At 45.8% G+C, this 127036-nt stretch overlaps 2 protein-coding genes across 3 annotated transcripts; one reads left to right on the forward strand and one right to left on the reverse strand.

Moving 5' to 3' along the window:
* Positions 1-43043: 43043 nt before the first annotated feature.
* Positions 43044-107942, reverse strand: LOC135054518 (oocyte zinc finger protein XlCOF22-like). Of its 2 annotated transcripts, none has more exons than XM_063957646.1 (7): positions 107856-107942; positions 92945-93094; positions 64684-64875; positions 64481-64559; positions 64292-64362; positions 63944-64148; positions 43044-46963 (listed from the first exon to the last, which is right to left on the reverse strand). In XM_063957646.1, the coding sequence occupies exons 2-7, from the start codon at positions 93020-93022 to the stop codon at positions 45525-45527; spliced, it is 2064 nt and encodes a 687-aa protein (XP_063813716.1). In that variant the 5' UTR covers positions 93023-93094; positions 107856-107942; the 3' UTR covers positions 43044-45524. The 2 variants fall into 2 exon arrangements, with proteins under 2 accessions (XP_063813716.1, XP_063813717.1); XM_063957647.1 differs by lacking the exon at positions 107856-107942 and adding an exon at positions 106980-107062.
* Positions 107943-119313: 11371 nt separating this feature from the next.
* LOC135054520 (uncharacterized) lies at positions 119314-121654 on the forward strand. Its single transcript, XM_063957649.1, has 5 exons — positions 119314-119783; positions 119883-119966; positions 120089-120160; positions 120328-120633; positions 120723-121654. The coding sequence occupies exons 1-5, from the start codon at positions 119324-119326 to the stop codon at positions 121601-121603; spliced, it is 1803 nt and encodes a 600-aa protein (XP_063813719.1). The 5' UTR covers positions 119314-119323; the 3' UTR covers positions 121604-121654.
* The last annotated feature ends 5382 nt before the right edge of the window (positions 121655-127036 follow it).

Below are 127036 nucleotides of genomic sequence, written 5' to 3' on the forward strand. Positions count from 1 at the left end.
GATGATGGTACTCCTTCGGCAACAAGGAGTCAATATAGGGCCAGATGTATGAACCTGGAGAAGGCATAAGGAAGTGATAAACCAGTGATATGTGCAAGATGATAATGGCACCAGCCAATCAGCTCCAATATGTAAATGAACAGTTAGGAGATGATTGGCTGGTGTGTTTATCACCTTGCACATTTCACTGGTTTATTACTTCCTTATGCCGTCTCCAGGCTTAATACATCTGCCCCATAATTCCTTACCTGGACGATCTCCTGATAAAAGCGAGATCCAGGGAACGGTTGGTGCAGAACATTACACTCTCCCTGTCAGTACTCCAACAACACGGTTGGATCATGAATTTTCCAAAGTCACAGTTGGAACCGACGACAAGATTGTCCTTTTTTGGGGATGATACTGGACACAGAAGTACTTCTTCCGGTAGAAAAGGCTCTGGAAATCCAGAGAATGGTCAAACTAATTTTTGAAACCAACAAGAGTGTCGATCCGTCAATGCATTCGGTTGTTGGGAAAGATGGTAGCGGCCTAAGAGGCCATACAGTTTGGCCGATTCCATGCCAGAGTATTCCAGTGGGACCTGTTGGACAAGTGGTCCGGATCCCACCTACACATGTACCAGAAGATACTCCTGTCCTCCAAAGCCAGGATTTTACTCCTGTGGTGGCTAAACCTTCTCACCTAATAGAGGGACGCAAGTTCGGGATTCAGGACTGGGTCCTAGTAACCACGGATGCAAGTCTCCGAGGCTGGGGAGCAGTCACACAGGGAAAAAGCTTCCAAGGCAGATGGTCAAGTCAAGAAACCTGTCTTCACATAAACGTTCTGGAATTGAGAGCCATTTACAACGGCCTTCTACAAGCGGTGCATCTTCAAGATCAACCCGTGCAGATCCAGTCGGACAATGTAACAGCAGTCGCGTACATAAACCGGCAGGGCGGAACGAAAAGCAGAGTGGCAATGGCAGAGGTGACAAAGATCCTCCTCTGGGCAGAAAGACATGCAAGAGCTCTGTCGGCAATTTTCATTCCGGGAGTGGACAACTGGGAAGCAGACTTCCTCAGCAGACACTATCTCCATCCAGGAGAGTGGGGCCTCCACCAAGAAGTCTTCGCAGAGGTGACAAGTCTTTGGGGAGTTCCTCAAATAGACATGATGGCATCTCGTCTCAACAAGAAGCTTCAGAGATATTGTTCCAGGTCGAGTGACCCTCAAGCAATAGCAGTGGATGCACGGGTGTTTCAGTCGGTGTATGTCTTCCCTCCACTTCCACTGATACCAAAAGTTCTCAAGCTCATAAGAAGAACAAGGGTTCGAGCGATCCTCATTGTCCCAGACTGGTCAAGGAGGGCTTGGTATCCAGATCTTCAGGAGTTGTGCATAGAAGATCCTCGGCCTATTCCTCGTCGCGAGGACCTGCTGCAGCAGGGGCCGTGCGTGTATCAAGACTTACCGCGGCTACGTTTGACGGCATGGCTGTTGAGCGCCGGGTCCTAGCCCGAAAGGGTATTCCCAAAGAAGTCATCCCCACCTTTATTCAAGCCAGGAATGGAGTAACGTCTAGACATTACCACCGTATTTGGAGAAAATTGTGTCTTGGTGTGAATCCAAGAAAGCTCCTACGGAAGAGTTTCACTTGGGATGTTTTCTCCATTTTCTGCAGACAGGTGTGGATGCGGGCCTAAGATTGGGTTCAATCAAGGTCCAGATTTCGGCTTTATCAGTTTTCTTTCAAAAACAGTTGGCCGCCCTTCCAGAAGTTCAGACGTTCGTGAAAGGGGTGCTGCACATCCAAACTCCATTTGTGCCTCCGGTGGCACCATGGGAGCTTAACGTGGTGTTGCAATTCCTTCAATCGGATTGGTTTGAACCTCTACAGGAGATAGAGTTGAAGTTTCTCACTTGGAAAGTGGTCATGCTATTGGCCTTGGCATCCGCGAGGCGGGTGTCTGAGTTTGGGGCCTGGTCTCACAATAGCCCTTACCTGATCTTCCATGAAGATAGGGCAGAGTTGAGAACTCGCCAACAATTTCTTCCGAAAGTGGTGTCGTCTTTCCATATAAACCAACCTATTGTGGTGCCAGTGGCTACTGACACCTTCACTGCGTCAAAGTCTCTTGATGTGGTTAGAGCTTTTAAAGTTTATGTCGCAAGAACAGCTCAGATAAGGAAAACAGAGGCTTTGTTTGTCCTGTATGCTCCCAACAAGATTGGGTGTCCTGCTTCTAAGCAGACAATTGCGCGCTGGATCAGAGGGACGATTCAGCACGCTCATTCCACAGCAGGATTGCCGATACCGAAGTCGGTAAATGCCCATTCTACTAGAAGGCATTACAACTTTGCCGAGCAGCTACTTGGTCAGGGGCAAACACGTTTGCAAAGTTTGACACTTTGGCCGATGAGGACCTCAAGTTTGGTCAATCGGTGCTGCAGGGTCATCCGCACTCTCCCGCCCGTCCTGGAGCTTTGGTATAACCCCATGGTACTGAAGTGGACCCCAGCATCCTCTAGGACGTATGAGAAAACAGGATTTTAATACCTACCGGTAAATCCTTTTCTCCTAGTCCATAGAGGATGCTGGGCACCCGACCCAGTGCGTACTTTACCTGCAATTATTAGTTTTGTAGTTACACAAGTGTTGTGTTCCGATTAATTTCAGCATGTTGCTGCAATTGTTCATGCCCGTTGGCATGTGTTATGTTGAATGCCATGTGCGGCATGGTTGAGGTGTGAGCTGGTATGAATCTCACCGTTAAATTAAAAGTAAATCCTTTCCTCGAAATGTCCGTCTCCCTGGGCACAGTTCCTATACTGAGGTCTGGAGGAGGGGCATAGAGGGAGGAGCCAGTTCACACCCTTGAAAAGTCTTAAAGTGCCCATGGCTCCTGCGGAACCATCTATACCCCATGGTACTGAAGTGGACCCCAGCATCCTCTACGGACTAGGAGAAAAGGATTTACCGGTAGGTATTATAATCCTGTTTTTTGCACTGTTGCACCTTTAATGCAGCTGTGCAAAATACAGTGGGGCAAAAAAGTATTTAGACAGCCACCGATTGTGCAAGTTGACCCACTTAAAAAGATGAGAGAGGTCTGTAATTTCCATCATGGGTACACTTCAACTGTGAGAGACAGAATCTGAAGGGAAAAAAACAGGAAATCACATTGTATGATTTTTAAACAATTTACTTGTATATTCTTGCGGAAAATAAATATTTGGACTTGTAGAAGGGAGAGAATTTTTGGCTAATTGTCAATTGTTTAATGAGCCTTTCTCAATCTATATACACTTAGTTAAGGCCAACCTACATTTATCTCATCTGTTTTGGAGAAGGCTGAGGCTAAGTTGGAAGGCAGTGTGGAGGTGACCTAAATTGGAGTCTTGACTCAGACCATGACACCTCCAATAGGACCCCCACCAACCTAGAGGATGATTAAAAGGTAGACGCTGTTTGCACAGAAGCTACATATTTGGACGCCACCGCTGTGCAAAAATTTGTAAATGTCACAGAAGCACTGGCGTATCTAGAATGGGTGCAGGGTTTATGGTGCACACAGCCCCTAGGTCAAAGGTGTGGGTCCACACCACACACCCTACACCCATATAATTATACTTACCCTTCCAGAGTCCCATTGCAGTTGGTGCCATACATAAATCACTAGGAAAATGGCACAGCAGCCATTTTTCTGGTGATCTGTGCACATGTAGTAGATGTCCCTCAGAACAAGGTGCAGGCACCATTTTCCCAGAGACTTGCAAATGTGCAGAAGACTCTGACACAACCCAGAGTCTACAGCACTTGGCCAACTGACAGAGAGGAAGGGGCTCACAAGCAGCTTGCACATGGGCCTCCTCTAAATACGAAGAAAGCATGTCAAAGCAAACCCAAATTCAAAGCTATGTTAATTGTTTTCTTTGATATCAAGGGTGTCATTCTGGAAGACTGGGTGCCAGAGGGCACAACAGTAAATGTTTTAGAAGCTTTGCAGGAAAGAATCAGAGAAAGAGGCCAGAGCTGTGGAAAAAAAGGTTTCATCATACATCAGGACAACCCACCAGACCACATAGCTCTATCTGTGAAACAGTTTTTGGCCGAGAAACAGATTGCAGTACTAGAACACCCTTCATACTCACAAGACCTAGCACCCCGTGACTTCTTTCTTTTCCCTAAAGCAGAGGTTCTCAAACGCAGTCCTCAAGGCACCCCAAAGGTCCAGGTTTTAGATATATCCATGGCTCAGCACAAATGTTAAATCCAATTGACTGAGGTGCTAATTAAGTCACCTGTGGCCAAGCATGGCTAAACATAAAACATGGACTGTTGGGGAGCCTTGAGGACCCCGTTTGAGAACCTCTGCCTGAAAGTAAACACTTGCCGCAGCCAACCTGCCTTTTCTATCAGCATAATTCATTCTATTATTTCCCATCTTTATCAGCACACAATGGAGACAGCAACTGCTTTTGGCTTTTACATGTACCACACTGTTTTCATAAGTATTTCTCTGACGTCCTAGTGGATGCTGGGAACTCCGAAAGGACCATGGGGAATAGCGGCTCCGCAGGAGACTGGGCACAACTAAAGAAAGCTTTAGGTCACCTGGTGTGCACTGGCTCCTCCCACTATGACCCTCCTCCAAGCCTCAGTTAGATCTTGTGCCCGGCCGAGGTTGGATGCACACTAGGGGCTCTCCTGAGCCTCTAGAAAGAAAGTATAGAATTAGGTTTTTTATTTTCAGTGAGACCTGCTGGCAACAGGCTCACTGCAGCGAGGGACTAAGGGGAGAAGAAGCGAACCTGCCTGCTTGCAGCCAGCTTGGGCTTCTTAGGCTACTGGACACCATTAGCTCCAGAGGGATCGACCGCAGGCCCAGCCTTGGTGTTCGGTCCCGGAGCCGCGCCGCCGTCCCCCTTACAGAGCCAGAAGCAAGAAGAGGTCCGGAAAAGCGGCGGCAGAAGACATCAGTCTTCACCAAGGTAGCGCACAGCACTGCAGCTGTGCACCATTGCTCCTCATACACACTTCACACTCCGGTCACTGAGGGTGCAGGGCGCTTGGGGGGGGCGCCCTGAGCAGCAATAAAAACACCTTGGCTGGCAAAAATACCACAATATATAGCCCCAGAGGCTATATATGTGGTAAATACCCCTGCCAGAATCCAGAAAAAAGCGGGAGAATAGGCCGCGGAAAAGGGGCGGAGCTATCTCCCTCAGACACACTGGCGCCATTTTCTCTTCACAGTGCAGCTGGAAGAAAGCTCCCCAGGCTCTCCCCTGTAGTTTTCAGGCTCAAAGGGTTAAAAAGAGAGGGGGGGCACTAAATTTAGGCGCAATATTGTATATACAAGCAGCTATGGGGGAAAATTCACTCAGTTATAGTGTTAATCCCCACATTATATAGCGCTCTGGTGTGTGCTGGCATACTCTCTCTCTCTGTCTCCCCAAAGGGCTTTGTGGTGTCCTGTCCTCAGTCAGAGCATTCCCTGTGTGTGTGTGTGTGTGTGTGTGTGTGTGTGCGGGGTGTGTCGGTACGGCTGTGTCGACATGTTTGAGGAGGAGGCTTATATAGTGACGGAGCAGATGCCGATAAATGTGATGTCGCCCCCCTGTGGGGCCGACACCAGAGTGGATGGTTAGGTGAAAGGTATTAACCGACAGTGTCAACTCCTTACATAAAAGGGTGGATGACGTAACAGCTGTGGGACAGCCGGCTTCTCAGCCCGTGCCTGCCCAGGCGTCTCAAAGGCCATCAGGGGCTCAAAAACGCCCGCTCATTCAGATGGCAGACACAGATGTCGACACGGAGTCTGACTCCAGTGTCGACAAGGTTGAGACATATACACATTCCACTAGGAACATCCGTGACTTGATCCCGGCAATAAAAAATGTGTTACACATTTCTGACATTAACCTCTAAAAATGGGTTTTTATGTTTGGGGAGAAAAAGCAGGCAGTGTTTTGTTCCCCCATCAGATGAATGAATGAAGTGTGTGAAAAGCGTGGGTTCCCCCTGATAAGAAACTGGTAATTTCTAAAAAGTTACTGATGGCGTACCTTTTCCCGCCAGAGGATAAGTTACGCTGGGAGATATCCCCTAGGGTGGATAAGGCGCTCACACGGTTGTCAAAATAGGTGGCACTGCCGTTTTAGGAACGGCCACTTTGAAGGTACCTGTTGATAAAAAGCAGGAGGCTATCCTGAAGTCTGTATTTACACACTCAGGTACTAGACTGAAACCTGCAGAGCGTGCTGCTGCAGCGTGGTCGGTGACCCTGTCAAACATACTAGTTTGCTAACATGAGAACATATTAAAGACGTCGTCTTATATATGAGGGATGCACAGAGGGATATTTTGCCGGCTGGCATCCAAAATGAATGTAATGTCCATTCTGTCAGGAGGGTATTAGAGACCTGTCACTGGACAGGTGATGCTGACTTTAAAAGGCGCATAGAGATTCTGCCTTATAAGGGTGAGGAATTATTTGGGGATGGTCTCTGGGACCTCGTATCCGCAGCAACAGCTGGGAAGAAATATTTTTACCTCAGTTTTCCTCACAGACTAAGAAAGCACTGTATTATCAGGTACAGTCCTTTCGGCTTCAGAAAAGCAAGCGGGTCAAAGGCGCTTCCTTTCTGTACAGAGACAAGGGAAGAGGGAAAAAGCTGCACCAGTCAGCCTGTTCCCAGAATCATAATTCTTCTCTCGCTTCCTCTGAGTCCACAGCATGACGCGGGGGCTCCACAGGTGTAGCCAGGTACGGTGGGGGGCCGTCTCAAAAATTTCAGCGATCAGTGGGCTCGCTCACAGGTGGATCCCTGTTTCATTCAAGTAGTATTTCAGGGGTACAAGCTGGAATTCGAAATGTCTTCCCCCCGCCGTTTCCTCAAATATGCCTTGCCGACAACTCCCTCAGGCAGGGAGGCTGTGCTAGAGGCAATTAATAAGCTGTATTCCCAGCAGGTAATACTTAAGGTGCCCCTACTTCAACAAGGATGGGGTTACTATTCCACACGGTTTGGGGTACCGAAACCGCATGGTTCGGTGTGACCCTTTTTTATATTTAAAATCCTTGAACACATACATAAAAAATTCAAGTTCAAGATGGAATCGCTCAGGGCGGTTATTGCAAGCCTGAACGAGGGGGATTACATGGTATCCCGGGACATCAAGGATGCTTACCTGCATGTCCCCATTTACTATCCTCGCCAGGAGTACCTCAGATTTGTGGTACAGGATTACCATTACCAAGTCCAGACTCTGCCGTTTGGACTGTACATGGCACCGAGGGTGTTACCAAGGTAATGGCCGGAATGATGATACTCCTTCGAAAAAGGGGAGTTTTAATTATCCCGTACTTGGACAATCTCCTTATAAGGGCGAGGTCCAAGGAGCAGTTGCTAGTCGGGGTAGCACTATTTTGGAAAGTGCTACAACAGCACGGTTGGATTCTAAACAGTCCAAAGTCACAGCTGGTTCCTACGACACGTCTACTGTTCCTGGGGATGGTTCTGGACACAGACCAGAAATAAGTGTTTCTCCCGGAGGAGAAAGCCAAGGAGCTGTCATCTCTAGTCAGAGACCTCCTGAAGCCAAAACAGTTATCGGTGCATCATTGCACGCGAGTCCTGGGAAAAATGATAGCTTCCTACGAAGCAATCCCATTCGGCAGGTTCCATGCAAGAACTTTTCAGTGGGACCTGTTAGACAAGTGGTCCGGATCACATCTTCAGATGCATCGGCTGATAACCCTGTCTCCAAGGACCAGGGTATCTCTACTGTAGTGGCTGCAGAGTGCCCATCTTCAAGAGGGCCGCAGGTTCGACATACAGGACTAGGTCCTAGTGACCATGGATGCCAGCCTTTGAGGCTGGGGGGCAGTCACACAGGGAAGAAACTTCCAGGGACTTTGGTCAAGTCAGGTGACTTCCCTACATAAATATTCTGGAACTGAGGGCCATTTACAATGCCCTGAGTCAGGCAAGGCCACTGCTTCAAAACCAGCCGGTCCTGATCCAATCAGACAACATCACGGCAGTCGCCCATGTAAACCAACAGGGCGGCACAAGAAGCAGGATGGCGATGGCAGAAGCCACAAGGATTCTCCGATGGGCGGAAAATCATGTGTTAGCACTGTCAGCAGTGTTCATTCCCGGAGTGGACAACTGGGAAGCAGATCTTCTCAGCTGACACGACTTCCACCTGAGAGAGTGGGGACTTCATCCAGAAGTCTTCCAAAGGATTGTACACCATTGGGAAAGGCCACAGGTGGACATGAAGGCGTCCCGCCTCAATAAAAAGCTATAAAAGATATTGCGCCAGGTCAAGGGACCTTCAGGCGATAGCTGTGGACGCTCTGGTAACACCGTGGGTGTACCAGTCGGTTTATGTGTTCCCCCCTCTGCCTCTCATACCAAAGGTACTGAGAATAATAAGAAGGCGAGGAGTAAGAACGATACTCGCGGTTCCGGATTGGCCAAGAAGAGCCTGGTACCCAGAACTTCAAGAAATTATTTCAGAGGACCCATGGCCTCTGCCGCTCAGACAGGACCTGCTGCAGCAGGGGCCCTGTCTGTTCCAAGACTTACCGCGGCTACGTTTTGATGGCATGGCGGTTGAACGCCGGATCCTAAAGGAAAAGGGCATTCTGGAGGAAGTCATTCCTACGCTGATTCAAGCCAGGAAAGATGTAACTGCAAAACATTATCACCGCATATGGCGGAAATATGTTGCTTGGTGTGAGGCCAAAAAAGGCCCCAACAGAGGAATTTCAACTAGGTCGATTTCTGCATTTCCTACAAGCAGGAGTGTCTATGGGCCTAAAATTAGGCTCCATTAAGATACAGATCTCGGCTCTGTCGATTTTCTTCCAGAAAGAATTAGCTTCAGTACCTGAAGTTCAGACATTGTAAAAGGAGTGCTGCATATTCAGCCCCCGGTTGTGCCTCCAGTGGCACCTTGGGATCTCAACGTGGTGTTGAGTTTCTTTAAATCACATTGGTTTGAACCACTAAAAACCGTGGATCTAAAATATCTCACGCGGAAAGTGGTCATGTTAAAATTGACTCGCTATTTATCCTGTATGCACCCAACAGGCTGGGTGCTCCTGCTTCTAAGCAGACTATCGCTCGCTGGATCTGTGACACGATTCAGCATGCGCATTCTGCGGCTGGACTGCCGCATCCTAAATCAGTGAAAGCCCATTCCACAGGGAAGGTGGGCTCATCTTGGGCGGCTGCCCGAGGGGTCTCGGCTTTACAACTTTGCTGAGCTGTTACTTGGTCAGGGGCAAACACGTTTGCAAAATTCTACAAATTTGATACCCTGGCTGAGGAGGACCTTGAGTTCTCTCATTCGGTGCTGCAGAGTCATCCGCACTCTCCCGCCCGTTTGGGAGCTTTGGTATAATCCCCATGGTCCTTTCGGAGTTCCCAGCATCCATTAGGACGTCAGAGAAAATAAGATTTTACTCACCGGTAAATCTATTTCTCGTAGTCCGTAGTGGATGCTGGGCGCCCATCCCAAGTGCGGATTGTCTGCAATACTTGTACATAGTTATTGTTAACTAAAGGGTTTTTGTTGAGCCATCTGTTGAGAGGCTCAGTTGTATTTCATACTGTTAACTGGGTATAGTATCACGAGTTATACGGTGTGATTGGTGTGGCTGGTATGAGTCTTACCCGGGATTCAAAATCCTTCCTTATTATGTCAGCTCGTCCGGGCACAGTGTCCTAACTGAGGCTTGGAGGAGGGTCATAGTGGGAGGAGCCAGTGCACACCAGGTGACCTAAAGCTTTCTTTAGTTGTGCCCAGTCTCCTGCGGAGCCGCTATTCCCCATGGTCCTTTCGGAGTTCCCAGCATCCACTGCGGACTACGAGAAATAGATTTACCGGTGAGTAAAATCTTATTTTTCTATACAGCAAAACATCTTTCTTCATGTGGCTTTACAATGACCAGCATATAATATGGCACTTTCTCTTTAACTGCTTTGTGCATAGGTATCGCAACACCACACTTGATTAGACACATCTTGCACAAACGAGCAGGCAGTGGCTTGAACATTCAGTGGGATAAAACACATTTTTCCTTCCATTTCACCCTTTCTCTGCTGCAACAATTTTAAACACTTAGTTTTGCTAGCAGAAGTTTTTCAGTCATCGTGATATCACACATTTACCTTCACAGACACAATATATATCTCATAAGAGATGCAGTCATGTGACCACCACTCGGGATCCCGGCGGTCTCCATGCCGACACTAGGATCCTGAACGATCAAACGCCCGACAGTTGGCATGCCGACTAACAGGGAGTATTCCCACTTGTGGGTGTCCACAACACCCATAGAGTGGAAATAGGAACCTGTGGTGAGCGCAGCGAGCCACCGAGCCCGCAAGAGGCTTTGTTGCACTTGCCCCACCCCCCACTGGCCTTCTGCAGCTGGGATTCCGTGGTCGGCAGTCCCCACCGCCAGTCTCCCCTAACCAACCCTCTCATTACTAGCAAATTTCATACATTTTCACTTTGCGTAACTTTTTGCACATATTCACACAAATTTCCATTTAAAGACTTCAGACTTTTTGATTATATATATTTTTTATGTCCTGCAGATGACTGGCTGTGTTAGTGCCTGTTGAGCATGTGCGACTAGTGAATGCATTCCAGCAGAGCAGATACAGTCCTGTGGAATGCAAACCAGAAGTCTGGCATATTCGGCCTCCGTATGCTTCAGTGGCGCATGAGCAGTCAGGTGGAACGCATGCCATAGGTGTGGCCAGGCAGGTGTAATTAACCAGTAGAGAGGAGGCATGACGCATTTATATACATTATATATTATTCATGGTGGTTGGGACCCACATGGCCTCCAGATCTGAATGCGGCAGCAAACCTGTTGAAATCTCTGAACGGCCCAGGAGGAGACCAAAGTCAGCAGTTTACAGTTAATTGTTGCTAGGTGTATCTTATGTTTTTGCCAATTTTTGCGAGAGGATATTGGTGAGCAAGACATTTTTAACACTTTGGTGCTTGTATTCACTGGGTGGTGATGCAGATAAATGTGAATGAACTGCTTACTGGTGAGTGCCTTTCATATATGGATTTAAAATATATATATTCTGTTACTCGTATTTTCAGAATATTAAGAATTGGTAATGCTATTTCATTATTCCATTCTCTATGATATTATTATTATATGTTTTTCATATTGACATGGTAAATGTTATTTCCATTAATGCTAAGGGTTTGAACTCCCCCCAGAAGAGACGCGTAGCTTTGAATAACTTTCAGAGCGCACATAGTCCAGGAAACTCTTTTCCAAAAATCTGCTCCTCTGACCCTCACCAATTCTAGATATCCTTTTTGTTATGCAGCCAATGGCCCACCTAAAAAAGAAGCAGTAGCTATTTTAATATCCCAGCACTGCTCATTCCCTCTCATCTCACAACATGCCGATCTTAATTGGAGATATTTAATTTTGGTGGGGCGCTTGGATGGAGTTGATGTTACTTTGGTTTCACTTTATGTTCCTAACTTCCGACAATAATTCTTCTGCAGAAAATGTTAACTCTTCAGAAGTATAGCAGAGGGGCAGTGATGATTTTGCGGCATTTTAATATGCTCCTAGACCCTATAATGGACAGGTCACGGATGACCGCCCCTTGTTCCAGTCAATCCCAAGAGTTCACTAAAGGTTTGAACCACATTGATTGCAGAATATAATATATTTGATGTCTGGTCTAAACATCCCATGGAGGCCCCACCATCACCCATCTGGCACTCTTATATCCCCGGGGACCCACCCGTCCTGTTTCCAGAGCACCGCGGAGCCAGGATACTGATTTACCTGTCCCTGCGGGTTGCGGCCTGCTGCACTGTAGAAGCCGGGGCCTCGATTTTGCTCGACTTCCGGGACCTGAGCTCCGGAGCGCGGCGGACCGGGCGATGAAGAGGAGTAACCGTGGATCTCACCCGCTCGATCCCGCGGCCTGTCTCCAGCACCTATCCTCTGCAAGTGGCTGCCGACGTGCCCACAAGGCCGGAAGCGCCTCGGGTGAAGGGGTGAGTGACGGAGCCTGCCGCTGGGAGCAGTGGCAGTCATCTTAACTCCCCTTGCCCTGCACCACAATTGCTGAAAGCTGCAAGCCTGTGAGAGCTGGATCAGAGGATGGTCCCTGACGGCCCTCCAGGCTTTATCACTATAATACAAGGCCCTTTTACTTGATGGGTGGCTATGTGTCAATGAAGCTCTCCTTCTACTATACCACCTGTCTGTGCCTGCTGCATTGTAATAAAGAGGACATTAAAGCATTACTCCCCCAACTCTGCCCGACCTCACTTTCGCGATCTGCGATCCCTCTCCAGAACCCTCCTGACCTTACGATTGCAGTGTTTCCGCGCTCTTGAAAGTTTTACAGTTATTGCATCTGAAACCCCTCTATCCTACTGTTCTGGTCCGACAGATAGCCTTTGCACCTGTATACGGGCGTATTTTCTGTTGTCAACGTCTCCTGGACCACCTACCTCTATCCGCATTTGATTCTTCTCAATTTATACCCGCTCCTTCAGGGGTGAAGAGGGCCCCACCAACATACGGGCCGGGATGATGTGACCGTCATCGCTATGTTCTAAACCCCTCCCCCACTCCTAAATGTGTGATATCATTCCTGACAAATAGCAGCTAAAACAAAATCACCAAGTAGGCGCACGGTACCAGTGATGTTGATAAAAACACAATTTATTAACATAAAACCAATAACAAACTGATTAAAAGACACAACACTACACAGAGCATATAACTGAGGTATTATACCTTATAGTTCACACATAAAGTGTATAAATAAGTGAAAGGGACACTAATATGCAGGAGAACCCGTCTCTGTAAGATAGGGTTAATCTCTCACATTAATTCCATATCAGACAGTTTAAATGAAAAGGAAGTCCTGTAAACTGATGTAATTAGTGTTTGTGACCATAAAGGTGTCCAGATTTAAATAGTGTTTCCTTGGAGCAAAATAAACCAGCCGATTAATGTTACTCACTGAGACGTAATGATCTCTTGCTGTACGGGATAAATGGTTAAGAAACCGCTTGTTATCACCCTGTGCATGGGTGAGACATCCGTCAGCGGTATATTCAGATGAAAGCCACTTCTTTCTGTGCAGCACCAGTTGCCTGTATTAGATCACCATACAGATCCTCCAGCTTGCTGAGCGACGCCCGGCCGGGCAGGAGGTAACAATGTTCCAAATGCAAGGAGAGTTAGAGTGGAGTGATTGAATCACAGGCTGGATCATTCACCGGTAACTTGTAACAAACGGCTGAAAGTGATGGATGTCGTGCTCCGTGGGACACTTAATGGTCAAGTGTGGCCCTTACTTCTGTACCCTCAACGCGTTTCTCCGCACCTCAGGCGGCTTCTTCAAGAGGCAGAGTAGCAGGCCGGGTCTATCGGGTTTATCCTCCTTTTGCCAATTTATTTCGCCTAAACCTTCATCGGTTAAATCTACCTTCCGGAATTATGCCTCCTAAACGCCAGAAGGATCAGACACCTGTTCGCCCAGTGACTTTCTTCAAACATTCTCCCTCTACACAGAGCTCTAAAGGGCCCAGTATGCCAGATTCCAGATCTAAGCATTCCCCATAGCATGATGAACCATCTGCAACACCCCGTATTGGTCCAACGAAGCTCTCAATGCTAGATGACGATGCACCCCTCACATTTGGCTCTATGCAGCAACTTCTGGCTACCTTCAAGGATGATATAACGACGGAATTTAAAGCAGCGATACAGTGCTGCCAGCAAACAGTTGATGCTATAGGTCAATGTACAGACCACCTTGAGAATAAATGTGAGGAGGTGGTGAAATCCCACAACGAAGTGATCACTCAACTTGAGGAGTTGCAGTCTGAAGTTGCGGACCTACGACGGAAGACGTGACCTCGAGGATAGGTCACTTCGTAACAATATTAAACGCAGCGGTATCCCAGAATTGGTCTCCAACTCAGACCTTAAACAGTTTGTAACAGATCTCTTCATGAATCTCCTTCCCACCAACTCCATCGATGATTTCCTCATTGATCGCATCCACAGTCTCCCAAAGGCTAAGAATGTCCCGAAGGACTCTTCGAGAGACACTTTGATGAGGATGCATTACTTCCACATGAAGGAACAAATCCTTTGTGCAGCTATGAGACCGGATTTGTCGGCATCAATATTGAGAGATTTACAAGTATACGGGGATCTGTCAGCTACCACTCTGGCTATGCGACGCTCTTTCTACCCGGTGACCATGGCACTACGGAAAGCTGATATCCCCTACCGCTGGGGATTTCCGTCCAAACTCCTTATCAGATGGAACAGCGTCACCAATGTGATCACTTCGCCCGGAAGCCGGTATGCGACTTTTAGACTCTTGGAAATTGGAGGACACTTCCGCGAAGGCTCCTAAGACCCTTAAATTGGCTCAAGAATGGTCTGTTGCAGGCAGCTCAACTTGAAGAGCTGCGGTTCCAACTGAGTCATATGTCACTGACTGACTTGATCCGATTATTTGTTTTTGCATTATTGAAGTTTTATTAATCTGCTCTCTCGGCTGATTCATATGGCTGCTAATGAGCAAAGCATTTACGCACGTATATATGAAATATATGGTTCATTATAGCTATGCAAACTGTGATAGTTTTTACATGACTTACCTGGCCTGTTTTCTACTTTTTACTTTCAACTTCCTATTTACTGCTTTTGACTTTTTACTTCCTGTTCTTAATTTTTATGTACGGTGTATCATATTGCCAGTGGGTGACTCACGCTTTCAGTCTCCCTCTTGAGATGGTCGGACCGACGGTGTGAGTGTTGCCACTGAACACAATTCATATTTCTCTTTCTCTCACCCTTGATTGCTGAGACCATATACTTTTTACTGTGTCTCTTATACCATCTTCACCGTTATATGCCGTAGATGCTTATTCACATTCAATCTTGGAATTTGAGCCGTATTTGTGTGTCAAAGTCGGAAAAATATCATGCTACACGTTGCCATATATCCACCCCATGCGCGTGCCTGCTGCACGTGCACATTCTCTCCCGTGCGTGCGGATACTCGCAGCCGCGTGATGGCGCCTCCTCGCCCATGCGCTCGAGCGCGTGGTATGTGCATTTACGGTAGAGTTTGTGTGCGTCTAGCGGGCGACTCAATCGTTAAATAATAAAACCAAATAGTATGTTTTATAGATAATGTTCCCCTTAATAATGACTGTAAGTTTGTTTAATGTAAAGGGTCGCTGGACAGAGGAATTCCTCTTTGCATGATACGAAGGGTCAGACAGGGTTTGAGCAGTGGTGTCTGGTACCTAACTAAAGAACATTTTATTAGAAACAATCCGGTGCTGGTTAGGTAAAGATTAATCGCTCCTGCGTATAGTTATGGCCATTAGTATTTTCTGGACATTTACTATATTTGCGATTCATTACCCATGCGGCGGGAATCTTCAGATTCCCTCCCACCTGAGCAGTTTGATATAGTCACAGCCCACCTGTTCAAACTAACCTATGACCTTTTGTTATGATGCGAGGAGACATTCCTGTGTCCAATGAACAATGAGATTATAGGTCCCTTTGTAGTGTACTGTACGCAGTGTATATAAGATCAGCCAGCCTGGGCAGCTCTCTCACTCTCCACAAACGGTTTTCATCTTGACTAACTTGGAGCTGGTACCAGAAGCTGCGCAGCGATCGTTCCCAGTGTGTGTAAGTTATTCTCTGTAACCAACTTGTTCTCTGTTTGTATTGGCCATACTCTCTCTCTCTCTGTTATAGCATAGGATTGTGACGCTATTGTATATTTCTGTCTAGATATTCTGTTAGAATGATATGTTAGCTTGTAGTGTATGACTTGTAAACTGTTTCCCCTTTTCGATATAACTAAAAGCTTGTTAGTAAAGGTGTTGGAACCTTAGCAAGGTATCGTGTGTTTATTATATTGCAGAGGGTAATAGGAGCGTCTCAAACGCTCAAGCAGCTTTAGCATTAACAAGGTTAAGCAGCGTTACATCGCTACAGTATTTCAGTACAAGGTTTACAGTATAAGAGTATCCTTTCTGTGTGTTACATTCAAGGTTTACTGATTGTCATCCCGTGAGCGTCTGCGCCGCTCGTGTTCTCCTCGTGGACTCGAGCGTCCGCTACGCTGGTAGCATTACGGTAGTCGGCCACCTATAGCGTGCTCGACACCACGCATTAAGCTGTGAGCGAGCGTGTCGCATGTGCGTCTCGATCACGGCCGAGCGTATGCTACGCTAAGTGCGTACCCTTACGGTACCCCACACGCCAATTGCGTACTGAGTCTCTTACCCATTTATAGTGAATGTTATAAGATAAATAGTTAGCTTTATCAATTGGCGGCTCGTCCGTCCTCCACATATCCGCACTAGCGAACACAGACTTTATCTGTCAGCAAGGGCGGGAAGGCAGTATCCCTTCGTATCGGGATACAGTAGTGCTGGCTAGATAAGCGTCTGTTTCGCTACGTTGAAGGAGTGCTGGTGGAATCCGGAACCGGAGGTAAGAACAATACGCTATTGTCTTTTAAAACTGTTTATTTCTGTTTTGCGTACGCACACACGCACGCACACACACACCTGTATTTCTTTTAATTTGTGTATTTTCACATATCACTTTCCTGTTTGCCATTTCACAATTGATAACGTGCTGAGAAAGATGTGTTGCTATTGGTAGTTAAAAGTAATATTAATACGTTAAGGAGTAATTTGTAAAACACGCGCATGGCTTGCCTAAGATACAAGGAAGTTCGGTGTGGTGTTCGGTAGATGATTACAGTTAAAGATCATCTACATTGATATAAACGTGTTAATTGTATTTCTGTGGATATACCTGGCTTGCGTACACGTGTCTCTAACAAAGGGCGGGACTAGCGTACGCGACGCAAGGGCCGACGCACGGAGCGTATATTACGCAACGGAGCGTCTGGGTACGCCCACATAATACAAATCACACGATAGTATTGTTTTAGTTAGGCAATAAGGAGGCAACGCGATAATAGCGCAAATCGATCTCAGTGTCCAAAATTTTAAGCTAATAGATCCTTCTCTAGTTGCAACTCCTCGGGATTAGCCTGCGATACTGAATGAAAGGGATTTCTGCGCAGAAACGAAAGTAAAAGAGTATATGAGGTGAAAGAGTGTGTATACACATATATAAGTTTCTCATTTTTGGGGTTGAACCACAGGAAATCATCGAGTTCTCGTGAGGTACATACGTGTAAGTGACTGCACGGTGGCTTGGGAGGCATCCCTTGTTAAACATTTAAAAAAAGAGCATTAGAGTATAGCAGACCAGGAGGTCTACTGTAGCACAGACCAGGAGGTCCAGACAGACCAGAAGGTCCAGGTACAGCAGGCTAAGAAGTCCGCTATAGATAAAGAGTAAAAGAGCACAACACCAGAAATGGTTGGTGCGGTACCCATATAGGCCATTAAGCTCAGGATGAAGGAATTCGCAGCCACAATTTTCGATTCCACTGGTCGCTCCGCACATAAGATTAGTTGCTTATGTGCAGAACGATTGTACCGCACGTAATTGTGTGCATTAGTTAGTAACTTGACCCAGTACCATTTGCGTACGCTAGAGGGGTCATAAACGCTATTTGTACATTCTAACGTGATTTGTGTAATTTTTTTATTTTAAGGGAGGTTCGCTGGTCACTTGGGAACTATCCAACAACCAATAGTTACTGGAAAGGGTTAAGTGCTCTGCGGATCACACCCACATGTTCCAGTAAATAGAGGTTCAGGTCGCAGGGGCCCTAGGTCGAGTACGCAAGCGCTAAGGCAGTGTGTGGGCGTATTGGTCGACGTGGGCGAGTGAGTGGAGTACTCGGTAAACTTCCGCCGCCGGCCTACCCCGGACATCTTGGTTTTTGTAAGGATTCGCTGAAGACCCTGATTTGAAGGTCAGAGGTAGTGAAAGCAACACCTGCAAAGATGGGGGCCAGTTGTTCAGGTAGGGGGCGATCAACCTCGGTTCGGGTTGACTTAATAAACCGACCAATCGGGTCGGCAAGGTATGTAATGTGTGAGAAATACGGTTCACACACAGAAGTTTTGTGCGATGAATGGGAAAGAATGACTGTGCACGATGGGGAAAAGTTCCCACGGGTAGGCAGTTTTAGTCCCGAGGTGTTACAGAATCTAAGGAGAAGGATATGTCTCATTAAATCTGCAAAGAGACGGATCAAACATTATGATTATTTACAGTTATGGCAACAGGAAGGTGAAATACAAAGAGGATTGGCTCAAGCGGGTGGATCTAACCCTATCAGAAAACTGATAGCCACCGCGCCACCACCACCATACATAACGGGAGAGAAGGTGGTTGCAGAGAATGGCACACTGGTGAATGATAAACATGCACTTAGTAACTGTATAAATGTTAAGACTAATGTAACCAAGATTGTTGATGCTAATATTAACCCGTGCAAGCTGTTTTAAACTTTCCCCAGGATTGGGACCAAGAGGATGAGCCAACAACAATATCGGCACTCTCTCTAGCAGCCACCATAGCAGAAACAACAGTGGGCACGTCCCAACCAGTAAGAGCAGTATCAAAGGCCCCTAGTGGAGGGACAGGTGAGGTCGTATCAACTGGTAAGTACGGCACCATGCAATATGCTGAAACCATTTCACCACATGCTGTAGAATCTACTCAGAATGATGTTATTGAACTTAATCCCGTTAGGGTAATTGCAGTGCCAAATGGGAAAACTGACACTTCAGGAGTCACTCCTGTCAGACACATCGCCATGCACTGCCCCTTTTCCCGAATGGAATTAAGATCAATGGTGTCTGAATTCCCTGATCCTAGGAAAGATCTACTTGCAAGCCAGAAATACATTAGAGAGCTAGGAAATACTGTGGAGCCCAATAACAAAGACTGGCAGATATTGCTGAGGGCATGTTTACCCTCCAATGTCGACTCAGCGAGATTTTTAGCTGACTGTAAATTAGATGAAGAGGTACCCCTTACGGATGTGTACAACCAAGATAATGTAAAGAGAATAAATTTACAGTTAAAAGAGTATTTTCCAGCTGTTGTCAAATGGAACAAAATTTTCTCCATCAAACAGAAAGAGGGAGAAACAGCTACTGATTATTTTCATCGGGCACTACAGGAAATGGCTAAGTATGCAGGCATAGAAGACATTAAGACAAATGTGAATCATAGAGAAGTAGCAGTATCTGTGTTAATGGATGGTTTAAAGGAAGTATTGAGGACGAGGGTACAGACCACCCAACCATGTTGGCGAGGTCTGTCGGTGGCTACTTTGAGAGAGGCCGCTATTGATCATGATCGGAATATCACCAGACACAGGGAGTCACAAAGTGATAAGCTAATGGCCGTAAGTATACAGGCCCTGACCACAAGGCCACCTCTGTATAAATCTCCGACCCCTGTGGGTAAGTCAAATGTGGTAACTTGTTATTGCTGTCATAAAGAGTGACATTTTGCACGAGACTGTAGATCAAAGAATGCACAAAAATCATATCAACCCCCTAGACAACGACATGACGCACGAAATTGGGATCAAGGACCGCAGAGACGGAGTTATGAGCCACACGCAGGGGAAACAAAAAGGTATCCCCCAAAAAGAGACTGGCAAGTCACTGATAGTTCTCATTTACCCCCTTCACATGTAATAGCTGCCAGCGCAATGCAGGGAGGCCACCACGCACCATAGGGGCGAGGCCACACCTGTAATCTGCAGCCAGTGAAATTAATTGCGAGCCTTGGAAGTGAACCCGAGGTCACAATTGATGTAGCTGGTAAATCTCTAAATTTCCTTGTAGATACGGGGGCGGCCAAGTCAGTGATAAATTCGACTGTGGGCATGAGAACCACTGGTAAAACAATTCCAGCCATGGGAGTAACAGGAGTAGTACAGCACTACCCTTTAAGCAAACCTGCAGAGATTACGATAGGGCCTTTGCATACCAAGCATTCTTTTCTGCTGGCTGCATCGGCTCCGACTAATCTCCTAGGGAGAGATTTACTGTGCAAAATGGGATGTGTCATATACTGTACTCCTGAAGGTGTGTTCTTGGACATACCCGAAAACCACGCTCAGGAAGCGCAGGATATGCTAGACTCCCCAACAAGATTAATGTCACACACTGTTGTTGTAAATAGGTGTCCGTCCAAGGTAGAGGAAATGATTTCCCAGATACCGGAATCACTTTGGACCAAGGATGGACAAGACACTGGATTGATGGCAAACGTAGCCCCAGTAGTTGTGCAAGTAAAAGATGGTAGGATAGCTCCAAAAAATCCCACAATACCCTCTGAAGCCAGAGGTGGAGTTAGGAGTTTTTCCTGTAATAGAGCGCTTGCTACAACAGGGCATTCTGGTAAGAACGTCCAGCACTGCCAATAGTCCCATCTTCCCTGTTAAAAAGAGTGGGGGAAGGGGTTACAGATTAGTGCAGGATCTAAGAGGGATCAACAAAATAGTTGAGTCAATTCCCCGTAGTGCCAAATCCAGCTGTCATCCTTATGCAAATCCCTCCCACTGCAAAATCTTTCACTGTGATTGACCTCTGCTCCGCCTTCTTCTCGGTACCTCTGCACCCTGACAGTCAATACTTATTCGCATTCACATACAGAGGAGTTCAGTACACTTGGACTCGATTACCACAAGGTTTCATAGACAGTCCAAGTATTTTCTCACAGGCCCTGCATGATTGTTTACAGTCTTTCCAACCAGAGAGTGGATCAATATTGATACAGTATGTGGATGATTTACTGCTGTGCTCAGATTCACTGGAAGCGTCCCTGAGAGATACGAAACAACTCCTGTTTCATCTTTCAGACACAGGACACAAGGTTTCCAAGGACAAGTTACAATTATGCCAGACCCGTGTGAAGTATTTGGGACACTGTCTAACACAAGGACTGAGACACCTTACCGCTGATAGAATTCAAGCAATTCGTGACATGACCCTGCCACAAACCCAGCAACAGATAAGAACGTTTTTAGGAATGTGTGGGTATTGCCGTAACTGGATCCCAGGTTTTTCCATACTAGCCCTACCTTTGCAGGAGATGGTCTCCTCAAACAAACCTGATCGGATTTCGCACACAGATGAATCTGAGATGGCATTTGAGAGACTTAAACAGTGCCTAACGCAGGCACCAGCATTAGGTATGCCTGACTATGGGAAACCCTTTGAGCTGTACGGAACAGAGAGTGCTGGGTGCGCAGCAGGTGTCTTAACCCAGAAGCATGGTGATGCCAGCAGGCCGGTAGCCTACTATAGCGCTCAGCTAGATACGGTAGCGCGATCCCTCCCCACATGCTTGCGAAGCGTTGCAGCAATAGCATTGCTAGTCAAAAAAAGCGAAGATGTAGTGCTAGGACACAACCTCACAATTCATACACCACATGCAGTGTCAGCCTTACTGAATTCTGCCCAAACCAGTCACGTCTCATCAGCGCGGTTTACAAGATGGGAATTGGCATTGATGGCCCCCGTAAACATCATCATAAGGAGATGCAGCGCATTAAATCCTGCAACGTATCTGGACAGGCACAAAGGGTGGAGGATGAGAGTGATGGTGAAGGAGGATTTAATACAGGGGATGACACGCATGATTGTATGGAATATTTGACCCAAAATTTCACGGCAAGGCCTGACATCAGTGACAACCCACTGGAAGATGTAGATTTTACCTTCTACACTGACGGTAGTTGTCACAGACAGACGGACTCGGGAGACTTGTGTACTGGATACGCAGTCGTAGATGACCAAGGTACCATAGAAGCAGAACCGCTAGGCCCACCACACTCAGCACAAGTTGCTGAACTGGTTGCCCTAACCAGAGCATGTGAATTGGCTAAGGGCAAATCAGCCAACATTTACACAGATTCTAGGTACGCCTTCGGAGTAGTCCATGATTTTGGGGCCCTATGGCGCCTCAGAAATTTCATGACGGCAGCTGGCACACCCGTAGCGCATTCAGCCCACATCAAAAGACTTCTGACAGCGATACAGGAACCCGACAGAGTGGCTGTTATCAAGTGTAAAGCTCACACATATAGCCAAGACCCGGTATCACTTGGTAACAGCCGAGCAGACGAAGCTGCTAAATCAGCAGCCGGTAACCCCATACAAACAGATAGTACACGACTGATGGTATTTAATACTGTAAACACACAGAAATTGTGTGAAATGCAAAATTTGTGTTCCCCACAGGAAAAGGCAGTCTGGAGGTCAAAAGGATATGGCCAGGAGTCCTCAGGACTCTGGACAGATGGACATGGTAAGCCAGTGGCACCCAGAGCATACCTTCCAAGTCTAGCGGAAGCAGCACACGGGCTGACTCATCTAGGCAAAGAAGGAATGTGTAAGCTAGTAAGAGCTTATTGGTGCACCCCAGGATTTTCCTCCCATGCGGGTAAAAGAGCAATGACATGTCTCACCTGCTTGAGGAAGAATATCGGAAAGGCAATACCGACAGAGCCATCCCATATCCCTCCGTCAGATGGCCCTTTCCAGGTAATACAGATTGATTTCATACAATTACCACCTTGTAGAAATTTAAAGTATGTTTTGGTCTGTATTGATGTATTCTCAAATTGGGTCGAAGCATTTCCCGTGGCCACAAATACCGCTGTGTTTACTGCAAAGAAAATTGTGCAGGAATTTGTGTGTAGGTACGGTATCCCTAGAATAATTGAAAGTGATAGGGGTACCCATTTCACAGGTGAAGTCTTTCAAACAATGTGTAAGTTGATGGGAATTAATAGTAAGCTGCACACTCCGTACCGCCCCCAGGCGAGTGCGAAGGTGGAAAGAGTTAACAGCACTATTAAAAATAAATTGAGCAAGGTAATGACTGAAACAGGACTGTTATGGCCTGAAGCTTTGCCAATCGTATTATACAGCATCAGAACCACCCCCAGGTCCCCTGTTAATCTGTCTCCTTTTGAAATTCTGTTTGGTCGACAACCCCATGTTATGATTAACCCCCAGGATGATTTGAAATGTAACAATGAAGTAACTATAAAGTACTTGGTTAAGATGAGTAAGCAATTGAGGAATCAGAATGATAATCTAAAGTTGGTGATTCCTGATTTGCCAGACAGTAATTGTCATTACATTGAACCTGGGGATTATGTAATGATACGGAATTTTCTACGCTCAGGTTGCCTTATTGACAGATGGGAAGGACCATATCAAGTCTAATTGACCAGCACAACTGCTTTGAAGGTTGCCGAGAGAGAGACTTGGGTTCATTCATCTCATTGTAAAAAGGTCACTGACCCAGAGAGGTCCCGTGATAAAGAACAGACGGTAGAGGTTGTATCACTAGAGTGTCTGTTCAGGGAGGATTGAGACGACACCTGAGCGCTGAGAATAACAAGACCGGAAGCTTGTCGAGCCAGATTTCTTTTTCCCATTTGTTATTTTCTCTAGTTCCCACCTCCCTCCTATTTCCTTTCCCCCTTCTTATTTTTCTCCTTTTACTCCTCTAAGATGGACTTGCCCCAAGAGACTGTGATCCGGATTTTCCTGTTGACCATGATGTTGACCAGAGCAGTCTGTTTCGGTGAGAGTACCATGGAGGTCGAGAAAGGATCGGGAATGGGTTCTGATGACCAGGATGCAGGCGTAGATTTCCAAGAACAACATAATCACCGAGTAACGGCGAGTATCAGAAAACGATCTGGTAGCATTGACAATAGAAGGAATTGTGAAGGATTGTTAGCTGAAGAGAACTGCATCTGTAGGCATTGTGACAATATAGTTGAGGATGGGTGCATAAAGAAATGTCAGTCCAGTTTTAATGTCCTCATGGACCGGCATCCATTGAGTGACTATCACTCCTTAGTGGGTAAAGTGTTAAATCAGACAGACTGTTGGGTATGCTCTCAAGTACCTCAAGGCCATAGCAAATCAGGACTAGTACCATTCCCTTTAACTGTAGGAGAGGTACTTGAGCTAAGTGGTGGGAGGCCGGTGGACAAGAGGTTTAATATCTCTAGTCCTCCTAGTTTGAAGCTCCACCAATATCATGTGGATAGGTCCTTAGTATGCTTTAACATTTCCAATCCCCGAAAGCCGGGAAATTGGGAAGTGTCATGGAGTAATCAAACTATGACCTTTTCATACAGACCCGACAGAATGCCCATAGACACAGAACTTATACGCCAGATAGCCGACCATAGGAAATTTTTCCGGTATAGGTACACCTTAGGAAGTAGGACCATGCTAGTTGGAGAAGTATCACCAGGATACTGTGCACAGATCGTACAAACTGATACGTGTACTAAACAGATGGGAGAATTAGGGTTAGGAGATTTCACATGGAAAATTTGTAACATGATAATGTCATACTCCGTCCCATATGTTCTCCCCGATGATGCATATTTCATATGCGGGAGAAAGGCGTATAAGTGGCTTGCCCCAAACTCAGAGGGATTGTGCTATATTGGAAAAGTACTGCCTGAAGTAATGACTGTAACCCATAACAAAATGAAAGATATTCACCGCAGTGCCCAAGCTCCTTATACTCACACTCATTACGAGCACGTCGTTAAACGGCACCTGATAGAGAGGACAGAGCATTCAGCCTCTGATCTGATCCATGAATCCACCGGGATTCAATTCCTACTCGCGTTAGATATCACTCGTACCGCCAGAGGAGTGATAAATTACAAATATATATCTGCGCTTGCAAATTTATTAGACAATATCACCGAAATGTATGACGACACCTTCAGGTACACTGGGAAAGAGTTACAAGCCTACAAAACAGAACTGGTTCAGCATAGGATGATTCTCAATTACCTCACAGCTGTGACAGGCGGGTATTGTGTTACCCTAGCAACTCAATATGGAATAAAGTGCTGCACGTACATTACAAACAGCACGGAGGACCCAGCCGAGGTCATAGACCAAAAGATGGATGACATTTTACAATTAAAGTGGGAGTTTCGAAGGAAACACAATCTCACACTCGCTGCTGTGGGTAATGAGCTGACCAGTTGGGTGTCATGGTTGAACCCACAAAATTGGTTCTCGGGCTTAGGAGAATGGGCCCAAGGTATTATTATGGATGTAGGGAAATTTCTTTTGTGTATTCTGGGAGTCGTCATACTGGTTGGCCTGATATTTAGATGCGTTCAGGTTTTAACAAGGTGTAAAGGTAGTACCCGGGTGATGAGTCTGAGGAGCGAGGACACTGTACTAACAACAACTAATTTGATGTATGACCCAACGATAGAGACAATGTTGTGATGACAATGTGATTCCACGGTCCGTTTCTTTCACCCGTTTCTCCTTTGTTTTCCTCCAAGGTACAAAGACATCCGCTTGGAAGAAGAATTTGACAACCTCTTTTATACAGACCATTGATGAACTATGCTACAAGCCCCATTTTCCCTAGTGACTTTAAATTTTCCGATAGCCCAAATATTTTAGTGACTAACTTTCTGGACAATGGAAAAACTTTTGCCGTCATTTATAGCAAAAGCATTAGGAGACTACAGTCAACATGTACATCGAGACAAGACAAGACCTCAATCGGCAAATGTATATTAAACTCACATAGTTTATGACTGCATTTACCATAATTGCTTCTTATCTTCATTTCTACAACCTTCAGGTAATGACACACATAGTCAATAGGGAATATAGGCACAGATATTAGCACTCACATATCCCCCCATTCATGTATCATCAACTAAAATGTGCTCCCCCATTTTGTTACAACTAAAAGCCGAAAAGAGCTCGGTAAAGTTTGACAGCCCATCCACAGACCCTTGATACGGGATAAGAAGGAATTCAAATGTATACTTCGCAATACCTCGAAGCTTGATTTAAGACACGTACGGCACGATGATACATGACCCCTCAAACATGGATTCATACACACATGCTTCTACTATCTCACTAGGTCATACCTTTTTCCCACCTGCTCCTCTCCTCCCTTTACCCAATCATAAAATGGTATTTACATTATGACATATATTTTTCTTTTTTGAACTGTTTTAGGAAGTGGCAGTTATTGATGACTGCCAAAGGGTGGACTGTCAAAGTCGGAAAAATATCATGCTACACGTTGCCATATATCCACCCCATGAGCGTGCCTGCTGCACGTGCACATTCTCTCCCGTGCGTGCGGATACTCGCAGCCGCGTGATGGCGCCTCCTCGGCCATGCGCTCGAGTGCGTGGTATGTGCATTTACGGTAGCGTTTGTGTGCGTCTAGCGGGCGACTCAATCGTTAAATAATAAAACCAAATAGTATGTTTTATAGATAATGTTCCCCTTAATAATGACTGTAAGTTTGTTTAATGTAAAGGGTCGCTGGACAGAGGAATTCCTCTTTGCATGATACGAAGGGTCAGACAGGGTTTGAGCAGTGGTGTCTGGTACCTAACTAAAGAACATTTTATTAGAAACAATCCGGTGCTGGTTAGGTAAAGATTAATCGCTCCTGCGTATAGTTATGGCCATTAGTATTTTCTGGACATTTACTTTGCGATTCATTACCCATGCGGCGGGAATCTTCAGATTCCCTCCCACCTGAGCAGTTTGATATAGTCACAGCCCACCTGTTCAAACTAACCTATGACCTTTTGTTATGATGCGAGGAGACATTCCTGTGTCCAATGAACAATGAGATTATAGGTCCCTTTGTAGTGTACTGTACGCAGTGTATATAAGATCAGCCAGCCTGGGCACCTCTCTCACTCTCCACAAACGGTTTTCATCTTGACTAACTTGGAGCTGGTACCAGAAGCTGCGCAGCGATCGCTCCCAGTGTGTGTAAGTTATTCTCTGTAACCAACTTGTTCTCTGTTTGTATTGGCCATACTCTCTCTCTCTCTGTTATAGCATAGGATTGTGACGCTATTGTATATTTCTGTCTAGATATTCTGTTAGAATGATATGTTAGCTTGTAGTGTATGACTTGTAAACTGTTTCCCCTTTTCGATATAACTAAAAGCTTGTTAGTAAAGGTGTTGGAACCTTAGCAAGGTATCGTGTGTTTATTATATTGCAGAGGGTAATAGGAGCGTCTCAAACGCTCAAGCAGCTTTAGCATTAACAAGGTTAAGCAGCGTTACATCGCTACAGTATTTCAGTACAAGGTTTACAGTATAAGAGTATCCTTTCTGTGTGTTACATTCAAGGTTTACTGATTGTCATCCCGTGAGCGTCTGCGCCGCTCGTGTTCTCCTCGTGGACTCGAGCGTCCGCTACGCTGGTAGCGTAGCATTACGGTAGTCGGCCGCCTATAGCGTGCTCGACACCACGCATTAAGCTGTGAGCGAGCGTGTCGCATGTGCGTCTCGATCACGGCCGAGCGTATGCTACGCTAAGTGCGTACCCTTACGGTACCCCACACGCCAATTGCGTACTGAGTCTCTTACCCATTTATAGTGAATGTTATAAGATAAATAGTTAGCTTTATCATGTGGGACTCACTTACTCCCACAATGGCTTGGTAAACTCTCCGGGAAGTTATATTTACTTATTTATGTTTAGATTAATGTTATACTTTGACTGTTACGGGAGTGAGGGAAGGTGCCTCCCTCCGCCTCGACCCCATGTGTTGCCTACTTAGGCAACCTCGTTTGGCACCCGTGTGGTGCTTACTATATTTTCTGTCTTTACTATTTCTCCCCTTCCTTCTGTCTTTCCTTTTTCTGGTACACTTATATTCTCGTTTGTCTCATGATACGGTTTATGTATGTAGATTGATTATAGAATTGTCACCTGAGATACCTAATGGTTAATGTTCTCTCATTGAATGTAAAAGGTCTGAATTTATCCAACAAACAACGACTGGCCCTGAACCATTTTTCAAAATGTAAGGTACACATAGTGGCTCTACAGGAGACTCACTTTATGTCTATATCTCGGCCTTCCCTTATGGATAACAAATTCCCCACCTGCTATATGTCCAATGGTCCTAAGAAAAAAGCGGGAATAGCCTTTTTATTTTCTAATACTTGCAATTTTTCTCTAGAACACCAGATCGCAGATCAGGAGGGCAGATACCTCATCCTGACTGGTAAACTAGAGGACAAGCCTATCACCTTGGCTACAATATATGCACCCAACACCAAATTCCCTTCTTCAGGAAATTTTTTAAGACCCTGCAGATGCATCACTCGGGAGCATTGTTACTATTGGGGGATTTTAACATGGTCCCTGACCCCAGTGTAGATCGATCCTCGACTCGTTCTGTCTCCAGTGCAGGCCCGCTTCAAGACCATTCCCATTCCTTCAGGAATATTTTACATGAGTATGATCTCTACAATGTCTGGAGGGCTAAGAACCTGACTTGTAGAGACTACACGTTTTTCTCCCTGGTACATGGTTCTTTCTCTAGAATCGACTTGGCCGTATCAGATAAATGGTCACTTCAACAGATGTCGAAGGCTTCTATCCTGCCAGTATCATGGTCTGACCATTCTGCCCTCTCTATCCATTGGGATCTACGACGTACTAGGACTTCACCTGCCTTGTGGCATCTTGGAGACTATCGTCTCACGAATGTGGAAGCTAAACGATCCATAACGCAGGCCTTATCCCTATATATTGATACTAATGTCCCAGCTGACACATCCATATTTACGCACTGGTGTGCTCTCAAAGTGGTAGTTAGGGGTGTAGCAATTCAGGCAGCTTCTTATATCCATCGGTCCTCCAGCGAACAACAGGTAGAGCTCGAAGCCCGACTTATAGATTTAGAAAACCAACTTAAGACTAGCCCATCTAATAAGAAAATTTATCGAGACTTACTGCGTACCAGGGATGAAATAAATAAATTGGCCTTAACTGAAGTCCACAAAAATCTATTCAGGTTGCGACAAAGGTTCTATATGCAGGGCGATAGAGCTGGTAGAATGCTTGCCCGTAAATTGAGAGGGAAGACAGCAAAAGAGAGGGTGAAATCTATTATCAATTTAAATGGCATTAAAGTAACAGACCCGTCTGCAATTGCTGACGCTTTTGCTAAATACTATTCCACCCTCTATAACCTGGAAGATGACGTATCTATCCCACAACCCACACTACCTGCTATTGCAGCCTTTTTAAAAGATTTACACATCCCCTCAATTGATTCTGAAACTTTATGGGCTCTAGAACAACCTTGTACTCATAAAGAAATTTCCCAAACAATTGATTCACTCCCATTGGCTAAAGCACCAGGCCCTGATGGGTTCATTAATACATTTTATAAAAGTTGCAAACACTCCCTAACTCCTATTTTAGAATCAGTCTATAACCATGCTTCTTCTGTTGGGAGCTTTCCGGCGGAAATGCTGGAAGCTCGAGTGATAGCTTTTCCAAAGCCAGGGAAGAACCCCGCTTTGATGCCCAATTATCGCCCCACAGCACTGCTGAATACAGATTTAAAAATATATGCAAAATTATTGGCCAACAGACTTAATCACCTTCTCCCCTCTCTCGTCCAACGGGACCAGGTGGGATTGTAACCAGGTAGACAATCCCCTGATAATACAAGACGGGTAATAAATGTGCTGGACACCGTCTCCGCTTCAGATGACCCTTAATTGTTGCTTTCGTTAGACGCGGAGAAGGCGTTCGATCAACTGCATTGCGGATACCTTCAAGCAGTACTACGTAAGTTTGGGCTTAATGGCAGAGTACTCGCCTCCATTCTAGCTTTATACTCTAATCCAATGGCAAGAGTGTGTGTAAATGGTGTGCTCTCTCCTTCCTTTCGGATTACAAATGGCACTCGCCAGGGGTGCCCCCTGTCCCCGCTAGTGTTTGCTCTAGCGATAGAGCCTCTTGCTGAGAAAATCAGGTCCACGACCCTAATTAAAGGCATGGAACTTTTGGGACAATCACTTAAGATATGTCTCTTCGCGGACGATGTTCTTTTGACACTAACTGACCCCACTATTTCCTTGCAGGCCTTACACACACTCTTGAATGAATACTCTGCAGTATCTTATTATAAACTTAATAATACCAAAACAGAAGCACTCCCTGTGACAGGACGGTCCCGTACGAAAGCACTCGCCGCTTTCGCGTCCCGTTGGCTGCGCACAGAATGGAAGGTCAAGTCACACGAGGCCTGACCACATAGGGGATTCCCGCTTACCGTCAGAAACCGCCTGTTACTGACTCCACCCACTGCGTTGTGGGCGGGTTTTTGCTGCCACCACCAAACTCCTAACCTGCCGTGGCGTTTGGAACCACGGTTCTGCTCTGTATGTGCCGACGCACTGCCTTACCACACCTGTGTGGTGGTGACGAATCCCCACTAGCCACTTGCTAGGCCTCTACCGGTAGCTGGCGGAAGGCGGAACTTGGAGACGTTAGGTGCTTCCCTGGACAGCCGGAGGACGGGGCTATGGTTGGCATAACCCTGTAGGTCACAAGATGAAGCAGTCTTCTTGAGGCAATGATGTTTATTTGCTCAATGATAACCTTTAAAAAGGCTCCTCCCTATTGCTAGGGGCAACAGCATACAATCAGATGTTTCAGCAGAATAAAGATGGTACAATACAATACTTGGAAGCTCACAGGCATCCTCTTTTTATCTCAGTTCTACACACAGTACCACAGAGGGGTAAGCCCTCCGTGTCTTCTCCAACCAATCAGGTTATCGCAGAAAATATAAATAAATACAAGTTACATTTCAAAAGTTAAGAATTAGATAAAGCACATTCCTGCTCCTCTTCATATATAACCAAACCAGTGGCTTTCCCAAACACAATCTGATTATCATGTTCCTGTTTCTTTCACAAATGTAAATGTAACTTGCATTTCAATTGCATTCACCCTCTCACCCTCTGCCATTACACGTGTGGCTGGTTAGTCTCTCCGGTCACACTCCTCCCCCCCAATTCAAGCGGGTCAACCAGGGAGCCATGTCCCAACGATTTGACTCCTGGTCCCGCAGTCTGTTGGGTTGAAGGGGACGCTACCTGGGGGGTGTAGGCTCCGGCCTGGACAGTTCATCCATAGTGCAGTGGGCCTCTCTTCGTGGGTGCACAATGTTCAAATAGTCCACCTGAAGTCCAAGTTCAAGGCTCCACCACAAAAGTCTGTCCAATTTCCCCAAGGTAGGTTGCAGCCACCTAGCAGGTGGATGGTAAGTCACCACGGTGGGGGGCCAGTTACACACAAGTGCCACCCACGGTGTCCCAATTGTGGCATACCCCACCTCCCACAATAGCAGTATACTGCTCTAACAGGCCACAGGGTGCTCCTGCCCATATGGCTCTTTCTGGCTCGGTACTGCTCCCAGTCCGTGCAGTGGCGCAGTAGTTCGTAACACACAGTCCTGGTCAAGAATGTGCGCCATCAGCACTGGAGCGGGTACCAGAGCCTCCTTCAATGACTGGAATGCCAACTCGCAAGCGGGTGCAAAGTCCACTGACTTGGGAATGCCCTTCCTAGCCATCTCTGTCAAGGGGTTCACTACAGGACTAAAGTCAAGGACAACGTGTCCGTAGGGCCTTACAGGTTCTAAGGTCAGTACCTGTCTGGGTGATGTGGGCCGGGGACAGTCTCTGGTTGCCTCCACCCCCTCTGGTTTGGGCCTACCCCTGTCTCCTCCCGCATGGTGCCCCAGCACTGCACTTCCGTCATACCTATCTGGCAACTGTCTGCCCTAACTGTCAGACCTGCCCTCCAATCCTCTTCTGTCGACCTATGACTCGGGAAACCTACCCTGTCACCTAGGCCTACTCTTCCCTCCTCGTCCGCTACCTGTGCCACAGTGATGGCGGCCAGACCACCAGCCTCTGGATCCTGTGTGGCATCCACTAGAGGGAGGCTGCGTGTCTTCCCCGATCTACTGTGCACAGGCAAGGGACCTGCTATGTCCACAGCAACTTGCTGCAAGGGTTCTCCTATGGGCAGAGGCCCAGAGATAACACAACCGCTGGAGTGCCCCAGCTGCCAACGCATGGCACCAGCCTTACAGTTGGTCTGGGAGTCATCCAACATTCCAGACCAGGGTAAGCTCTGTGTCAGGCATTTCAGGGTACGGTCTGTCTCCGGGTTACTGTCCAAAGGGGTTTCGCTGGCAACCGACACCGGTTGCGCAGGAACGTTCCCTGGGGGGACCAGTTGGACACATTCCCTATCTGGTCTATCCCCTCCCACTTTCCTGGCTACCCTGTACCTTAACCCTTCCCGCCAGGTCAAACTTCCTGCCCCAACCCTGTCAAGGCTGCTGCCAGAGTGGCGCCTCATGCCTTTCAGGGATGGGTCAGAGGGTTGAGCCTCCCTAAACTCCTGCCTGCGGCCCTCAATCTCTCCTAAATTGGGACACACTACAGGGGGATCTAGGTGGGGACTACTAGGGTCAGTCGGGTAGGGGTCAGTCATGGAAAAGTCAGTGTGGTTTCTCATACTCACCGCCGGAGTTGGCAAACCACTGGGGTCAGGAGCATCAGTGGTCACCCCCACAGGATCAAACGAGCTGGAACCGACATCCTCTGCGTTGCTAGGGGACGTAGGCATACCAGAGGCAAAAGGCATGCGGGGTCGATGTGCTGATCTAGCCGCTGTAATCTTTTCCTCTGGGCTGGTTGATGCTGTGGTTGGCTGTGCTGGCAGTTGTCTAGCAGCTGTAGTCTTTTCCTCTGGGCTGGGCTGTGCTGGAGTAGCTGATGTCAACAGTGGTTGTGGAACTTGAAATGGCGCCAGCAAACATGGTGACGATCCCACCACCCAGATCATTTCCTAGGACCACATCAGTTGGGAGACCATCCATGACGGCAACTTCTCGCAACTGTGGTCCAGCTCCCCAGTCCAGGTAGACTCTTGCCATGGGAACCGCTTTCTCCATTCCATCTGCCAGGGTGACCTTGGCAGTGTGACCCTGCAATACTGCAGCAGGATCTATAAGGTGGGGGCTCACCACAGTGATTGAGGCCCCAGAGTCTCTTAGGCCTTCTCCCTGCAAGGGTCCCACGTGGACCGGCTGCAGGTGCCTCCACATATTGTGTAGGGACTGTTTGGCCATGCAGGTGACTCTCTCCGCAGAGTGCACCTGTCTCTCGCCACACTCCATCGGACTGACTGGAGGGGGAACAGTCTCTGTAGGCTCATCTCCTCTCGTCAAACAAGCGAGCCGGGCTCCAGCACTCGGATTTGGGGCACGAGTCTGGGGTGCTTGGGATGCAGGACAGTTCATCCTCAGATGTCCGATTTTCCCACAGCTGTAGCACTTCTTCTCCAGTCGTGGCACCGATGATCTCTGATCAGTTGCAGGGACGCTGCGGTGCGGTTGCTGGCCAAGAGCACCCGGGTTGGAAGATGCTTGTCTTTGGGGGTGATGAGCTGAAGAGGGGTGTCCCCTTGGTGGTACAGTCTGTTGGAGCTGGCTGCTGGCTGGGCGCTTCTGCCCCTGTGGCCGAATTGCCACATACTTGTCTGCTAACTGGGCAGCCATCTTTAAGCTGGGTGGCTCCCGATCTAGCACCCACTCCTTCACTTCTGGGGCGCACCTGCGGTAGAACTGCTCCCTGCAGATCAGGTCAATCAGTGCGTCCCATGTAGTGGCTTCCGAATCCTTCACCCACTTCACCACGTACTGCCGCAGCTGGTTGGCGAACTGCTCATGGGTGCTGCTAGGATTCTTGGCAAGTCTCTGAACTTCTTCCTGTAAGACTCTGGAGTGATGAAGAATCGCTGGAGGAGGGCCCGTGAGACTTTGTCGTAGTCCCCACAGTCCTCCGTGGCCACTCCTCGGTAGGCCTCCAATGCCTCTCCATGCAGAGTGGGCACAAGGTGTCTCACCCACTCCGACTTGGGTAAATCATGTAGTTTACAAGTCCTTTCAAAAACTTGTAAATGTCCATCAATGTCCCCATCACTGTCTGCAAACTTGGCAAACTGAATGCGTCCCGATCTGTATACAACAGCTGACAACGGCTCCCGGGGTACCACGGCCTGTGGTGCCCGCTCATCACGCCACATCTGGATGATGATCAAGCGCTCTTGCTCCATTGCCCTCTCCCACAATTCCGCTAGCCGATCTGCTAGGGTATCCGGGCCGCCCCCCCTGGGACGTTGGGATCCTGGCCCTGCTAGGGATTGCTGGGAAACATTGCTGCTGTGAGAGAGGGCGGGGCTTGTGGGTCTCACCGGTTCCTTACGAAGGTCCACTGTTGGGCCGTCCTCTGTGATGCTGACGCCGTCAGTGCTTTCCACCTCCGCCCGATGGGACTCCTCCATGCTCATGAGCGCCGCCTTCATGACGCTTCTGGACGCGTTGAAAGGGATATCCACACCCTTCTCCAGGCACACGATCTCCAGATCATCCTTGGAAATTCCGCTGAATTCCGCCATCTTGTGCGTTCTCCTGCGCTGCAGTTACTCCTCTCCTGAGTAACTAGGCTTCTCCAATCGGGTGATGAAAAGCCGCCTGGGATTATCCCACCGCTATGCCAACAATTTCTGTGACAGGACGGTCCCGTACGAAAGCACTCGCCGCTTTCGCGTCCCGTTGGCTGCGCACAGAATGGAAGGTCAAGTCACACGAGGCCTGACCACATAGGGGATTCCCGCTTACCGTCAGAAACCGCCTGTTACTGACTCCACCCACTGCGTTGTGGGCGGGTTTTTGCTGCCACCACCAAACTCCTAACCTGCCGTGGCGTTTGGAACCACGGCTCTGCTCTGTATGTGCCGACGCACTGCCTTACCACACCTGTGTGGTGGTGACGAATCCCCACTAGCCACTTGCTAGGCCTCTACCGGTAGCTGGCGGAAGGCGGAACTTGGAGACGTTAGGTGCTTTCCTGGACAGCCGGTGGACGGGGCTATGGTTGGCATAACCCTGTAGGTCACAAGATGAAGCAGTCTTCTTGAGGCAATGATGTTTATTTGCTCAATGATAACCTTTAAAAAGGCTCCTCCCTATTGCTAGGGGCAACAGCATACAATCAGATGTTTCAGCAGAATAAAGATGGTACATTACAATACTTGGAGGCTCACAGGCATCCTCTTTTTATCTCAGTTCTACACACAGTACCACAGAGGGGTAAGCCCTCCCTGTCTTCTCCAACCAATCAGGTTATCGCAGAAAATATAAATAAATACAAGTTACATTTCAAAAGTTAAGAATTAGATAAAGCACATTCCTGCTCCTCTTCATATATAACCAAACCAGTGGCTTTCCCAAACACAATCTTATTACCATGTTCCTGTCTCTTTCACAAATGTAAATGTAACTTGCATTTCAATTGCATTCATCCTCACACACATAGACAACGTTCTTATACTGTAAATTGAACATAATCTGCATCACACATAATGCAGCCTAAGAAATCTTACATCAAACTGTTGGTAAACGAAACCCACTAGTTTGCATTCATAAAACACAATCTGATTTAGCAGCCCCTTGTGTCTCCATGCAAAACCAGTTTTTAGTCATCACACCACAGGAGATGCTGAAGGCACAGTCTTCTTTCCAAACCTTAATTTGTACCTGAAAGAAAACATTTGCCGACCAAAAGGCCTGCTAATCGACACCCTGCTTTAGCTAGGACAATTAACATATGACTGGCTATGTACAAGTTGCTGAACAACAATTGTCAAGGTCTTTTAGAAACAAAATACCTTGTACTTTCCTCATAAGTGCCCTGTACATCAGTTCATCATTCTCCAACTGTGCACTGCGCAGCGATAGAACATATGACACCTTATTAAACATATTTTAAATACCCGTTGCCTAGCACCCACAATACATTTAAAGATGGCGACTAGCGCCAGTGCACAGTTTAAAAGTGGCGCCAAGAGCCCATTGTCCTCCTAATGGCGCCGGGCACTAGGGGTTAACCCCTTCAGTGCCGCGGCTGCCATTACACGTGTGGCTGGTTAGTCTCTCCGGTCACACTCCCCATTAACTTTCCGGCCTCCCTTTTGTCCGCATTGAAAGCTGTTTATTCGTATTCCTGGCAGGATAGAAGCCTCAAGTATCTGGGGGTTCAGATTACCCCGAAGGTGGATGATTTAATCTCAGCGAATTATCCCCCACTATTACGAAAATTTACTAAACTGGCCTTCGACTGGATGATGCAACATGTTTCATGGTTGGGGCGAATAGCTGCACTGAAGATGACTATTCTCCCCAAGCTTATGTATCTCTTTCGGACCATCCCTATTCTCTTACCTAATTATCTTTTGTCTAAATTTAATTCCATATTCCATATTTAGCTCCTATGTATGGAAGGGTAAGAAACCAAGACTGGCCACGAAAATGATGACCCGACCCAAACGGGAGGGGGGCTTAGCCTACCCAGATATACATTCCTATCAATTAGATTGCAGACTTGCACAAATAGGAGCTTGGCACTCTCAGGATGACCATAAATTGTGGGTTCAAATCGAACAAGGACTTGTCTCCCCAATCCCCCTGACGGATATTTTGTGGCTTCCGAGAGGTGAAGGCAAATTGTTAAACGCTAAATCTCTCACGGCCCAATCTACTCGGAAAGCTTGGCGAGAGGTGGTGGATAGAATGGACGGTGTCTTCCACCCCTCCTCCACTCTCTCGTTAACAGGCATAGCCTCCCTGATACCTGATCTGCGATACGATGCCTGGATTTCCAAAGGGATCCTGTCCCTTCAAGATGTACTGGCGAAAGACGCCCTGCTCCCATTCGCACAAATACAAGCACGTTTCTCATTACCCCATAGGGAATTTTATAAGTATTTGCAGCTCAGACACTGGCTCCTTGGGGCTTCACGCTCACCTCACGACATATTCCCATTGCCTAAGCTTATCCAGGACCTCCTTAGTACAGGAGAAGGTAGGGGAGGCATTACTAAATGGTATAACTATATTACCAATCCCCTTCCATTACAGAAAGCCCCTATCCAATTAAAATGGGCGACTGATCTTAGATGCTCTATCTCAGAAGAGGAATGGGAGGTGGTCTTTCAAACCTGTTTTAAAGTATCTAAATGTATATCACATATAGAATTATTTTATAAACTCCTTCATCTTTTATATTTTACTCCTTCACGCTTACATGCGATACAACCCTCCACATCTAACTTATGTTGGCGCAACTGCGGTAATGTTGGAACTTTATTGCATATTTTCTGGGAATGCCCTGCACTTGCCCATCTTTGGAACTCGGTATTTCAACTTATAGCTTCTGTATTAGGCCATCATCTAACGCCGCACCCACCTTTTGGTTTTTCTCCACCTTTATTATGGTGACTTATCGCCGGGCGACCAATATGTTCTGGGTCATATACTTATCTCCACCAAACTTCGAATTGCCCATCAGTGGCACTCCCCCGCGGTCCCTCATATAACTGCAATAGAAAAGGCTATACAGTCTCACTACGAGTTTGAAACCGCAGGGGTTGCTTACTCCTCCTCTCCGTCTTGTCCTCTTCTCCGCTGGCTTTCGTGGAACATCTACTGGCATAGTCGTCGTCCCCTAGACGTCATTTATGACACGTAGACGCTTGACTTGATGAATAGATTTATAGTTACTGTCGGATGGATTCAGATCTACATGATTTTACTAATACAGGTTGAGTCTCCCTTATCCAAAATGCTTGGGACCAGAGGTATTTTGGATATGGGATTTTTCGTATTTTGGAATAATTGCATACCATAATGAGATATCATGGTGATGGGACCTAAATCTAAGCACATAATGCATTTATGTTACATATACACCTTATACACACAGCCTGAAGGTCATTTTAGGCAATATTTTTTATAGCTTTGTGCATTAAACAAAGTGTGTATACATTCACACAATTCATTTATGTTTCATATACACCTTATACACACAGCCTGAAGGTCATTTAATACAATATTTTTAATAACTTTGTGTATTAAACAAAGTTTGTGTACATTGAGCCATCAAAAAACAAAGGTTTCACTATCTCACTCTCAATCAAAAAAGTCCGTATTTCGGAATATTCCGTATTTCGGAATATTTGGATATGGGATACTCAACCTGTATGTTGTTTTTTTTATATGTTATCTGCATACTTATGTATATGTAAAAATATCTGTGTACCCCCCTACCCCTCTCGCTCCCATTTCTGTTCTGTATCCCCACTTCCGTTTATTTTTGTTCAAATACAAAATAATAAAAATTAATATTTAAACATCCCTTGGAGCGAGACTTTTCATTCTACTCCCATGTACATAGAAACTACTATAGGATAAATTTGGTGCTATCAGACAATGGACCTAGGTGCTCATTCCGAGTTGTTCGCTCGCTAGCTGCTTTTAGCAGCAGTGCAAACGCTAAGCCGCCGCCCTCTGGGAGTGTATCTTAGCAGAAGTGCAAATGAAACGATCGCAGCGCTGCTACAAAAAGATTGTGCAGTTTCAGAGTAGCTGCAGACCTACTCCTACCTTGCGATCACTTCAGACTATTTAGTTCCTGTTTTGATGTCACAAACACGCCCTGCGTTCGCCCAGCCACGCCTACGTTTTCCCAGCCACTCCTTCATTTTTATCTGGCATGCTTGCGTTTTTTCACACTCCCCGAAAACAGTCAGTTACCTCCCAGAAACACCCACTTCCTGTCAATCACTCTGCAGTCAGCAGTGTGACTGAAAAGCGTCGCTCGACCTTGTGTGAAACTGCATCGGCTTTTGTGAAAGTACGTCGCTGGTACGCAGTGCGCACCATATGCATGCGCAGAATTGTCGTTTTTTTTAACCTAATTGCTGTGCTGCGAACGAAAGCAGCTAGCGAACAACTCGGAATGAGGGCCCTTATCTTCTGTCCACAAGCTAGACAAACTACCCATATCCTGGTCAGACCATTCCCCTATACTTTGGATGTTTGTGCTAGAGGAGCTGTCCCTAATCCTTGAAGGTTGGGTAATAATATATTTTCTCGGCCAGAGGCTCAGCAGACTATCCAACAGGCTCTCGCTTTATATTTTCATATTTATAAGCTCGAAGACATCTCTATTCTTTATTTTTGTTCTATAAAAGCCGTTGTGAAAGGCTATTTAGGCTGCAGCACGCCTTAAGCGGAAATACAAACAACGTTGGGAACAAGTAGGGTCTGAGGTTGCCCAACTTGAGGCAGCTCATGAAGTTGATCATCAAAATCAAGTGTTATTTAGGGAACTTTTGGGGGGCCCGAGAGAAAGCAAATGTTTTTTCTTTAATGGAAGTCCAGCGGAATATTGCTCAACTTAACCAGAGAGTTTATATCTTTGGAAACTGGGCTAATCGCCTTTTAGAGCGTAAATTATGAGGGAGACGAGCTAAAGAGCAGGTTCAGAATATTTATACGACTACAGGTATCAAAGTGTCTGATCCAACTGAGATAGCCAAAGCATTTGCAGATTACTATTGTAGGTTGTATAATCTCAAGGACGATTCTGCCACTCCTCAACCGTCCCCAGAAATTATCAATAACTTCTTAAATGAACTCCATCTCCTTCCAATGACTTCTGAAGCCTGTCTGTCCCTCAGCTTGCCTTGGTCCTTAGCAGTTACAGCAGCTATTGATTCCTTGACACTTGATAAGGCCCCTGGGCTAGATGGATCTCCATCCAATTTCCATAAGACCTTTAAGACTGATTGGCTGCAGTTTTGGTGTCCATGTTTAATGAGGACTCAGAGATGAAGCAGTTTCCTAAGGAAATGCTGGAGGCACAGATTGTCGCTATATCTAAACCTGGCAAGGGCTGCACTGCTGTGCAAATCTATTGGCCTATAGCTTTATTGAACATGAATGTCAAGCTCTTTGCCAAATTAGTAGCTAATCATCTGTGTCCTCTCCTTAATACTCTGATTAAGGTTGACTACATGGGGTTTGTGTCAGGCAGACAGGCCTTAGACAAGACTCGCCGAGTTCTTAAAATGATTGAGTATTGCGACTCCCGAAAGTCACCTCTTAGTGCTCTCCCTAGATTCCGAAAATACATTTTTACAGGCTCCACTGGGGTTTCCTATAAGAAACTCAGATGTTTTAGCTTTCCATTTTGGCTTTGTATACATCTGCCTCAACTAGGGTTTATATTAATGGGTGCCTCACCTCAAGATTCAATATTATTGATGGTACATGACACGTGTGTCCCTTATCACCATTTATTTTTGCTTTAGCTGTTGAGCCTCTGGCCAAGAAAATTAGTAATACGGACACTATTCGAGGTCCTGTGATAGGGTGCTCTCAGTATAAGATCAGCCTATTTGCTGATGACATTCTGTTATGCCTACTTGCATTCAGCGTTGAAAGCTTATGCAGTAGCTTCCTTTGCTAAGTTGAATACTAAGAAGACTGATGCTCTTTCTTTTAACATACCTGATGATATTCTGAAAAGATTGAAAGCAAGCTAAAATTATGTTAGGCAATCTTGGTTCCTTAGATACCTAGAAGTAAATTTAGCAAGAGATAAGGATATCTAGGATTGTAACTATGGCCGACTCTTTAAAGCTTTTAAAGGTCTTACCAATGACTGGATGTTGCATGAGGTATCTTGGCTGGGCAGGATAGTGGCAGCTAAGATGGTCCTCCTTCCCAAGCTCATGTTTCTCTAGACCATTCCCTCAATTATTTTGCAATACGTTCTACAGTCATTACTCACTATATCTGGAAGGGATATAAACCTAAAACAGCAAGGTGTACCCTCTCCCTCACTAAGCTGAAGGGCGGAGTAGCTTTTCTTGATTTAGAAAAATACCACTCTGCTTGTCTAGTAAGTCAAGCTAGAGAATGGTTTAACTCTCCTAAGCCTTGGGTTGTGATGGGGAGGGAATTCATGCATCCCTTTGCTCTCCCTGAGCTGTTCTGGTACCCTAAAACCTCTGTCCCTGCCTGGTCAGAATCCTTCAAAGCTGTGCAAACCACACTTCTTGCCTGGCACAAACTAGTGTCTCTAACGGACGAGATGCCCTTACCCTCCCCAGACCTACCCTTAAAGACTATTGCCCAATTAACACCGGATCTTTTTTTTTAGATTCCTGGGATTCTTGGGGTATCGTCTCCTTAGGGAATGTTCTACTGCAGGACTGTTTTGTGTCTTTTACCCATCTTCAACTACATCATGCTCTTCTGAAGCAAGGTTTTTTAAAGTATCTCCATTTGCAACACTAGTTGCAGAGTTGACTCCCCACTACCATAAAGAGGCCACCTTTCCCATCATTTATTGTGGCTAGGTTTAAGTCATCAAACCATAAGGGAGGAATTACATGGTGGTATAACGAGCAATTGATAGTAGGTAAACAAGGGAAAATGACATCACAAATCAAGTGGAGGAGAGACCTAGCCAGGACATTCTCTGAAGAGGAATGGAAACTATATATCACACTGATTTTTCAATCTCTAGGTGCATCATCCACTCAGAAATGTTTTACAGATTGGTGCAGAGAGTGTACCTTTTTATAGAGCGGGAACATAAAATCTGGCCCACTCTTTCTCAATATTGTTGGCAAAATTCTGGATGGGTGGGAGACATATTTCGTGTTTTCTGGTCATGTCCCGTACTCAAACCGCTTTGGACTGGGGCCTTCTCTATGTTTGGTCAAATTTTGGGAGTGACTATCCCGATGGATCCTAATATTGCACTACTTCATTTTTACCCCAGAGATTTGTCTCAAGGAGATATATATTTATTGGGTCATATTTTGGTTGCTGCCAAGGCTTCTATTGGCCAGTACTGGAGAACCGCCTCAGTACCTAGCCTAACCACCACTGAGAATAAAATCCACAAGCATTTCATATTTGAGACAGTGGGGTGCATATACTCTTCAACTGCAACTTCTATGCACATGAAGTGTTAAAGGTGGGGAGAATAGCAAGAGGAACAAGAGCCCTCTGCTATGGGTAGTGCTCCAGTAGATCTTAATGTTTTATACTCTCCTGAGGCAGAAGTCTAGTGTCTATAAGTACGCAAGTTTGTTGATAATTGACTTTTAATATTGTCCACTTACAATGTTGTATTTTATATGTATGGGCCTTGATCTTTATGTAAAACCCCTGGTTACCTTTTCCCTCCTTTTTTGTTTCTCTTTCTGTACCCCCATGTATTTGTGTTTGTATTAAACTCAAGGTATTGTATATTTTTAAAAGTCAATCTGTATATTTGTTACATTGATAAATTGTTACATTGTTTTTTTTACTGTTATTTGAATTTTAATAATTTTGTCACCATTTATGTACTGTTTATATACAGCTCATCTACAATGTCCCACCAGTCACCTAATCCTTTTTTCTTATCCTATGAAAGATAGAAATTGTCAATGTTAAATCAGCCGTGATCTGCCTGGATGAATCACTGACTTCAGAAGTGCCAGGATGATCTGAATATAACTCAGCCTCTAGATGCAGAGGGCAAGGCTCCTGAGTATGCTGATGTGATTGCTGTATTGAACATCTGCTGAATTGGTCAATAACTTTACCTAAGTATACAAAAAATTAATATTTATATATTCAAGTTAATTGTTGAAGTACTTTTCTGGGAATCCACCCATCTGGGTCTCCTCGAACTTAACCCACCTCTAACACTCAGGTATAGTGGTTCCTTGTAGTTGTCCATGTTTCTTTCCTTTATTGACAGATAATAGGGAATATTGCTACTTGATACCAGGTAAAAATGTGTCGCCATTTTTTCAGTGATGGGGAAGCTTTGGCCCTCCAGCTGTTGTTTAGCTACACATCCCAGTATGCCATGCAACAGGTTTAGCATGGCCAAATAGCAAAACTGCAGCAGGACATGCTGGTAGGTGTAGTTCAACAACTGGGGGGCCAAAGGTTCCCCACCCCTGGTTTTTGTATAATGTATATATTGTGCACATTTTGATTGGGGATGACCAGGAGAACAGTTCTGGAAATGTGAAGGTGGAAACCCTGGTCCTGATAACTGGGGGAGACAACTGCAAATGGACCCAATTGTGCTGGTAACAGGAGATGCGTTAGACTTTAATTGTCACCGGTTGCTCATTAATGACATAGAGGTAAGTTACCGGCTATCCAGCATTGCATAAATAATACACACCAACACAGATTAGCTATAAACCACATTTATTATACACATTGAGGTTAATAAAAACCGTTACAATACATTAAATAACCATAGATTACACTAACATTGAGCAAACACATATGAAGCCTAACAGTATTACTGGCTCTTTTATATTCCTGTCCATGAAGAATGGTCCCTGTAGCAGCCTCTTTTGTGGCTCTATGGTTGTTACACACCTTCTGGTCCAGCTTCCCTCTTCTGCCGATAACTTTAGACAGGTCACGGCCTCTCTTCTACACCCCAGCTAAATCCTGGGATTAAGCACGTGAACGCGCATCAATCTGGGATCTCTGCATGTTTTAAAGGACACAACCCAGGACTAAGTCCTGGGTGCCCGACCAGGGTCATGGAGTGGAGACCTGGGAATTTGATGGCTGCTAGACCCAGCAAATTCCTGGGTCACATGTCTGAAAGGGGAATTAGTGGACTCCCCCTGAATACCTGTATGTGATATGACCAGCGAGATCATACCTCACACGGAGAGTAGGTCATAAGTCCACAGCCGTGCCCTAGATATCTTACTGGGAATAGTAATCGCCAGATGGTCTCGAAACATGATAGCCCTGGTGGAAGAAGGTATTCGCATTCAGATATGTTAATGTTACACAATATAAAACAATATTACATAAGTACCAGCCGGTAATATACACATCCAATGTATTATAAGACTTAAAAGAGCAACAGGAATGACAAATATATTGATACACACTAATACTTCTATTGCAGATAAAGCACACTATCAGCGGGGTGTAATGGAGTCTGAGATTGCCGAAGGGTCAATTACTTACAAGGCAAAACCATGTCTGATATCAACCGGGCATCCCGCACATCCAGTGATCCCCATGTGATCCAGCCTTTGGGTAACTAATATAAAGATGTTTCCATGTAAGATGACATACAATTAGCATATAAAGCAATTGTTATTAGCAATCATAGGCCAGTATGGCAACAATATAAGCTCCAGAGGCAACAGAATAGAGACCACGGTCACTTGGATTAGTATTTATAGCTACAAAGTTAATGTAATGCCAATGTTTGTTAGTAGAGGTTGATATGTGGTATAATTACCTATTTCTTAGTCTATTCCTGGCCAGGTAATAGTATACTTAGCTATCTTTACCAACTCTTAAGCTTCTCTCTTCAGATGGGTAAGGCTTCAGTCCACCTACCGGCCGCTGGTGCTGATCCCAACCATGCAGCCTTCTCCAGAGCGAAGAGTTCCAACAGTGCAGCCCATATGTAAGAAGACGTACCAGCAGGTATTAGATTGACGCGTTTCCTTTCTTCTATATGTGATCGGTGGCTTCTTCAGAAGGTTTCATGGAAGCATCTCTATGTTAGTTACCCAAGTGCTGGATCACATGTTCTTTTATCATCATTATCAATGGTACAATAGGATCCTAGCTAAGATAACAGACTGACCTAAGAGCACTTCCTCAGGGTACAAACGTAGAGATACAAGATAAGCACCAACAGAATGGCTTATTTATCAAGGATCTGTGAAATCTTCAATTTCCAGCGGTTTTTAAAATGTCAACCTTTTTGGTGTCAACATTATGAATACTGACATAGTCACTGTTGACATGGTGACTGCATCTTGGGGAAGCCAAACATGGGTAACTGGGTTAAAGCCAGACATATGCGACTTTGACCTAGTTGGGAAAGAGAGAGATTCAGGTTTGTATGTAAAGCAAATAAAAATTACACAACTGGGCATTACCGTGTTGCACTGCAGGTGGGGCTGATGTAACATGTGCAGAGAGATTCAGATTTGGGTGGGTTATAGTCTTTCTGTGCAGGGTAAATACCAGCTGCTTTTGCATGTAGCCCACACGCTGGACAGCTTTATTTTCACACTGCAATTTAATTTCTATTTGCACACACCCCACCCAAATCTAACTCTCTCTGCACATGTTACATCTGCCCCACCTGCAGTGCAGCATGGTTTTGCCAATTAGTGTGCTGCTTTGCTTTGCTAACAAACCTGAATCAGGCCCCATGAGCAGATAGAAGCACCGCCTGCCATAGAATTATCTGTGGTGCTACTGAATACAGGGTCACAGAAAATGGACATCTCAGGGCTGGCATTATCCAGGACATGCTAGTGCACAAGGGGAAGGCTGAAAGTAGCATTATTGCACCCATGACTCCGTCAACGGGCACTACAGTGGATGTAGAATATTGCATCTCTGAATCACACCCCTATACGTTATGAAAATCCAGTCCCCCCCGTCCCCCATGGATGGATAAAAAAGATAATACAAACCGAGATTTCTAAGATAAATAACATGCACATTTTTACCTGTCTAAATAAAGTATTGTTTTATCAAGCTTTACTTACGCCATGTTACACATTCTTAGCTGTGTGAAGCTTCTGATGTTTAACAACAGATGGTTTAGCTCTAAAACATTTCCCACAGTCAGAACATGGAAATGGCTTTTCACCTGTGTGACTTCTCTGATGTCTGACAAGATGTGATTTATGTGTAAAACATTTCCCACTCAGCACATGGAAATGGCTTCTCACATGCGTGACTTCTCTCATGGATAACAAGAGATGATTTCCGTGTAAAACATTTGCCACACTCAGCACATGGGAATGGTTTCTCACCTGTGTGACTTCTCTGATGTATAACGAGATGTGATTTATGTGTAAAACATTTCCCGCACTCAGCACATGGAAATGGTTTCTCACCTGTATGTATTCTCTTATGTATAATAAGAGATGATTTCCGTGTAAAACAATTCCCACACTCAGCACATGGAAATGGTTTCTCACCTGTGTGACTTCTCTGATGAGTAATAAGATGTGATTTATGTATAAAACATCTCCCACATTCAGCACATGGAAACGGCTTCTCACCTGTGTGACTTCTCTCGTGTATAATAAGAGCTGATTTCCGTGTAAAACATTTTCCACACTCGGCACATGGAAATGGCTTCTCACCTGTGTGACTTCTCTGATGTGTAACAAGATATGCCTTGTGTGTAAAAGATTTCCCACACTCAGAACAGGAAAAGGGCTTCTCATCTCTATGTATTCGTTCATGTATAATAAGAGCCGATTTCCGTGTTAAACATTTCCCACATTCAGGACAGGAAAATGGCTTACCTGTGTGACTTCTCCAATGTTTATCAAGATCTGATTTCTCTGTAAAACATTTCCCACACTCAGAACATGAAAATGGCTTCTCATCTATATGTATTTTCTTGTGTATAATAAGAACTGATTTCCGTGTAAAACATTTCCCACATTCAGCACATGGAAATGGCCTCTCTCCTCTATGTATTCTCTGATGAATAACAAGAGATGACTTCTGTGTAAAACATTTCCCGCACTCAGAGCATGGAAATGGCTTCTCACCTGTGTGACTTCTCTGATGTTGAACAAGACTTGATGTCTGTGTAAAACATTTCCCACACTCAGAGCATGAAAATGGCTTTTCACCTGTGTGACTTCTCTGATGTGTAACAAGACGTGATTTGTGTGTAAAACATTTCCCACACTCAGCACATGGAAATGGCTTCTCACCTGTATGTATTCTCTCATGTATAATAAGAGCTGATATCCGTGTAAAACATTTTCCACAGAAAGAACATGGAAATGACCTTACATTTGCCTTAGCTGGCTGATGGGTAATAAGATGTCTGTTCTTTGTAAAACATTTAGCTCCTATAGAACACGGAAATATTTTGTGTACTGTAAGACCTGAAACAGATGCACCAATATCAGAGTTATCAGAAGATAATTCCCCATGATTAGCAGATCCGGATGACACATCCACACAGTGAGGTACTGGAGGTATAAGTAGGGCAGTAGGGTTTTCTCCAGGAGAATCTCGTGTAATCACATATTCTATTTTACACTCCGAAGATGAAATTAGATTTCCCTCCGAGATATTCCCTCTGTTACTTCCATCTGTTGGGAAAAAATAAGATTCTACTCACCGGTAAATCTATTTCTCGTAGTCTGTAGTGGATGCTGGGACTCCGTAAGGACCATGGGGAATAGCGGCTCCGCAGGAGACTGGGCACAACTAAAGAAAGCTTTAGGACTACCTGGTGTGCACTGGCTCCTCCCACTATGACCCTCCTCCAGACCTCAGTTAGGATACTGTGCCCGGAAGAGCTGACACAATAAGGAAGGATTTTGAATCCCGGGTAAGACTCATACCAGCCAGACCAATCACACCGTACAACTCGTGATACTATACCCAGTTAACAGTATGAAAACATAACTGAGCCTCTCAACAGATGGCTCAACAATAACCCTTTAGTTAACAATAACTATATACAAGTATTGCAGACAATCCGCACTTGGGATAGGAGCCCAGCATCCACTACGGAATACGAGAAATAGATTTACCGGTGAGTAAAATCTTATTTTCTCTGACGTCCTAAGTGGATGCTGGGACTCCGTAAGGACCATGGGGATTATACCAAAGCTCCCAAACGGGCGGGAGAGTGCGGATGACTCTGCAGCACCGAATGAGCAAACTCCAGGTCCTCCTCAGCCAGGGTATCAAATTTGTAGAATTTAGCAAAAGTGTTAGACCCTGACCAAGTAGCAGCTCGGCAAAGTTGTAAAGCCGAGACCCCTCGGGCAGCCGCCCAAGAAGAGCCCACCTTCCTTGTGGAATGGGCTTTTACAGATTTAGGATGCGGCAGTCCAGCCGCAGAATGCGCAAGCTGAATTGTGCTACAGATCCAGCGAGCAATAGACTGCTTAGAAGCAGGAGCACCCAGCTTGTTGGGTGCATACAGGATAAATAGCGAGTCAGTTTTCCTAACTCCAGCCACCCTGGAAACATAAATTTTCAAGGCCCTGACTACGTCCAGTAACTTGAAATCCTCCAAGTCCCTAGTAGCTGCAGGCACTACAATAGGTTGGTTCAAGTGAAAAGCAGATACCACCTTAGGGAGAAATTGGGGACGAGTCCTCAATTCTGCCCTATCCATATGGAAAATCAGATAAGGGCTTTTACACGACAAAGACGCCAATTCTGACACACGCCTGACCGAAGCCAAGGCCAATAGCATGACCACTTTCCACGTGAGATATTTTAAATCCACGGTTTTAAGTGGCTCAAACCAATGTAATTTTAGGAAACCCAATACCACGTTGAGATCCCAAGGTGCCACTGGAGGCACAAAAGGGGGCCGAATATGCAGCACTCCCTTAAAAAATGTCTGAACTTCAGGCAGTGAAGCCAGTTCTTTCTGGAAGAAAATCGACAGAGCCGAAATCTGGACCTTAATGGAACCCAATTTTAGGCCCATAGTCACCCCTGACTGTAGGAAGTGCAGAAATCGACCCAGCTGAAATTACTCCGTTGGGGCCTTCCTGGCCTCACACCACGCAACATATTTTCGCCAAATGCGGTGATAATGGTTTGCGGTCACTTCTTTCCTAGCTTTAATCAGCGTAGGAATGACTTCCTCCGGAATGCCCTTTTCCTTCAGGATCCGGCGTTCAACCGCCATGCCGTCAAACGCAGCCGCGGTAAGTCTTGGAACAGACAGGGCCCCTGCTGCAGCAGGTCCAGTCTGAGCGGCAGAGGCCATGGGTCCTCTGCAATCATTTCTTGAAGTTCCGGGTACCAAGCCCTTCTTGGCCAATCCGGAACAATGAGTATAGTTCTTACTCTTCTTCTCCTTATTATCCTCAGTACCTTGGGTATGAGAGGAAGAGGAGGGAACACATAAACCGACTCGTACACCCACGGTGTCACTAGAGCGTCCACAGCTATTGCCTGAGGGTCTCTCGACCTGGCGCAATATCTTTCTAGCTTTTTGTTTAGGCGGGGCGCCATCATGTCCACCTGTGGCCTTTCCCAATGATTTACAATCAGTTGGAAGACTTCTGGATGAAGTCCCCACTCTCCCGGGTGGAGGTCGTGTCTGCTGAGGAAGTCTGCTTTCCAATTGTCCACTCCCGGAATGAACACTGCTGACAGTGCTAACACGTGATTTTCCGCCCATCTGAGAATCCTTGTGTCTTCTGCCATCGCCATCCTGCTTCTTGTGCCGCCCTGTCAGTTTACATGGGCGACTGCCGTGATGTTGTCTGACTGGATCAGTACCGGCTGGTTTTGAAGCAGGTGTCTTGCCTGACTTAGGGCATTGTAAATGGCCCTCAGTTCCAGAATATTTATGTGTAGGGAAGTCTCCTGACTTGACCAAAGTCCTTGGAAGTTTCTTCCCTGTGTGACTGCCCACCAGCCTCGAAGGCTGGCATCCGTGGTCACCAGGACCCAGTCCTGTATGCCGAATCTGCGGCCCTCCTGAAGATGAGCACTCTGCAGCCACCATAGCAGAGAAACCCTGGTCCTTGTAGACAGGGTTAGCAGCCGATGCATCTGAAGATGCGATCCGGACCATTTGTCCAACAGGTCCCACTGAAAAGTTCTTGCATGGAACCTGCCGAATGGAATTGCTTCGTAGGAAGCTACCATTTTTCCCAGGACTCGCGTGCAGTGATGCACCGAGACCTGTTTTGGTTTTAGGAGGCGTCTGACTAGAGATGACAGCTCCTTGGCTTTCTCCTCCGGGAGAAACACTTTTTCTGGTCTGTGTCCAGAACCATCCCCAGGAACAGTAGACGCGTCGTAGGGACCAGCTGTGACTTTGGAATATTGAGAATCCAACCGTGCTGTTGTAGCACCTCCTGAGATAGTGCTACCCCGACCAACAACTGCTCCCTGGACCTCGCCTTTATTAGGAGATCTTCCAAGTACGGGATTATTAAAACTCCCTTCTTTCGAAGGAGTATCATCATTTCGGCCATTACCTTGGTAAATACCCTCGGTGCCGTGGACAGACCAAACGGCAACGTCTGGAATTGGTAATGACAATCCTGTACCACAAATCTGAGGTACTCCTGGTGAGGATGGTAAATGGGGACATGCAGGTAAGCATCCTTGATGTCCAGAGATACCATGTAATCCCCCTCGTCCAGGCTTGCAATAACCGCCCTGAGCGATTCCATCTTGAACTTGAATTTTTTTATATATGTGTTCAAGGATTTCAAATTTAAAATGGGTCTTACCGAACCGTCCGGTTTCGGTACCACACACATTGTGGAATAGTAACCCCGTCCTTGTTGAAGGAGGGGCACCTTGACTATCACCTGCTGAGAAAACAGCTTGTGAATTGCCTCTAGCACAGCCTCCCTGCCTGAGGGAGTTGTTGGTAAGGCAGATTTGAGGAAACGGCGGGGGACGACGACTCGAATTCCAGCTTGTACCCCTGAGATACTACTTGTAGAATCCAGGGATCCACCTGTGAGCGAGCCCACTGATTGCTGAAGTTTTTGAGTCAGGCCCCCACCGTACCTGGCTCCGCCTGTGGAGCCCCACCGTCATGCGGCGGCCTTGGAGGAAGCGGGGGAGGACTTTTGCTCCTGGGAACTGGCTGTATGCTTTAGCTTTTTCCCCCTACCTTTGCCTCTGGGCAGAAAGGACGTGCCTTTTCCCCGCTTGCTTTTCTGGGGCCGAAAGGACTGTACCTGATAATACGGTGCTTTCTTTGGCTGTGAGGGAACATGGGGTAAAAATGCTGACTTCCCAGCTGTTGCTGTGGAAACTAGGTCCGAGAGACCGTCCCCAAATAACTCATCACCCTTGTAAGGCAAAACTTCCATGTGCCTTTTAGAATCTGCATCCCCTGTCCACTGCCGAGTCCATAGCCCTCTCCTGGCAGAAATGGACATTGCACTTACTTTAGATGCCAGCCGGCAAATATCCCTCTGTGCATCTCTCATGTATAAGACTGCGTCTTTTATATGCTCTATTGTTAGCAATATAGTGTCCCTATCTAGGGTATCAATATTTTCCGACAGGGAATCTGATCACGCAGCTGCAGCACTGCACATCCATGCCGAAGCAATAGCTGGTCTCAGTATTATGCCTGAGTGTGTATATACAGACTTCAGTATAGCCTCCTGCTTTCTATCAGCAGGTTCCTTTAGGGCGGCCGTATCCGGAGACGGTAGTGCCACCTTCTTTGACAAGCGTGTGAGCGCTTTATTCACCCTAGGGGGTGTTTCCCAACGTGACCTATCCTCCGGCGGGAAAGGGTACGCCATTAGTAATCTTTTAGAAATTAACAGTTTCTTATCGGGGGAAGCCCACGCTTCTTCACACACTTCATTTAATTCTTCAGATGGGGGAAAAACCACTGGTAGTTTTTTCTCCCCAAACATAATACCCTTTTTTGTGGTACCTGGGGTAAGATCAGAAATGTGCAACACATTTTTCATTGCCTCAATCATGTAACGTGTGGCCCTATTGGACATTACATTAGTCTCCTCGTCGTCGACACTGGTATCAGTATCCGTGTCGACATCTGTGTCTGCCATCTGAGGTAGCGGGCGTTTTAGAGCCCCTGATGGCCTTTGAGACGCTTGGGCAGGCACGAGCTGAGAAGCCGGCTGTCCCACATTTGGTATGTCATCAAACTTTTTATGCAAGGAGTTCACACTTTCACGTAATTCCTTCCACAAGTCCATCCACTCAGGTGTCTGCCCCGCAGGGGGTGACATCACATTTATCGGCATCTGCTCCGCCTCCACATAAGCCTCCTCATCAAACATGTCGACACAGTCGTACCGACACACCGCACACACACAGGGAATGCTCTGACTGAGGACAGAACCCCACAAAGCCCTTTGGGGAGACAGAGAGAGAGAGTATGCCAGCACACACCAGAGCGCTATAATAATACAGGGATTAACTGAATTATTTCCCCTTATAGCTGCTATATAACTTATACTGCGCCTAAATTTAGTGCCCCCCCTCTCTTTTTTACCCTTTGTAGCTTTGATACTGCAGGGGAGAGCCTGGGAGCGATCCTTCCAGCGGAGCTGTGAGGGAAAAATGGCGCCAGTGTGCTGAGGGAGATAGCCCCACCCCTTTTTCGGCGGACTTCTCCCGCTTTTTTCAGGAATTCTGGCAGGGGTAATTTATCACATATATAGCCTCTGGGACTATATATTGTGATGATTTGCCAGCCAAGGTGTTTATATTGCTGCTCAGGGCGCCCCCCCCCCCTGCGCCCTGCACCCATCAGTGACCGGAGTGTGAGGTGTGCATGAGGAGCAATGGCGCACAGCTGCAGTGCTGTGCGCTACCTTGTTGAAGACCGAGGTCTTCTGCCGCCGATTTTCCAGACCACTTCTTGCTTCTGGCTCTGTAAGGGGGACGGCGGCGCGGCTCCAGGACCGAACGATCGAGGTCGGGTCCTGTGTTCGATCCCTCTGGAGCTAATGGTGTCCAGTAGCCTAAGAAGCCCAAGCTAGCTGCAAGCAGGTAGGTTCGCTTCTTCTCCCCTTAGTCCCTCGCTGCAGTGAGTCTGTTGCCAGCAGATCTCACTGTAAAATAAAAAAACCTAAAATATACTTTCTTTCTAGAAGCTCAGGAGAGCCCCTAGTGTGCATCCAGCTCAGCCGGGCACAAGATTCTAACTGAGGTCTGGAGGAGGGTCATAGTGGGAGGAGCCAGTGCACACCAGGTAGTCCTAAAGCTTTCTTTAGTTGTGCCCAGTCTCCTGCGGAGCCGCTATTCCCCATGGTCCTTACGGAGTCCCAGCATCCACTTAGGACGTCAGAGAAACATTTTATGATCAATATATTGTGAAATGTCACCATATAAACATCAAACTTATAAATTGAAGATTTTTCAAAGTACAGTGTATAATTCAGCATCTGACACTTGAAGCTGTAAAATATACTCATGTGCCAGAATAATTAAGACGCCTGCTTAGTACTATGTAGGTCCACTTTGCAATAGGGGCTGATGGCTCCAGATGTATGAGATACACCAGAGAGTGTGGGGAAGAGACTGGTCAGATCTCTGGGCTGGTAACACACAGTGACATGATGTGAGAGGGAGAGCAGGAGTATAATAGGGGCTGATGGCTGCTCATGTATGATATACAACCTAGAGTGTGGGGAAGAGACTGGTCAGATCTCTGGGCTGGTAACACACAGTGACATGATGTGAGGTGGAGAGCAGGAGAATAATAGAGGGTGATAGCTGCTCATGTATGAGATACATCAGAGAGTGTTTGAAGGAGACTGCTCAGATCCCTGGGCTGGTATCACATGGTGACAAGATGTGAGGGGGTGAGCAGGAGTATAATAGGGGCTGATAGCTGCTCATGTATGAGATACAACAGAGAGTGCGCGGAGGAGACTGGTCAGATCTCTGGGCTGGTAACACACAGTGACATGATGTGAGGGGGAGAGCAGGAGTATAATAGGGGCTGATGGCTCCTGATGTATGAGATACACCAGAGAGTGTGGGGAGGAGACTGGTCAGATCTCTGGGCTGGTAACACACAGAGATATGATGTGAGGGGGAGAGCAAGAGTATAATAGGGGCTGATGTCTCCTGATGTACGAGATACACCAGAGAGTGTGGGGAGGAGACTGGTCAGATCTCTGGGCTGGTAACACACAGTGACATGATGTGAGGGGGGAGCAGGAGTATAATAGTGGCTGATGGCTCCTGATGTACGAGATATACCAGAGAGTGTGGGGAGGAGACTGGTCAGATCTCTGGGCTGGTAACACACAGTGACATGATGTGAGGGGGAGAGGAGCAGTATAATAGGGGCTGATGGCTCCTGACGTACGAGATACACCAGAGAGTGTGGGGAGGAGACTGGTCAGATCTCTGGGCTGGTAACACACAGTGACATGATGTGAGGGGGAGAGGAGCAGTATAATAGGGGCTGATGGCTCCTGATGTACGAGATACACCAGAGAGTGTGGGGAGGAGACTGGTCAGATCTCTGGGCTGGTAACACACAGTGACATGATGTGAGGGGGAGAGCAGGAGAATAATAGGGGCTGAAGGCTCTTGATGTATGAGATACACCAGAGAGTCTAGGGAGGAGACTGGTCAGATCTCTGGGCTGGTATCACACAGTGACATGATGTGAGGGGGAGAGTAGGAGTATAATAGGGGCTGATGGCTGCTCATGTATGAGATACACCAGAGAGTGTGGGGAGGAACTAGAAACAAAATTTCCCCCACAGAGTGGAGAATGTAGAGGCGCTGATATTGAATTATTATAAATGTAATAATTAAAATACAACATATATCAATATAAACAATTAATATTTATTGAATCAATATAAAATTAATTAAATTAACGGCCGGTAAGCAGAATACAAATAAGATTTTACTCACCGGTAAATCTATTTCTCGTAGTCCGTAGTGGATGCTGGGAACTCCGAAAGGACCATGGGGAATAGCGGCTCCGCAGGAGACTGGGCACAACTAAAGAAAGCTTTAGGTCACCTGGTGTGCACTGGCTCCTCCCACTATGACCCTCCTCCAAGCCTCAGTTAGGATACTGTGCCTGGAAGAGCTGACACAATAAGGAAGGATTTTGAATCCCGGTTAAGACTCATACCAGCCACACCAATCACACCGTACAACTCGTGATAAGAAACCCAGTTAACAGCATGATAACAATGGAGCCTCTGAACAGATGGCTCAACAATAACCCATTAGTTAACAATAACTATGTACAAGTATTGCAGACAATCCGCACTTGGGATGGGCGCCCAGCATCCACTACGGACTACGAGAAATAGATTTACCGGTGAGTAAAATCTTATTTTCTCTAACGTCCTAGTGGATGCTGGGAACTCCGAAAGGACCATGGGGATTATACCAAAGCTCCCAAACGGGCGGGAGAGTGCGGATGACTCTGCAGCACCGAAGGAGAGAACTCAAGGTCCTCCTCAGCCAGGGTATCAAATTTGTAGAATTTTGCAAACGTGTTTGCCCCTGACCAAGTAGCAGCTCGGCAAAGTTGTAAAGCCGAGACCCCTCGGGCAGCCGCCCAAGATGAGCCCACCTTCCTTGTGGAATGGGCTTTTACTGATTTAGGATGCGGCAGTCCAGCCGCAGAATGCGCCAGCTGAATTGTGCTACAAATCCAGCGAGCAATAGTCTGCTTAGAAGCAGGAGCACCCATCTTGTTGGGTGCATACAGGACAAATAGCGAGTCAGTTTTCCTGACTCCAGCCTTCCTGGAAACATAAATTTTCAAGGCCCTGACTACGTCCAGTAACTTGGAATCCTCCAAGTCCCTAGTAGCCGCAGGCACTACAATAGGTTGGTTCAAGTGAAAGGCTGATACCACCTTAGGGAGAAACTGGGGACGAGTCCTCAATTCTGCCCTATCCATATGGAAAATCAGATAAGGACTTTTACATGACAAAACCGCCAATTCTGATACACGCCTGGCCGAAGCCAAGGCCAATAACATGACCACTTTCCACGTGAGATATTTTAGCTCCACGGTTTTTAGTGGCTCAAACCAATGTGATTTTAGGAAACTCAACACCACGTTGAGATCCCAAGGTGCCACTGGAGGCACAAAAAGGGGCTGAATATGAAGCACTCCTTTTACAAATGTCTGAACTTCAGGTAGTGAAGCTAGTTCTTTCTGGAAGAAAATCGACAGAGCCGAGATCTGTACCTTAATGGTGCCTAATTTCAGGCCCATAGTCACTCCTGCCTGTAGGAAGTGCAGAAATCGACCCAGTTGAAATTCCTCTGTTGGGGCCTTTCTGGCCTCACACCAAGCAACATATTTCCGCCATATGTGGTGGTAATGTTTTGCAGTTACATCTTTCCTGGCTTTGATCAGCATAGGAATGACTTCCTCCGGAATGCCCTTTTCCTTTAGGATCCGGCGTTCAACCGCCATGCCGTCAAACGCAGCCGCGGTAAGTCTTGAAACAGACAGGGCCCCTGCTGCAGCAGGTCCTGTCTGAGTGGCAGAGGCCATGGGTCCTCTGAGATCATCTCTTGAAGTTCCGGGTACCACGCTCGTCTTGGCCAATCCGGAACCACGAGTATTGTTCTTACTCCTCGTTTTCTTATTATTCTCAGTACCTTTGGTATGAGAGGCAGAAGAGGGAACACATAAACTGACTGGTACACCCACGGTGTCACTAGAGCGTCCACAGCTATCGCCTGAGGGTCCCTTGACCTGGCGCAATATCTCTCTAGTTTTTTGTTTAGGCGGGACGCCATCATGTCCACCTGTGGCCGTTCCCAACGATTAACAATCAGTGTGAAGACTTCTGGATGAAGTCCCCACTCTCCCGGGTGGAGGTCGTGTCTGCTGAGAAAGTCTGTTTCCCAGTTGTCCACTCCCGGAATGAACACTGCTGACAGTGCTAGTACGTGATTTTCCGCCCATCGGAGAATCCTTGTGGCTTCTGCCATCGCCATCCTGCTTCTTGTGCCGCCCTGTCGGTTTACATGGGCGACTGCCGTGATGTTGTCTGACTGGATCAGTACCGGCTGGTGTAGAAGCAGGGATTTTGCCTGACTTAGGGCATTGTAAATGGCCCTTAGTTCCAGAATATTTATGTGTAGGGAAGTCTCCTGACTCGACCATAGTCCTTGGAAGTTTCTTCCCTGTGTGACTGCCCCCCAGCCTCGAAGGCTGGCATCCGTGGTCACCAGGACCCAGTCCTGTATGCCGAATCTGCGGCCCTCTAGAAGATGAGCACTCTGCAGCCACCACAGCAGAGACACCCTGGTTCTTGGAGACAGGGTTATTAGGCGATGCATCTGAAGATGCGATCCGGACCATTGGTCCAACAGGTCCCACTGAAAGATTCTGGCATGGAACCTGCCGAAAGGGATTGCTTCGTAAGAAGCCACCATCTTTCCCAGGACTCGCGTGCAGTGATGCACCGACACCTGTTTTGGTTTGAGGAGGTCTCTGACTAGAGATGACAGCTCTTTGGCTTTCTCCTCCGGGAGAAACAATTTTTTCTGGACTGTGTCCAGAATCATACCCAGGAACAGTAGACGTGTCGTCGGAACCAGCTGTGATTTTGGAATATTCAGAATCCAACCGTGCTGGTGTAGCACCTCCTGAGATATTGCTACACCTACCAACAACTGCTCCTTGGACCTCGCCTTTATTAGGAGATCGTCCAAGTACGGGATAATTAAAACTCCCTTTTTTCGAAGGAGTATCATCAATTCCGCCATTACCTTGGTAAACACCCTCGGTGCCGTGGACAGTCCAAACGGCAGCGTCTGGAATTGGTAATGGCAATCCTGTACCACAAATCTGAGGTACTCCTGGTGAGGATGGTAAATGGGGACATGCAGGTAAGCATCCTTGATGTCCAGGGATCCCATATAATCCCCCTCGTCCAGGCTTGCAATAACCGCCTTGAGCGATTCCATCTTGAACTTGAATTTTTTTATGTATGTGTTCAAGGATTTCAAATTTAAAATGGGTCTTACCGAACCATCCGGTTTCGGTACCACAAACAGTGTGGAATAGTAACCCCGTCCTTGTTGAAGTAGGGGCACCTTGATTATCACCTGCTGGGAATACAGCTTGTGAATTGCCGCTAGCACAGCCTCCCTGTCTGAGGGAGTAATCGGCAAGGCAGATTTTAGGAACCGGTGGGGTGGAGACGCCTCAAATTCCAGTTTGCACCCTTGAGATACTATTTTAAGGATCAAGGGATCCACCTGTGAGCGAGCCCACTGATCGCTGAAATTTTTGAGGCGGCCCCCCACCGTACCTGGCTCCGCCTGTGGAGCCCCACTGTCATGCGGCGGACTTGGAAGAAGCGGGGGAGGACTTTTGCTCCTGGGAACCTGCTGTTTGTTGCAGCCTTTTTCCCCTACCTCTGCCTCTGGACAGAAAGGACCCGCCTTTTCCACGCCTGTTTTTCTGGGTCCAAAAGGACTGTACCTGATAAAACGGCGCCTTCTTAGGCTGTGAGGGAACATGGGGTAAAAATGCTGACTTCCCAGCAGTTGCTGTGGAAACTAGGTCCGAGAGACCATCCCCAAATAACTCCTCACCTTTATAAGGCAAAACTTCCATGTGCCTTTTCGAATCTGCATCCCCTGTCCACTGCCGAGTCCATAAGCCTCTCCCAGCAGAAATGGACAATGCACTTATTTTAGATGCCAGCCGGCAGATCTCCCTCTGTGCATCTCTCATGTATAAGACTGAGTCTTTTATATGCTCTATGGTTAGCAGAATAGTGTCCCTGTCTAGGGTGTCAATATTTTCTGACAGGGAATCTGACCACGCAGCGGCAGCACTGCACATCCATGCTGACGCAATAGCTGGTCTAAGTATAATGCCTGAGTGTGTATATACAGACTTCAGGATCGCCTCCTGCTTTCTATCAGCAGGCTCCTTTAGGGCGGCCGTATCCGGAGACGGTAGTGCCACCTTTTTAGATAAACGTGTGAGCGCTTTATCCACCCTAGGAGGTGTTTCCCAACGTGCCCTATCCTCTGGCGGGAAAGGGAACGCCATTAGTAACTTCTTAGAGATTACCAATCTTTTATCGGGGAAAGCCCACGCTTCTTCACACACTTCATTTAATTCTTCCGATGGGGGAAAAACTACGGGTTTTCTCCCCAAACATAATACCCTTTTTAGTGGTACCTGGGTTTATATCAGAAATGTGTAACACCTCTTTCATTGCCTCAATCATGCAACGAATGGCCTTAGTGGACATTAGACTAGACTCATCGTCGTCGACACTGGTGTCAGTATCCGTGTCGACATTTGCGTCTGCCATCTGAGGTAGCGAGCGTTTTAGAGCCCCTGATGGCCTTTGAGACGCCTGGGCAGGCACGAGCTGAGAAGCCGGCTGTCCCGCATTTGGCATGTCGTCAAATTTTTTGTGTAAGGAGTCGACACTTGCACGTAATTCCTTCCATAAGACCATCCACTCAGGTGTCTGCCCCGCAGGGGGTGACATCACTTCTATAGGCATCTGCTTCGCCTGCACATAATTTTCCTCATCAAACATGTCGACACAGCCGTAACGACACACCGCACACACACACAGGGAATGCTCTAAGAGAGGACAGGACCCCACAAAAGCCCTTTGGGGAGACAGTGTGAGAGTATGCCAGCACACACCAGAGCGCTATATAATGCAGGGACTAACTGAATTATGTCCCCTATAGCTGCTGTTATATATACTGCGCCTAAATTTAGTGCCCCCCCCCTCTCTTTTTTACCCTTTTCTGTAGTGCAGACTGCAGGGGAGAGCCAGGGAGCTTCCTTCCAGCGAAGCTGTGAGGGAGAAATGGCGCCAGTGTGCTGAGGGAGATAGCTCCGCCCCTTTTTCGCTGACTTTTCTCCCGCTTTTTTATGGATTCTGGCAGGGGTAATTATCACATATATAGCCTCTGGGGCTATATATTGTGATATATTTGCCAGCCAAGGTGTTTTTATTGTTGCTCAGGGCGCCCCCCCCCCCCCAGAGCCCTGCACCCTCAGTGACCGGAGTGTGAAGTGTGTATGAGGAGCAATGGCGCACAGCTGCAGTGCTGTGCGCTACCTTGGTGAAGACTGATGTCTTCTGACGCCAATTTTCCGGACCTCTTCTTGCTTCTGGCTCTGTAAGGGGGACGGCGGCGCGGCTCCGGGACCGAACACCAAGGCCAGTTCCATGCGGTCAATCCCTCTGGAGCTAATGGTGTCCAGTAGCCTAAGAAGTCCAAGCTAGCTGCAAGCAGGTAGGTTAGCTTCTTCTCCCCTTAGTCCCTCGGTGCAGTGAGCCTGTTGCCAGAAGGTCTCACTGTAAAATAAAAAAACTAACATATACTTTCTTTCTAGAAGCTCAGGAGAGCCCCTAGTGTGCATCCAGCTCGGCCGGGCACAAAAATCTAACTGAGGCTTGGAGGAGGGTCATAGTGGGAGGAGCCAGTGCACACCAGGTGACCTAAAGCTTTCTTTAGTTGTGCCCAGTCTCCTGCGGAGCCGCTATTCCCCATGGTCCTTTCGGAGTTCCCAGCATCCACTAGGACGTTAGAGAAATATGCCCCACTATTGAAACAAGCACATTTAGTACGTTCAAAAAGAACTGCAATGTAGGTGTCCTTTATAAGAGTTTTAACGTGTCCAAATGTTGATAATTTGTTTCACCTGAATATGTATCTATGTAGTGTTAGGCGTTGTATATTGATAATAATTTATTGAGGATACTGTTACTTTAAGAAAAACATCTTATAAGATGGACTAGGGAGCTTTAATACTGATTAAATACATGTGTGCATGGAAGCACAAACAGCTTAAAAGCACACCTTCATACAGACTGCCTCACTACGTTCTGAGGAAGCCGCCGATTGGACCATAAGGTGGGGAAACGCGTAAACCAGTATCTACACGTTACTAGCCGGTTTCTATCCATTCCGGCACACTGGGGAGAGGAACTTGACTCAGTTGCCCTGCAAATAAACGAGGTGTCCGAGGAGAGGATAGTGCCTGCTGTGTGGTCCGTGTGCAGCGTACACTCCGACACGGAGAGCAGTTGAGCGCTCACCGCTACATTGTATTTTACCTGGAACACTGCTGAAAAAGCTTTAGTACTACCAACAACCAGCCCGCAATCAGAGAGAGGAGATTGGAGGTTTTTATGTGATATGCCGATTGAGATACATCCACCAGTAGCGGAATGCTAATTAGCACCATCGGTGAGTTATCACTATCCTTCACCATCTCTCATCAGTTATAAATAAAAGACTCTCACTAAACCTCTGTGTCAAAGTCAGAAAAATATCACGCTGCACGTTGCCATATATGCACTTCATGCGTGTGCACGCTGCATATTTAATCAAAATAATGTATTTTATAAGTTAATATTCCCCTGAGTTCAGCAAAGTATGGTATATTTAAGATGGCTCTTTGACCTTAGAGATTCCCCTTTGCATGTTAAAAGGGCTTCACATGTTCTTATGCATAGTTAAGCACAGGAATAGTAATTGAAGATTAATTGTATTCCGAATCAGTTTCTTTCCCGCAGACGGAGTACAATAGCCTTTAATTACACTAAGCTTTGAGATTCAATAGAGGGCCAACACCTGTGTTTACGAATGGGTTTAGGATTCTCTCCAGAAGAATGATTGCTGAGATGTCATTGTCTCAACTGAAAGTGGACATTGAGAATACCGAACAAAACCCAGAGACAGGGGTTGTTTTGTATTCGCCAAACAATAGCTTTCCACAAGACAGGAATGTGTTAGTCATCACCCAACGTTTTGCATAACCAAGATCACATGCTCAGCTCACTGATACAGCTAGCCCACATGCTGTGAAAGACACACACTTCCTGTGGTTGACACACCCCCACAGCTGGAATGCAGGTATGATATATCCACTGGAAATCACAGGGCACACTCACTCACACAGCTACCTAGCACCCAGAAGCATGGCTGGCTCATCACCAGGACTGACCTCCTTATGAAGGCTAAGTATTGAATTCACATGGCTTAATGGCATAGAATAGTTTAAATATGTGTTTGTGGTAAAGTAGTTGTGAAATGATTGGCATAGAATAGTTAGTTTGGAGATACAAATGGCTTAAGGTTAATGATGCTTGTGCAGTTGTGTGATTGTTGGGTGTTTGGGATGATACTCTATGAAATCTGTAATGAATTGGAACAGTAGACAATCTGTAGCATAGCATCTCTGGTATACATTTATGGATGGTGATTTATAACAGATTATAGTAGTTTTACATGATACATCTTGCTGAAGGTTAGAAGTCAAAACATACTTCCTTTTGTTACTGTAGTCATGTGCTTGTAGCAATAGCAGGCTGATACTTGTGGGTACCTGGTGATCTGGTCTTGTGATGGCTCATATGCTCTGGTTATTGAGATACTGTGTTGGCTTGAAATTGTGAAAGGTGATTTAGATGGTTTGGAATTGTAAAATCAGAACATATGCATTATATTGAAGCTTAGACATTTTGGAATATAGTGGAGTCTTATGTCTTCTGCTATGTGATTATGGTATAGCAAAGAATGCCATGTGTTTGGACTTGCAAATCTAAAATGGCTGCTAGCATTCCCTTTTAAATCATATGTTACAGACTTTGGAATCATGGGAGTTTTTCCCAAAATGGAGTCTAGCTTCTGTCCCATGCGGTATTGTAGAGACCATTGTGTTGTTGCTGTATATAGGGACAGCCAGCCTGGGTGAACACAAGTTTCTCAACACAAAGGTTCTCAACATTGACTAACTGCGCAGCGATCGCTCCCACATGTGTAAATTCTCTGCAGACATATTTATCTCCTATTAATGTTGTAAGCCATCTCTCTCTCTCTCTCCTTCCCCTTAAATGTAATCGTGTCGTTATTGTATTTTATGTGTAGTAATTCGGTTAGGTATTTTATGTTATCTTGGTAGTGTATAACTTGTATTGTGTATTCTTTTGCAATTGAACGTTCATTCTCTCCCTTAAAGGTGTTAGAACCTTTGACCGGTATTTGAGTGTTTATTATATTGCTAAAGGGTTCTCAGAGCGTCACAGACGCTCATACAGCTTTTAAGCTAACAAGGTTACACTGCATTACATCTACACATTATCACTGCACAAATGTTTACAGTATAAGTACATTCCTTAAGGTACAGTTATTAAAGTTTAATTCTGTAAGTGTCTGCGACGCCTGTGCTCACACCCTGTGCACAGCGTCTGCTACACTAAGGGCGTACCCTTGCGGTACCTTTTGCGCCAATTGCGTACTGTGTCTCTTAACCTTTTAAAGTGTTTTAAATAGGATAAACATATAGGCTTTGCCATCTGGATATGTCCGCATATAAAGGAACAGCTACCAGCGGCCGGGAGGATTGTATATAAAATTATGATCGGGCTTATATTCAGGTGAAACAAATTATCAACATTTGGACACTTTAAAACTCTTATAAAGCACACCTACATTGCAGTTCTTTTTGAACGTACTAAATGTGCTTGTTTCAATAGTGGGGCATATTTTATTCTGTTTACCAGTCGGTAATTTAATTAATTTTATATTGATTCAATAAATATTAATTGTTTATATTGATATATGTTATATTTTAATTATTACATTTATAATATTAAAAAATCAGCACCTTCTCCACTCTGTGGGGGAAATTTTGTTTCTAGTTTAACCAATAGTGGGAAGAGTATACCCAATTGAGAGGTGGCAGGTATTTAAATATTATCAGCTGGCGCTGGGTAATCTCTCTCTCTTTCTCTCTCTCTAAATATAGTGTGGGGAGGAGACTGGTCAGATCTCTGAGCTGGTAACACACAGTGACATGATGTGAAGGAATGGGGGGGGGGGGGGGAGCAGGAGTATAATAGGGGCTGATGGCTCCTGATGTATGAGATACACCAGAGAGTGTGGGGAGGAGACTGGTCAGATCTCTGGGCTGGTAACACACAGTGACATGATGTGAGGGGGAGAGCAGGAGTGTAATAGGGGCTGATGTATCCTGATGTATGAGATACACCAGAGAGTGTGGGGAGGAGACTGGTCAGATCTCTGAGCTGGTAATACACAGTGACATGATGTGAGGGGAGAGCAGGAGTATAATAGGGGCTGAAGGCTCCTGATGTATGAGATACACCAGAGAGTGTGGGGAGGAGACTGGTCAGATCTCTGGGCTGGTAACAGACAGTGAAATGATGTGAGGGGAGAGCAGGAGTGTAATAGGGGCTGATGTATCCTGATGTATGAGATACACCAGAGAGTGTGGGGAGGAGACTGGTCAGATCTCTGAGCTGGTAACACATGGTGACATGATGTGAGGGGGAGAGCAGGAGTATAAGAGGGGCTGATGGCTCCTGATTTATGAGATACACCAGAGAGTGTGGGGAGGAGACTGGTCAGATCTCTGGGCTGGTAACACACAGTGACATGATGTGAGGGGGAAAGTAGGAGTATAATAAGGGCTGATGGCTCCTGACTTACCCACTGGGCAGAAACCTTTCTCTCATTAGTCTGTGCTGACAGAGGAGGGTGCAGGATAAGAGATTCCTATAGTGACTGAGCAAGGAGAATATGTGACTCTTCTGTAATATGTATTTTTAACTCACCTGTGCTGGTATCTGTAGAGATTTCCTCCTCCTTACACTGCTGATCACCCCTCACATACATCTCTTCTTCTTCCTCTATATCTTCTATCTTTATATCAGTCACAAACATCTCTTCTTCTCCCTCTATGTCTTCTACCTTTATATCAGTAACGTACATCTCTTCTTCAGCTGTATCTTCTGCCTTTATATGAGTCAGGTGTTTTCCCTAAATATTCACAAAAAATAATCACAGGTTTCAATATTAGAGAGTAAACAGTATATCATCAGTGTATAAGACACACAGCTCCTCTACAGATCACATAGTGATGGTCACTTTGGTATATTGGGGAGACCCTAAATCCCACCTACCAGATCCTCCTGTGGGATCCTGTGATTTTCCTCTGTACATCTCTCTGGGGTATCTCTGTTACTGGGCCCATCTGTAGGAGACACACAGTGACTGAGTACAGTATATATATGTGATTATCAGATGATGTGTGTATATAGGGGCCCCCATACCTGCTCTCTCCTGTACAATATATGACAGTCTCCTCTTACCCAGTGATGTGAGGGGCCGGTGATTCTCCATCATCACGTCCTTGTACAGACCCCTGTGTTCCTCTATATACTCCCCCTCCTGCATGGAGACATAGACAGTGACATCCTGACACCTTATAGGAACCTGACTCACACAATGATACAGTCATCACCCAGACACATCCCCTGGTGTTACCGCATAATGTCCCATTCCCAGCAGTCACCTCTCCAGTCAGCAGCTGAATGATCTTGTTGGTGAGTTCCAGGATCTTCTGGTCATCCTGTCTCTCGTGTATCAGTGAGTGAGGTGGAGGCACTGTGATGGAGCTCTGGGTCCTTTTCAGTCCTCCTGACACACGGGGATGACTGCTGGATGTCTCACACTCACCAGATGTCTTCTTCACTATCATGTATCCCTGTGCATTGGGGAAAAAACTAAGTATCATTGTATATAGTACCAGATTCCCTCACCTCCCCAGTCATGTCCCTGTATTATTACTATAGATGTAAGTGATGTCACTGTGACGCTCCCACATCCCCTCACCTCCCGTCATGTCCCTGTATTATTACTATAGTTGTAAGTGATATCACTGTGACGCTCCCAGATTCCCTCACCTCCCCAGTCATGTCCCTGTATTATTACTATAGATATAAGTGATGTCACTGTGACCCTCCCAGATCCCCTCACCTCCCCAGTCTTGTCCCTGTATTATTACTATAGATATAAGTGATGTCACTGTGACCCTCCCAGATCCTCTCACCTCCCCAGTCATGTCCCTGTATTATTACTATAGATATAAGTGATGTCACTGTGACAATCCCACATCCCCTCACCTCCCGTCATGTCCCTGTATTATTACTATAGTTGTAAGTGATGTCACTGTGACGCACCCAGATCCCCTCACCACCCCAGTCATGTCCCTGTATTATTACTATAGATATAAGTGATGTCACTGTGACCCTCCCAGATCCCCTCACCTCCCAAGTCATGTCCCTGTATTATTACTATAGATATGTGACATCACTGTGACCCTCCCAGATCTCCTCACCTCCCAAGTCATGTCACTGTATTATTACTATAGATATAAGTGATGTCACTGTGACACTTTCAGATACCTGTCAGGATCCAGGACTATTTCATGAATGTCTTAAGGGTTCCTTGTAGCTTACCTCCTGATCTACAGGGGTTTAGGGATTTCTCTCAGTCTTACAAACTCTATGCAATATTCTGCTTCCTAGCTACAGCATGTGTTTGTGTTGCTCACGCCTGATTAAGACTACTGTGTAGTAATTGCTCTGTGTGAGTAATTGGCAGAATCCTGTGTACAGCATCTAGGTCTCTCTGTGCATTGTTTCCAGCAGCCATGCTATCTGGTCAGCTGACCGGATTGTTTACCATCAGATATCTATATGTGTTCTCCAGTGCCAATTACCACTGGATATATACATGTTATCCAGTGGCGATTACCACTGGATATCTCTACGTGTTCTCTAATGCTGATTACCATCGGATAAATCTACATGTTCTCCAGTTTCGGTCACCATCAGATATCTCTACGTGTTCTCCAGTAGTGATTACCATCAAATAGCTCTATGTGTTCTCCAGTTGCGATCGAATGCTTCTTCAAGTACCGAGTGCCATTGGTTACCATCATTTGCTTCAAGTATATTCTAGTTCTCCAGTGTCTCAAGTACTGCGTGCAATCGGTCACCATCAATTGCTTCTTCAAGTATCTTCTAGTTCTCCAGTATCTCAAGTACCGTGTGCCATCGGTCACCAACGATTGCTTCTTCCAATAACGTGTGTCATCAGTTAACATTGATTGCTTCTTCAAGTAACTTCCAGTTCTCCAGTGCTTCAAGTATCCTCAGTCATTCTATATATTGTCATTTGTTGTTTCTTCTGGTTCTCCAGGCAATCAGTGCCTTGCATCTGGTTTCCGACTGTTCCACCAGGGACTACTTCATATATCACAGACTACCTCTAGCTATCTATCCCCTGACTCCTCAGCTTTTACCGGGTACCTGTCATGGGGGCCACAACCCAAATCCCGATAGGAGGGGGGTGACTGGTGAAAAACTCCCGGTTGGTTCGACTTCGCTCCTCTGGTCAGGTCTTGTCAACATCCGGTACTACCAGTACATGAGGAAGTCCTATATTCACTCTCCTCGAGTATTGTGGCATTCCAACCCAGTAACCCCCTCTCGCAACCATCAGCTGAGTTCACAGGGACCCAGGGTGTGACAGTTTGTTCAGGCCAAAAATGGAAACACTGGAATCTCAGGGTGCAGGGGCTATCCAAAATCTAGCCTCTCATATCGAGAAACAAGAAGCCACTCAAAAACAGGTGGTTCAATACCTGCAAGACTTTTCGGCTCAGCTGTTAACCATCCAGAACACTCTAGCCTCTGTGTCTTCTGCTCCGCCAGCTCCGGCGGCAGTTCCAGCGAATCCTTCTATTACGCATGCATCTCCTAAGTCTCGTCTTCCATTGCAGACTCCAAATCGTTATGATGGTAGTCCTAAAATTTGTGGCAGTTTTTCTAACCAGCATGAGCTCTCAGGTCAACTGGATTTATTACAAGCAGCGACAGCTCCACTTGACAATGCTCCAGTGTCTCGTCTCCAGTTACTTTCTCCAGGCTATTTGGATGAACATTCTATTTAAGTGTTTTCTCCTCAGACTGTGTCCTTTCCATGAAATTATTCTCAGATTCCTAACTTTCCTAATGCTGTGAATCCCGAATGTCTGAAAGTTCTTCATAAACTGTTGGAACAATTGCAAAATATTCTTCCTAGTATAATTCAGATGATACCAGAAGTTCTTGGGAGTACTCCCAATTCAGAGAAAAATTTTTTACGATTTACTATGACCAAAGAAACTCCCGTTACAGACTATCTTAGGGCTATGCCCTGTTCTCCTGTGCAGAGAAGTTCCAAAGTTACCAACGGTCCAAGCTTTCAGAAGCTGAAAGTCACCGCCGTAGGCAGTATCACCTGTGCTTCTACTGTGGTGGTTCATGTCACCTGATTAGAGACTGTTCCCTTCGCAGGGAAAGAAACACAGATATGTCTCAATGCCAGAGTTTTTCATTTGTCTCATGTGCCACCGCAGTATCTGCCTCTGCTAATACTGGTAAAAGGGTTGAGAAAGTTAATCAAAGAATTCAGGCTTATGACTGGGGTCCTGTGACCAGGAGTCCCAATTTCAAGTCCGGAAACCAAAAGAGATCATTTAAGGCTTTTGTCTCCAGAGGGGCAACTGATCCCGCAGCTACAAGGGAGGCATTGGTCTCGTTAGCTTTAAGTAATACTACTGTACCCATAGCTTCTGGAGAGATATCTGAAGCGCCAGTCCAAGAAGAGGCATCTGTTTCTGCAGTCCCAGAAATAGTTTCCGATATCCTAATCCCCAAAGAGGTGTTTGATGTTCCAGTTCCAAAAGAAGCATTTGCTCTATTTATGCCTAGAGAAGTATCTGACTCTAAAACCCCAGACGGGGGCCCAGATGATTCGGTTTGAAGAAAGGCATTTGACTTGCTAGCCCCAGGTGAGGCATCTGAAGTTTTGTCTTCTGGAGAGATACCTGGACTCTCCGTCCTTGTACATACAACAAATCTTTTTAGTTCTAGTAGGATTACTTGTGCCACTGACCTGGTTTCCTTTCAGCCATTTCTTGTGAGAGTTCCCAGGTTGGATACCAGTGTGGTACATGTCCAAAAAGGATCATCTGTACCTTCCGAACTATAATCAGTCTCAGATGGATCAAGTATCTCCATTTCTAATTCAGTTTCTATGCCTTCAAATAGTTCTGACGTTAATACGATTCCATCTGTGTGTACACATAATGAACTACCATCTGCTTGTGTCAGTAATGAATTGCACTTGGTTCCGACAGGGGACACATTTTCCACAGTACCTGAGGAGTTTCTGAGTGCCTAAAGTGTCTTATCCCGGAACGGTGCTATTTGTGTTCTGCCAGACTCAACTGGGAACTTCTGCCAATCAGTTCCAGAGATGATGCCCATCAGAGGTGTATGTCCAACACCTGTGCCAACCTCTAAATGCCCGTTTGAAGTGCCTAAGCTTTTAAATCAGGTTTATCTGTAGTTACCTTGTCACAGGAAGTTCCTGGTTCAGTTACTCCAATCAAGTTGCGTACCCCAGTGATGGGGAAGGGTGGTTTCCAGTCTTCTGAAGCAAACTCAAGAACTTCTACTTATCGGAGTCAGGACAATCTTGTTGTTATAGCTAAAGTCAAGAAGAGCACCATGGCTACCAATTGGGAACCAGCACAAGAATTCAGTTAGAGGTTGCTTCAAGGGTATAAGTTCCTTTGTGTTCCACTCTGCCTTCTGAGACGTTGATTGAATTCCATTCTTCTGAGCATTTGCTCGATTCTCCAGCATTTATTTACTGTGACAGACACTTAGTTCAGTTCTGTGCTATAGCACGCCAATACCTTACAGATATTGAGTCGATCTCTTCCATGAGTATTACTCCTGCCAACGCAGTGAAATATTTCCTTCTATTTTTTTAGAGGTAAAGCTGTTGAATGGACTAACCCTCTCATAGAGTCCAAGGATCTGATCTTAAGCGATCTCTCTGCTATCTTTAAAGCAGTGCAACAGGAATTTGCCCCAAAGATTGTCTGTTTGAGACCATCAAAGACATCTTTACAAATCCTCCTGTAGCATCTCTGCCTGTTCAAGACCAAGGCATCAAGGATTTCCAAGTTATTGAGACCTCACACTTGAGGTTCTCAAATACCTCATTGTCTTCTGGCAGATATTTTAATAGCACTAGTCTTCTAATTTTGTCTTCCGCTCAGTCTTTCAAATATTCATCCGACCCATCACATTCTGAACAAGATAATGCACCAAATGCATTAGTGATTACAAGAATCCCAAGAGTTTGAGAAAACCAAAAACAGTTCAAAAGGAACCAGTCTATTAATTTAAGGATGGGCTACACCTTTTTTGACTCCATTCCTGACTTTTCACTTAGTCCCAAGTCCGTGAAAGTACAGTTTGACAGGGAAACCATTGTTTCAAAAGAGAAGATTCCAATGCTCACTTTAGACTTGGACTCCGATAGTAAATTTGTTGAAGACTCGCGCTGCATTATGGAAGGTACTGTTCTTCCTAGCCATGTCTTTCTTCAAGAAGAAATTCCAGAATTACATTTGAGATCAATGAGTTTCCAAAAGAAAGGTCCACATTATCATGCAAAATTTCAACTGAATAATCGTAGATCTACAGTTTCACGTATTAAACCCCTTTGGACTTCTTTTCCAAGAGAGAATTCCTATGCTGCTGTTCCAATGGATTTTCTAGATGAGGAAAATTCTGTCCATAGTGATGGTAAATGGTCCATTTGTTCCAGTGCCAGAAGTTTTGCTCCTGAAGATTGGGAAGACTTCTAGAAATCCAGTTTGAGTTATTTCGGAGTTCTTCCAAATTAGATAGATATTCTTCTTGAGGGGGGAAGGGGGGCGGGGAGAACGGGGGGTACTGTCAGGATCCAGGACTATTTTATGCATGTACTTACGGTTCCCTGTAGCTTATGTCAAAGTCAGAAAAATATCGCGCTGCACGTTGCCATATATATTCACCTCATGCGCGTGCCCGCTGCACATGCACTTTCACTGGCGTGCGTGCACATACTCGCAGATGCGTGACGGCGCCTGAACGGGCGTGCGCTCGAGCGCATGGTATGTGCACTTACGGTAGAGTTTGTGTGCGTCTAGCGAGCGACTCAATCGCTCGTAAATAAATCCATATAGCAGGTTTTATAGGTCATATTCCCTTTAGTGATAAATGTAAGTTTGGTTAATGTAACTTGTTCACGGACTTGGGAATCCCTCTTTACGTGCTACAAAAGGTCTGATTAAGGTAGAACAGTTGTGTCTGGTACCTAACCGAAGAGTATTTTAATAGCAATAATCCGGTGTTGGTTAGGTACGGATTAAACGCTCCTGCATATAGTTATGGCCATTAGTAGTTTCTGGACATTTCATATATTTGCAGTTCATTATCCATGCGGCGGGAATCCGGAGATTCCCTCCCACCTGAGCTGTTTGAAATAGCCACAGCCCACCTGTTCAAATCCACCTATGACCTTTTGTTATAGTGCAGAGAGACATTCCTGTGTCCAATGAACAATAAGGTTGTAGGGCCCTTTGAAGTACACTGTATGTTGTGTATATAAGGGTCACTGTCCCCAGACCGGCCAGTACTCTCTCTTCACCAGTTATCGCCGATAATTGGAGGACTGGATTCCGGTTGCGCCTGCGAGTGTTCCCCGTATGGTATGTTTCTCTGTTGCCACTTTGTTACCCGTATAATGTTAGCCATTCACACTTAGTCTATGTATTTGTAGTTGCGATCGTTCTCTATTGTGTATATTTCTGTCTAGATATTCTGTTAGAATTATATGTTAGTTTGTAGTGTGTGACTTGTAAACTGTTTTACCCTTTTCGATATAACTAAAAGCTGGTTAGTAAAGGTGTTGGATCCTTAACACGGTATTGAGTGTTCATTACATTACAGAGGGTAATAGGAGCGTCACGATCGCTCAAACAGCTTTAGTATTAACAAGGTTAAGCAGCGTTATATCGCTACAGTGTTTTAGTACAAGGTTTACAGCATAAGAATATCCTTTCGGTGTGTTACATACAAGGTTTACTGATTGTCATCTTGTGGGCGTCTGCGCCGCTCGTGATCTCCTCGTGGTCCCGAGCGTCCGCTACGCTGTTAGCGTATCATTACGGTAGTCGGCAGCCTATAACGTGCTTGCCTCTACGCATTAAGCCGTGAGCGAACATGCCGCTCGTGCGTCTCGTCCACGGCTAAGCGTCTGCTACGTTAAGTGCGTACCCTTACGGTAACACATACTCCAATAGCGTACTAAGTCTCTTAACCTTTTAGAGTGTTTAATATAGGATAAATACATTAGGCTTTATCAATTGGGGGCTCGGCCGCTCTTCACATATCTGCACTAGGTAACTTTAGCAGACATTATCGGTCAGCAAAGGCGGGAAGGTGTTATCCCTCGCAGTGCTGACCAGATAAGCGTCTGCTTCGCTTAGTAAGGAGTGCTGAGGGAATCCCGAACCGGAGGTAAGAACAATACGCTATTATCTTTTAAAACTGTTTATTTCTGCTTTTGCATACGCACACACGCATGCACGCACACATCTACATAGTTGCAGCTCACTTTCTTGTTGCCATTAGAATTGATTATTAGACACGTGCTGAAGAAATCTGGTGCTATCTAGTTGAGATTAAAAAGGATAATTTTTAAGGGAATGATTGTAAAGGACACGCACACAGCATAGCAAATACTGTGTGGTGTACGGTAAGCGATTTCTGTTGAATATTGTTTACATTGATAGAAACGTGTTGATTGTGTCGCTGTGGGCATATCCGCACTTTGTGTATACGTGTCTCACGTACGTGACGCAAAGGCATACACACGTGGCGTGTTTTGCGCAACGGAGCGTACGGATACGCCCATTGAGACTCAAATCACACAATAACCTTGTTTAGGGTGGGCGGTATAGTATAGCCACCTGATAATAGCACACGGTTGTTCAGTTTTTTTTTTTCTCTTTCCCAAAAAGTATTAGTTAAAAGAACCTTTTTCTACTGCAAAACCCAGGGATTAGACCCCTACCTGTATGAAAGGAATTTCTGTACAGAAAAAAATCAGTGTGTATATGAGTGAGTAGGAGTGAGTGTGGAACTTAAGGTATTATTTTTGTGAACCCACAAATCGGGATCCCGTCGGAGACTACATCAGTGAGTGGACACTTGGTGGCGTGGGAGTGGCTCACTCGCGTTAACATTGTATAAGGTAAAGGAGCAAGTAGTTTCCGCAGACAAAAGCACTGCGAGGTATTTAAGCGCAGCCCCGGGGGTTTGGCATAGCACCCATATAGTCAAGGTAAAGCTCCGGCTGAAGGTTTCGCAGCCTAAACAACCGTTTCCGCTGGTCGTAAGGCGGATAAGTAATAGTTACTTATACGCAGTGCGACTGTACCGCACGTAATTGTGTGCATTAGATGTTACCTTGATACCCATTAACAATTTACTGTGGGATCATAAACGCTATTTGTACATTCTAACGTGATTTGTGTAGGTGTTTGTTATTTTAAGGGAGTTTCACTGTTCACTCAGGAAATCTCCAACAACCAATACTTACTGGGGAAGACACGCCCCAGTAAATAGAGGTTACAGGACGAAAGTGAGTGAAGGCACTAGTTGAACTTTCACCGTCGCCTTACAGCGGGCAAGTTGGTCTGTTTGTAAGAATTAGCTAAGACAGCAATATCTGCAAACGATGGGGGCCAGTTGTTCAAAGAAGGGACGTCCAACAAGGGTTCACGTTGGTGGTTGCTGGCCCAAAGGGTCCGCATGGTATATAATGTGTGAAAAATACGGATCACACACACAGGTATTATGCAAAGAATGGGAACGTATGACAGAGGATGATGGGGAACAGTTTCCCCGGGTAGGCAGTCTGAACCCTGAGGTATTGCAGAATCTAAGAAAAAGGATAGGTCTAATAAAATCTGCAAAGCAGAGGATTAGACATTATGATTGTTTACAGATATGGCAACAGGAAAGTGAAATACAACAGGAATTAGCTCAGAAAGCAAATTCCAATCCTGGTAGAAATCTAATAGCAACGGCACCACCACCATATATAGTAGGGGACAAAGTGGCTGCAGAGAATGACATGCGGGTGTACGATAAGGGTGCACTTAATCAATGTATTAATGATAAGATTAAGATAAAAGTAAATGCAAATGTTGATACTAACGCTAACCCATGCAAGTTGTATCCCATTTTAAACTTCCCCCAGGAATACGACCAAGAAGATGAGCCCACTACGATTTCAGCTCTCTCTCTAGCGGCCACCATAAGCGAAACTTCAGTGGGCACCGCCCAACCAGTAAGAGGGGCATCAAAAGCCCATAGCTCAGGGACAGGTGAGGTTGTGTCTACAGGTAAGTACGGCACTGTACAATATGCTGAAACTATTGCACCACACGCTGTAGAATCAAACCAGAGTGAAGTAATCAATATTAACCCTGTTAGAGTAATTGCGGTCCCCAATGGTAAGACTGACACAAATGGAGCCACACCCATTAGGAATATTGCCATGCATTGTCCCTGGTCCAGAGCAGAATTAAGAACAATTTTGTCTGAATTTCCTGATCCCCTGGAAAGATTTAGTCGCATGCCAGAGGTTCATTAAGGACCTAGGTAACTCCACTGAGCCCAACAACAAAGATTGGCGGACACTACTGCGGGCATGTCTGCCCTCTAGTATTGATCCTGTCAAGTTTATAGCTGACTGTAAATTAGATGAGGAGGTACCCCTTACGGATGAATATAATCAAGAAAATGTAACCAGAATCAATCTGCAGTTGGGAGTATACTTCCCAGCTGTAGTAAAATGGAACAATATTTTCCATTAAACAAATGGAAGGGGAAACTGCCCCTGACTATTTCCACAGGGCGCTGGAGGAAATGGCTAAATATACTGGGATCGTGGACATTGAGGCAAATGTACACCATAGAGAGGTAGCGGTGTCCGTCCTGATGGACGGTTTAAAGGAGGTAGTAAGGAGTAGAGCACAAACTACTCAACCTAACTGGAGAGGTATGTCGGTGGCCGCCTTAAGAGAGACTGCTGTTGGGCAGGACAGGAACATCACAAGACGCAGGGAGTCACAGAGTGATAGACTGATGGCAATAAGTATCCAGGCCCTTACAACAAGGTCGCCTCAGTCCCGATCACAGACCCCTGGTGGTAAGCCGCATGTGGTAAAATGTTACAATTGTAACAGGGAAGGACATTTTGCACGTAACTGTACAAATAACTCACATAATGCACATAAAAACCCTAGACAACGACATGACATACGAAATTGGGATCAGGGACCGCAGAGACGGAGTTATGAGCCACACGCAGGGTTAACAAGAAGGTATCCCCCAAAAAGAGACTGGCAAGTCTCTGATAATACCCATTTACCCCCTTCACAAGTAATAGCTGCCACTGCAATGCAGGGAGGTCACCACGCACCATAGGGGTGTGGTCACACCTGTAATCTGCAGACAGTGAAATTAATTGCGAGTCTTGGAAGTGAACCCGAGGTCACAATTGATGTAGCTGGTAAATCTCTAAATTTCCTTGTAGATACGGGGGCGGCCAAGTCAGTGATAAATTCGACCGTGGGCATGAGAACCACTGGTAAAACAATTCCAGCCATGGGAGTAACAGGAGTAGTACGACAATACCCTTTAAGCAAACCAACCGAGGTTACGATAGGGCCTTTGCATACCAAGCATTCTTTTCTGCTGGCTGCATCGGCTCCGACTAATCTCTTAGGGAGAGATTTACTGTGCAAAATGGGATGCGTCATATATTGTACTCCTGAAGGTGTCTTCTTGGACATACCCGAAAACCACGCTCAGGAAGCGCAAGATATGTTAGACTCCCCAACAAGATTAATGTCACACACTGTTATTGTAAATAGGTGTCCGTCCAAGATAGAAGAAATGACGTCCCAGATACCAGATTCACTGTGGACCAAGGACGGACAAGACACTGGATTGATGGCAAATGTAGCCCCAGTAGTTGTGCAAGTAAAAGATGGTAGGATAGCTCCAAAAATCCCACAGTACCCTCTGAAGCCAGAGGTGGAGTTAGGAGTTTACCCTGTAATAGAGCGCTTGCTACAACAGGGCATTCTGGTAAGGACGTCCAGCACCGCCAATAGCCCCATCTTCCCTGTTAAAAAGAGTGGGGGGAGGGGTTACAGATTAGTGCAGGATCTAAGAGGGGTCAACAAAATAGTTGAGAGTCAATTCCCCGTAGTGCCAAATCCAGCTGTTATCCTTATGCAAATCCCTCCCACTGCCAAATTTTTCACTGTGATTGACCTCTGCTCCGCTTTCTTTTCGGTACCCCTGCACCCTGACAGTCAATACTTATTTGCATTCACATACAGAGGAGTTCAATACACATGGACTCGATTACCACAAGGTTTCATAGACAGTCCAAGTATCTTTTCACAGGCTTTGCATGATTGTTTACAGTCTTTCCTACCAGAGAGTGGATCAATATTGATACAGTATGTGGATGATTTACTACTGTGTTCAGATTCACTGGAAGCGTCCCTGAAAGATATGAAACAGCTCCTGTTTCATCTTTCAGACACAGGACACAAAGTTTCCAAAGACAAGTTACAATTATGCCAGGACCGGGTAAAATATTTTGGACACTGTCTGACACAAGGACTGAGACACCTGACCGCTGATAGAATTCAAGCAATTCGAGACATGACTCTGCCACAAACCCAGCAACAGATCAGAACGTTTCTAGGAATGTGTGGGTATTGCCGTAACTGGATCCCAGGTTTTTCCATACTAGCATTACCTTTGCAGGAGATGGTCTCATCAAACAAACCTGATCGGATTTCGCATACAGACGAATCTGAGATGGCATTTGAGAGACTTAAACAGTGCCTAACGCAGGCACCAGCATTAGGTATGCCAGATTATGGGAAACCCTTTGAGCTGTACGGAACAGAAAGTGCTGGATGCGCGGCAGGCGTCCTAACCCAAAAGCATGGTGATGCCAGCAGGCCGGTAGCTTACTACAGCGCTCAGCTAGATACGGTAGCGCGATCCCTCCCCACATGCTTGCGAAGTGTTGCTGCGATAGCATTGCTAGTTACAAAAAGCGAAGATGTAGTGCTAGGACACAACCTCACAATTCATACGCCACATGCAGTGTCAGCCTTGCTAAATTCTGCCCAAACCAGGCACGTCTCATCAGCGCGGTTTACAAGATGGGAATTGGCATTAATGGCCCCCGTAAACATTACCATAAGGAGATGCAGCGCATTAAATCCTGCAACGTATCTCCCAGGTGTGCCTGGACAGGCACAAAGGGTGGAGGATGAGAGTGATGGGGAAGGAGGATTTAATACAGGGGATGACACGCATAATTGTATGGAATATTTGACCCAAAATTTCACGGCAAGGCCTGACATCAGTGACAACCCACTGGAAGATGTAGATTTTACTTTCTACACTGATGGTAGTTGTCACAGACAGACGGACTCGGGAGACTTGTGTACTGGATACGCAGTCGTAGATGACCAAGGCACCATAGAAGCAGAACCGCTAGGCCCACCTCACTCAGCACAAGTTGCTGAACTGGTTGCCCTAACCAGAGCATGTGAATTGGCTAAGGGCAAGTCAGCCAATATCTATACCGATTCTAGATACGCCTTCGGGGTAGTCTATGATTTCGGAGCCTCAGAAATTTCATGACGGCAGCTGGTACACCGGTAGCGCATGCAGCCCACATCAAAAGGCTTCTAACAGCGATACAGGAACCCGACAGAGTGGCTGTTATCAAGTGTAAAGCACATACATATAGCCAAGACCCGGTATCACTTGGTAACAGCCGAGCAGACAAAGCTGCTAAGTTAGCAGCTGGTACCCCCAGACAGACAGACATCACACAACTGATGGTATTTAATACTGTAAACACACAGAAATTGTGTGAAATGCAAAACTTGTGTTCCCCACAAGAAAAGGCAGTTTGGAGGTCAAAAGGATATGGCCAGGAGTCCTCAGGACTCTGGACAGATGGACAAGGTAAACCAGTGGCACCAAGAGCATACCTTCCAAGTCTAGCGGAAGCAGCACACGGGCTGACTCACCTGGGCAAAGAAGGGATGTGTAAGCTAGTAAGAGCTTATTGGTGCGCCCCAGGATTTTCCTCCCATGCGGGTAAGAGAGCAATGACATGTCTTACCTGCTTGAGGAAGAATATCGGAAAGGCAATACCAACAGAACCATCTCATATCCCTCCAACAGATGGCCCTTTCCAGGTAATACAAATTGATTTCATACAATTACCCCCTTGTCGAAATTTGAAGTATGTACTAGTTTGTATAGATGTGTTTTCAAATTGGGTCGAAGCATTTCCTGCGGCCACAAATACAGCTATGTTTACTGCTAAGAAAATTGTGCAGGAATTTGTGTGTAGGTACGGTATCCCTAGAATAATTGAAAGTGATAGGGGTACCCACTTTACAGGTGAAGTTTTTCAAACAATGTGTAAGTTGATGGGAATTAATAGTAAGCTGCACACTCCATATCGCCCCCAGGCGAGTGCAAAGGTGGAAAGAGTTAACAGCACTATTAAAAATAAATTGAGTAAGGTAATGACTGAAACAGGACTGTTGTGGCCTGAGCTTTGCCAATTGTATTATACAGCATCAGAACCACTCCCAGGTCCCCTCTTAATCTGTCTCCTTTTGAAATTCTGTTTGGTCGACAACCGCATGTTATGATTAACCCTCAGGATGATTTGAAGTGTAACAATGAAGTGACTATAAAGTACTTGGTTAAGATGAGTAAACAGCTAAGGAATCAGAATGACAATTTGAAGTTGGTGATTCCTGATCTGCCAGATAGTAATTGTCATGACATTGAACCTGGGGATTATGTAATGATACGGAATTTTCTACGCTCAGGTTGCCTTATTGACAGATGGGAAGGACCATATCAAGTCTTATTGACCAGCACAACTGCTTTGAAGGTTGCCGAGAGAGAGACTTGGGTCCATACGTCTCATTGTAAAAAGGTTGCTGATCCAGAGAGGTCCCGTGACAAAGAACAGACGGTAGAGGTTGTATCACTAGAGTGTCTGTTCAGGGAAGATTGAGACGACATCTGAGCGTTGAGGATAATAAGTCCAGAAGCTTGTCGAGCCAGATTTCTTTTTCCCATTTGTTATTTTCTCCAGCTCCCACCTCCCTCATATTTCCCTTCCCCCTTCTTATTTTCTTCTTTTACTCCTCTAAGATGGACTTGCCCCAAGAGACTGTGATACGGATTTTCCTGTTAACCATGATGTTGACCAGAGCAGTCTGTTTCGGTGAGAGTACCATGGAAGTCGAGAAAGGATCTGGAATGGGTTCTGATGACCAAGATGGAGGCGTAGACTTCCAAGAACAACATAATCACCGAGTAAAGGCGAGTATCAGAAAACGATCTGATAACACTGACAATAAGAGGAATTGTGAAGGATTGTTAGCTGAAGAAAACTGCATCTGTAGGCATTGTAATAACGTAGTTGAGGATGGGTGCATTAAGAAATGTCAATCCAGTTTTAATATCCATATGGATCGGCATCCATTGAGTGACTATCACTCCTTAGTGGGTAAAGTACTAAATCAGACAGACTGTTGGGTATGCTCTCAAGTACCTCAAGGCCATAGCAAATCAGGGCTAGTACCATTCCCTTTAACGGTAGGAGAGGTACTTGAGTTAAGTGGTGGGAGGCCGGTGGACAGGAGGTTTAATATCTCTAGTCCTCCTAGTTTGAAGCTCCACCAATACCATGTGGATAGGTCCTTAGTGTGCTTTAACATTTCCAATCCCCGAAAGCCGGGAAATTGGGAAGTGTCATGGAGTAATCAGACCATGACATTCTCACATAGAGCCGACAGAATGCCCATAGATACAGAACTTATACGCCAGATAGCCGACCATGGAAGATTCTCCCGGTATAGGTACACTTTAGGAAGTAGGACCATGCGAGTTGGAGAAGTATCACCAGGATACTGTGCACATGTCGTACAAACAGATACGTGTACTAAACAGATGGGAGAATTAGGGTTAGGAGATTTCATATGGAAAATTTGTAATATGGTTATGTTACACTCCGTCCCATATGTTCTCCCCGATGATGCATATTTCATATGTGGGAGGAAGGCGTATAAGTGGCTTGCCCCAAACTCAGAAGGGTTATGTTATATTGGAAAAGTACTGCCTGAGGTAATGACTGTAACCCACACTAAAATGAAAGATATTCTCCGTGGTGCCCAAGCTCCTTATACTCACACTCATTACGAGCACATCGTTAAACGGCACCTGATAGAAAGAACAGAGCATCCGGACTCTGACCTGATCCATGAATCCACCGGGATTCAAGTCCTACTCGCGTTAGATATCACTCGTACCGCCAGAGGAGTGATGAATTATAGATATATATCTGCGCTTGCAAATTTATTAGACAATATCACTGAAATGTATGATGACACATTCAGGTATACTGGTAGAGAGTTACAAGCCTACAAAACAGAACTGGTTCAGCATAGGATGATTCTCAATTATCTCACGGCTGTGACGGGCGGGTATTGTGTTACCCTAGCGACTCAGTATGGAATAAAGTGTTGCACGTATATTACAAACAGCACTGAGGACCCGGTCGAGGTCATAGACCAAAAGATGGATGACATTTTGCAATTAAAGTGGGAGATACGAAGGAAACACAATCTCACCCTCGCTGCTGTGGGTAATGAGCTGACCGGTTGGGTGTCATGGTTGAACCCACGAAATTGGTTATCTGGTTTAGGAGAATGGGCCCAAGGTATTATCATGGATGTAGGTAAATTTCTTTTGTGTATTCTGGGTGTCATCATGTTGGTCGGTCTGATATTTAGATGCGTTCGGGTTTTAACAAAGTGTAAACGTAGCGCCCGAGTGATGAGTTTAAGAAGTGAAGATACTGTAATAACAACGACTGATTTGATTTACGACCCAACCATTGAGACAATGTTGTGATGAAAATGTGATTCCACGGTCCGTTTCTTTCACCCGTTTCTCCTTTGTTTTCCTCCAAGGTACAAGGACCCGCTTGGAAGAAGAATTTGAGGACCACATTTATACAAAGATTTTCTTTTATGGACTATGTTGTCAGCCCCAATATCCCTAGTGACTTTAATGAAAACGCTAGCCCAGAACTTTAGTGATTTAAAATTTTATGGACATTGGAATGGCTTTTTGCTCGCATTTTGGCAAAAGCCCAAAGAGACTACAGTCAACATGTACATCAAGACCAGACACCAGACAAGACTTCAATCAACAAATGTATATTAAACTCACATAGTTTATGACTGCATTTACCATAATTGCTTCTTATCTTCATCTCTACAACCCTCAGGTAATGACACACATAGTCAATAGGGAATACAGGCACAGATATCAGCACTCACATATTCCCCCATTCATGTATCATCAACTAAAATGTGCTCCCCCATTTTGTTGCAACCAAAAGCCGAAAAGAGCTCGGTAAAGTTTGACAGCCCATCCACAGACCCTTAATACGGGATAAGAAGGAATTCAAATGTATACTTCGCAATACCTCGAAGCTTGATTTAAAACATGTATGGCACGATGATACATGACCCCCCAAACATGGATTCATACACACATGCTTCTGCTATCTCACTAGGTCATACCCTTTTCCCACCTTCTTCTCTCCTCCCCTACCCAATCATAGAAATGTATTTACATATGACATATATTTTTCTCTTTTTGAACTGTTTTAGGAAGTGGCAGTTATTGGTGACTGCCAAAGGGTGGACTGTCAAAGTCAGAAAAATATCGCGCTGCACGTTACCATATATATTCACCTCATGCGCGTGCCCGCTGCACATGCACTTTCACTGGCGTGCGTGCACATACTCGCAGATGCGTGACGGCGCCTGAACGGGCGTGCGCTCGAGCGCATGGTATGTGCACTTACGATAGAGTTTGTGTGCGTCTAGCGAGCGACTCAATCGCTCGTAAATAAATCCATATAGCAGGTTTTATAGGTCATATTCCCTTTAGTGATAAATGTAAGTTTGGTTAATGTAACTTGTTCACGGACTTGGGAATCCCTCTTTACGTGGTACAAAGGGTCTGATTAAGGTAGAACAGTTGTGTCTGGTACCTAACCGAAGAGTATTTTAATAGCAATAATCCGGTGTTGGTTAGGTACGGATTAAACGCTCCTGCATATAGTTATGGCCATTAGTAGTTTCTGGACATTTCATATATTTGCAGTTCATTATCCATGCGGCGGGAATCCGGAGATTCCCTCCCACCTGAGCTGTTTGAAATAGCCACAGCCCACCTGTTCAAATCCACCTATGACCTTTTGTTATAGTGCAGAGAGACATTCCTGTGTCCAATGAACAATAAGGTTGTAGGGCCCTTTGAAGTACACTGTATGTTGTGTATATAAGGGTCACTGTCCCCAGACCGGCCAGTACTCTCTCTTCACCAGTTATCGCCGATAATTGGAGGACTGGATTCCGGTTGCGCCTGCGAGTGTTCCCCGTATGGTATGTTTCTCTGTTGCCACTTTGTTACCCGTATAATGTTAGCCATTCACACTTAGTCTATGTATTTGTAGTTGCGATCGTTCTCTATTGTGTATATTTCTGTCTAGATATTCTGTTAGAATTATATGTTAGTTTGTAGTGTGTGACTTGTAAACTGTTTTACCCTTTTCGATATAACTAAAAGCTGGTTAGTAAAGGTGTTGGATCCTTAACACGGTATTGAGTGTTCATTACATTACAGAGGGTAATAGGAGCGTCACGATCGCTCAAACAGCTTTAGTATTAACAAGGTTAAGCAGCGTTATATCGCTACAGTGTTTTAGTACAAGTTTTACAGCATAAGAATATCCTTTCGGTGTGTTACATACAAGGTTTACTGATTGTCATCTTGTGGGCGTCTGCGCCGCTCGTGATCTCCTCGTGGTCCCGAGCGTCCGCTACGCTGTTAGCGTATCATTACGGTAGTCGGCAGCCTATAGCGTGCTTGCCTCTACGCATTAAGCCGTGAGCGAACGTGCCGCTCGTGCGTCTCGTCCACGGCTAAGCGTCTGCTACGTTAAGTGCGTACCCTTACGGTAACACATACTCCAATAGCGTACTAAGTCTCTTAACCTTTTAGAGTGTTTAATATAGGATAAATACATTAGGCTTTATCACTTACCTCCTTATCTACAGGGGTTTTGTGATTTATTTCTGTCTTGCAAAGCTCTGTGCAGTATTCAGCTTCCGAGTAACAACATGTTTTTGTGTTGTTCACTCCTGATTAAGCCACCTGTGTAGGAGTTCCTCTGTGTGAGTAATTAGGAGGTTCCTGTGTTCATCTCCCAGAGTTATTCAACATCGAACTTCTCCAAGTGCTTGTTGGTGCTGTGTGCTATCAGCAATCTACAGTACAGAAGTGGATATCTCTACGTGTTCTCCAGTAACGATTACCATCGGATATCTCTACGTGTTCTCCAGTACCGATTACCATCAGATATCTCTACGTGTTCACCAGTGCAGATTACCATCGGATATCTCTACATGTTCTCCAGTGTCAATTACCATTGGATATCTCTATGTGTTCTCCAGTTACTATAGATTGATTCTTCTGAGTGGCATCAGTAACCATCATTTGCTTCTTGAAGTATCTTCTAGTTCTGCAGTGTCTCAAGTACCGAGTGCCATTGGTCACCATTGATTGCTTCCTCAAGTATATTCTAGTTCTCCAGTGTCTCAAATACAGAGGGCCATCGGTCACCAACTTCTTTAAGTATCTTCTAGTTTTTGTTTCTCAAGTACTGAGTGTCATCAGTCACTATCGATTGCTTCTTCAAGTTCTCCAGTGTCTCAAATACCATGTGCCATCAGTTACCGTTGATTGCTTCTTCAAGTAACTTCCAAGTCTCCAGTGCTTCAAGTATCCTCAGTCATTCTATATATTGTCATTTGTTGTTTCTCCTGGTTCTCAGGGCAATCAGTGCCTTGCATCTGGTTTCTGAGTGTTCCACCAGAGACTGATTCATATCTCACGGACTACCTCTAGCTATCTATCCTCTGACTCCTCAGCTTTTACCGGGTACTTGTCCAAGGGGCCACAAAACCCAAATTCCCATGGGAGGGGTCACTGGTGAAAACCTCCCGATGGTTTGACTCCATGCCTCTGGTCAGTTCTCGTCAACATCCGGTACTAGCGGCACATGAGGAATACCTATATTCACCCTCCTCGAGTATTGTGGCATTCCAACCCAGTAACCCTCTCTCGAAACCATCAGCTGAGTTCACAGGGACCCAGGACGTGAAAATCCCCTCACCTCCCCAGTCATGTCCCTGTATTATTACTATAGATATAAGTGATGTCACTGTGACGTTCCAGATCCCCTCACCTTCCCAGACATGTCCCTTTATTATTACTGTAGATATAAGTGATGTCACTGTGACGTTCCCAGATCTGCTCACCTCCCAAGTCATGTCCCTGTATTATTACTATAGATATAAGTGATGTCACTGAGACACTCCCAGATCCCCTCACCTCCCCAGTCATGTACCTGTATTATTACTATAGACAAGTGACGTCACTGTGGTGCTCCCAGATCCCCTCACCTCCCCAGTCATGAACCTGTATTTTACTATAGATATAAGTGATGTCATGGTGTCACTCCCAGATCCCCTCACCTCCCTAGTCATGTGATGTCACTGTAACACTACCAGATCCACTCATCTCCCCAGTCATGTCTCTATATTATTACTATAGAGATTAGTGATGTCACAGAGATAAGTAATGTCACTATATTATTACTATAGTTATGTGATGTCACTGTGACGCTCCCAGATCTCCTCACTACCCCAGTCATGTACCTGTATTATTACTATAGAAATTAGTAATGTCACTGTGACGCTCCCAAATCCCATCGCCTCCCCAGTCATGTCCCTGTATTATTACTATGGATATAAGTAATGTCACTGACACTCCCAAATCCCCACACCTCCACAGTCATGTCCCTGTATTATAAGTATAGATATAAGTGATGTCACTGTGACACTCCCAGATCCCTCACCTCCCAGTCACGTCCCTGTATTATTACTATAGATATAAGTGATGTCACTGTGACACTCCCAGATCCCTGCACCTCCCCAGTCATGTCCCTGTATTATTGCTATAGATAGGTCATGTCACTGCGACGCTCCCAGATCCCCTCACCCTTCCGTCATGTCTCTGTATTACTACTATAGATGTCATGTCACTGTGACGCTCCCAGATCCCCTCACCTCCCCAGTCATGTCCCTCTATTACTATAGATATAAGTGATATCACTGTGACGCTAGCAGAACCACTCACCTCCCCATCATGTCTCTGTATTATTACTTTAGATATAAGTGATGTCACTGTGCCACTCCCAGATCCCCTCACCTCCCCAGTCATGTCCCTGTATTAGTACTAAAGATATAAGTGATGTCACTGTCACACTCCCAGATCTCCTCACCTCCCCAGTTATGTCCCTGTATTATTACTATAGATATGAGATGTCACTGTGATGGTCCCAGATCCCACACCTCCCACTCATGTCCCTGCATTATTACTATAGATAGAAGTGATGTCACTGTGACACTCCCAGATCCCGTCACCTCCCCAGTTATGTCCTTGTATTATTATTATTATTATAGATATAAGTGATGTCACTGTGACACTCCTAGATTCCCTCGCCTCCCCAGTCATATCCATGTATTATTACTATATATTGTAAGTGATGTCACTGTGACACTCCCAGATCCCCTCACCTCTCCAGCCATGTCCTTGTATTATTATTATAGATATTTGATGTCACTGTGACACTCCCAGATCCCCCCACCTCCCCAGTCATATCCATGTATTATTACTATACATTGTAAGTGATGTCACTGTGACACTCCCAGATCCCCTCACCTCCCCAGCCATGTCCCTGTATTATTACTATAGATATAAGTGATGTCACTGCGACACTCCCAGATCTCCTCACCTCCCCAGTCATGTGCCTGTATTATTACTATAGATATGTCATGTCAATGTGACACACCCAGATCCCCTCACCTCCCTAGTCATGTCCCTGTATTATTACAATAGATAATAGGATTTTAATACCTACCGGTAAATCCTTTTCTCTTAGTCCATAGAGGATGCTGGGGATGCTTCAAGAACCATGGGGTATAGATGGGATCCGCAGGAGACCTGGGCACTTTAAGACTTTAAAAGGGGTGTGAACTGGCTCCTCCCTTTATGCCCCTTCTCCAGACTCCAGTCATAGGAACTATGCCCAGGGAGACGGACATTTTGAGGAAAAGGATTTATTTAATTTTTAAAACTAAGGTGAGATACATACCAGCTCACACCACTAACACACCGTACAACATGGCATTCAACAACAACGCATGCAACGGCATGACCAACAGCAGCCACAGACTGAATGAACTTAACTCAACATAAGAGTAACCATAACCAAACTGCAGATACAGCCCGCACTGGGACGGGCGCCCAGCATCCTCTACGGACTAAGAGAAAAGGATTTACCAGTAGGTATTAAAAATCCTATTTTCTCATACGTCCTAGAGGATGCTGGGGATGCTTCAAGAACCATGGGGTTTATACCAAAGCTCTAGAACGGGCGGGAGAGTGCGGATGACTCTGCAGCACCGATTGACCCAACAAGAGGACCTCCTCAGCCAGGGTATCAAACTTGTAAAACTTCGCAAAGGTGTTTGAACCCGACCAAGTAGCAGCTCGGCAAAGCTGTAATGCCGAGACCCCTCGGGCAGCCGCTCAGGATGAGCCCACCTTTCTGGTAGAATGGGCTTTCAACGATTTCGATTTCGGTATCGGCAATCCTGCTGTAGAATGAGCCTGCTGAATCGTATTACAGATCCAGCGCGCAATAGTCTGCTTGGAAGCAGGAGCCCCAATCTTGTTGGGAGCCCACAGGACAAACAGAGCCTCTGTTTTCCTAATCGGCGCCATTCTGGCGACATAGATTTTTAAAGCTCTGACCACATCGAGACACTTTGATTCCGCCAAGGCGTCAGTAGCCACTGGCACCACAATAGGCTGGTTTACGTGAAATGATGAAACCACTTTTGGCAGAAATTGCTGACAAGTTCTCAACTCCGCTCTATCAGCATGGAAGATTAAATAGGGGCTTTTGTGAGACAAAGCCGCCAACTCAGATACCCGCCTTGCGGATGCCAAGGCTAACAACATGACTACTTTCCAAGTAAGGAATTTTAACTCAACCTTACGTACAGGTTCAAACCAATGAGATTGCAGGAACTGCAATACCACATTAAGATCCCACGGTGCCACAGGGGGCACAAATGGAGGATGGATGTGCAGCACGCCTTTCACGAAGGTCTGAACTTCTGGAAGGGAGGCCAATTCTTTCTGAAAGAAGATTGACAAGGCCGAAATTTGTACTTTAATGGAGCCTAACTTTAGGACCGCATCCACACCTGCTTGCAAAAAATGGAGCAAACGCCCCAGTTGAAAATCCTCCGTAGGAGCCTTCTTGGATTCACACCAAGACACATATATTTCCTCCAAATACGGTGGTAATGCTTTACCGTTACTTCTTTTCTGGTCTGAAGAAGTGTGGGAATGACTTCACTGGGAATACCCTTTCGGGCTAGGATTTGGCGTTCAACCGCCATGCCTTCAAACGCAGCCGCGGTAAGTCTTGATACACGCACGGTCCTTGTTGTAACAGGTCCTCCCGTAGAGGAAGAGGCCAGGGATCTTCTATGAGCAACTCCTGAAGATCTGGATACCAGGCCCTCTTTAGCCATTCTGGAACAATGAGTATCGCCTGAATCCTTGTTCTTCTTATAATCTTTATCACCTTTGGAATGAGTGGAAGTGGAGGAACACATAGACCGACGGAAACACCCATGGTGTCACTAGGGCGTCCACCGCTATTGCTTGAGGGTCCCCCGACCTGGAACAATATCTCTGAAGTTTCTTGTTGAGGCGAGACGCCATCATGTCTATTTGAGGAATTCCCCAACGACTTGTCACTTCTGCAAAGACCTCTTGATGAAGACCCCACTCTCCTGGATGGAGATCGTGTCTGCTGAGGAAGTCTGCTTCCCAATTGTCCACTCCTGGAATGAAGACTGCTGACAGAGCGCTTGCATGTCTCTCCGCCCAGCGAAGAACTTTCGTGGCCTCGGCCATCGCCGCTCTGCTCTTTGTTCCGCCCTGGCGGTTTATGTACGCCACTGCTGTTATGTTGTCTGACTGAATCAAGACGGGCAGACCGCGAAGAAGATGTTCCGCTTGCAGAATGCCTTTGTAAATGGCCCTTAATTCCAGAATGTTTATGTGGAGACAAGCTTCCTGGCTTGACCATTTTCCATGAAAATTTCTCCCCTGTGTGACTGCTCCCCAGCCTCAGAGACTTGCATCTGTGGTCACCAGGATCCAATCCTGAATCCCGAACCTGCGTCCCTCCAGAAGGTGAGAACTGTGCAGCCACCACAGGAGGGATATCCTGGTCCTGGAAGATAGGATTATTTTCCGGTGCATGTGCAGGTGAGACCCGGAGCACTTGTCCAACAGGTCCCACTGAAACACCCTGGCATGGAACCTGCCATACTGAATGGCCTCGTAGGCCGCTACCATCTTCCCCAGCAACCGAGTGCATTGATGAATCGACACTCTTGCCGGTTTCAGAATCTGTTTTACCATGTTCTGTATTTCCAGAGCCTTTTCCACTGGAAGAAAAACTCTCTGTAATTCTGTATCCAGAATCATACCCAGGAACTACAGCCGTGTCGTCGGATCCAACTGTGATTTTGGCAAGTTTAGAAGCCAACCATGTTGTTGCAGAATCGTCAGTGAGAGCGCAACGTTTTTCAGCAATTGCTCCTTGGATCTCGCCTTTATGAGGAGATCGTCCAAATACGGGATAATTGTGATTCCCTGCTTGCGCAGAAGAACCATCATTTCCGCCATAACCTTGGTGAAAATCCTCGGAGCCGTGGACAGACCAAACGGCAACGTCTGAAATTGGTAATGACAATCCTGAACAGCAAACCTCAGGTAAGCCTGATGCGGAGGATATATGGGAACATGTAAGTAAGCATCCTTTATGTCGACCGACACCATAAAATCCCCCTCTTCCAGACTGGAGATCACTGCTCGGAGAGATTCCATCTTGAATTTGAATTTTTTTAGAAAGAAATTGATGGATTTTAGGTCCAGAATCGGTCTGACTGAGCCATCCGGCTTCGGGACCACGAACAGACTCGAAAAAAAGCCCTTCCCCTGTTATGACGGGGGTACCGTAATAATTACTTGATTTTGACACAGCTTTAGTATTGCAGCACATACAACCTCCCTTTCTGGAAGAGAAGCTGGCAAGTCCGATTTGAAAAATCGGTGAGGGGGCACATCTTGAAACTCTAATTTGTACCCTTGGGTTACTATTTCTAATATCCAAGGATCCAGGGCCGAGTGTACCCAGACCTGACTGAAGAGTTTGAAACGTGCCCCTACCGGTGTGGACTCCCGCAGAGGAGCCCCAGCGTCATGCGGTGGATTTAGTAGAAGCCGGGGAGGACTTCTGTTCTTGAGGACTTGCCACAGCCTGTGACCTTTTTCCCTTTCCTCTTCCTCTCGCAGCAAGGAAGGAGGACCCTTATTCTTTTTTGTATTTATTGGGCCGAAAGGACTGCATCTGATAGTGGGGCGTTTTCTATTGTTGTGCAGGAACATAAGGTAAAAATGATGACTTACCCGCGGTAGCCGTAGATACCAGGTCAGTGAGGCCGTCACCAAACAAGACACTACCATTAAATGGTAGAGACTCCATAGTTTTCTTAGAGTCAGCATTAGCATTCCATTGATGAATCCACAATGCCCTCCTAGCCGAGACTGCCATGGCATTGGCCCTTGATCCCAAAAGGCTAAAATCCCTTGTAGCTTCTTTTAAATATGCCGCAGCGTCCCTGATATGACCCAGAGTCAAAAGCACACTATCCCTGTCCAGGGAATCTATCTCAGATGACAAGTTATCTGCCCACTTTTCAATAGCGCTACTCACCCATGCCGAAGCAACGGCAGGCCTGAGTAGCGACCCTGTAGTGGCATAAATGGATTTTAGTGTATTTTTCTGCTTACGATCCGCAGGATCCTTTAGGGCTGCCGTGTCAGGAGACAGAAGCGCTACTTTTTTGGACAGACGCGATAGAGCTTTGTCCACCGTGGGGAATGACTCCCACTTTTCCCTGTCCCCAGAGAGGAACGGATATGCCACTGGAATTCTTTTGGGAACCTGTACCTTCTTGTCAGGATTTTCCCAAGCCTTTTCAAAAAGAGCGTTCAGTTCATTAGAGGGAGGAAACGTTACCTCAGGTTTCTTTCCTTTAAACATACAGACCCTTGTATCAGGAACAGCAGGGTCTTCCGTGATATGTAATACGTCTTTTATCGCCACAATCATGTACTGAATGCTTTTAGACAGTTTAGGATTCAATCTGGCATCACTATAGTCGACACTGGAATCAGAGTACGTGTTGGTATCTGTATCTGCTATCTGGGTAAATGCACATTTCTGTGACCCCAAAGGGGTCTGAGCTTGTGACAATGCATCCTCCATGGATTTCCTCCATGTCTGGTTTTTAGACTCAGATTTATCTAATCTCTTAGTTAACCGAGCCACATTTGCATTCAAAACACTCAACATATTTACCCAATCAGCCGTCGGCGGTGCCGACACGGTCACTCCCACAGCCTTTTCTGTCCTCACTCCAGCCTCCTCCTGGGAAGAGCACACAGCCTCAGACATGTCGACACACGCGTACCGACACCCACAACCACACTGGGATTATAGGGGACAGACCCACAGCAAAGCCTGTTAGAGAAACACAGAGGGAGTTCTGCCAGCTCACAACCCAGCGCCTATCCCGGTTCTGAAGCGAGTAATATACTGCCCAGACCTGCTTGCGCTTTTCAATTTAATGAATTGGCACCAAATATCTTGTGCCCCCCCCCCCCTCCCTCCCCCGTTTTGCACCTTGTTACTTGTACAGCAGTGTGGGAGGCCAGGCTCAGCGTCTCTGCAGCTGTGAAAAGAAAATGGCGCTGGTCAGAGCTGTGAGGGCTAAGCCACGCCCCCTTAATGGCGCACTTCAGTCCCGCTTATTTCAACATATTTATACTGGCGGGGGTCTATATTTAGCGCTCAGGCACTGTATACACTTGTGCCAGTCGCTACTGAGGTGTTATGCTACCCAAGGCACCCCCCCCCCCTCCCCTGCGCCCTGCACCCTGTAGTGCCATTTTGTATGTGGGAGCATGGCTGCGCGGTACCTCAAAAGCTGTCACTGAAATCTTCTGCTGTCACTGAAGTCTTCTGATCTTTTTCTACCCACCCGGCATCTGACTTCTGGCTCTGCAAGGGATTGACGGCGCGGCTCCGGGAACGAGCATCTAGGCGTACCTACCTAGACCCTCTGGATCTAATGGTGTCCAGTAACCTAAGAAGCAGAGCCCTGAAACTCACAGAAGTAGGTCTGCTTCTCTCCCCTCAGTCCCACGATGCAGGGAGCCTGTAGCCAGCAGGTCTCCCTGAAAATAATAAACCTAACAAAAAGTATTTTTTTCTGAGAAACTCTGGAGAGCTCCTCAGTGTGCATCCAATCTCATTGGGCATAGAATCTAACTGGAGTCTGGAGGAGGGGCATAGAGGGAGGAGCCAGTTCACACCCCTTTTAAAGTTTAAAGTGCCCATGTCTCCTGCGGAGCCCGTCTATACCCCATGCTTCTTGAAACATCCCCAGCATCCTCTAAGTCGTATGAGAAATAAGTGATGTCACTGTGACACTCGCAGATCCCCGCACCTCCCCAGTCATGTCCCTGTATTATTACTATAGATATAAGTGATGTCACTGTGACACTCCCAGATCCCCGCAGCTCCCCAGTCATGTCCCTGTATTATTGCTATAGATAGGTCATGTCACTGCGACGCTCCCAGATCCCCTCCCGTCATGTCTCTGTATTACTACTATAGCTATCATGTCACTGTAACACCCCCAGATCCCCTCACCCCATCAGTCATGTCCCAGTATTATTACTACAGATATAAGTGATGTCACTGTGACACTCCCAGATCCCCTCACCTCCCCAGTCATGTCTCTGTATTATTACTATAGATATGTGATGTCACTGTCACACTCCCAGATCTCCTCACTTCCCCAGTTATGTCCCTGTATTATTACTATAGATATAAGTGATGTCACTGTGACACTCCCAGATCCCGTCACATCTCCAGCCATGTCCCTGTATTATTATTATAGATATGTGATGTCACTGTGACACTCCCAGATCCCCTCAACTCCCAGTCATGTCCCTGTAATATTACTATCTATAAGTGATGTCACTGTCACACTCCCAGATCTCCTCACCTCCCCAGTCATGTCCCTCTATTATTACTATAGATATGTCATGTCAATGTGACACACCCAGATCCCCCCACCTCCCTAGCCATGTCCCTGTATTATTACAATAGCTATAAGTGATGTCACTGTGAAACTCACAGATCCCCTCACCTCCCAGTCATGTCCCTGTATTATTACTATAGATATAAGTGATGTCACTGTGACACTCCCAGATCCCCTCACCTCCCCAGTCATGTCCCTGTATTATTACTATAGATATGTGATGTCACTGTCACACTCCCAGATCTCCTCACCTCCCCAGTTATGTCCCTGTATTATTACTAAAGATATGAGATGTCACTGTGACGGTCCCAGATCCCACACCTCCCACTCATGCCCCTGTGTTATTACTATAGATATAAGTGATGTCACTGTGACACTCCCAGATCCTGTCACATCTCCAGCCATGTCCCTGTATTATTATTATAGATATGTGATGTCACTGTGACACTCCCAGATCCCCTCATCTCCCCAGTCATGTCCCTGTATTATTACTATAGATATAAGTGATGTCACTGTCACACTCCCAGATCTCCTCACCTCCCCAGTCATGTCCCTATATTATTACTATAGATATGAGATGTCACTGTGACACTCCCAAATTCCGTCACCTCCCCAGTTATGTCCTTGTATTATAACTATAGATATAAGTAATGTCACTGTGACATTACCAGATCCCCTCACCTCCCCAGTCAGGTCCCTGTATTATTACTATAGATATAAGTGATGTCCCTGTGACATTACCAGATCCCCTCACCTCACCAGTCATGTTCCTGTATTATTACTATAGATATGTGATGTCACTGTGATGCTCCCAGATCCCCTCATCTCCCCAGTCATGTATCTGTATTATTACTATAGATATAAGTGATGTCACTGTGATGCTCCCAGATCCCCTCACCTCCCCAGTCATGTCCCTGTATTATTACTATAGATATAAGTGATGTCACTGTGACGCTCCTAGATTTCCTTACCTCCCCAGTTATGTTCCTGTATTATTACTATAGATATAAGTGATGTCACTGTGACACTCCCAGATCCCCTCACCTCCCCAGTCATGTACCTGTATTATTACTATAGGTATAAGTGATGTCAGTGTGACGCTCCCAGATCCCCTCACCTCCCCAGTCATGTCCCTGTATACTACAGATATAAGTGGTCACTGTGACACACCCAAATCTCCTCACTTCCCCAGTCATGTCCCTGTATTATTACTATAGATATAAGTGATGTCACTGTGACACTCCCAGACCCTCTCACCTCCCCAATTATGTCCCTGTATTATTACTATAGATATAAGTGATGTCACTGTGACTCTCTTAGATCCCCTCACCTCTCCAGTCAGCAGGTAGATGATCTCCAGGGTGATATTTATTATCGTCTCAGTCCTGTTACTCCAGTCCGTCTCCATCTTCAGTGAATCAGTGAGAATACAGAACGTGTGACGTGTAATAAAGACTCTGGTTCCTCACAGCTGGAGTGTCTAGGAATAAATATAATACATATAACACACATCAGAGAGAACACATACAGTCCTGGTCAGCATCTGTCAGAGGTTCCTGTGACCCATAAGGCACCGCAGAGTCACACAGTGCTGTATAATGTTACCCCAATGCTCTTCTCCTGGCCGGGGGCTTATTCCTCCAAGACACAAACCTGGTGCAATTTTACAAACACATGAATTAGGGATGTTGGGATTGTCTACTATAGTTTTACATTTAACCCATAAGACTAAGAGGATGTGTTCCTATACACAGGTCATACAGATAACGGGGTGAGAGGAGAGTACACAGGAGAGCAGGAAGGGTGTAGATAGGGGGAGAGGGGAACTAAAGTAGGAAATCTGGGAATATGACAGAGGGTGGCAATAAGACAGGGGGTGGATAAAGGAAGCAGAAGAGGGTAATAATACAGGGACAGGGCAGCAGACAGGAAGAAACAAGGGACAAACAATACAGAATTCCATCAGTCTCGGGTAATATGTTATTCAGGGTCTGACAGGACAGTATGTTCCCCCCCCCTCCTCTTCAGATGAAACATCTGAGAGATTTGTGGATTGAGAGGAGGAAGCAGCCCGCTTAGATGACCCAGAGACATAGGAGTTACCTGGAGTAGATTTTTGTCTGACCAAGGAATTAATTAACTGCTGCAACTGGTTAGACAGGTTGTCCGCCCAAGGCGGATTGACCATACGGACAATTTGAGGCTGTAATGGAACAGGTGGTCCCATAGGGGGCGTTAGGTGTTCCACTAGAGTTCCTTGTAGGTTTGAGAATGCGGCCCACGGTGGCTCCTGATTGGTTACAGGAGCTGTGGACTGGCTAGGGGGTGTATGGCACACAGTACACAGACCATCATACAGAGCTTCCCCCTCTGGTAAATCCTTGGTAGCATCCTCAGATTTACTGCCCTTTATGTTAGACATTGTACACAAATGCAACACAGAGCGAATTTGTACGATGAAGCCAGACAGAGTATAATACCTGAGAATAAATACGATAGTATGTGACTGAGCACACAGTGATATAGTGATAGATCTCTGGGAAACACTGAAAGTGAAACCTTACAGCAGATACAGGCACACTGACCATGCAGATAATTGTTATATTACAACAAAACTGCACTGAACTATATATATATATATATATATATATATATATATACAGGTTAAGTATCCCTTATCAAAAATGCTTGGGACCAGAGGTATTTTGGATATCGGATTTTTCCGTATTTTGTAATAAGTGCATACCATAAGGAGATATCATGGTTATGGGGCCTAAATATAAGCACAGAATGCATTTATGTTACATATACACCTTATACACACAGCCTGAAGGTCATTTTAGACAATATTTTTTATAACTTTGTGCATTAAACAAAGCGTGTGTACATTCACGCAATTCATTTATGTTTCATATACACCTTATACACACAGCCTGGGGGGTAATTTAATACAATATTTTTAATAACTTTGTGTATTAAAAAAAGTTTGTGTATATTGAGCCATCAAAAAACAAAAGTTTCACTATCTCACTCAAAAAAGTCTGTATTTCGGAATATTCCGTATTTTGGAATACTTGGATATGGGATACTCAACCTGTATATATATATATATATATATATATATATATATAAATATATATATATATATATATATATTATATATATAGAGAGAGATTTCTCTTACGTCCTAGAGGATGCTGGGGTCCACATAAGTACCATGGGGTATAGACAGGTCCACTAGGAGCCATTGGTACTTTATTGAGAGTGTGGGCTGGCTCCTCCCTCTATGCCCGTCCTACCAGACTCAGTTTAGAAAATGTGCCCGGAGGAGCCAGTCACAGCTAGGGGAGCTCCTAGAGCTTCTTTAGTTTTATTTTTTTCTACAGTTAATTTAGGCACAGGGAGGCTGCTGGCAACAGCCTCCCTGCTTCTTGGGATTAAGGGGGGGAGTAGTGTCTGCCCTGTGGGGTCCGAGCCACTATCTCCGCCGACAGGACACTGAGCTCCTCAGGGTGATGATCGTTAGCCGCCCAGGTGACCGCTCACTCCCGCAGCATGCTGCCACCCCCTTACAGAGCCAGATGACTTTGGTGGCGAGTGAGTCACCAGCCTCCCTGGCAAGCGGGGAGCCGGTGTGAAGATGGCGGCAACAGGGTAGGGAGTGAAGTACTAACTACGCTCCAGGGCTCAGCAGTACATAGTGCGGCGCTGTGAGGGGCGCCCTGAGCCAGCACCTATACCCTACACTGGTCAGCAAGCGTGTCAGGGTCCCCGGATCGCTGCCAGCAGAAATCCTCAGGCCAGTATGATATAATGAAGAGCGGGAAGCAGTGCCATGTTCAGGGGGCGGAGCTTCTCCTCAGAGCAGACCCAGCAGCGTTCAGCAACATTTTCCTGCCTGCAGATCCCATACAGAGACGCTGACAAGTAGAGCTGTCCCTACAAGCAACTCCAGCTATCCTGCGCGGTACCAGGGGGTTATAGAAGGGGGGTGGAGGCTGTGTAAAATCTGTGTAGTCTATTAAGGTACACAGATAGCGCTGGTAGTTTTGTTAGTTCTACCTCAGAAAGCGCTGTGTGTGGATTGGCTCCAATCTCTGTCTCTCTGTGGCATACTTGCGGGGAGACGGTGTCTGACATTTCCCTGTGTGTGTGTGTGTGTGTGTGTGTGTGTGTGTGTGTGTGTTATTATCTCACATAGCATGTCTAGAGACTCTGTGTCATATGCTGCAGAAGAGGTTTCCTCTCAGGAGGGATCTATTCCATGTACACAGGATTGTAATGCTTTATCTCAGATCCCTATTGTTGAGCCTGAGTGGTTAACTTCTATCAAAGGAATGATCTCTCAGATATCTACTAGGGTAGCTAATACTGAGAATGAAACTCAGGTGTTGAAGAAGTCTATGGCAGTTTGGTCAGCCTCTGTTCCTATTCCTGCAAAATCCCCTAGCATGTTCCCATAGAAACGTGCACTTGCCCAAATTATGCAAGATGACACGGATACCGACTCTGATACTGCAGGCGGTGATGGGGACGAGGGGGGCGGCATCCCTTGCAAAGGGGGTGCAGCTCATGATTGAGGCCATTAGAGATGTGTTAAATATTACTGAAACAACACCTGAGCAGGTTGAGGAGGCTTCCTTCACAGATAATAAGAAAGCCTCGCTAATCTTCCCTGCGTCTAAAGAATTAAAGGCTATAATTGAAAAATCCTGGGAAAACCCGGAGAAAAAACTCCAGATCCCAAAAAGGGTTCTGGTTGCTTTTCCCTTTCCTGAGGATAGGAAAAAATGGGAAAACCCACCCATTGTTGACGCATCTGTTTCCAGACTGTCTAAAAATGTGGTGTTACCTGTCCCTGGATCTACTGCGTTAAAAGAACCGGCTGATCGTAAGATTGACACTACGCTCAAATCCATTTACACTGCTTCAGTGGTAGCGTTAAGGCCTACTATTGCCTGTGCATGGATTTCTAAAGCCATAGTAAAGTGGTCAGGCACATTACTAGAGCATTTGGATACAATGGATAGAAGTGACATTGAATTGTTTTTACGAAACATACAGGATTCTGCGGGGTTCATGGTGGAATCCATGAAAGACCTGGGTACGCTGACTGCACGGATATCTTCCATGTCGGACTCAGCCCGCAGGGAACTCTGGCTATGCCAATGGTCTGCAGACGCCGAATCCAGGAGAAGTGTGGAGAACCTACCCTATACAGGTCAGGCTCTATTTGGAGACGCGTTGGATGCATGGATTTCCACGGCAACCGCGGGTAAGTCACCTTTCCTTCCCTCTGCTACACCTTCTATGAAGAAACCATTTTCTTCAGCTGTGCCGCAGTCCTCTCGGACCGCTAAGGCAAAAAAGTCCAAGCCTCCTACCACTTTCTTTTGGGGTGGTAGAGCAAAATCCAAAAAGCCTGCACCCGCAGGCTCCCAGGACCAGAGACCTGCTTCTGGTTCCTCAAAATCCTCAGCATGATGGTGGACCGCAAAGCCTGGAGGACGGGCTGGTGGGTGCGAGACTCAGACGTTTCAAACACTTCTGGGTGTCATCCGGCCTGGATCCCTGGGTACAGGATATTGTGTCCCACAGGTACAGACTGGAGTACTCCCGCCTCACCGATTCTTCAAATCAGGCTTGCCAGCTATGCTGACTGACAGGGCTATCCTACAGGAAGCCATCTTAAAATTGGAAAGGTCACAGGTCATTGTCCCAGTTTCACCTCATATGAAAAACAAGGGTTATTATTCAAACCTTTTCGTGGTACCGAAACCGGATGGTTCAGTCAGACCAATTTTGAACTTGAAATCGTTGAACCCCTACCTGAAGGTGTTCAAATTCAAAATGGAGTCTCTCAGAGCAGTGATCTCAGGTATGGGGAAGGGAGAGTTTCTGGTATCCTTGGATATCAAGGATGCGCACCTCCACATTCCGATTTGGTTGCTGCACCAGGCTTATCTCAGATTTGCACTGTTAGACAGTTAATATCAATTCCAGGCACTATCATTCAGCCTATCCACAGCACCGAGGGTGTTCACCAAGGTGATGGCAGAGATGATGGTTCTCCTCCGCAGACAGGGGGTGAACATAATCCCATATTTGGATGATCTGCTGATAAAGGCGTCGTCCAGGGAGACGCTATTGCTGTCCATTGTTCTCACCACTCATTTGCTCAGGGAACACGGTTGGATCCTGAACCTTCCAAAGTCACATTTGTAGCCGACAAGGAGATTGTCTTTTCTGGGAATGATCCTTGACACGGAAGTGCAGAGGTTTTTCTGTCTTGCCCACGTAGTGTAAACCACTGACTTGTGGTTTATCTTCTGTCTTGCCCATGTGGTTTACACTACGTGGGCAAGACAGAGAGACAATTTAAGGAGCGTATTGCCCAACATAGGGCAGCTATTAGAGCTGCACTAAGATCGGGCAATAGTGATCAAGCAGTAGCCATGCATTTTGCACAGGCTAGACACAATATGGCAATGCTCAGATGAAGAATGAACAGATTTAAAAAAATGCTCCAGTTGGAAGCCAAGTGAATCGTCACCCTGGACACGGCTAGTCCGAGGGGTTTGAACGAATCGCTGGGCTTGACATGTTTCCTTTAAACATGAGACGAATCATCTGCATTAGCATTCAAAGTGTTCTAGTTCTGTATTCATTTGAGATATGTAATAGAGGGGTACGGTAGTCCCCCTTTGTCTTGGCATCATATTTAGAGATAATAGCCCTGGCCGGAGCTTTATGTTAATGTATTTAGCTGTGACAAGAGAGGTGGTTTAGCAGAAGATTTGGTCGCCCAGCATCCTGTGCAGGGTAGTTCTCTATCTATATATGCACTGTGCACTTTATGCCACATTATAGTTGATCAATATTTGCACTGTACAATATGTCTTATTATGTATGTAATAATCATTATGTTTTTATTCATATCACTTTTTTGACTATGCACTTATAAAATAATATTGATTGCTATGATGTTTTTCCATTACGTTGTCATGGTAACTAGCCCTGTGTTTTCCCCTCCTAGCCTGTTTGCGGTGCTGTTTCTTGGATGACGCCGCTTCCGGTACAGGAAGACTGGCAGAGCTCGTGGACGGAGCCCGCGTTGGCTGGCGGTGCTGCCCATGTGATGACGTCATTTCCGTCAGACGTCACCAGAAGTGCGGCGGAGTCCCGGACCGGCGTGCGGCAGCGGGCATGTGAGCGCGGGATCATGTAAGTATAATTTTGTCTGCTGTTTCACTCACTTGTTATCCTGATGATGGGGTGTCATGCCCCGAAACGTTGATATTATGCACTAATCTCTGTGCACTAAAGTTTATTTATTTCTAAGCCTTGGAGTGCCGCCTTCTTTTTTTCTGGTTGTATATGGGTTTGCTGTACCCCAGCAGGGCACACAAGCAAATATTGCATTTGGGACAATAGATAGATAGATAGATAGATAGATAGATAGATAGATAGATAGATAGATAGATAGATAGATAGATAGATAGATAGAAAACACAGCGCGGTCCTAGACCGGAGGTGTGCATCAGAATACTCATACAATATATCCTGTAACAGGTACAGTTTTTCTTAACTAACGCTGTCTGTATAGGGACCTGTAGAATACTCAAGTGTTTGTAAAGTCACAGTGCTGTATACAGGCGGCTTTACAGTCCCGGAGACTAGCCACAGCAATACCTAAGATGGCGCCCAGCGTATCAGTCAGGGAGTGAGGGAGAGTGTGAGGCAGCTCCAGTGCGGGAGAATCTGCTCAGAGATGGCGCCTGGGCTGGGGGAGGGGCTACAGGTCAAGCGTCGGCTCCCCTATGCTGGTCCTCACCGCCTGGTACTATGGAGTCTTATTAAACAGGGTGTTAGTACACCCGACCTGTACTCCTATGCCCTGGCAGATATAGTGGGGTCCCTGTGCGCAACAGTGTCCACGCCAGCGTCACAGTCCATCTCCCTAGACATGCTATCGGAACGCGATTTAATGACAGGTCCCGCCTAGGGAACCCTCATACCTCCTCCCCGTAGCGGCCACGCGAACCAGGAGAGCGTCTGCGACCGTGTGCCTAGAGCTAGAGCGTCTCCACCGCAAGCACCCGGGAACTGAGCCGCGGGAGTAAGCGACGCCGCTTGGGAGGTGACGGAGAGGCAGCGCTGAAGTGTCAACCTGACATACAGCGCTGACAGCCCAGTTTTAAGAAATTTTCTGTAGAAAAAGCTTTCAGGGCTGCCCAGTGCAGCCCTCCTGTTATGGTGACCTACTGCTGCAGACCCCAACTAAAAAACTGAGCTCACAGTGCCTGGAGGCGGGGTTATAGAGGAGGCCCCAATGCATCCTGGGACAGCTTAAAGCTTTAACCTGTTGGTGCCTCTGGATCAAGATCCATCTCTACACCCAAATGTTTCCCTGTGGAAACCAATGTACCCTGCTGCAGAAATGAAAACCCCCCCCCCCTCAGATGTAGGTGTCATATGACCAGCCTGCCGGCCGTGTGTATGCAGCGTAGGGTGGGGGAGACATTACCTGGGGGACAATCACTGACACTCTGAGGATCTGGGGACTGTCACAGCCACTGGCTGTCTCTGAGAGTCTCTATTGCTCAGTATAAAAGGACGCCCTGACAGTCTCAGCTCAGGGAGCGCAGCCATGTGTCACATGTCCGCTCTGTGTCCTCCCCACACGTCCTCCCCCATCTGCTGTATATAAACATGTTATATCTGACTTCCGGCTCCGCCTCCGACATGTGAGGACGCGTCTTGGAGTGGCTCCGAAACCCGGCACCCTAATCAGCATTTCACGGCTGTCTGACAGCCTCATATTTCGGTCTGAACCCTCACCCGATATCTCTACTGGTCCTCGGGCGGCGTATGGAGAGTTATTTCTTCCCCCTCATGCCGAGACAGAAGCAACGCCAGCAGACGCGTGGACGGAACGGGGGAAACAAAATGGCGCCGGACGCGGCGAACTCCGGAGATGAAGCCAGCTCGGCTCCTTCCTCACCCACCCGAGAATTACAAGAGCAAGGTACTGTAATGCAGACCCCCCGTGATCGAGTGGTGCCCTCCCCAGATTCTCCGGTCACATATAGAGACATGGTGGGAGCAATCAGAGAGGCTCTAGGCCCACTTCTCAAGGAACAAACAGATCATATATCAAAACAACTGTCTAGTCTCACTAAGAAAGTTACGGAGACAGAACACAGAGTGGGCTCACTCTTTGCTGATGTAGCTACCTTACAAATATCACAAGCTAAACGGGATCGTTGGCAGAGACAGGTTACGAATAAATTAGACGATTTAGAAAATAGGTCGAGGAGACAGAACCTACGGGTTGTGGGTCTCCCAGAAACAGTACAAGGCTCTGACCTGATACAATTTGTGAAATCCACACTACCGGATTTATTAAACGTAGCAGAGGAATGTGCAGACATGATTATTGAACGAGCTCACCGGGTGGGACCAAAGCGCACACATCCTGGCGCCCGTCCCCGTGTGGTGCTCTTTCGGGTTTTGAATTTTTTGCACAAAGATACCATCTGGAGGGCATCCCGCAAATGCAGAAATTTGAAATGGGAAGGAAACATGATCTATTTATTCCAGGATTACTCCGCTGAGTTAACTAAGGCCAGAAAAGCTTTTTCACCCATTTGTACACAGCTAATTTCCCAAAGCAAGAAATTTGCTTTATTATACCCGGCACGACTTCGTATATTTGATGGGTCATCATATATTGACTTTTTGAATCCTGAAGACGCTCAGAAGTATTGTGCAGAGGAAACTGAAGCCGCGGGCACATCCAAAGACGACCGCAGTGGCTCAGGATGAATGCCTTCCACAGCTCTATTCTCTGGAGATTTTTGTAATTTAAATCAGAAAAGGATATACAGTTACTGATCTGTGGGTGATGGAAACCTATCCTCCTGCTTTCATATCTCAAATATCTACGGGTGGACTCTCAGACAGTCGCGCTTAAGTCATATCACATAAACTTTTGTGTACTTTTAAAGCCTGATGCTGGACCTGATAACAGATTGAGGATTGGAACCAGGCTGATATCCCTGATACGTCTCACTAGGACATACCATATCAAGTTGTGGTTTGGGAACTTATCCGAGAGTGGAGGAGATGGATACTTGTGATTAGAAACTAGGCAGGATATTAGCTTTAAGTTTTAATGATGTTATTGAGCAACTTAACGCCGGGGATGGAGAGACGGTCCCAGGGTGCCGCCCGATGGAAGGGTACAAGTTGATCATATTTCTCCCGTAATATAGGGGGACAACTTTGTATATTTTTTTTTGTTTATATATTGCCGTCAACTACCTCTCTCCCTGCCTTCTTCACCCTCTCTTCGCTCAGCCCTTTTATTCCTACCCCTTCTACTTCTTCCGTCCCTCCTCTGCTCTGCTCCCCTTTCTCCCCCCCCCTCCCCTCTCCTCTTTCCTCTCCCCTCCCCTTACCTCTCCCCTCTTCTTTCCATTCCCCTTTCCCTTCTCCTTTCCCCTCTCTTCTCCTCTACATTCCTTCCCCCTTCCCTCTCCCCCTCCCCCCCCCCCTTTTTCCCCCCTCCCACTTTCCCGCTTGTACGCCATAAGTACCTTACACCCACTTTTCTACTAAGGCTGAGGTTAACTTTATATTTAACTGTTTGCATAACAGTAATTTTGTTATAACCATTGTTATTAATATTACTATTTTTAGTATCTTGTTCTATAGTCTGGTCATTATGTGACAGATTGGACTAAAGAAAAGGGTGTCGTTGGTGCGGAGCCCACTTGTTAGATTCATAATGAATAATTGGTATGATAATTTGAAGGTACACAATCCCGGAAGTCCGAATATGGGATTTGTTTCACCTGAAGGTGAATCTGTGGCCATCGTTAGGCCTTCTTTGTTGTTTTTCTTTCTTTTCTTCCCCTTCTATACCTTTCCTCATGTTTTTTCCCTATCCCTTTATGAGTTCATGACATATAAGACCTTGAGATACGTGTTCTTGTCCTCGACATATGTTAAAAAAATAAATAAAAAATGTCTAACGTTACACTGACGAGAATTTAGGATGGTTCTATTGAATATAGCGTCCTGGAACATTGGAGGGATTAACTCCCCCTCCAAGAGAAGGAAAGTTCTGATTTATGCTAACCGATTAAAAATAGATATTTTACTATTGCAGGAAACACACCTAACTAAAATGGAAACTGACAAACTCAACATGTTGCAATGGAAAGTTCTCTCTGCAGCTCCATATAATTCTAAAGCTCGGGGAGTTGCAATTTTGGTTAAAACACATATTCCCATAGAAATGATTGGTTCTGATGTGGACCCTGAGGGGCGTTACCTTATTTCTGAAATTACTCTAGCAAACACGAAAATGATTTTATGTTCAATTTATGCCCCAAATGTATATGTTAAATCTTTTTTTCAGGTTTTGATTGCTAAACTACTTCAATTCGGTAACACAATGATGTTAGTAGGGGGAGACTTTAATTTGATAACAACTCCCAGTTTAGACAGACAGACCCCTCGGAGATCCCTTCTCAGACTTCCAAAATTGGGGATTTCTTATTTCGCAAGACGTCTTAAATTAATTGATCTCTGGAGATTACATTTTCCAACGGACAAAGCATATTCCTGCCTTTCGGCCGCTACTGGCCTAATGTCTAGAATTGACTACATTTTTGGCTCTCAATCAATGTTAGATAGAATTAGAGAGGCCTCCATGGAACCCATATGTTTATCAGACCACGCCATGGTTAGATGTTCTTTTAGAGCTCATGCTGAACCTAACCCTTGTAGAACATGGAGGTTTCCGATAGCAATTTCTAACTCACTTAGTTTTAGACGGAAGCTGGAATCATTGTGGGAAACATTTTACTTTGATAACGAGGAGATTTTTGAAAGCAACCCGCTTCTTTTCTGGCAGACAGCTAAAGTGGTCATAAGAGGCGAATTAATTTCCTATGTGACTTCCCTCCGTGAATCACTCAGGAAAGAACATGTTATTGTACAATCTACTCTAACTGAAACGTTTGGAAAATACCAGAGCAACCCCACGCACACTAATAAAATGCTCTATATGGAAGCAAAGAATCATTTTGATGGTTCCTTGGCCAAATTGGATTCGCTGATATCTTTTAAAAAGGATCAGCGCTTCTATAAATTTGGTAACAAAAGTGGCAGATTGCTATCCTATATTTTAAAAGGCCAAAAAAACCCTATGATAGTTAGGCCCTTGAGACAAATGGATTCATCCTTAACGACTTCTAACGAACAAATATCTTCTGTCATGTCATCTTACTATACTACTTTATATTCTAAACCCCCTTCTCCTACTGACGCAGACGTACTTTCATTTTGGACAGATTTGCCGGTTCCCCAGGTCCCAGAGACCTTCATAACGCTTTTGACCAAACCAATTTCAGAGGAGGAAGTTTCCAAGGTGATTAAAAATTTAAAAAATTGCAAAGCCCCAGGCCCCGACGGCTACTCGCCTGAATTTTTTAAAATCTTGGCTTCTAAATTAGTCCCTCTACTCACTAATTGCTTTAATAAGATTATGCAACTGGAACCTCTTCCTCTTTACTTTAATTCAGCCACAATTACAGTTATCCCTAAACAAGGCAGAGATCTCTCAGACCCTGGTTCGTACCGCCCGATTTCATTACTTAACTCCGACTATAAAATATTTACTAAAATTCTGGCCGATAGGTTGAAACAAGTCCTACCACATATAATACATATAGACCAATCAGGATTTATTATTGGTAGAAGCTCTGTTCTTAATATCAGACGAGTTTTAGCAGTGATTGTGCAATCCCATTCTATTGACCGTCGACCGAACGAAGCGATCTTGGCATTAGATGCCGAGAAAGCTTTCGATAATGTTTATTGGGACCATTTATTTACCTCTTTAACGCGTTTTGATTTCCCGGACCGTTTTACAAAAGTTTTACGATTATTATATACTAATCCTGACACCTGCGTATTGTGCAATGGGTATCTCTCCCCCTCATTTTTAATCCAAAAGGGAACGAGACAAGGATGTCCGCTTTCTCCGCTGCTGTTCGCAGTGGCGCTGGCAATTGCATTGAGGCAGTCTCCTCTCTACAACGGTATAATGATGGGGCATATAGACCTTCGTTTAGCACTATTTGCTGATGATATGGTCATATTTATGTCTAACCCCTCCCATTCGCTCCCAATTATACTAGATATCATTGCACAATTTGGGATCATTTCTGGATACAAAATTAACACGAATAAATCAGAATTAATGAATTTGGGATCCTCTGTTTTGTCTTCGGAAGTGATAGGGGATATCAAGGTGGTCACACAACAATTCAAATATTTAGGGGTGCATATACCGAGAAGGATCTCTAAACTTTACTCTTTAAACTTCAAACCTCTGATAATTTCAATTCTTAAATTACTAGACTCATGGCAATCATTGCTGCTTTCATTAATGGGCCGTATAGCGGTTCTTAAGACCGTTATCTTTCCAAAAATCATGTACACTATGCAGATGTTACCTATACGGATTTATGATTCGGATGTGAAAATGCTATATAAGGAATTTTCGGTTTTTATATGGAAATCGAAGCGATCGAGAATTGCTAGGTCTAAACTTCATCTCTCTAGATCAGATGGGGGATTGGCATTACCAGATTTGACTAAATTCTCACACTCTGTATTCTTCAGATATGTGGCAGATTGGTTATTGGAAAGAGATCACTTCTCGATATATGCACTTGACTGTTTATTTTGTTCTCCTTACGCCCCGGGGGCACTATTACATACCCCACGGAAGTCTATACCACAACATATATTTAATAATATATTTTTTAGAGATACCTATAACTCATGGTGGGCGATTAATAAGACTATGGATAGAAATCCCACACTTTCGCCTATGATACCTCTTTGGGGTAATTTACAGTTCTCTCCGGGCTTAAACTCCTCAGCCTTTACCCGACTGAAAAATAAGGGTCTCCGTATCACATCCGATGTGTTTGATCCAGGGGGGAAATTATTAACCTATTCAGCCTTTAAAGAGAAATACGATTTGTCAGACTTATACCTACATTCATACCTTCAAATTAGACACTATGTTATGTCTTTATATGGGACAAATCTACCTCCCGTGTCCTCAGACCCATTGGTAACTCTATTGAACCTAGTTAAAACCGTTACTTATAGAACAAGATTCTTATATGCAGATCTAATATCGACAACTAGATCAGTTGTTTGGAGTAGGGTGTGTACCTCTTGGAGTAGTGAGCTGGGTTTGGATCTAACAGGTACCGACATGTTTCAGAATTGTGAATATGTGATGAAATCTCTCCACTCTGTATCTTTACAGGAGGTACATTTGAAAGTTATACACAGAGCTTATATATCTCAGGCGCAGAGGAAGCACTATGTGCCCGAGGAAATGGGCAAATGCTTGAAGTGTGGGGCTACTTCAGCCACACTACTGCACAACCTTTGGTCATGCGGAGTTATTAAAAAATTTTGGAACAAAGTGGTAAACTATATTTCACAGACATTCGCATGCAGAGTATCATTAGATCCTCTGGCTCTTCTTTTTGCAAATTTTCAAAATTGGAATCTTAGCCCTTCTAACTTAAACTTACATCAGTTTTTAATAGTGCTGGTGACAATGGCGAAAAAATTAATAATGAAGCTATGGATTTCCAAAACTAGACCAAGGTTGGAAACGGTGCACATGATGCTCCTTAAAACTTTATATTTTGATAGATATGCCACTCTACCAGATGTGGAAGCGGGAGTGGAGAGGTTTTATCGTAAATGGGGACCTTACATTGAATCTTTATCGGAGGATGTTAAATGTGCAATTTTTACGATATTTGAACAAACTGATTGGTATCACTACAGGAAGATATCAGGAACAGTTCCTATTTCGAACTGACCTGTGTTCAGGTCCATGTTTCTGGAATTAGAAACTAAGTTTACACAACACTCTATTGATACTGCTAGACGAGAAATTTCTTGATGAGACGTTATATCCCATAATGGTATAAATATTGTGATTGAGATATGTTTTGGAGGAACGCGTAGAAATATGTTTGATATTAAACAACAAAACTCCCCCCCCCCCCCACCCCCTCCCCTCCCCTCCACCTTACTTGAGGTATTATTCTTACCCGGTTTATTTTCCCTTCGTAATTGTCTTTTTTTTTTTTTTTTTTTTTTCTACTTGCTATACTTCATTCAGTTAACATTGAACCGCACTGAGGTGTTTAGAATGTGTCGCTGTTACAATGCTAGGACATGCTGATCACAGGTGAATTTTTTACTGTTGCAACTCAGGGAACACTTCAGTTGAACCCTTTGATACTTACGCTTTTTGACTTATCATCAGTTGTATTGATATTAGATGTGATGTACAACGTGATCTTATATTATGTCCGATATGTTCAACCCTTGTACGATTTGATGGAAAATTCAATAAAAATATTTTGGAAAAAAAAAAAAAAAACATGTTATATCTATCACGTGTTATTCCTCCCCCTGCCCACTCATTACTGTTATTATTACTCTGCAGTTGCTGCTATAGTAACAGGACACCACATGCTCCTCCACCTGTATAATAATAACAGGACACCAAAGGCTGCTTCCCCTGTATAATAATAATAATAACAACAGGACACCACAGGCTGCTCCCCCTGTATAATAATATTAATAACAACAGGACTCCACAGGCTGCTCCCCCTGTATAATAATAACAACAGGACACCACAGGCTGTTCCCCCTGTATAACAACAGGACACCACAGGCTGCTCCCCATGTATAATAATAACAACAGGACACCACAGGCTGCTCCCCCTGTATAAAAATAACAGGACACCAAAAGCTGATCGCTGTACAACAATAATAATAAAAATAGGACACCACAGGCTGCTCCCCCTGTATAATATTAATGACAGGACACAACAGGCTGCTCCCCCTGTATAATAATAATAATGACAGGACACCACAGGCTGCTCCCCCTGTATAACAATAATAATAATGACTGGACACCACAGGCTGCTCCTCCTGTATAATAATAATAATGACAGGACACCACAGGCTGCTCCCCCATTGTGTAATAATAATAACAACAGGATACCACAGGCTGCTCCCCCTGTGTAATAATAATAACAGGACACCATAGGCTGCTCCCGCTATGTAATAATAATGAGGACACCACAGGCTGCTCCCCCTGTACAGTATATTACCTGCTGGTGCCGGACACGACTCTGTAGACTCTGAGGTTGCGATAACGGATGGTTTTTTTTTACGCTATTCCTGTAGTTGGAACGCAGATACCGGAAGTATGGTGGAACGCACAAGCTTTACGTAGAGTGGAACGCAGATACCGTAAATAAGGAGGAACGCACAGGCTTTACGTGGAATGGAACGCAGACACCGGAAGTAAGGTGAAACGCACAGGCTTTTCGTGAGTTGGAACGCAGACACCGGAAGTAAGGTGGAACGCACAGGCTCTACGTGGAATGGAACACAGATTGCGGAAGTTAGGTGAAACGCACACGCTATAAGAAGGTGGAACGCAGACCCGGAAGTAGGGTGGACTTTGGCTACATTGATCCCTAGTATTGGGTCAGTTGGGAGAATATGAGCAGTATACACATAACAATGGCGCTGGCGACGCTGCAACATTATAGTAACACTATAAAATAGCAGATTATTGCTGGTGGATGATTAGAGGAGTGATATATGTACCCCTGATAGCCGGTGTGAGGCGCCCTGCGGCCGCTGGTCATCACTGTGTACGGTGCATCTCTCACACACTCTGCGCTGTGCTTCCCGCAGGGAAAGTGCAGGAGAGTAATGGCTGGTGACCCGCCACTGTGATGAGACTGTGACGGGTGATGGAGGCGGGTGACTGGGAGTAATGTACAGTATTAGGCTCAGGCACCTCCAGCAATGGCGTACGGTCACCTATAGTCCCCACGTGTTGCTTCGGCCGCGCTCCGGTAGTTGTGGGTAGATGCTGCAAGCCGTTGCCGCCCCCCGCACTCCTGCACCCGGCCCATAGAGTCATATAATTACCATTTACCCTCATAACTTTTATTTTTGAGCAGCTACTAGCAGCAACAACGCAGTTTGGGCCTAATTCTGAGTTGATCGCAGCAGCAAATTTGTTAGCAGTTGGGCAAAACCATGTGCACTGCAGGGGGGGCAGATATAACATGTGCAGAGAGAGAGAGATTTGGGTGTGGTGTATTCAAACTGAAATCTAAATTGCAGTGTAAAAATAAAGCAGCCAGTATTTACCCTGCACAGAAACAAAATAACCCACCCAAATCTAACTCTCTCTACACATGTTATATTTGCCCCCCCTGCAGTGCACATGGTTTTGCCCAATTGCAAACAAACTTGCTGTTGCGATCAACTCAGAATTACCCCCTTTAGCACTTCTTACACTTTACCTCTCACCGTAAATATCCTATAGGGGTGCATCGCACAACCGACTTGTAAGACGTCCATCTTGCACTGCTTTCTGGCACCAGGGTGAGACTCACTATGTCCTAGGGCTGGATGTCATCCACTCATGCAGGAGTCTCACCCTCTCATTCTCCGCCCTATACCATGCGCAAGTTGGATGAACAGCAAAGGCGACATCCCTTTGGGGCGCACGCCCTTTCCCTCACCCTGTTCTGTGTTTAATTGCGTCTAGTGTATTGCACATTTGCAGATTATAGGGGAGATGAGGTCATTATATATATTTCTCTATCGTCCTAGTGGATGCTGGGGTTCCTGAAAGGACCATGGGGAATAGCGGCTCCGCAGGAGACAGGGCACAAAATGTAAAGCTTTAGGATCAGGTGGTGTGCACTGGCTCCTCCCCCTATGACCCTCCTCCAAGCCTCAGTTAGATTTTTGTGCCCGGCCGAGAAGGGTGCAATCTAGGTGGCTCTCCTAAAGAGCTGCTAAGAAAAGTTTAGCTTAGGTTTTTTATTTTACAGTGAGTCCTGCTGGCAACAGGATCACTGCAACGAGGGACTTAGGGGAGAAGAAGTGAACTCACCTGCGTGCAGGATGGATTGGCTTCTTTGGCTACTGGACATTAGCTCCAGAGGGACGATCACAGGTACAGCCTGGATGGTCACCGGAGCCTCGCCGCCGGCCCCCTTGCAGATGCTGAAACGAGAAGAGGTCCAGAATCGGCGGCAGAAGACTCCTCAGTCTTCTTAAGGTAGCGCACAGCACTGCAGCTGTGCGCCATTTCCTCTCAGCACACTTCACACGGCAGTCACTGAGGGTGCAGGGCGCTGGGAGGGGGGCGCCCTGGGAGGCAAATGAAAACCTTTTTTGGCTAAAAATACCTCACATATAGCCTCCGGGGGCTATATGGAGATATTTAACCCCTGCCAGAATCCATTAAAGAGCGGGAGACGAGCCCGCCGAAAAAGGGGCGGGGCCTATCTCCTCAGCACACAGCGCCATTTTCCCTCACAGAAAGGCTGGAGGGAAGGCTCCCAGGCTCTCCCCTGCACTGCACTACAGAAACAGGGTTAAAACAGAGAGGGGGGGGCACTAATTTGGCGTTAGAAATATATAAAAGATGCTATAAGGGAAAACACTTATATAAGGTTGTCCCTATATAATTATAGCGTTTTTGGTGTGTGCTGGCAAACTCTCCCTCTGTCTCTCCAAAGGGCTAGTGGGTCCTGTCCTCTATCAGAGCATTCCCTGTGTGTGTGCTGTGTGTCGGTACGTGTGTGTCGACATGTATGAGGACGATGTTGGTGAGGAGGCGGAGCAATTGCCTGTAATGGTGATGTCACTCTCTAGGGAGTCGACACCGGAATGGATGGCTTATTTAGGGAATTACGTGATAATGTCAACACGCTGCAAGGTCGGTTGACGACATGAGACGGCCGACAAACAATTAGTACCGGTCCAGACGTCTCAGAAACACCGTCAGGGGTTTTAAAACGCCCGTTTACTTTAGTCGGTCGACACAGACACAGGCACGGACACTGAATCCAGTGTCGACGGTGAATAAACAAACGTATTCCTTATTAGGGCCACACGTTAAGGGCAATGAAGGAGGTGTTACATATTTCTGATACTACAAGTACCACAAAAGAGGGTATTATGTGGGATGTGAAAAAACTACCGTAGTTTTTCCTGAATCAGATAAATTAAATGAAGTGTGTGATGATGCGTGGGTTCCCCCCGATAGAAAATTATGGGCGGTATACCCTTTCCCGCCAGAAGTTAGGGCGCGTTGGGAAACACCCCTTAGGGTGGATAAGGCGCTCACACGCTTATCAAAACAAGTGGCGGTACCGTCTATAGATAGGGCCGTCCTCAAGGAGCCAGCTGACAGGAGGCTGGAAAATATCATAAAAAGTATATACACACATACTGGTGTTATACTGCGACCAGCGATCGCATCAGCCTGGATGTGCAGAGCTGGGGTGGCTTGGTCGGATTCCCTGACTAAAAATATTGATACCCTTGACAGGGACAGTATTTTATTGACTATAGAGCATTTAAAGGATGCATTTTCTATATATGCGAGATGCACAGAGGGATATTTGCACTCTGGCATCAAGAGTAAGTGCGATGTCCATATCTGCCAGTAGATGTTTATGGACACGACAGTGGTCAGGTGATGCAGATTCCAAACGGCACAAAGGTGTATTGCCGTATAAAGGAAGAGGAGTTATTTGGGGTCGGTCCATCGGACCTGGTGGCCACGGCAACTGCTGGAAAATCCACCGTTTTTACCCTAAGTCACATCTCTGCAGAAAAAGACACCGTCTTTTCAGCCTCAGTCCTTTCGTCCCTATAAGAGTCATATCTGCCCAGGGATAGAGGAAAGGGAAGACGACTGCAGCAGGCAGCCCATTCCCAGAAACAGAAGCGTTCCACCGCTTCTGCCAAGCTCTCAGCATGACGCTGGGACCGTACAGGACCCCTGGATCCTACATGTAGTATCCCAGGGGTACAGATTGGAATGTCGAGACGTTTCCCCTTCGCAGGCTCCTGAAGTCTGGTTTACCAAGGTCTCCCTCCGACAAGGAGGCAGTATGGGAAACAATTCACAAGCTGTATTCCCAGCAGGTGATAATCAAATTGGTATCCGGTCGATGGATCGGCAGACGCTTGATCGACAATGCGAACATCGACCACGCAACATAGACAACATCTACATCGACAGTGTTCGAACATCTACAAACACAAGATCGACATCCCACTAACATCGGCACACACTACATCGACAAACACTGAACATCGACAATACGTATGCTCGATAAACAAAACATCGACACACAAATGATCGATCACGCACAACATCGAAACAACGTCAGGTCGACCAACAAATCATCGACATGTAATTGTTCTACAAACAAATGCATCGACCTACTGAAGATCGACCAACCATAGACAGACAAAACATAGATCGACATGTAATTGTGCGACAAACAAATACATCGACTTACTGAAGATCGGCAAACATTAGATTGACAAGTAATTGTTCGACAAACAAATACATCGACCTACAGAAGATCGACATACCATAGACCGACAATTTATCGATCGGCATGAAATTGTTCGTCAAACAAATACATCGACATACATAAGATCGACAAACCATAGACCGACCACTCATAGATCGACATGTAATTGTTCGACAAACAATACCCTGACCTGCTGCACATCTGCAACACCCTCCCCCCCCCGCTATTCCCCACGATACCCTTCCAAAGTCAGACGCCGCCTCCATCCCCCCTAGTCACCCCGCTGCCCGTCTACATTTACACGCCTAGCTAGACACCCCACTACATTACGCGCCCCATGTTTCACCGTGGCACTACAAGTAACACAACGCCCTGGCACTGCTCCCCGCTCTGGTAGCACAGTCACACCCTTTAAGGAACACCCCACCCATGTCTGCCAGCACACCTGGGCACCCGGCTGCACATCTGCAACGCTGACACCCTCCCCCCCCCCCCCCCCCCGCCCGCTATTCCCCACGATACCCGTCCAAAGTTAGACGCCGCCTCCATCCCCCCTAGTCACCCCGCTGCCTGTCTACATTTACACGCCTAGCTAGACACCCCACTACATTACGCGCCCCATGTTTCACCGTGGCACTACAAGTAACACAACGCCCTGGCACTGCTCCCCGCTCTGGTAGCACAGTCACACCCTTTAAGAACACCCCACCCATGTCTGCCAGCACACCTGGGCACCCGGCTGCACATCTGCAACGCTGACACCCTCCCCCCCCCCCCCCCCCGCCCGCTATTCCCCACGATACCCGTCCAAAGTTAGACGCCGCCTCCATCCCCCCTAGTCACCCCGCTGCCTGTCTACATTTACACGCCTAGCTAGACACCCCACTACATTACGCGCCCCATGTTTCACCGTGGCACTACAAGTAACACAACGCCCTGGCACTGCTCCCCGCTCTGATAGCACAGTCACACCCTTTAAGAACACCCCACCCATGTCTGCCAGCACACCTGGGCACCCGGCTGCACATCTGCAACGCTGACACCCTCCCCCCCCCCCCCCCGCCCGCTATTCCCCACGATACCCGTCCAAAGTTAGACGCCGCCTCCATCCCCCCTAGTCACCCCGCTGCCTGTCTACATTTACACGCCTAGCTAGACACCCCACTACATTACGCGCCCCATGTTTCACCGTGGCACTACAAGTAACACAACGCCCTGGCACTGCTCCCCGCTCTGGTAGCACAGTCACACCCTTTAAGAACACCCCACCCATGTCTGCCAGCACACCTGGGCACCCGGCTGCACATCTGCAACGCTGACACCCTCCCCCCCCCCCGCCCGCTATTCCCCACGATACCCGTCCAAAGTTAGACGCCGCCTCCATCCCCCCTAGTCACCCCGCTGCCTGTCTACATTTACACGCCTAGCTAGACACCCCACTACATTACGCGCCCCATGTTTCACCGTGGCACTACAAGTAACACAACGCCCTGGCACTGCTCCCCGCTCTGATAGCACAGTCACACCCTTTAAGAACACCCCACCCATGTCTGCCAGCACACCTGGGCACCCGGCTGCACATCTGCAACGCTGACACCCTCCCCCCCCCCCCGCCCGCTATTCCCCACGATACCCGTCCAAAGTTAGACGCCGCCTCCATCCCCCCTAGTCACCCCGCTGCCTGTCTACATTTACACGCCTAGCTAGACACCCCACTACATTACGCGCCCCATGTTTCACCGTGGCACTACAAGTAACACAACGCCCTGGCACTGCTCCCCGCTCTGGTAGCACAGTCACACCCTTTAAGGAACACCCCACCCATGTCTGCCAGCACACCTGGGCACCCGGCTGCACATCTGCAACGCTGACACCCTCCCCCCCCCCCCCCCCCGCCCGCTATTCCCCACGATACCCGTCCAAAGTTAGACGCCGCCTCCATCCCCCCTAGTCACCCCGCTGCCCGTCTACATTTACACGCCTAGCTAGACACCCCACTACATTACGCGCCCCATGTTTCACCGTGGCACTACAAGTAACACAACGCCCTGGCACTGCTCCCCGCTCTGGTAGCACAGTCACACCCTTTAAGAACACCCCACCCATGTCTGCCAGCACACCTGGGCACCCGGCTGCACATCTGCAACGCTGACACCCTCCCCCCCCCCCCGCCCGCTATTCCCCACGATACCCGTCCAAAGTTAGACGCCGCCTCCATCCCCCCTAGTCACCCCGCTGCCTGTCTACATTTACACGCCTAGCTAGACACCCCACTACATTACGCGCCCCATGTTTCACCGTGGCACTACAAGTAACACAACGCCCTGGCACTGCTCCCCGCTCTGGTAGCACAGTCACACCCTTTAAGAACACCCCACCCATGTCTGCCAGCACACCTGGGCACCCGGCTGCACATCTGCAACGCTGACACCCTCCCCCCCCCCCCCCGCCCGCTATTCCCCACGATACCCGTCCAAAGTTAGACGCCGCCTCCATCCCCCCTAGTCACCCCGCTGCCTGTCTACATTTACACGCCTAGCTAGACACCCCACTACATTACGCGCCCCATGTTTCACCGTGGCACTACAAGTAACACAACGCCTCCCTCCAACTGTCCCCCGAACACCAGCTATCACCAGCCATGTACCCCAAGACGCACACCGCTCTCTCTAGCCATCTACCCCTCTCCCACCATAAGCTCCCCCACAGCCGTGTACTGCCCCTATACGCCCCAGCACACCGGAACGTCACCCCGTTCTCGTGCTGAGGTGCAGCCAGCATTCCCCATTGCACTATATGTGCCAAAATTACACCAACACTACAGCTACATAATCCCCGTCGATAAGTACTGCAAGCTCCATAATGGCAGAGTTTGCTTAAATTAACCGTTCACGGACAACGTTCCAAGATACATTCCGGTTACTGTTTTTTTTTTTTTAAATTTGATTTAAATAATGCTATCACTGATGACACCAATCAAAACATAACATGTCCGTTCGCGCTGAAATCCAACCAATAAAATATACTCCTACATAAGACAAATCAACAGTTCAGTATAACCTGACGTATAGTGGTGCCACTAAATTAGCCAATAATACTACATGATTCCTACTTGAAGGAGGAGCGATGTTCCCGCACTTTTACACAGAATATAAACTCTGTCCCTCCCTTGCATAGGCGCCATTTGCTTGAGACTGCTAACTGGCTGTATACGGTCTGTTAGCGTCTTGTGATTGGCTTCTAGCGATTCTGATTTACATATCAGAGCTTTTCTGGAGAAGTGACCGTGACAAGAATTCTTCATACGAAGAGGAGAAGACCAATCCAGTTTTTTTTTCTCATCTTAATAGGTAAGCGCTGAGCTAAATGTACTCTGTCTTTCTATTACACTATCATGCTAAATAAACTGTCCCATGTTTCTTATTATCTCTTCCAACTGCTATCCCTGCCACTGCTGATTGGCATTATTTGTATATCTGTTACTGCAGTGTGTGAGATGTCGGTATCTGGCACTGCTTTCTGGCATAATGTGTGTATTTTTCACCGTTTGTTTGCCAAATGTGTATATCTGTCACTGCTTGGGTTCATTATTTGTGTATATGTCACAGCTGTTTGGCATAATTTCTGTATTTGGCACTGCTGGGTGGCATAATTTGGGTATCTGGCACTGCTGGATGGCATAATTTCTGTATTTGGCACTGCTGGGTGCCATAATTTCTATATTTGGCACTGCTGGGTGGCATAATTTGGGTATCTGCCACTGCTGGGTGGCATAATTTGGGTATCTGCCACTGCTGGGTGGCATAATTTGGGTATCTGGCACTGCTGGGTGGCATATTTTATGTATTTGGCACTGCTGGGTGGCATAATTTCTGTGTTTGGCACTGCTGGATGGCATAATTTGGGTATCTGGCACTGCTGGGTGGCATAATTTCTGTATTTGGCACTGCTGGATGGCATAATTTGGGTATCTGGCACTGCTGGATGGCATAATTTCTGTATTTGGCACTGCTGGATGGCATAATTTGGGTATCTGGCACTGTTGGATGGCATAATTTCTGTATTTGGCACTGCTGGGTGCCATAATTTCTATATTTGGCACTGCTGGGTGGCATATTTTGGGTATCTGGCACTGCTGGGTGGCATAATTTCTGTGTTTGGCACTGCTGGATGGCATAATTTGGGTATCTGGCACTGCTGGGTGGCATAATTTGGGTATCTGGCACTGCTGGATGGCATAATTTCTGTATTTGGCACTGCTGGATGGCATAATTTGGGTATCTGGCACTGCTGGATGGCATAATTTCTGTATTTGGCACTGCTGGATGGCATCATTTCTGTATTTGGCACTGCTGGGTGGCATAATTTATGTATTTGGCACTGCTGGGTGGCATAATTTGGGTATCTGCCACTGCTGGGTGGCATAATTTGGGTATCTGGCACTGCTGGGTGGCATAATTTATGTATTTGGCACTGCTGGGTGCCATAATTTCTATATTTGGCACTGCTGGGTGGCATATTTTGGGTATCTGGCACTGCTGGGTGGCATAATTTCTGTATTTGGCACTGCTGGGTGGCATCATTTATGTATTTGGCACTGCTGGGTGGCATAATTTGGGTATCTGGCACTGCTGGGTGGCATATTTTATGTATTTGGCACTGCTGGGTGGCATAATTTCTGTGTTTGGCACTGCTGGATGGCATAATTTGGGTATCTGGCACTGCTGGGTGGCATAATTTGGGTATCTGGCACTGCTGGATGGCATAATTTCTGTATTTGGCACTGCTGGATGGCATAATTTGGGTATCTGGCACTGCTGGATGGCATAATTTCTGTATTTGGCACTGCTGGATGGCATCATTTCTGTATTTGGCACTGCTGGGTGGCATAATTTATGTATTTGGCACTGCTGGGTGGCATAATTTGGGTATCTGCCACTGCTGGGTGGCATAATTTGGGTATCTGGCACTGCTGGGTGGCATAATTTATGTATTTGGCACTGCTGGGTGCCATAATTTCTATATTTGGCACTGCTGGGTGGCATATTTTGGGTATCTGGCACTGCTGGGTGGCATAATTTCTGTATTTGGCACTGCTGGGTGGCATCATTTATGTATTTGGCACTGCTGGGTGGCATAATTTGGGTATCTGGCACTGCTGGGTGGCATATTTTATGTATTTGGCACTGCTGGGTGGCATAATTTCTGTGTTTGGCACTGCTGGATGGCATAATTTGGGTATCTGGCACTGCTGGGTGGCATAATTTCTGTATTTGGCACTGCTGGATGGCATAATTTGGGTATCTGGCACTGCTGGATGGCATAATTTCTGTATTTGGCACTGCTGGATGGCATAATTTCTGTATTTGGCACTGCTGGATGGCATAATTTGGGTATCTGGCACTGTTGGATGGCATAATTTCTGTATTTGGCACTGCTGGGTGCCATAATTTCTATATTTGGCACTGCTGGGTGGCATATTTTGGGTATCTGGCACTGCTGGGTGGCATAATTTCTGTGTTTGGCACTGCTGGATGGCATAATTTGGGTATCTGGCACTGCTGGGTGGCATAATTTGGGTATCTGGCACTGCTGGATGGCATAATTTCTGTATTTGGCACTGCTGGATGGCATAATTTGGGTATCTGGCACTGCTGGATGGCATAATTTCTGTATTTGGCACTGCTGGATGGCATCATTTCTGTATTTGGCACTGCTGGGTGGCATAATTTATGTATTTGGCACTGCTGGGTGGCATAATTTGGGTATCTGCCACTGCTGGGTGGCATAATTTGGGTATCTGGCACTGCTGGGTGGCATAATTTATGTATTTGGCACTGCTGGGTGCCATAATTTCTATATTTGGCACTGCTGGGTGGCATATTTTGGGTATCTGGCACTGCTGGGTGGCATAATTTCTGTATTTGGCACTGCTGGGTGGCATAATTTATGTATTTGGCACTGCTGGGTGGCATAATTTGGGTATCTGGCACTGCTGGGTGGCATATTTTATGTATTTGGCACTGCTGGGTGGCATAATTTCTGTGTTTGGCACTGCTGGATGGCATAATTTGGGTATCTGGCACTGCTGGGTGGCATAATTTCTGTATTTGGCACTGCTGGATGGCATAATTTGGGTATCTGGCACTGCTGGATGGCATAATTTCTGTATTTGGCACTGCTGGGTGCCATAATTTCTATATTTGGCACTGCTGGGTGGCATAATTTGGGTATCTGCCACTGCTGGGTGGCATAATTTGGGTATCTGGCACTGCTGGGTGGCATATTTTATGTATTTGGCACTGCTGGGTGGCATAATTTCTGTGTTTGGCACTGCTGGATGGCATAATTTGGGTATCTGGCACTGCTGGGTGGCATATTTTGGGTATCTGGCACTGCTGGGTGGCATAATTTCTGTATTTGGCACTGCTGGGTGGCATAATTTATGTATTTGGCACTGCTGGGTGGCATAATTTGGGTATCTGGCACTGCTGGGTGGCATATTTTATGTATTTGGCACTGCTGGGTGGCATAATTTCTGTGTTTGGCACTGCTGGATGGCATAATTTGGGTATCTGGCACTGCTGGGTGGCATATTTTGGGTATCTGGCACTGCTGGGTGGCATAATTTCTGTATTTGGCACTGCTGGGTGGCATAATTTATGTATTTGGCACTGCTGGGTGGCATAATTTGGGTATCTGGCACTGCTGGGTGGCATATTTTATGTATTTGGCACTGCTGGGTGGCATAATTTCTGTGTTTGGCACTGCTGGATGGCATAATTTGGGTATCTGGCACTGCTGGGTGGCATAATTTCTGTATTTGGCACTGCTGGATGGCATAATTTGGGTATCTGGCACTGCTGGATGGCATAATTTCTGTATTTGGCACTGCTGGATGGCATAATTTGGGTATCTGGCACTGTTGGATGGCATAATTTCTGTATTTGGCACTGCTGGGTGCCATAATTTCTATATTTGGCACTGCTGGGTGGCATATTTTGGGTATCTGGCACTGCTGGGTGGCATAATTTCTGTATTTGGCACTGCTGGGGTTCATTACTTGTGTATATTTGTAACAGCTGGTTGGCAAAATTTGGGTATGTTGCACTGCTAGTATACTAATTATTATTATTATTATTATTATTATTATTATTATTATTAATATTAGTATGAATTTTTTTTTTTTTTAAGTTTTTTTTTCAGAGATGTCCGAGGAAGAAGCAAGGAGGCTTTCTCTATCCGCACAGGAAGAAGAATCCTCGGAAAGACAGCAACAAACATCACCAACCGACCATGGCAGAGTTTCGCATGAAGAAGCGGACTCGGGAGAAGAATCCAGCAGCAGGGCACCCAACTTCACAGATGAAGAAACGGACACCCTAATCAATCAAGTTGTTCATCACTCCTTTCAACTTTTCGGATCGCCGGCAAGAAATGTTCATCACCGATTCAAGGGAACGACGTGGAATGAAATCTCTGAATCAGTTTCTTTGGGAGGTGGGTTCAAGCGAAGCAACGAAAGTTGCAAGAAAAGGTTACGCGACTGTAGAAGATCCGTCAATCTCAAGATCCAAAAAGGGCAAAAATTACACAAGGATTGGGAAAAGAAGATGGAGAACTACTTCGTACTTGTGCAGGAAGAAATGGCAGGAACCAGTGCAGAAGGTATTATTTTTAAAAATTCTATAAAATTAATTTTTTAATATTCTTTTTAAAAAACTAATTATTTCAACAAAAATTTAAATTTCGTATTTCTTTCAAAAGGAGCCACAAAATATTCTACGCCAACAAAACATAGCACGCCACAAACGGAAACAACGCCAAAGAAGAAAACAAAATCGCAGAAAGGTTAGGGACATATCGTATTTTTATATATATATATATATATATATATATATATATATTCAAAAAATATTTTGTATGGAAACAAAACTAATAACTACAGTATGTTCTTTATATAAATATTACAGATTCCACAGTTAAGGCAAAGAGAAGAGTTTCTTTTGGATATCCGACAACTGGAGGAGGTGCTGAGGATACCGGTAAGGCATAGTTTTTGTACATGAAATTATAAATTTTGGTACATGTATATCTATCAATGGGTATATACCTCTAGCTTGCACTGTTTGCGTATCTTTAGCTGTCTGTATTTCTGGCACTGCATATTTTTGGGTTATAATTATTGTATATATCTATATTGACATTTTAGAAACCCAGATACAGCATACAATATTGCCGATTGATTCAACACTGCAAGCAGCGACACTTCAAGCAGAATCAGCCCAGATGCACCCACCCACGGTGCAGGAAGAAACATCATCCCAACAGCCACTTCCAGAAGAAAATTCATCACAGGGGCACCCACAGACACTGCCAGAAGAGTCCTTTTCACAGAGCTACCCTGCAATTGGAGACCATAATCTTGTTGAAAGAACAGAGCAAATTCCGGACATGGAAACTTCAGGCAGTGTACCAGAAGTCCTTGAATCAAAAACACCGGAAACTACGCCAGGAGGTAGCAATTTTATATTTATTTACAATTTAGGAGTGTTTAATTGTGTTCAACTGTAATTTGTTAAACTAAATTATTTACTTGTATTACAGAGTCATCACTCAATCTAATACTGGAAGCTTTAAAGAACATGGACCAATGTAGAGCTGAAGAAAGCCAAAGGATTAATAATCGTTTGGACAACATGGAACAGAACATCGACCATATCAAGACAGCTGTTGTTCAACAAAATGACGCAATGATATCGCTGGCCCGATACTACGATCAACTTGTGTCAGCACATATGTCGGTGGTTGGACATTGCAAGAGCATGGAGCAGAAGATTGAACAGATCAGCACCCAACAAAATGAACAGCGGGATGGAGAATCCCATCAGGAACAACTCTGTCGACAACACAATGATTCTCTGGAACATATTTCATTGCAATGCCAACAGATTGGAACAGGCCTTCAAAGCATGCTACTGTGGCAACAACAGTGCAACCTAAACACAAGCATGATTTCAACAAGCCTGCAGCTGATGACAGACGAAGGAAGAAGATTGCACAGCGCACAACCACAGCAGGCAGAACGAAGTTCGGAAGTCACAACACCATCAAACAGAACATCAATTGATCAAGAAATGTATGCTCAAGAAGAGAGAGGAGATCTGGCTTATCAAAGAGCATTGTCAGTTTTGAGACTGCAGCGTCAAAGGTCAGAAGAATTGGAGCAGTCCATAATACAGCAAGAGATGTGGAACAGAGCACAGCAGGAGATGTTGGAACAAGCACAGACAGTTATGTGGAACAGAGCACAGGAGGAGCATGCCCGAGCCCAGGAGGAACATGCCCGAGCCCAGGAGGAACATGCCCGAGCCCAGGAGGAGCATGCCCGAGCCCAGGATGAGCATGCCACAGCACCGGAGGAGCATGCCACAGCCCCGGAGGAGCCGTCAGGATCCCAGGAGGAGCCGTCCACAACAGCAAACTAGCCGGACACAGGGACCAGTCCGCTAATCAAGCACAGAGGCTGGCATAGAGCTTGGCGGAGGACTTGCCAAGGGTAAGTCATCTAGCTTTTTCCTCTTTCTTTTCCCCAACAAGCTAGGTATTTGTCCGTAGCGGTGTGCTAAGTTAGGGAAAGGAGATCAGCAATGGTGTCAGGGACAGTTAGTGACAAGCAAAGGTATTTTTTTTTATAAACTGACTGTGTCTTTTTTTCTTTACAGCATACCGACAACTGGCAAGACCTAATCGGAGAAGGGTCCAGTCCGCTAATCAAGCACAGAGGCTGGCATAGAGCTTGGCGGAGGACTTGCCAAGGGTAAGTCATCTAGCTTTTTCCTCTTTCTTTTCCCCAACAAGCTAGGTATTTGTCCGTAGCGGTGTGCTAAGTTAGGGAAAGGAGATCAGCAATGGTGTCAGGGACAGTTAGTGACAAGCAAAGGTAGTTTTTTTTATAAACTGACTGTGTCTTTTTTTCTTTACAGCATACCGACAACTGGCAAGACCTAATCGGAGAAGGGTCCAGTCCGCTAATCAAGCACAGAGGCTGGCATAGAGCTTGGCGGAGGACTTGCCAAGGGTAAGTCATCTAGCTTTTTCCTCTTTCTTTTCCCCAACAAGCTAGGTATTTGTCCGTAGCGGTGTGCTAAGTTAGGGAAAGGAGATCAGCAATGGTGTCAGGGACAGTTAGTGACAAGCAAAGGTAGTTTTTTTTATAAACTGACTGTGTCTTTTTTTCTTTACAGCATACCGACAACTGGCAAGACCTAATCGGAGAAGGGTCCAGTCCGCTAATCAAGCACAGAGGCTGGCATAGAGCTTGGCGGAGGACTTGCCAAGGGTAAGTCATCTAGCTTTTTCCTCTTTCTTTTCCCCAACAAGCTAGGTATTTGTCCGTAGCGGTGTGCTAAGTTAGGGAAAGGAGATCAGCAATGGTGTCAGGGACAGTTAGTGACAAGCAAAGGTAGTTTTTTTTATAAACTGACTGTGTCTTTTTTTCTTTACAGCATACCGACAACTGGCAAGACCTAATCGGAGAAGGGTCCAGTCCGCTAATCAAGCACAGAGGCTGGCATAGAGCTTGGCGGAGGACTTGCCAAGGGTAAGTCATCTAGCTTTTTCCTCTTTCTTTTCCCCAACAAGCTAGGTATTTGTCCGTAGCGGTGTGCTAAGTTAGGGAAAGGAGATCAGCAATGGTGTCAGGGACAGTTAGTGACAAGCAAAGGTAGTTTTTTTTATAAACTGACTGTGTCTTTTTTTCTTTACAGCATACCGACAACTGGCAAGACCTAATCGGAGAAGGGTCCAGTCCGCTAATCAAGCACAGAGGCTGGCATAGAGCTTGGCGGAGGACTTGCCAAGGGTAAGTCATCTAGCTTTTTCCTCTTTCTTTTCCCCAACAAGCTAGGTATTTGTCCGTAGCGGTGTGCTAAGTTAGGGAAAGGAGATCAGCAATGGTGTCAGGGACAGTTACTGACAAGCAAAGGTAGTTTTTTTTATAAACTGACTGTGTCTTTTTTTCTTTACAGCATACCGACAACTGGCAAGACCTAATCGGAGAAGGGTCCAGTCCGAGAAGACAACAGAATAATGATGCAGGCATAGAGCTACCAAGGTATGCTGCATCGTATAAGTCTGATTTTTCTTAAGTCACAGAAGATAATGGATACACATTAGTTTTACGGGGTATGGACCAGTTCTATATTTGCCTTGTGCACTTTAGTAAATAGTGTATGGTGGATGCCTGTTGTATTCCCATACTAACAGACGCAATTTTATTTATTTGACCGTAGGAGCCGGGCACACTTGTGCAAGATTGTTAATTATCGGCTTTTGTTTTTCACATTTATCATGCAGGACTGGTTGACACAAGCCTGCATGCTTAGTGGGACTTAGGGTTGTGTGGAACAGGCCAACCTCATATGGGCTTACTGGTACTGTTCCACGCTGATAGGTGACTGATCTCGCAAGCGCAATGTTATTTTGGCAGATTACACTAACAGGCATCACAGGGAAGCGCATCTCCTGAACTAAGTCTGGCTCCACAGCGGTACCAATCCTTCTTAGTAAGGGGGGGGGGAGCATTGTAGAATAGAAATAAAAATATAATTAACTTGATTTAGCAACCCAGCTGATTTGTAATTTTTAAAAAGTTGGTGTTGCGGTATCCATGTTCTGTGGTTCCATGTTGGCTCTGTGATAAATTGTGTTTTTCAATTTTCATGTGTGTGCGTGTGTCCCTTCACATTACAATGTCATGTTCATGTGTTTGATGCACAGCAGAGTGTCTATATTCCTCGGGTTAATATAGTAAATGTAACAAAACTATTAGACATTCTCAGGCGAGAGGGACTAATCAAAAAGATGCCATTAAAGGGATCATATCAAATATTTATATCAAATTTTAGCATACTGAGAAAGAGATGAAAAAGTTAACTCAGTCTATGGGTGACATGATGAATAGAGATTAAGTGACAATACCAGAGCCAGAGTCACAGACCCTTACCATTAGTCCAACAATGCGTACTGTGGCATATATGATGCAAGCTGACAATGATGATGAAGTGTCTTACGCAGAGTATGGTGATGTTTTTGGTCTGGGTCTGTATCTTTATTACAAGGGCTAAAATCTGTGATCTAAACCATAAGCCACATTATACAAATTACTGAGAAAATACGGAGGACATGGAGTCTTATTTCAATTTAATAAAAAAAATCATGTTTACTATTACAGCATCAAAATGGTCAAATGCTGTATTTGCAGAAAACTAAGTTGTGAAAAGTTGAGGTATGAGGGGACATGGTTATACATTAATATGGCTGTATTGAAAAATAACTCTAAATTTACTATTTTAATCTCCTTTTGCAGAACATCCATGATGGAAGAACCGAAGAATTTGGAACTAAATGATCATTGCGGCACAGAAGCCTTCTACAGTCAAAACCAAAAACATCAACCCTAAAGTCATTGTTCCAGGCATCAAATAAAGAAGCTGAAAAATGGGGGCATAGCTAAACTAGGACTTCAAAAACTGTAATCCAATGCTCGCATGATCACCAGCATTGATTGTTGGAACTGTTTTAAAAAAAATTGAGAATATTAACCACAAAAATCCATTATGTATGCAGCAGTGAGGCTATATGAACACGCTAGATGCTCATAGCATGCAGATGCACTCTGTTAGTGGCTCATTCGGTTACCTGTATTCCTCAGGATTCAAAATAAAGTACTTTATCTTGCATCCTAGAGGAAACTGGGGTAAACATTAGTACCATGGACAATAGACAGGTCCACTAGGAGCCATGTGCTTTTTAGTAGTGTTGACTAGCTAATCCCTCTATGTCGCTCCTAGTAGACTGTTTAGAAAATCTGCCTGGAGGAGAAATTCACAAGTGTGAGAGCTCCTGAGGATTTTAGCAGATTTTTATTAGTTTAAGGTTAGTATTTGACCGGAGAATGGGTTGGACCAGTATGCCTGCTTCGTTGGACTTGACACAAGGAGCACATGATGGAGTTATTCACAAGAACAAACAACACCCCTAACAGAGCATGAAGATATGAAGAGTGGTGAGTACAGTTCCGGCGTAACAATTAGCTTGTAGACTATGTATATGGCGGCACAAGGATACCATCTACAGACTACCACAGACAATAGACTGCGGAAGCAGACTACAGGAGAAACGTGTACATCCTGCCCTTCACAGGTGAGTCCATGTTTTTGGTTGAAAGCGATAAGTGAGTAACTAAGGCAATGGTGGGTAAGTATACATATCTTCCTTCCACAGCTATACCGGCTACGAAATCGTATACTGCCCCTATATTGCATTCCTTTTGGATGAATAAATAATAAAAGAAAAACACTGCATCCTCTATTACCTTGAGAGGGGAGTATTTGAAAAATGCAGCTACTGGTTTTCAGGAACAAAACTCAAAATCTGCTTACTCAAAGCCTTCAGACTCCCGGTGGACCCAACTGCCTGAGCAATAGGCAGGTGGGACCACGTTTTTAATTTTACGGATAACATATGGCCGACATCTGTCCTACATCCATGGGTAAAAGATCGTACTGCACAGGGGTAGAAGGACAGTTCTTTCAATGATTCTTACCTCACTTAGTTTTCAAAACAGGCTTACCACCTTCTAAAAATTAAAATTTGGATTCAAAATAAATCAATTTCAAAGCTGGTACTGAGCCCATTCATTGTACCATTTCCACCTCAGATAAAAAACATGGGTTGATACCCATTTGTGGGAATGAAAAAATAATGTTTGGTAAGGGGATTTTGGAAAATATAAGACAATGACCACATACACACTATATAATTTACTGTTAATAAAGGGATAATATCTTAAGAAATAGAGTTAAACATTTCTAAGCATTGTTTGATTTTAGGTACTATCAAGAAACAACGTGTACAGGGCCGGTGCAAGGTTTTTTGGCACCCTAGGCAAAAGTCAGCCTACAGCCCCCCCCCCCCCCCCCTTCCCCCTCTATCAGTAAAAATTAGTTCTAATAAAGGAGTGAGGTGTGATCTAGAGTCTGTGCAAATAGCAGAAAAAGAAAAACTAGATATATACAGTATTGCATAAATGACATGTTAAAATGAACCCAGTTCCAAAACCAGGTAAGGTACAGTATAATACAGTACCACAATCTGTTGTTTTATATTATAGATAGGCACTATATCTCATTGTTAATAATACTGTGGGCTGAAAAGCCTGCAATTGTTAATAGGGCTCCTCATAGGGGATGCAGTTAAGTTGGCGACAGTCAGGATACCGACGCTGGGATCCCGATCACTGACACTTCTGACAGCCGGAATACCAGCTAACGGGCTATTCCCACTTGTGGGTGTCCACAACACCCATAGAGTGGGAATAGAACCTGTGGCAAGCGCAGCATGCCACCGAGGCTGCAGCATGGCGAGTGCATCGAGCCCGTAAGTGGACTCTTTGCACTCACCCTGCTGCTGGCATACTGACGGTCGGGATGCTGTTGTCGGTATACTGACGGACAGCATCCCGGCCGACCGTATAACATACTGAACCCCCTCATAGTGCAGCAGAAACTAAACGCTATGTGTCTGTGATAGGGGAATACAGTGCGTCCACATATACACACATATTACATGCAGATATATACACACACTCACATATACACACATATCACGCACACATACAGCATGCACATAGAGACACACACACATACAGCATGCATATATACACACATACAACATACGCGCGCACACACACACACACACACACACACACACATATAGAAATATACACAGGCACAGCATGCACACAAATATCACACACATATAGCATGCACACACACACACATATATATATATATATATATATATACACAGCATGCATTGCACATATACACACACATACTGCGCTACTGTCCACACTC

The sequence above is a fragment of the Pseudophryne corroboree genome, chromosome 3 (genome assembly GCF_028390025.1).
Source record: "Pseudophryne corroboree isolate aPseCor3 chromosome 3, aPseCor3.hap2, whole genome shotgun sequence".
NCBI lineage: Eukaryota > Metazoa > Chordata > Amphibia > Anura > Myobatrachidae > Pseudophryne > Pseudophryne corroboree.

Coding starts and splice junctions, on each gene's coding strand:
- LOC135054518 (XM_063957646.1), bottom strand. CDS start 93,022: ATGGAGACGGACTGGAGTAACAGGACTGAGACGATAATAAATATCACC. Junction 64,560..64,683: donor TTCAGCTGCTGACTGGAGAG/GTGACTGCTGGG, acceptor GTCTCCATGCAG/GAGGGGGAGTATATAGAGGA. Junction 46,964..63,943: donor CTCTACAGATACCAGCACAG/GTGAGTTAAAAA, acceptor TTTTCCCAACAG/ATGGAAGTAACAGAGGGAAT.
- LOC135054520 (XM_063957649.1), top strand. CDS start 119,324: ATGTCCGAGGAAGAAGCAAGGAGGCTTTCTCTATCCGCACAGGAAGAA. Junction 119,967..120,088: donor GAAAACAAAATCGCAGAAAG/GTTAGGGACATA, acceptor TAAATATTACAG/ATTCCACAGTTAAGGCAAAG. Junction 120,634..120,722: donor ACCGGAAACTACGCCAGGAG/GTAGCAATTTTA, acceptor CTTGTATTACAG/AGTCATCACTCAATCTAATA.